This window comes from Monomorium pharaonis, chromosome 8 (assembly GCF_013373865.1).
Source record: "Monomorium pharaonis isolate MP-MQ-018 chromosome 8, ASM1337386v2, whole genome shotgun sequence".
Lineage (NCBI taxonomy): Eukaryota > Metazoa > Arthropoda > Insecta > Hymenoptera > Formicidae > Monomorium > Monomorium pharaonis.
In genome coordinates, this window is record NC_050474.1 from 14,532,161 (window position 1) to 14,653,986 (window position 121,826).

General features: G+C 33.5%; 8 protein-coding genes and 2 long non-coding RNA genes across 18 annotated transcripts; 6 read left to right on the forward strand and 4 right to left on the reverse strand.

Moving 5' to 3' along the window:
* Window positions 1-16,690: 16,690 nt before the first annotated feature.
* On the reverse strand, window positions 16,691-21,871 carry LOC118647178. The gene is made up of 2 exons (XR_004964488.1): window positions 21,510-21,871; window positions 16,691-16,953 (listed from the first exon to the last, which is right to left on the reverse strand). It is a non-coding gene; the product is annotated as an uncharacterized LOC118647178 (long non-coding RNA).
* Window positions 21,872-22,986: 1,115 nt separating this feature from the next.
* On the forward strand, window positions 22,987-24,129 carry LOC118646932 (vicilin-like seed storage protein At2g18540). Its single transcript, XM_036290881.1, has one exon. The coding sequence runs from the start codon at window positions 22,987-22,989 to the stop codon at window positions 24,127-24,129; it is 1,143 nt and encodes a 380-aa protein (XP_036146774.1).
* Window positions 24,130-27,585: 3,456 nt separating this feature from the next.
* LOC118646933 lies at window positions 27,586-44,660 on the forward strand. Its single transcript, XM_036290882.1, has 6 exons — window positions 27,586-27,620; window positions 27,725-28,148; window positions 28,919-29,128; window positions 29,318-30,109; window positions 30,445-30,820; window positions 44,491-44,660. The coding sequence occupies exons 1-6, from the start codon at window positions 27,586-27,588 to the stop codon at window positions 44,658-44,660; spliced, it is 2,007 nt and encodes a 668-aa protein (XP_036146775.1).
* LOC118647176 lies at window positions 42,852-46,951 on the forward strand. The gene is made up of 2 exons (XM_036291531.1): window positions 42,852-44,744; window positions 44,950-46,951. Exon 2 carries the CDS (start codon window positions 45,795-45,797, stop codon window positions 46,410-46,412), a length of 618 nt encoding a protein of 205 aa, XP_036147424.1. The 5' UTR covers window positions 42,852-44,744; window positions 44,950-45,794; the 3' UTR covers window positions 46,413-46,951.
* A 46-nt stretch (window positions 46,952-46,997) lies between these two features.
* LOC118646934 lies at window positions 46,998-49,094 on the reverse strand. The gene is made up of 2 exons (XM_036290883.1): window positions 48,815-49,094; window positions 46,998-48,611 (listed from the first exon to the last, which is right to left on the reverse strand). The coding sequence occupies exon 2, from the start codon at window positions 48,591-48,593 to the stop codon at window positions 46,998-47,000; it is 1,596 nt and encodes a 531-aa protein (XP_036146776.1). The 5' UTR covers window positions 48,594-48,611; window positions 48,815-49,094.
* Window positions 49,095-49,096: 2 nt separating this feature from the next.
* On the forward strand, window positions 49,097-49,550 carry LOC118646935. Its single transcript, XM_036290884.1, has 2 exons — window positions 49,097-49,417; window positions 49,530-49,550. The coding sequence occupies exons 1-2, from the start codon at window positions 49,097-49,099 to the stop codon at window positions 49,548-49,550; spliced, it is 342 nt and encodes a 113-aa protein (XP_036146777.1).
* An 11,379-nt stretch (window positions 49,551-60,929) lies between these two features.
* Window positions 60,930-71,475, reverse strand: LOC105828127. The gene has a single exon (XM_012666335.3). The coding sequence runs from the start codon at window positions 66,370-66,372 to the stop codon at window positions 64,399-64,401; it is 1,974 nt and encodes a 657-aa protein (XP_012521789.1). The 5' UTR covers window positions 66,373-71,475; the 3' UTR covers window positions 60,930-64,398.
* An 11,897-nt stretch (window positions 71,476-83,372) lies between these two features.
* LOC118647177 lies at window positions 83,373-89,491 on the forward strand. Its single transcript, XR_004964487.1, has 2 exons — window positions 83,373-84,818; window positions 89,424-89,491. It is a non-coding gene; the product is annotated as an uncharacterized LOC118647177 (long non-coding RNA).
* Window positions 86,653-118,948, reverse strand: LOC105834021 (guanylate kinase). 7 transcript variants are annotated; one of them, XM_036291526.1, is made up of 7 exons: window positions 118,616-118,948; window positions 117,932-117,986; window positions 116,452-116,719; window positions 112,858-113,081; window positions 112,629-112,739; window positions 105,319-105,356; window positions 101,889-103,569 (listed from the first exon to the last, which is right to left on the reverse strand). In XM_036291526.1, the coding sequence occupies exons 2-6, from the start codon at window positions 117,963-117,965 to the stop codon at window positions 105,340-105,342; spliced, it is 654 nt and encodes a 217-aa protein (XP_036147419.1). In that variant the 5' UTR covers window positions 117,966-117,986; window positions 118,616-118,948; the 3' UTR covers window positions 101,889-103,569; window positions 105,319-105,339. The 7 variants fall into 7 exon arrangements, 6 of the variants coding, with proteins under 6 accessions (XP_036147422.1, XP_036147423.1, XP_036147421.1 ...); XR_004964486.1 differs by lacking the exon at window positions 105,319-105,356 and adding an exon at window positions 112,344-112,461 and having other exon boundaries at window positions 101,903-103,569; XM_036291527.1 differs by lacking the exon at window positions 101,889-103,569 and adding an exon at window positions 104,894-105,256.
* Window positions 118,949-119,120: 172 nt separating this feature from the next.
* On the forward strand, window positions 119,121-121,104 carry LOC105834577. Of its 3 annotated transcripts, XR_004964485.1 has the most exons (6): window positions 119,121-119,276; window positions 119,438-119,523; window positions 119,625-119,914; window positions 120,020-120,197; window positions 120,282-120,730; window positions 121,041-121,104. XR_004964485.1 is itself a non-coding variant. In XM_036291524.1 (4 exons), the coding sequence occupies exons 1-4, from the start codon at window positions 119,254-119,256 to the stop codon at window positions 120,544-120,546; spliced, it is 756 nt and encodes a 251-aa protein (XP_036147417.1). In that variant the 5' UTR covers window positions 119,153-119,253; the 3' UTR covers window positions 120,547-120,803. The 3 variants fall into 3 exon arrangements, 1 of the variants encoding a protein (XP_036147417.1); XR_004964484.1 differs by lacking the exon at window positions 119,438-119,523 and having other exon boundaries at window positions 119,153-119,276; XM_036291524.1 differs by lacking the exons at window positions 119,438-119,523; window positions 121,041-121,104 and having other exon boundaries at window positions 119,153-119,276; window positions 120,282-120,803.
* The last annotated feature ends 722 nt before the right edge of the window (window positions 121,105-121,826 follow it).

The window sequence follows — 121,826 nt, forward strand, 5'->3', positions numbered from 1 at the left end:
GCATCTCCCAAATCCTTTCTATTATATGGACGAAGTAGATATGTTTTTAAGGTGAAAACTTCATCCTCCACAAATACGTGATGAATATATAGGTATATTTGTTAATGGTATATTCTTTGGCGGAAAGAGATCGATATATCCACGTTCCAAATCGTTTCCTAATTTTGATCTATTCCACACTCCATCACTTATAAATCCTGAAAAAGAAATAATTAAAAAATTACGATTCTATGAAGTTCTCTTGAATGTCAATGAAGATAAAGAGAAAAATTGTTTACTTACCATACTGACCAATATCAATCCAAGTGAATTTATATCGAGCGTCACATATCGCTAAGAGGACACTACTAAAGTATTGCTTGTAATTAAAGAAGTCTGATTCAGAGTTTGGAGAGTATCATATCTTGCAACATGTTTCCCATCGACTGCTCCGAGACAGTTGGAAAACTGCCATCTCAAATAAAAATCATCAACTACGTTGGACCCCATACAGCACAAAGCTCCGATTAAGCTCCCAGGGAGTTCATTTTGCTGAGCTCCCGAGAAGCTTACAAAATTCGACAAAACAAGCTCCCAGGGAGTTCATTTTGCTGAGCTCCCGAGAAGCTTACAAAATTCGACAAAACAAGCTCCCAAGGAGTTCATTTTGCTGAGCTCCCGAGAAGCTTACAAAATTTGACAGAACAAGCTCCCAGGGAGTTCATTTTGCTGAGCTCCCGGGGAGCTTACAAAATTCGACAAAACAAGCTCCCAAGGAGTTCATTTTGCTGAGCTCCCGAGAAGCTTACAAAATTTGACAGAACAAGCTCCCAGGGAATTTGTTTTGCTGAGTTTTCAAGAAGTTTACAAAATTTGACAAAACAAACTCCCAGAGATTGAACATATCGGGTAAATTAATGTACTGCATGTATAGTCATAAGCCGCGAGTAGTTCGCAAGATCGCCACTAGGCGATGGCACGGCGCTCTTCCTTCTCGTGAGAAAATTTACTCCAAAAGGCTTATAAAAGAAAACCATCACTCACGGCTTACCTAGCAGTTAGTACTTCACTAGCAGCAAAGTGTAATATATATTGTTTTTGTTACACGAAGAGAGTTCGTGGGCCTTCGCAACTCAGAGAGAGCTTCCAAAAATTGAGAAAATATAAAAATAAAATTTTTTCCGGCAGCTCCAATGTCCGCTTTTAAGAACTCCCTGAGAGCTTTATTTAAGCTCGCAGGGAGTTCAGAAATAATGTTTTAAGAACTCCCTGCGAGCTTCAAAATAATTCCCGTGAAGCTTTTATATAAGCTCCCTGATAATTTCATCTAAGCTGTCAGGGAGCTCCCAAAAGCGGACATAAGAGCTTCCGGAAAGCTTATATAGAAATTTCCCGGGAATTACTTTGAAGCTCGCAGGGAACTCTTAAAACATGATTTATAAACTCCCTGCGAGCTCAAGTGAAGCTCTCAAGGAGCTCTCAAAAGCGGACATAGCAGCTGCGTGCGAATCTTTTGGAAGCTTAAATGAAGCTTATGAAAAATTTTGTGAGCTCCTCGGGAGCTCCCCGGGAGCTTCTCGTGCTGTATGGGGTACCATTTCTCACTATTCATGTCCGGGAGATATGTTGGTTGTAGAGCATTCCAAATAGCTTGACATATCTGAGATATAATTTTATATGCTGTGGATCTTCCTATTTGAAATTTCCAGGATTGTGTACGTACAGCATCTCCATGAGCAAGATAACTAAAAATGTCTTAACATTAACAAATATTTTATACAAAAAAATTTTAGTACATACTTCAAAACATAACTTACGACAATGTTAAAGCGACACGTAAGTCTACTGATAGAGGTTTCCGTATGCAGTTTTCAGGGTTTGGTAAAAATGGTGATACCATTTCAACCGGTTGATCAAACTTATGAGGTCGCATCCGAATAAATTTAAAAAATTCTTCATGATCATTATTTTTCATGTGCGTAAATATGTTATCGTAGTGTCTTTTTAGTTCACGTGTTCTATTAATCGGTCGAATCCACCATCTTCGTTCTTTTTTCGTTGATAGTCTGCATTTAATGCTGTTGCATTTAGAGTATAAAATAAAAATAATAGCAAATGATTTTTGTCTTTATCCATTATCTTTCAGAGTTAAACGATACTTCAGAGGTTAACTATACGAAAAAGCAAAACAGATAAACGCAGCTCAGTTGCGTGATGCCTTGCGTTCAATGTAGACATCACCCTTGTGTGATTTGCGTCGCGCGAATGCGTTCTGCGTTTTTTCTGCGTCTGCGACCTGCGTTTTGCGTGTTGCGTCCTATGTAGACGGGCCTTAAAACTTCACGAACCGCTGAGACGAGAATCGTCTCAATCGTTCGCGTGTTTTCCCCGACGGCCTCCCGAACACCAGGAGGTCGAGCGTGGAGGAAACCGAGGATCTCCGAAAATTCCCGAATCAACGACCGAGCGGGTATAAAAAGCCGTCCCGGCGGAGTAAGTTTTCACTCCTGCTTCTCCGCTGACAAATCTCGCGAGCTACACCAAATACGCCAGAAAAAAGCATCCCGGTAAACGGATCGTAAAGTGGAGCGTTCTCCGTTTTAGCCGAGTGTTCTCGGCTCCGTTCGCCTCCCATTTCATCCTGGGTTAGCAAGTCGAAGGTAGAGCGTTCTCCGCCTTTGCCAAGAATTCTTGGCCGCCGACCCCCCGTAGGGAAAAATTATATAAAAATTACTGCACAAAAAATTGCATATTTTTGTACATGAATTTCTGCAGATTTTACAGATTTTTGCACAAAGTTTTCGCCTTCAGAAATTTTCTGCAAAATATTTTGCAGAATTATATGTAATTTTTTCAGAAGTTTTCTGTCTTAAAAAAAATATATATATATAATTCTGCAAAATTTTTTGCAGAAAAATTCTAAAGGCAAAAACTTTATACAAAAATCTGTAAAAACTGGAGAAATTTATGCATAAAAATATGCAATTTTTGCGCAGTAATTTTTGCATAATTTTTTCCTACGGGCCACTCCGCTCCCGACACACGGCATAGAAAACTGGGGTCAAGAGTTCTTGGTCTCGCCCGAGCGTTCCGTCTACGTACCGTTCCCATCGATCTCTTTGCAAAAGAATCTAAATCTGCAGCTGCCCGTCGCAACGCGCAAATTGTTTCGAACGAGAACAATTACCGCCCACCGTACGACGCACCTGTTTCGCCTACAAACGCGAGCGCCTTGCCGTAGAGCAAAACAACACCGACCGGTGCGCACTTCTCTGGGGTACCACCGAGCGTTCCAGCACACAACCGCGGAAAACAGCTGACTCAGAAACCTGTTATCGCTATCATCCGATTGTAAATAATCGTCCGAAAAACTCACGTTCGGAGAACTGTAAATAATGTACATAGAAATTTAGAATATAAGCTAGTTATTCTTTAATATGTAAATACCTGCCTGTGGCTGCGGAGTAGCTCACGAGCGGTTCGAGCGGGGGGAAAAGAAAGAACAATTTTTACGCGGTTTCTTAATAATTGACGTAGCAAGTCTTCATTTTGATTAGAGATGAAATGGATGAATAATTACATTTAAGTTGGACGCGGACGATATTAGTAACACATGGAATAAGATAACGCGTGTGAAATATATACAAGAGTTGGATGGTAGTGCGGAGCCTACGCAAACGGAGCGGAATCGCGGTGGTGTGGTTTACAGTTGTTTCGCGGCGCTAGTTATCGGGTACGTGTTTTACGCGTTTTTCGGAAGAAGCGTGGCTTCGTGAATGTGGGCGCGGATCCTGGGGCGGAGCGCGGAAACTAGGCCAGTGGAGGGATATTTGTGAGACGGACTGCGGGTCCGCCTCGGTAGTTTGGTTTCTTTTCGCGAATTACGGGATGGCCGATCGAGTACGCTCGATTGAGGGCGAGACTCTCGCCCCTGCGCTGGCCGGTGGGAGGGGAAGCAGGCGTACGTGAAATTTACAAGCTGCCAAGTACTCTTGGCGGGGGCAAAAACGCTTTACCCCACGTGCTTCAATCTACGGTAGCACCCGGTGGTAGGAGATACAGCAATAGGTTTGAAGCTAGCGATGGCCGATCACCAAGAATGCTTAATCGAGGCGAAGACGCTTCACTCCGGAAAATCGGCTTCTTGCTGAAAATGTGTTCTGTCGGGTGCCGGGTACGGACGGTATCGTGGCGGATGACAGAAGTGACATTTGTCGCGATTTTTCCCGGTTTTTATACCCGTGGAGGCGTGAGCTCGGGTACGGTCGTCGCGCTTTCGGTCGTTTCCGTCCTCCGCTTTCCCTACTCCTGTGGAGGAGACGGGCGCGTGCGCGGGGAGACGTCGTCGACGCTGCCGTTCGCTCGGTCCTTGGTCGCGGCCGTTAGCACAGAGTTTAGGTGAGAGCTGGCGCTTCGCGCCTTTTCGCCTCCTAGTTAGGGCGATCGGCGGCTCTCGCGCCGAGGGACGATGCTTTTCGACATGCATCGTCACAGAACAATTCCCTATAAAATCAAACCCTTCTCTTCAATATTATCGCGAGTATACTCTCACTCCGGAGGCAATAGATCCGGACGTTCTATTCTATGTCTCTGCAGTTGACCCCACAGACTTCATCCTCACCTTCACCCCCCCACTATTATGATCTCTTTGCGGTCCCTGTAGATTTCTTCTACAATTTCTTTCCCCCTTCCTCAGTCATCATTCAAGAAATAGTATGAAAATCCTAGCTACCCTCCCTTCTCTCTCAACTTATTAGGTACTAAACTTCTCACGCGGCAATAATTTTCTATATGTATACGTTTTAAGTTGCGGTATAATAATGCCACACATTAATGTTTTCTTAACTATTGTATAATAATGTATAAACTAAGATATTCCAAATTAACGGTATAATAATGCCACACATTATTGTTTTCTTAACTATTGTATAATAATATATAACATCAAATATTCTAAATTCCACTAAAATGTTAATTACATATAAATTTTTTTTTTTTTTTTCGGTATCACAACCTCAGGTCTTTATCTGTACTACCATTCATACTGAAAAATGTGTGTTAGAATAAATATATATTTAAATGTAAAATTCTTTATTTATTTATATAAACCGACCTACTCTCAGCCTTAACTGAAGACTGCATCGGGTCCGATCCCGAGTTATAACAATATCATTATTCGTATATTATTAAAACGGACCTGTTATATCTAAATTAGTATATTATTTCTCGTACATTCTTAGAATTTACTTTTGCAATCTAAATATCTTTTAATGTTTAAAGTTTATTTTTAGCGTCAAAAAATGTAACGTCACCAAAAATGACAAAATAATTTCTTTATTTTGATTACCGTACTGTAAATATATATACCGTACATATATACCCAAATAGCCAAGCGAGATTAAGCATATCGGGCAAATTAATGCACTGCATTTATGTTATGAACTTGCCCACAATTTGCTGTCAAAAATCCTCCTATCTAAAAAAGGAGATGTTAAATCGAATCGAATTTATTGTTGCCGCTTTTCTGAGATGCTGATTGGCTGTCTCGCTATCTCGTTGTTAAGTGCGTCGTGACTTTCTTCACTTCGTGTCATTTCCAGCTGTCAAACTACTTCGTGTCATTTTCAGCTGTCAAACTGTTAGTTTTGATAGTTGATTGAAATAATCAGGGAAAAAGAAAAAAAACCAAATAAAAAATATAAGAGAGAAAGAGAGAGAGAGAGAGAGAGAGAGAGAGAGAGAAAAGTAAGAAAAAGCTTAATTTTTTATAATACATTAAGTATTTTATTTCTGAAAACAATAATATTTATATATATATATATAATTTTTGAAAATAATTTTTTCCTTTAAATGTTTTTTGCTTTTCTTCCTTTTTTTTATAACATAAAGCTTATTTTGTCAAAATTAGAATTTTTAATTTGATTTAGTTGCGTTTTTATTGTTAATATATCTAAATGTTTTTTATTTAAGGTTAAAGAAAATAAGCATTATATTAAGAAAAGAAAGAAAGAAATAGAAGGAGCAGAGAGTAAGAGAAGAAAGAAATATTAAAAAGGTATAAACAGAGAACAGAAATAAAAAAGATAAATAATATCAATCAGGTGTAGAAAATCAATATATTATTCGGTTTGTAGTTAATATTGACGCCAAACGGGTAGATATATTGATTTTCTTATAGCTGTTTTAAAATCAATCAATACAGCTGACACAGACATAAAACCATATATACACTGCAAAAAAATGTAATATATTTAATAAAATATGTAGTTGCGGACTGCCAACTACGGATGTACTCAAAGCAATAATATATGATGTTATTGCAGTATCAACATTGTACTTGCATTAACAGTAAATATTATTGTATTGAGTATTTTATGTAGTTGGCAGCTCGCAATTACATATGTTATTGGCTATACATTTTTTCTGTATGTGTATATTTGTACATGTGCGCGCCTTAATAATTCAACTTTAAAATTAAACTTCTTGAATCTTTCAGATTGCAAGAATTAAGTGATATGTAGAAGGAGAGAGAGAGAGAGAAAGAGAGAGAGAGAAAGATTAAGTAAATTTGAAGATCTTATTAAGTGAGAAAAAGAAAAAGTGCAAAATTACGAGAAAGTAACATTTGCGTTTTAATTATTTTGAAAAAAAGGATCAAGTAATATTTGCGTTTTAATTATTTTCACATTTTGTGTATTTTAATAGAAGAAAAGAAAAGAGATTAGAGAGAAAAAATTGAGATTGAGAGAGTTTAAAAAAGGAAGCCAGAAAGTGAAAGTGTTGAAATTTGATTGAAAATTATCAGGTAACATCCCAGTGAACACAGTAATATAGTAGCAGTGTAACAGCAATGTAACCAAATATGACAGGTTACGTTACTCTGAAATTACACGTAACTTACATGTAAGTTACAATTTCCGACTCAGCAATATAACATGTTATAATTACATGTTATCTAACCGTCACACAACAGTTACAAAGAAAAATAAAATAAAATAAAAATTTTATTTTTTTGAAATTATTTTTATCAACAGCACATACTAAATTTAGGATAAATTTTTATTAATTAATCAAATTTAAATTATGTTATTTTTTATTTTATTTTTACTTGCCGCTGCTAGGTTTGAACCCGGGACCTTAGGATGACGAACCTTGTACTCTACCTGTTACGCCAATTTGACTCATCGATATGGGTACTTGTTATTGTCTACATATACCTCCCAGTGAACACAGTAATATAGCAGCAGTGTAACAGCAATGTAACCGAATGTAACAGGTTACGTTACTCTGAAATTACACGTAACTTACATGTAAGTTACAATTTCCGACTCAGCAATATAACATGTTATAATTACATGTTATCTAACCGTTACACAACAGTTACAAAGAAAAATAAAATAAAATAAAAATTTCATTTCTTTAAAATTATTTTTATTAACAGCACATACTACATTTAGAATAAATTTTTATTAATTAATTAAATTTAAATTATGTAATTTTTTATTTTATTTTACTTGCCGCTGCTAGATTTGAACCCGGGACCTTAGGATGACGAACCTTGTATTCTACCTGCTACACCAATTTGACTCATCGATATGGGTACTTGTTATTGTCTACATATACCTATATGTTATAAACTGACGCAACTATATTATTTTTTATAAAAGCAATTAAATTTTGCAAAACATATTAAAAATAAATAGCATTAATTTATTTACTTATTAATTTCATTGTTAAATTTATCTTTTTCCATAACCTTAATAATTTGATAGAAATTGCGATCTATTTAGCACTAATCTTTGAAGCGTTCAATTGATTAATTAGATGGTTAACTATATAGATCATAATTGTAAGAAAAATTGAATAGTATACATTTATTATTTTGTTTTTGTTCAGCACATGATGAATTTAGATTTTGTGCATTTTTTGTGCGCAGTAATTGTAGACAAACCGTTATTTTTAAAAACATTATCTTTATAATAATTTTTTTTATTATCAAATAGATCTGTCATTCAGGATGTTATAATGTTGTCTAATTTCTGAATCAACTACGACGCATCGTTCCGTAATAACATTGATACGAACGTGTTATGTTACAATTATACAATTTTTGTTGAATAACTGTAACCCCAAAACGATGTATAACAGCTATATCACTTGCGTATAACAAATATTACGTAACAGGTTATTTCCATGTCATATAGCACCCACATATCACAAGAATAACAATGTTAAATTACATGTAACTTCCATGTTAAATAATAAAGTTAAATAATTAAGTAAATAATAATTTTTAATAAAATATGTTTTTATATAATATTATGTAGTTATTTACAAAATTACACTTTTTTATTCAAAATTGCAGAAGATAAAGGATAGATTAAAGAAAGGGAAAGAGATAAAGAAAAGAAAGAAGAATAGGAAAAGAGAGAGAAGATTCAAGAAAGCATAATTCTTTTAAATTAGTAAAGATTAAGACATTTTCTTATAAAAACGGAGGGAGAAAAAGAAAGAAAGACGAAAAAGGTATATAATAATTATAGATGAGGTGATGGTTGTGCAGGAGGAGTTGCAATTTTTTATAAGAAAAATATAAAAGCCGATGCATTACATCCCAGTGAACACATTTTATAGCGGCAATATAACATGGAAGTTACATGTAATTTAACATTGTTATTCTTGTGATATGTAGGTGCTATATGACATGGAAATAACCTGTTACGTAATATTTGTTATAAGCAAGTGATCTAGCTGTTATACATCGTTTTGGCGTTACAGTTATTCAACAAAAATTATATAATCGTAACATAACACGTTCGTATCAATGTTATTACGGAACGATGCGTCGTAGTTGACTCAGAAATCAGACATTCTAACATCCTGAATGACAGATCTATTTAATAATAAAAAAAATTATTATAAAGATAATGTTTTCAAAAATAACGGTTTGTCTACAATTACTGCGCACAAAAAATGCACAAAATCTAAATTCATCATGTGCTGAACAAAAACAGAATAATAAATGTATACTATTCAATTTTTCTTAGAATTATGATCTATATAGTTAACCATCTAATTAATCATTTGAACGCTTCAAAGATTAGTGCTAAATAAATCGCAATTTCCATCAAATTATTAAGGTTATGGAAAAAGATAAATTTAACAATGAAATTAATAAGTAAATAATTAATGCTATTTATTTTTAATGTTTTGCAAAATTTAATTGCTTTTATAAAAAATAATATAGTCGCGTTTACATATAGATATATGTAGACAATAACAAGTACCCATATCGATGAGTCAAATTGGCGTAGCAGGTAGAGTACAAGGTTCGTAATCCTAAGGTCCCGGGTTCAAACCTAGCAGCGGCAAGTAAGAATAAAATAAAAAATAACATAATTTAAATTTAATTAATTAATAAAAATTTATTCTAAATGTAGTATGTGCTGTTGATAAAAATAATTTAAAAAAAATGAAATTTTTATTTTATTTTATTTTTCTTTGTAACTGTTGTGTAACGGTTAGATAACATGTAATTATAACATGTTATATTGCTGAGTCGGAAATTGTAACTTACATGTAAGTTACGTGTAATTTCAGAGTAACGTAACCTGTTATATTCGGTTACATTGCTGTTACACTGCTGCTATATTACTGTGTTCACTGGGATATTACTAATGAAAAAAACATTTTAAATAATCTGGATATTTTAGGTATTAAAATCAATTTAAAAAATAAAAATAAACTCCAATATATTATAATAGAAGACAAAGGAACATAAAAACAAATCGTGGAGTACATTCCATCGGTTTTTGAGACAGCTATAAGAAAATCGATATATCTATCCGGTCGAAGTCAACGTTAATTACAACCAAACGATATATTGATTTTCTATACCTGACTCGACTTAATAATCATTAATATTATGTACCTTTTTATAATATTATATAAAAATAGATTTTATTAGAAAATTATATTTATTTAAATGCTTTTAAAGTTTTATTTTTTATAAATATCTATATACAGGATGTTTGGTAAAGATTTATGCAATCTTTATAAACAAGTAAAGCGCATTAAACTAAACAGAAAAGTCCTTTACCGTTTTTTTCCATTTTTGCAATAGTTAACGAGTTATTGATTACACTTTACTTTTTACCTTTTTGTGTGCCTGTGTAATCAACAACTTATTAACTATTGCGGAAATCGCAAAATGTTAAAGAACTTTTCTGTTCAATTTAATTCGCTCTACCTGTTTATAAAAATTGTATAAATTTTTACAAAACACCCTGTATATTTACATATAAATGTACATATACATACGCATGTATAAATGATATTTATGTTTTTACGTACATAACATATATATGTTTATAACATAACATAACATGCTATTTTATACAAAAATAAGGCACAAAAAATAACGCAACAGCTTTTTAAATAATTATTATATACCTTTTTTGTCTTTCTTCCTTTTTTCTTTCTCCGTTTCTTTATGAAAATGTCTTAAACTTTATTAACTCAAAAGAATTATGCTTCCTTGAATCATCTCTCTCTTTTCCTTTTTCTCTCTCTCTTCTTTATTTCTTTTTCTTTCTTTAATTTATCCTTTATTTTTTGTAATTTTGAATAAAAATGTATAAGTATAATTTTATAAATAATTACGTAATATTATATAAAAACATATTTTTCAAAAAATTAGTATTTACTTAATAATTTTAATTTTAATTTATTTTTTATAAGGTATTTACTTAATAATTTTAATTTTAATTTATTTTTTATAAACACACACACACACACACACACACACACACACACGTATGTATGTATGTATTTATTTTAAAAAAGTTAAAAAAATTAAGTAAATAATAATTAAAAAAAACATGTTTTTAAATAATATTATGTAGAATAATTATTTATAAATTTACATAATTTTACACACACGCGCGCCCGCGCGCGCGCATGCTCACATAAAAAAAAAACAGCCAATAACATATGTAATAGCGAGCTGATAACTACATAAAATATTCAATACAATATTTACTCTTAACGCAAGTACAATGTTAATACTGCAATAACATATAATATTGCATTGAGTAGGCAGTCCTCAACTACATATCTCATTGGATACATTACATTTTTTTTGCAGTGTATACAGGATGTCCCAACACACGTGGACCATTCCTCGTAAAAAGGTAAAAGGGATCGAAATGAACATAAAAGTCCAATATTGTCTTGGGTTAGGTCTGCAAATAATCGAGATATTAACGTATGGAATTCTCAAATAATCTAATTAATTTCTATTGTAATTGTGAACAGTAAATAATAAAAACTTATCAAACATTCATAATAGATTTTTTCCGTGTTATGGCTCAAGCGGATCAAGCTCTTTTTTCAGCGCGCTCTCATTCGCATAATTTGAAAAATTAATACCTTGATTATTGGTGGACCTAACCCGAGACTTAACCCAAGACCTAACCCAAGACAATATTGGATTTTTATGTTCATCTCGATCCCTTTTACCTTTTTACGAGTAATGGTCCACGTGCGTTGGGACACCTTGTATATGGTTTTACATCCGTATCAGCTGTATTAATTGATTTTGAGACAGCTGTAAGAAAATCAATATATATACCCGTTTGGAGTCAATGTTAATTACAACAAAACGATACATTGATTTTCAACACCTGACTCATTAATATTATGTACCTTTTTTATTTCTATTTTCAGTATATACCTTTTTAATATTTTTTTCTTTCTTCTCTTACTTTCTGCTTCCTCTATTTCTTTCTTTCTTTTTTAAACATAATGCTTATTTTCTTTAACCTTAAAAAAAACATTTAGATATGATAAAAGTAAAAACGCAACTAAGTCATATTAAAACTTCGAAATTTTGACAAAACAAGCTTTATATTAATTGTAAAAGAAAGGAAAAAAAGCATTTCAAAGAAAAAATTAAAAATATTTTTTTAAATTATAGATATATAAATATTATTGTTTATAGAAATAAAATACTTACTTAATGTTATAAAGAATTAAGCTTTTTTACTTCTCTGTCTCTCTCTCCACTCAGCATCATCGTCTCCTCTCTCAGGTCCAGTCTCACTTCATTTCTCTCTCTCACTCTCTCTTCCCACCTGTCCGCGGCAGCGCGAGCCGCGCGCACTCGCGCCGGCGCGCTACGCGCGCGCGGGCGCGCAGCCGCGCACGAGCGCAGCGCTCGCGGCTCCCGCCGCCCCTCGCCGTCCTCCCCGCGCCCTGCGCCCGCCGCCCGCTCCGCAACCCGCGCCCGCTCCCGCGCCAGCCAGCCCGCGCCCTCGCCCGCTCCCTCTCCCTCCCCTATGCCGCTCCGTCGCCGTCTCCCATCTCCCTCCGCTCTCCGTCTCCTCTCCCTTCTTCCGCTCTCCCGCTTCCCTCTCCCTCTCCCTTCCCCCCCCTCTCCTCTCCCCTCTCCCTCGTCCGTCCTTCCCTCTCCTTCTCCGCTCCCTCTTTGTCCCTCCTCCCTCTCCTCTCCGTCTCCCCTCTCCTCCTCTTCTCCTCCTCCTCCTCTCCTCTCTCTCCTCATCCCTCCTCACCTCCCTACTCCTCCTCCTCCTCTCCTCTCCCTCTGCCGTCTCTTCCCTCTCCCTCTCCTTCTCCGTCTCTCTCCTCCTACCCTCTCCCCGTCTCTCGTCTCCTCCCTCTTCCCCTCTCCCCTCACGCCCCCTCCACCTGCTCCCCTCCCTCCCTCACTCGGCGCTCTCCCTCTCCCTCTCCTCCCCTCTCCCTCTCACCTTCCTCCCTCGCCCTCTGCCCTGCCCTCACCTCTCACCTCCATACTCCTCTCCGTCTCTCCACCCTCTCCGCTCTTCCCTCCACTCTGCCCCTTCCTCCCTACCCTCATCGCTGCGTCCCTCTAGTCCTCCTCTCCGCCTCGCGCTCTCTTCCTCTCTCTCTCATCTCCTCAGCACTCACCGCCCCTCGCTCGCATCACGCGCGCGCGGCGCGGCGCTCATACACGTGATAATCGAGGCAGAATCGGGGTAGTGGGGTGGAATGGGGGGGGGGGGGGGGGGGCTTAGAAAAGAATGAACTTTTTAAGAATCTGGATTAATATTAGCCAGATTTTAACGAGAAACTTGTGAAAATGATAACAAACTTTTACTTTTTTCAATTAAAAAAATACATGTTTGGTTTTTATGCGATACAAAAGATTCGCACTTAACCAAATCAAATTTTGCCTAGGGATTCTCAAAGTAGGGTCTTTGCCCTTTAATTTAAAAAAAGTACATGTAATTTAGATGATTTTTCGCAAATTTGCATCACTTTGAAGATTGCCTAAAAATCGGTTAAAATTTTTTGTCTCGTTTTCTTTTGCGCCAGTGTATATATAGATATTTATGAAAAATAAAAAGTTTAAAAAAATGGCAAGAATTAAGTGATAGGTAGAAGGAAAGAGAGAGAGAGAGAGGAGAGAGAGAGAGAGAGAGAGAGAGAGATAAGTAAAATTGAAAGAGATCTTATTAAGAGAGAAAAAAAGAGAGAGTGCGAGATTTCGGGAAGGTAACATTTGCGTTTCAAATATTTTGAAAAAAAGGAATCTTAAACTCTTAATTCTCATTTTTTATTAATTATTATTCTCAATAATTATTATTTTTTATTAATTACAATTTACATTAAACATCATTTGCGTTTTAATTATTTTGACATTTTGTGTATTTTAATAAAAGAAAAGGAATGAGATTAGAGAGAAAGAATTGAGATCGAAAGAGTTTAAAAAAGAAATGCAGAAAGTGAAAGTGTTGAAATTTGAATGAAAATTATCAGGTAACATTGCATATAATATATTGTAATTTTTAATTTATTAAAAAATTTAATTTCAAAGTTGTATTATTAAGGCATAAGATTTAAAAAATTTAATTTTAAAGTTGTTGGATGCTTGTTGTCAGAAATTGTTGAAATGGTCAGAGAGAGATAGTCAGTTTTATCGAAAGAGATTAGAAAAGGAAAGAGATTAGATGAAAGGAAATTATGATTGAGAGAGATTAAACAAGAAAACCAGAAAGTGAAAGTTTTGAAATTTTATTGAAATTTAACAGGTAGCATTACATATAATATATTTTAATTTTTAATTTATTTAAAGGGGATTAAGTATGGAGGTAAAGTGTGTAAAAGTGATATTAAGAAACATGAAAATATAATATAATTAATAATTTGTGTTTAGAGAGAGAGAGAGGGAGGGAGGAGAGTGAGAGAGCGTGAGAGATAAAGAAGAGGATTAAATAAGAAAGTAAAGTGTGTAAGAGTAATATTGAACAATATGAAAATAATATAATTAATATAATTAATAATATAATTAATAATTTAGAGAGGGGGAGAGGGAGAATGAGGGAGCGTGAGATAGAGAAGGGCATTAAATATGATAAAGTGTGTGAGAGTAATATTACAGAAGAAGAATAAGTGCAATGTTCAATATAAAAATGCTAAGTGGCGCGCGCGAAGCGCGCGCAATGTTGTGTTCTAGTTATTAATGAAATTAAAGGTATTTTGAAAATTTAAAGTATGTCTCAATTTTTTGGTTTAAAAATATTTTAATTCCGTTGTAAAAATAGATTTGAAAAAAAATAATCATTATTACTCCCGGTACTTATATATATAGATATATATATAGATATAGATAGATAGATAGATAGATAGATAAATAGAAATATATTTTTAAAAAATAACTTTAAAAAATTAATTTTAGAAAATGAATCAAAGGAAATTCCAAAAAAAATTAAATAATGAAGAAAGAAAGAAAGAAATTGAAGAATTGAAAAAAGGTATTTACTGATTAATTTAAAAATATTAGAGAAATTCTTTTTGATTAAAAAAAAATTAAAGTTTTAGAAGATGAATGGCATGAAATTTTAATCAACGTACAAACGGAATTTGAAAAAAAAATAGAGAAGATGATAGAAGATGATATATTTAAAAATAAAAAAAGGAAAATAGTGTACAAGAAAAACAGAATTTAAAAAAACAAAAAAAAATTAAAAATATAATTTAATCAAATTTTAAAGTAAAAATTTGGAGAATATATATTTTTGACAGAAATTGAATATATACAAATATAATTTGGATTAAAATAACTTAAAAAAATAAAATATAAAGAATAAAATGTGTACTGATTTAATTACAAAAAGTTGTGGATTAAGAAAATGTATATTTGTGTATGTGTGTTTGTGATAGTGTGAGTGTTATGTATGAAAATGTCTATTTGCGATGAAAATGACAGTCATTTTATTTACAAAGGAAAAATTAAACAGCTGGTTTCACAAGCAATATAGTAATTTGTCAATGATAGATTTTAACGTTAAAGATCGAAGTTTAATTACTTTATTGCATTATCAAAGGCTTAAAAAGGAAGTATAATTATTACGAAAAATAGATAATTAATTAAATAGAAAATATCTATGTTTAAAGGTAAGTAGGGTTTAATAAGAGAGAGAGAGAAAGAGAGAGAGAGAGAGAGAGAGATATCAAAGGAGAATTGAAAGAAGGAGATTCAATAAATAATTTAATAATTTATCTTTTTATTAAAAAAAGATTAGAGAAGAGAAAAAAATTTAAATAAATTTTCGGAGTTTCAAACTGCGATGAAAATTTGATGTGTGATCAGCAAGATAATTATTTAATTTGCAGCAGAAAAAAAAAATGTTTACTTAAAGGAAATTAAAAGGTAAAAAAATTCGTATTTGTATAGAATCATAGGATGAAAAAAGGTATTAAAATAGGTGTGAAACACATTTTTATTCATTAAAAAAATAAAAGCTTTTACTACAATTAGGAAAATTATTAGGAACGATTGATAATTACGATTAATTACGAAATTAGTATTTAAAGAAAAAAAGCCCAAAAAAGACAATTAAAATATTTTTTAATATTTATAAATTTATTTTTTTAAACAATTAACAATAAATTTTTCAAAATATAATATCTATATATATTTGCATTTTAGCAAAAGATAAAAAGTATTCTAATTTAGAAGATTGTTAGGCAATTTAATAATTACAGAAAGTGGGGAAATTTTTATAAATATATAATAAATATATAAAAAATATATATAAAAAAATAATTTAGTAAATAACATATATTATTTTAAACACAAAAAGAGTGTAATATTTAAAAAAAGTTAGTTATCTATTCAATAAAAAAAAACCAAAAAAAAGTTATTATACAAAGTAGAAAACCTAACAAAGAAACCTTTTATTGAAAATTTAATAATTACAGAAAGTTGAGAAAATTTTTAAAAATAAAATCAAAGAAAAAATAGATTTTAAAAAAATTTGCAAAGAAAGGAATAATGAGAAAAACGTACTTTAAATACAATTTTTGTAATTAATTTGCCTAACAATCTTCTAAATTAGAACAATATATTAATTTTGCTAAAATGAAAATATAAATTTAATATATTTCGAATAATTTATTATTAATTGTTGAATAAAAAGTTTTTTAGAAAAGCATATAATAATTGAGATAAACATTCTTACTGTTTTGCAAAAAAAAAGAATAGTTATCTATTCTATCAAAAAAACTAAAAAAAAGATTAACATAAAAATATGAAAACAAATTTAAGAAAGGCACATTTTTGTTTAATGAATAAAAATACGTTTTTTACAAAATTCTTCTCTTTGAAAAAATGTTTTATTTGACAAATTTTCAAAGAAAACTAAAAATTTTTTAAAAGATTACATTTTTTTGGTTAAAAAATATTTTTATTTCGTTGGGCTTTTTTTTATTAATTACGAATTGAAAATAGTTATCAATTGTTCCTAAAAAGTTTTCCAAATATTGTAAAAGCTTTTATAATTTTAATGAAGAAAAATGAGATTTATCCGTATTTTACTTTTTAAAAAAAAATTAACAATAAATTATAAGAAATATAAAAAATATATATTTGTATTTGAGCCAAAGTAAAAGTGTTCTAATTAAAAAGAGTTAGGAAGAGTAAGGAAACTGTTGGAATCAGAGGCTGCAGAGCCTTTGAGGACGGCCAGCGGGATAAAAAATATAACGGCGAGAATGTCGAGAACAAGCAGATCTTTATTGAATACACGCGAGTCAGGGAGGACACTCAGGGCGAGCAACGCGAGACCGGAAGAAGCAAAAGAAAAGACGAGAGGGAAGGGGGGGGGCGAGGATATAATAGATTGCACAACTCAAGATTGCCACGGGTAGTCTCACAGCGCCATCGCGCGGTCGCGATTCGTCGTGAGTCTGTTCAGACGGAGCGTACATTAACACTCCCCCTCGAATCGAGAACCGAGATGGTTTCCGCGGGTCAACTGACGCATCCCGGTTCTCCAGAGGCAGCTAGCGTGCTTTTTCCTCGGTAGACCCTTGGTCATGAAGTCCGCGACCATTTCGGTGGTTGGAACATGCTTTATCATCAAAACTCCGTCGCGAAGAGCGTCTCGAACGTAGTGATACTTCACGTCGATATGCTTGCTGCGTTGATGGAATACGGGGTTTCCGGCTAGTTTGATAGCGCCCAGGTTGTCCCCATACATAGTGATGTTGCTCAGGTCGTCGAACCCGAGCTCCTTTAGGAAACGTTGCAGGAATGTGGCCTCCTTCGCACCTTCGGTGAGTGCCATGTACTCGGCCTCGCACGTGGACAGGGCCACGGTCTTCTGCTTCTTCGAGTCCCAGCTAATGGCGGATCCGCTCAATAGAAACACGAACCCAGAGTGTGAACGTCGATCCACGGGGCAGTTTCCCCAGTTAGAATCCGTGTAGCCGATCACTGGTGCAGTGTTGGGGCGATACGTGAGGCCAACGTCGATGGTCCCCTTCAAATACCTCAGGACCCTTTTCGCGGCTTTCGAATGGGATTCGTCGAAGCAGTTGTTGAACTGTCCAAGGGAACTGGCCGCGAAGGCTAAGTCGGGTCTGGTAGTCGAGGCTAGGTATGTGAGACAACCCACGAGTTCCCGGTAGGGTATTTCACGTTTGTCTTCGGGGGATATTTCGGTCCCCTTTTCCAGCTTCATGCTCGGATCGAAGGGAGTGGATACCGGGTTACAGTTGTCCATTCCAAAGCGTTTGAGTATTTCGCTGATGTAGCCGCTCTGATTCAAGGTGATGGTATCTCCTTCTCGAAGAAATTCGATACCGAGGCACTGACGAATTTCTCCCGGCTTTTTTACGTCGAAATGTTCCGAGAGAGACTTGGTAATGCGTTTGATTTCTTCTTCGTTCCGTGATGCGATGATGATGTCATCGACGTACACCGCTATCAGCGTGACGTTCTCTCCCTTTCCGATGCGGTATAGACAAGGATCGGCATTCGTGGCGACGGCTCCACATCCCTTCAGGACCATGTCGAGTCGGGTGTGCCAGCTTCGTCCGGCCTGTCGGAGTCCGTAGAGTGCTTTTGTCAGTTTACAGACTTTGTTCCCGGAACTGAGCTCTCGAAACATTTCCTTTGCCTTTCGTTGGATAACTTCATCCTTCTCCGATTCCGAGATAATCCTCGAAAGTTCGGCCAATTCCTTGGGCGGTTCCATTAGAATGTCTTCCTCTAGGTGTCCGTTAAGATACGCCGTAGTGACATCCAACTGATGAACTTTCATTTTGTAGCGGGCGGCCAAGCTAATCATCAAGCGGATAGAGCTCATACGCGCCACTGGGGCGAACGTCTCGTTGAAATGCACGCCGGGTCTCTGAGAGAATCCCTGAGCCACTAGCCTCGCCTTTCGCCGCTGAAGGGTCCCGTCGGGGTTGACTTTGTTCCTAAGCACCATTCGGCTCCCGATGACGGTTTGGCCGTTGACGCGATCAACCAACTTCCAAGTGTTGTTAGCGATGATCGATTTCAGTTCGTCAACCATTGCTGCTCGCCATTCATTGGCTTCGGAACTGGACATAGCCTCTTTCATCGGAATTTCGGACAAGCTTGCTACCTGCTCCTCCGACGACTCAGATTCTTCAGGGCGAAGATGGTACTCTTTCCGAGGTCTCCCCCTTTCGCCGGTTCTGATTTTTCTTGGTCTTCCTGGAGCTCTACGACGATTTGTGCCCTCATCCGGAAGCGGTTCGTTCTGGTCTTCCAGAGACTCCTCCTCAGAGCTATCAACTGATTCTACGTCTTCCTCGGGCGCTTCAACTAGTGGTTCTTCGACAGTTTCGACTGAAGGATGCACTGTGATGTTCGGAAGTACCACCTCCACAACATGTGGGTCGTGATCGTGACTTAGGGTTACGTCGTCTGAGTCGTGACTCGTAACTTCCGGGCGGAAATCCTCATCAATTCCCTTTCTAGGTTTGGTGCGTAGAAACTTCACATCCCTTGACACGACGACTTTCTCTTCGTCCGGGATCCATATTCTGTAGCCTTTAGAGGTGGTTGAGTATCCGATGAGGATTCCGTTAAGACCGCGTGAGTCGAACTTTCCAACATTCGGCCCGTTGTTGCGGATAAATACGCGTTGCCCGAACTCCCTGAAGTAGCCGACGTCAGGAATCCTGCCCGACAACATCTCGAACGGCGTTCTACCATCCAATGATTTCGATGGGCAGCGGTTACGGATATGATTCGCCGTGTTGGCGGCTTCGGCCCAAAAACGTGCGGGTAGGCCGGACTGTAGAAGGAGACACCTGGTCATCTCCATCAGAGTTCGATTTCGTCTCTCGGCTACGCCATTCTGCTGGGGGCTGTACGGGACAGTCAGCTTTCTTATTATTCCGCGCTCCTTCAAGAATTCATCGATGGCCGTATTGACGAATTCTTTTCCATTGTCGGATTGAATGCATTTCACTCGTTTGCCGGTTTGGTTCTCAATCATTGCGACAAAGTTCTGAAGCGCCTGAAAAACATCGGATTTATATTTCAAAAAATAGACGTGCCCCCATTTAGAATAGTCGTCGACGAATTGTAAAATATACTTAGCTCCGCCAATGGAGGCGACCCTCATCGGGCCGCAGAGGTCGGTGTGCACCAGGTCCAGCATCCCCGTTGATCTGTCGGATTTCACAGGAAACGGGCTTCTTGCCGTCTTGCCTTTCAAGCAGATGTCACACTCGCTGCTCAAAGGATCTTCCAATTGCGCGCCGTTGACTCGGCCTCGACGAATGGCTTCTTGGAGATCCCTGGGGTTCAAATGGCCGAACCTTCGATGCCAGTCCGTTTTCGGTGAGGTCGATTCACTAGAGTTCCCTTCCTCGGCGATAGCAACTTTGTCGACTGCTTCCTCAACGACATACAGCCCGTTTACCTTGTTGGCAATTAACTTCACTTTGCCTTCTTTGTCTAGCACGAGCCCTTCGCAGTCGTCGAACACTACCTTGAAACCGTGTTCGGTGATCTTGGAGACCGACAGGAGGTTTGTACGCAGGTCCGGAACTAACTGCGTATTCTCAAGTTGAATCAATTTTGGTTCTCCGTGGATGTTGACGTTCATGCGAACCGCGCCTTTTCCTTTAATCTGGATTGAATCCTTGCTTGCAAGATGCAGTCTATCTTCCTTGACGCCCATGCTCGCATCAAACTTGTGTGCTTCGTTACAGAAGTGCGAAGTCGCTCCGCTATCCAAACACCACTTACTGGTTTCGGCCATTCCGGCGAAGTAAGCCTCCGACGTGAGCATCGTTGCGTCCGCCGATGTATTCTGTGCGATCTGCGGATCTTTCTTCTGGCCTTTGCAGTCGGCGGCTTTGTGTCCCACGATCTTGCACTTGTGACACTTGAATTTAAATGCACCGCTATTCGATCCTTCGGTCGCGTCCTTGGGTTTTCTTTGTGGCTTTCGGAAAGGTTTCTTCGCGTACAAGGCGTTCGGTACGTGTCCACTCGCGATGCCCCTTCTCGCGTCCGCTTCTTCAGTGATTTTCACTCGAAGTATATCCAAGGTCGGTAACATGTCTCGTGTTTCGATCGCGCATCGAAAATTGTCGAATTCGCTCGACAGACTAATCAACAGCATGGTCGAGAGCAAGTCTGCATCGATGTCGACTCCTATCTCGTTGATTTTATCTACGGTATCGAAAAATAGATTAAGGTGTGTGCGCACGTCGCTGTTACCTTGCATTTTGAGCGTGGTTAGTTGTCTCAAGAGGGCTGCTTTTCTCGCCGGTCCCTTTGACTGATACGTATCTTTAAGTTTCAGCCACACTTCACGGGATGTGCTGCACCCTTTGATCTGCTTCAACTCACTCGAGCTGATCGACAACACGATTTCCGAACGCGCCTTCGCGTCGTTCTGCTCCCACGCTCGCGCCGCGCTTACTGATGCCGCACTATCGCCCGTCTCGGGTTTCACGGCCGTTCCGTTGACGTACTGCCACAAATCGCTTTTCACGAGCAATGCTTCCATGAACATCTTCCAAGTGTCGTAATTTTCCTTGTTCAAGGATTCGATTCTCGTCACTTGCGCCATGTTGCTTTTCAACGTACGTATACCAGAACTTTCGACGACCGTTTCTTCGACTGACAATGGCGTCGCATGCGAGGCGGAAATATGTCGAGGTTACCGTTTGCTTTTCTTGACGACAAGTCGGGCTGGGCCCATAACCTGTTGGAATCAGAGGCTGCAGAGCCTTTGAGGACGGCCAGCGGGATAAAAAATATAACGGCGAGAATGTCGAGAACAAGCAGATCTTTATTGAATACACGCGAGTCAGGGAGGACACTCAGGGCGAGCAACGCGAGACCGGAAGAAGCAAAAGAAAAGACGAGAGGGAAGGGGGGGGGCGAGGATATAATAGATTGCACAACTCAAGATTGCCACGGGTAGTCTCACAGCGCCATCGCGCGGTCGCGATTCGTCGTGAGTCTGTTCAGACGGAGCGTACATTAACAGAAACTTAATTTAAAAAAATGTATTTAAAGAACATAATTTTTTAATTTATTTGCACACAAAATTAAATTTTTTTTTTAAATACATTTTTTTAAATTAAGTTGCCTAAAATTCTTTTTAATTAGAACACTTTTACTTTGTCTCAAATACAAATATATATTTATTATATTTTGATTAATTTTTTGTTAATTCTTTTTTAAAAAGTGAAATACGGATAAAGCTCATTTTTCTTTATTAAAATTATAAAAGCTTTTTCAACATTTTGCAAACTTTTTGGAACGATTGATAACTATTTTTATTTCGTAATTAAAGAAAAAAAATTTTTCAAAAAAAACAAAATTTTTTAAAAGATTACATTTTTTTGGTTGAAAAATATTTTTATTTTGTTGGGCTTTTTTTCTATTAATTACGAATTGAAAATAGTTATCAATCGTTCCTAAAAAGTTTCCCAAATGTTGTAAAAGCTTTTATAATTTTAATGAAGAAAAATGAGATTTATCCGTATTTTACTTTTTAAAAAAGAATTAACAATAAATTATAAGAAATATAAAATGGCGTGGTTGAGAGTGGAGGTGAAACAGGGAGCTCCGGAGTGAATAGTGTGGTGAGGGTGTAATGTGAAAGAGAGGAAAGAAAGAAGTGGACGATTGGGAAGAGAAGACCGGGACATAGACGGGCAATTGGAGGGAAGTAAATGGAGGATGGAGGTGAGAAGATATTAGGATGGAGAAGTCGGGGCAGACATCGGAGTAACGAGAGACGAAAGCCGGGAAGATGGAGGCAGGTACGAGAAGAAGAGGTCAGAGAGAGGGCGCTGGAGAGATGCGACGCAGAGAAGAGTTTCGAAGGAGAGGAGTGAAGGAAGGAAGGAGGGCAGATGGCGGTGCGCTCGGAGTGAGGCAGCGCGAGCGCGAAGAGAGAAGAGGAGTGTCAATCTGGTGGAAGGAAGGGATTGGCAGTGTGGGGCTAGAGTTAAGTTGGCAAGAGTGCCAGGGCGGGATGGTAGCGTGTTTGGGAACGCGGGTTTCCGTACACGTGGTCCATCGAGGGCACATGTCGACAGAGCGATTCTGACACAGGAGGAGAAAGATCGTGCAGAAAGAGATAAAGTGAAAGTGTGCAGGGAGAGAGAGTGCCGGACTCAGAGGAGAGAATAGGCGGGGAGAGGAGAGAAGCAAGGGAGGAAGAGAGAATGGAGGAGCTGGGCAGAGAATTGAGGAATTTGAAGTGGGAAATGACAAGGAGACTGAGGGAAGTCGGAGAGAGACTGAGAGGATTGGAAGAGAGGTTAGAGGCGCTGGAAGGAGAAGGCATGAGAAGGGAAGAAGAGGTAGCAGGTGAGAGGGAAGAGCTGAGGAGTATGAGGAAAGAGAGAGGAAGAGGCAGCAGAGAAGAGGAAGCGCAGAGGGACGACGACGAGGAGGGAGAGATGGAGAAGAGGAGGATCGGACGGGACGACGGGAGAGAAGGAAGAAGTGGGAAAAGGGAACAGGTGGTTGGAGAGAAGAGGGAGGAGAGGATGGGGGAAGGCGAGAACAAGAGGAGAAGAGAACGGAGGGAAGAGGAGAAGAAGGGGCGGAAGGACGGAGTTGAGGAGAGCTGGTGGCAGGAGACGAGAGGAGAGGAGGAGAAGGAGAGGAGAGGGGGCGAGGAGAGAGACGAGGATGAAGGAAGAGGACAAGAGAGGAGCAGAACGAAGGAGGGACAGACAGGAGGAACTGGCAAGGAGGAGAGGAAGGGAGCAGAGAGAGAGGAGAAGGAAGATGGGGAGAGAGATGGGAAGGGGATAGAGGCATGGAAAAGGGTGGAAAGGGAAATGGAGAGGAGGATGAGGGAGAGGGCGGAGAGAGAAGGGTGGGAAAGAGTAAGGGAGGCGGAAAGGGAGAGAAGAGTAAGGGAGGTGAGAAGAAGAAACATAGTGTGGAGGGGTGTGGAGGGGGAGGGGGCGATAGAAAGAAAGGCGATAATAGAGGGGATTATGAAGAGAGAAGCGGAAAGGAAAGTAGATTTAGGGGTAGTATCAGAAAGAGTGGGGGAAAGGGGGACGATAGTGGTGATAACGGAGGTGGTGAGAGAGGAGGATAGAGACTGGTTGTTAGAGAGGAGGGCGGAAATAAGGAGTCGCTGGGATGTAAGGTTAGACGAGGATTTATCGATGGAGGAGAGGAAAATCAGATGGAGGATGTTAGAAAGGGCAAAAGAGGAGAGAAATAAGGGAAAGAAAGTATATGTGGGGAATAGAAGCATGTGGGTGGACGGGAGAGAATGGGTGTGGAATAAAAGGAAAGAAGAGTGGGAAATAGGCGAGGGGGAAGGAAAGGAGGAAGGGAATTAAAGGGGAGAGGAGCTGGTGGAGTTAATTGAAATCTTATGTTTTTTGTTTTATGTTACTAGGAGGTGACAGAGGAGAAATGGAAAGAGACGTGGAAGGGGAAGAGAGTGGTGAGAAAGAAACAGGAGAAGCAGGAGGGAAGGAGAGAATGAGAAAGCATGAAGAAATGAGGAAGGTGAAGCAAGGAGAGCAGAGGAGGCAGATGAGGAGAAGGAGGAGGAGAGGTCCCAGAAGGAGAAAAGGAGGGAGAGGACGGAAGAGAGCTGAAGAGAACAAGTGGAGAGGAAAGGGGAAGAGAGAAGGATTGAGTGGAGGAAGAGGAGAAGGGGGTGGGGGGTAGGGGGTGAGGGGTGGGCGAGGGGGGTGGGGGGTAACAGAATGTAAAGGTCGCTTATGGCCAGGTCGGTTTGGGAGTAGAGGGGCTATGTATGTGAACGGTTCGGGAACGCTCCGTGAGAAAAGCGCCTTGTATACCCCGTAATTGGGACGCAATAAAGTCTATTCTATTCTATTCTATAAGAAATATAAAAAATATATATTTGTATTTGAACCAAAGTAAAAGTGTTCTAATTAAAAAGAGTTTAAGGAAACTTAATTTTTTAATTTATTTGCACACAAAATTAAATTTTTTTTTTTAATGGAATTAAGTTAGTTATCCAACTTTGTTAAATAATTTGTAAAAGTATTTATAATTTTTTTTTTCAATTTTTTTGAAGAATAGATAAAAAAATTTTTATAAAAATTACAATTTTTGAAAAAGATATTATAATTGTCTTTTTTGGGCTATTATTCCATAAATTACGAAATAAAGATAGTTAACAAACGTTCATATTAAGAAAAAAAAATTAGTTTAAGAAATTAATTAAGTTAAATTTACATTTTTATAAGATTATTTGTAAAAACAATTTTAATTATTGTTTATTGAGATAAACATTATTACTGTTTTGCAAAAAAATAAGAATAGTTATCTATTCTACCAAAAAAACATTAAAAACAATGTAACAAAAAATAAATTATCAATTTGATAAATAACATATTATTTTAAACACAAAAATAGTTTAACATAAAAATATGAAAACAAATTTTCAAAGATAACTAAAACTTTTTTTAAAGATTACACTTTCTTTGTTTAAAAATATTTTTATTTCGTTGGGCTTTTTTTTATTAATTACGAATTGAAAATAGTTATCAATTGTTCCTAAAAAGTTTGCAAAATGTTGAAAAAGCTTTTATAATTTTAATAAAGAAAAATGAGCTTTATCCGTATTTCATTTTTTTAAAAAGAATTAACAAAAAATTAATCAAAATATAATAAATATATATTTGTATTTGAGACAAAGTAAAAGTGTTCTAATTAAAAAAAATTTTAGGCAACTTAATTTAAAAAAATGTATTTTTAAAAAAATTTATAAATTTATAAATTTATAAAATTTAAAATGGCAAAATTAAACACGAAAATAGTTTAACATAAAAATATGAAAACAAATTTTTAAAAGGCACATCTTTATTTTATAAATAAAACATTTTTTTCTTTTTAATTATAATGAAGAATAATGTGCTTCACTATTATTTAACTTTTTATAAAAGAATAAACATTAATAATAAACATTAACAATAAACATTATTCTACAAAAAAAATACTTATACTAATTATTTAACAAAGTTGGATACTTAACTTAATTCCATTTTTACAAAAAAAAAATTTACTTTTCTAATATTATGAAATGAAAAAAAGGAAGTGAAAAAAAGGAAATATTTGGAAAAAAAAAGGAAATTTATGAAAAGGTAATAAAGAACAAAAAAATAAGAAAAAAAGTGACAAATATAAAGTGTATTCAGAAAGGTAAGGAAAAAAAACTATGTGTAAATAGTAAATTACCCAAAAAGAAAATAAATTGAGGAAGATTTTTTGGATAAAAAAGGATTAAAGTGAGTATTATAGATTAAAAGTTCACATAAAGAATTAATGAAATAAAAGTTAAATAGTTAAAAAATAGCATAATAAGTAATTTAAATATATGAAATTGTAAAGTTAGATTTATAAGTTAAAAAAAAATAATTAATTTGTTTAGTATAAAAGAAAAGTTAAAATTTTTAAAAAAGGAAAAAAAAGAATTAAAAAATTAAAAATGTATTTAATTTAAAAAAAAATTAATTTTAAGTTAAAAAAGTTTTAATAAATAAAGAATATTTATTATCGAAAGTTTGAAGAAAAGTTATTTTAAAGAAAATCAAAGATAAAAAAAAGAATTTAAAAAAGAAAAGTGCGTAAATAAAGAAAAAAAATGTTAAATAGTTAAAAAATAGCATAATAAGTAATTTAAATATAAGAATTTGTAAAGTTAGATTTGTAAGATTTTTAAAAAAAAGATAATAATTAGTTTAGTATAAAAATAAAAAAAAAGAAAGTAAAAATTTTCTTGCCAAAAAAAGGAAAAAAGATTAAAGAATTAAAACTATATTTAATTTAAAAAAAAACATTAATTTTAAGTTAATAAATTTTTAATAAAAAAAGAATATTTATTGTTGAAAGTTTGAAGATAAGTAAATTTAAAGAAATTAGAAAATATAAAATATAAGATTTTAAAGAAGAAAAGTGCGTAAAATCCTTTATTTAAAAAATTTCAAAAATGCCTAAAAAAGGAAAAGGAGGGATTTGTCAAAAGAGAGTAGGAAAGCAAAAAAGATACATGAAAGAAGAAAAAAAGAGAGCATAGAGGAAAAAAAGAAACGACTTGATGAAAATAGTTTAAAAAAATTGAAGAATAGAGAAAAAGAAAAAAATAACGTACCAAAACAAGATCAAGAGAATATATCTGATGAAATTCCGCAACAAAGTAACAAAATAATTAAAGAGGGAAATAATGAAAGAAACATGGAAATTGGAGAAAGTATTAATTTAGAAAGGGACAATGAGGAGGCGGAAATTTTAAAAAAGGAAAATAAAACAGAAACAAATGAAGAAACCAGAAAGTCTGACATGAAAAGAGACGAAAATAAAAATATGGAAATGCAATATAATATGCGTAAACGGGAAAATAATAACAATGATAGTATGAATAATACGATAAAAAGAAAGGAAACGATTAAAATTCAAAATTATAAAACAAAGAGAAATGATATTGAGAATGATAGTGAATTTCAAAAACAAAGAGATGCATGTAGAAAAGCACAGGATAGAAAAAAAGAAAAAATTACAAGGTACGGTTAAAAAGACTTGAGGAAAATGCCAAAAGAAATTATATTAATAGAGCAAATGAAAATGAGGATGCAAAAAACAAAAGACTACAGAAAGATACACAAAGAAAGGTTAAAAAAAGAAAAAAAAAGAAAATAATTATTTGAAAGCATTGATTGCAAAAGACGATGAAATAGATCTTGAAATACATACACTAGGAAAAATGAATGTAGAATGTGAATACTGTAAATCTTTAAATTTTACCAAAGAAAAACCTAAAGATGGAAAATTTACATATTGTTGCCAAAAGGGGAAGGTACAATTAAAACCAATAAATTGTCCTGATTTACTAAAAGATTTATACATGGGAAATAATACAAGATCTAAAAAGTTTAAAGATAATATACGATTATATAACAGTGCATTAGCAATGGCTTCAATGGGTGCACCAGGGAATAAAAATCCAATAGATGTTGTGAACTATGCTCCTTATTGTTTGAAGATACATGGACAATATTATCATTTAACAATAACAGCTATGCGACCAGAGGAGGGAAAAATACCACGCTATGCTCAGCTATATTTTTTAGATGTTGAAGAAGCAGTGAAATATAGAATAAATTTTAAAACAAATCAAGGATGTGATAAAGAATTAATGAAGGAATTGTCATGTTTAATGGAAGAAAGTAATGATTTAGTAAAAACGTTCAAGATGATGCGTCAAGTAGAACAAGAACTAAATCCTAAAGGAAAAAAAACGGTGAATATAACGTTGTCTTTTAGTAAAGATCCAAAAAAAGATCAAAGAAGATACAATGCGCCTCAAGCAAACGAAATAGCAGTGGTATTTCAAAATGAAAATGGAGAACCACCATTTGAAAGAGATATACGAATATATAATAAAAATTCAAATGAAGTACAACAAATTTAAATTTTGGACAAAAAATGTGATCCAATTTTTACTTATCCATTATTATATCCGTATGGGAATGATGGATGGCATAAAGACCTAAAAACATGTAATCCTAAATATTCTGGATATAAGATCAGTCAAATGGAATATTATGCACACCTCTGAACACCAAGGAAGGAATTTAGTCAATTTCAAAAGGCCGGAAAATTGAAATGTCAATTTATACTTGATGCCTATATGAAAACTGAAGCAAATAGACTAAATTATATTAAATTAAATCAACCAAAATTAAGAGCTGAAATTTATTCGGGATTAATGGATCATTTAGAAAATAAAGTACAAAATGATGGAATGAAAGTAGGAGTACCAGTAATTTTACTATCTACATTTATGGGAAGTCCAAGAAACATGCAAGATATCAAGATGCAATGTCTATGGTGAGAAAGTATGATAAACCAGACATTTTTTTAACCATAACATGTAATCCACAAAACCCAGATATTAAGAATAATCTGGATGATTGTTTAATAGAATTTAGACCAGATGTAGTAGCGAAAACATTTAATTTAGATATTAAAGAGATTTTAAAGGAACTAATTGACAAAAAAATATATGGAAAAATAATAGCTTATGCAGGTGTTATTGAATTTCAAAAAAGAGGACTACCACATTTACATTTACTTGCAATATTATGTGAAGAGGATAAACCGAGACTAAAAGAGGTAATTGATAAGATGGTATGGGCAAAAATACCAGACGAGAAAAAATATCCAGAATTAAATGTAAAGGTATTGAAACATATGATTCATGGACCATGTGGAGATCTAAATAAAAGATATCCATGCACAGGAGAAGATGGAAAATGTTCAAAAGGGTATCCTAAAGAATTTTGTAAAGAAACAAATGCGAATGTAAATCGATATCCAAAATATCAACGTAAGAATTTAGAAAAAAAATATATTGTAAGAGGGAGGGAAATAGATAATCGGTGAGTGGTGCCATATTCCCCTTATTTAATAATGAAATACGATCGACATATTAATTTGGAAATATGTTCGTCAATAAAAAGTGTAAAATACTTATATAAATATATTCATAAGGGTTTTGATTGTGCTGCAATAGAAGTGAAAAAAGGAGATGGAACAAAATTAATCAGAATAGATGAAGTAAACTCATATCTAAATGCAAGATATATAAGTACGCCAGAAGCCATGTGGAGACTGAACGGATACGATCTTTTTATGAAATCGCATACAATAATAAGATTAGCAGTACATTTACCGAATTGTCAAATGGTATATTTTCAAGAGGGAAAAGAGGAAGAAGCAGCAAACAGAGAAATCAATCGAAATACAACGCTAACAGCATGGTTCAAACTGAATCAAGCAGATGAAAATGCATTGCAAATGCGATACACAGATATTCCATATCATTATGTTTATGACAAGAAAGAAACAAAGTGGAAACAACGTGTAAATAGGGGAGAGAAAATAATATCAAGATTATATACAGTAGGTATAAAAGATACTGAAAGATTTTATCTAAGACTACTACTTCTGCATGTAACAGGAGCGAAAAATTTTGAGGATATTAAAACTATAAATGGAGTACGTTATGAAACTTATAAGGAAGCAGCGATAGCTAAACAATTAGTAGAAACAGATGATCTATGGGAAAAAACAATAGAAGAGGCAATAGAATCAAAAATGCCAGGAGAACTACGAGAATTATTTGCATACATATGCATCTACGGAAACATAACAAATGTACCAATAATATGGAATAAATACAAAGAATATATGATTGAAGACTATGTTAAGAAAAATAGTGAGAATCCTGAAAATATGGCTTTAAACCATATTCAAGAAATTTTAAAAAATAATGAAGTAGCTGTAAAGAATATCAATTGCCAATTCCGAAACCGATAAATAAATATGAAACAGAATGTAATGTGGAAGAAGAAAGAAAACGCGGTGAATATTTAATAACAACATTAAATGAGGAACAAAAAAACGTATACAATAAAGTCATGAAAGCAATAGATAATGATTTAGAAAAGGAAAGATTATTTTATATAGACGGTTTTGCTGGGAGTGGAAAAACATATCTATTTAACACATTTATGTGTGTATTAAATGGAAGAAACAAGAAAATTTTACCATGTGCATCTACAGGAATTGCAGCAACACTAATAAAAGGAGGAAGAACATATCATTCTCTGTTTAAGTTAACAATTCCAATTGATGAAGGTGCAAAATCAAATATTAGAGGAAACACAGAGGCAGCAAGAGAAATCATTAATGCAAAACTAATCATATGGGATGAGGTGAGTATGACTGTAGGACATGCTTTAACAGCAGTAGATAAACTATTAAAGGAATTGATGAGGAATGAAAAACCATTTGGTGGAAAAGTAGTATTATTTGCAGGAGATTTTAGACAAAATCTACCTGTAGTGCCTCATGCAAATAAAGCAGCAATAATAGAATCAACAATGAAATATAATTCAATATGGAAAAATGTTCGTGAAGTGAAACTCACGCAAAATATGAGAACTGCAAACGAAAAAGAATTTGCAGATTGGTTGATAGAACTTGGAGATGGTAAATTATCGAATACGGAAGGATTAGAACATGATACAATTGAAATTCCCCAGGACTTTGTTATAAAAGGATCACTAATAAATGAGATTTTTAATGAAAGAATTACCATGGAATGGATTAGAAAACATCCAAACAGAGCAATATTGTGTCCAAAAAATGAGGAAACATTTAAAATTAATGATGAAATTCTAGAAAAAATGGAAGGAGAAGTAAAAGAATATGTTTCAATTAACACAATTATAAGTGAAAATGCAGAAGAAGAAAGAAATTATCCGACAGAATTTTTAAACTCGTTAACACCTTCAGGAATGCCAGTACATAAACTAAAAATAAAGAACAATGCAACAATAATCTTAATAAGAAATTTAAATACAAAAAAAAGATTATGCAATGGAACTAGATTAATAGTTATTAATCAGATTAACAGATTTAAAAAAAAATACAATTTATGGAGAAATTCTAACAGGACCAGCAAAAAGACAAAATGTCATCATTCCAAGAATAGATTTAGTAAAAAGTGATTGGGAATTACCATTTAAATTTAAAAGAAGACAGTTTCCAATAAGAATAGCTTTTGCAATGACAATAAATAAGTCACAAGGACAGACTTTAGAAAAAGTCGGAATATATTTAACAAATCCAGTATTTGCACATGGTCAACTTTATGTAGCATTTTCAAGAGCAACAAAAAAAGAAAATGTAAAGATAAAAATAGAAGAAAAAGAAAAACAAGGAAAACTTATTGAAAAAAGTGAAAAAAGTTATACAAAAAATGGGGTGTACTTCCGAAAAGCCCATACCTCCGATTTTTTTTATACTCTGGATTCTTACGTATTTCGACGTGCTGATTACGAATATAATAGTGAAAATTGGCGCAAATAGTTTTTGAGAAAAACGACGTTAAATGTTCAAAACTTTATATAACTCATGTAACACAATTCGAGTTTTATTAGTTAATTTTATTAGTTAATACTGGAAGGAAGTGAGCTTTGCTCATGTGTTTTCTGTACCATTGGAATTTTCCATGCGAAGCATGATCCACCCATTTTTAGGTGTAGTATAAGTTTTTGACCATCACTAGCACCAAAATGGTCTTGATAGTGGGGAGGGGACGGGGTCCGCATACAGTAATGGTTTGTGACTTTCCACGCGGAGCTCCCTACTCCGGCTAACCCCCACTTTCAGCCATCTGAGGCCCCTACCCGGAGCGAGGGCGTAGCCCCCGCGAAGGGGGGGGGGCCGACTACTTTCACCTAGTAAATTCTGCCACCTGCGAGTGAGAGTATAAAAATAAACTGGGAGTAGTCGACCTCTTTCTCTTTTCCACGCATAGCGAAGTCCACTCACACTCTCCCCCTGCCTCGGGGCGCTGCTAGTTTTTCTCAAAAACTATTGTTTTTACGGCAAAAATCAATAGAACATAAAATGTGTATTTCGATGAGATCTATAACTTTTATCTAAAGTATTTTTCAAAATTCTCATTATTTAGGGAAATAAATAGAAAAAACCATGATTTTTATAGTTTTTTCAAGGTTTTCGCCATGAAAATCAAATTTGCGCCAATTTCACTATCATATTCGTAATCAGCACGTCGAAATACGTAAGAATCTAGAGTATTAAAAAAATCAGTGGTATGGGCTTTTCGGAAGTTTATCCAAAAAATGTAATATACAGAGAGATATTATAAATTAAACTATTAAAAAAACATAGAAAAAGAAAAAAGAAAAAAGGAAGAAAAATAAAAAACAAAAAGAAAAAAAAGAAAAATGAATGTAAAAAAAAGAAATTAAAGAGAAAAAGAAAGAAATAAGTAAGAAAGAGCAAAGAGATTATTATTTTAAAAAAAGAAAGAAAAGGAAGGGGTTTTAGTGGGTAGTCCAAGGTGGAGGGTCGCAACTGAATCTTGGAAAAAAAAACACCCGCAAAAAAGATGCCTTGGGAGTCCCACATAACCCGGAAAAAAAGTAAACGTAACGGGTGTGCGTAAAGGCATTTCCCCCTATCAAAAAAAAAAAAAGCTAGTAAAATTATAAGTGCATGCATTGAGGAATAATAAACTTGTCACATTGACAGCAATTGTGCATGCATGTTAACAACTTGCTGTCAGTTTGTTGAATTCTAATGTAGAATTTTATATGATGTCAGAACATAGGCGAGGGCGCGGTGCTTCGAGAAAATTTACGTCAAAAGGTTTATAAAAGAAAACCACCCACAGCAATAAATTATCTCTCGATGTATATAGTGAGCTCAATAGATTTACCTAACAGCAAAGTGTAGTGTCATTTTTGTCACTCAAAGAGAGTCCCTTGGGCTTTCGCAATTTAAATAAAGCTTCCGAGAATTGAAAAAATATAAAAATAAAATTTTAACCCTCGATCCTTAGTCTAATGCACTGGTCAGAAAGGAGCGAGAAACACTATAGCTATAAAGTATAACTTACACATATGTGATTCTTAGAAGAAAGTAAAGTAATTCACTAGATCTAGAGAGAGATGAATCATTGACCGAGTATGTATGTGTGTGTATTATATATATATATATATATATATATATATATATATATATAATATATATATATAACATGCGCGCGCGTGAGGCTTGCATGCGTGTACGTAATATATCATGCAATATACTAAAAAAATACTAGGTAGATTCCGTATGATATTACGAGTACCTATATACTACAGGATATTCTCAGTACATTCGTATAAAGCAATTTAGGGCGCTGATAGGAACTTGCTTAGCATATCCTCAGTATATCATATTACGTATATCAAATATTCCAAGAACATCAGTCATATACGGTTATGATATTCTTAAATCATTCTCAGAATATACTTGTTCCGTTAGGGTAAAAAAGGATTGAAAGATGTATTTTCATTGCCATCAGTAACTAACAATATAAAATCCGAAACAAGTACAGTTTTTCACAATTTAACATCTTGCAATAGCTTTAAACAAATACACAAACACAATTATGAACTTTGCAATTAAATTTATAATTTTTTCACTGACAAGCGTTGTGTAGTGCAGACGTGTTATCTAACACGTCTGAAATAATACTCAACAGTTCTTCAGCGAAAACTCATAATGGAGAGACAATAAGTTATTGACGTAATTTAAACAAATATACTTGATAAGGGCCAAAAAACGATTGGCCGAAACGTAATCTTGTAATTTACCAATAAACAATTGCCAGACTATTATCACTATTAAAAGTTGCTGTTTTGGATTACTGGCAAGTCAACAAATATCTGGTTAAATTTATAATTACTTCTTAGTAAAATTTTAGATGAGTCAAATTCAAAAAGTTTTATATGGCCTGATGCTGCTGTATGTTTATTAATTGACTTACCCAGATAGCCAAATGCAGCGAGTTTGCTGTCAAATCGCCAACAATCGTTGAAGCAACTAATTTTGACAAACTTAGAACAAGGTGCATCAGCATTATGTCTGTCGAACTGAACTCACGTAAATTCTAATTCTAACAACGGCAAATTGATTGCAATATGTCAGCATTAATTTGTTACTTGCAAAAAAGTGATTTGTGACAGCAACTTGACGACAACTCGTGTTGTCAATTTGCTATCCGTGATTAACAGCGTATTGACAGCAAATTGACGGCAACTTGTTATCATCGGTATGCCATCCGCAACCAACAGCATGTTAATAGCAACATGACGGCAACATATGTCAAATAATGAATGCTCATATGCTGACAATATACTCACATGGCATTGCCTAATAAAACTTCTGCGGTCACCCATCCAACTCTGAACCGCCGTCGATACTGCTTGACTTCGAAAATCGTACGCAATCTAGCACTTCGCAATGATCCATAAACACTTGATGCTCATGAATACATATTTGTTATAGATAAGTTCAATAGATGTCAGAAACATGAAACGTATAGTTAAATAATATTTATAAATAAATATAAATTTACAGTTTTTTTACTGCTTTTTACGTATGCGAAATTAACATGTAGAATAACTTATAAAAATATGGTTTTGTTGTGTTTTTTTGATAAAGCTGAATTATATCCTAGACAGCACACAATATTTATAAAATATTTACAAAATGTTTATAATGTTTATTTGAATATTTTATAAATATTTATCCAAATATTTTATAAATATTTTTGTGGTCTTAAATTTGACAGATCATAAAGATTTATCATAAATATTATAAAAATATTTATGAAATATTTACAAATATTTACAAAATATTACTTGTACAAATTTTACTACTTGGGATATGTATAAAAAATTATTTTATTTTACATTTTATTTCTATAATAAATCATCGATAAAGTATTTTCTTTTATATAGTAATGAATAATATGTTGCTAGTTTTATTCATGTTTATCTTTTATTTTGTAACTATGTTTATGTGTAATATGATTAATAAAGTTATAATTGAATTTATATATATATATATGTGTGTGTGTGTGTGTGTGTGTGTGTGTGTGTGTGTGTGTGTGTGTGTGTGTGTGTGTGTGTGTGTGTGTGTGTGTGTGTGTGTGTGTGTGTGTGTGTGTGTGTGTGTAATATGCTATGTATATGTTGCTTGTACATACCACTTGTCTCTGATTGTCTCTGATTTATATAACAATGCAAAGCAAGATGCCTTAACATATAACAAAGAAGTCGTTTAATTTATATAAGGAATAAGGAAAAAACAATCCACATATATACATATTATATATATATATATATATATCCCACACAGCACACTGGGTGACCTCCTTTTGGACACGTAACGATTGAACACCGCTCGATTGGACACGCACGATTGGACACGCACGATTGGACACGGCTCGATTGGACACCGCACGATTGGACACCGCACGATTGGACACCGCATTATTGGACACCGCACGATTGGACATCGCATTATTGGACACTGCACGATTGGACACCGCATTATTGGACACTGCACGATTGGACACCGCATTATTGGACACCGCACGATTAGACACCGCATTATTGGACACCGCAGTCTTCTAGTGAATAACACTTATATATCATATGACAGATTATCTAACCTTTGAAACATCTGACAGAAAAAAGCTTCGATTTGCCAGAAAAAAAAATTGAATTTTAAATGTCTATATACGTATTTTTAGGAGCATCTCGTTTTGCGTGGAAAGTTTCAAACCCATGTGGTACAGAAAATGCTCGCACGCACGCGCACACACACACACACACACACACACACACACACACACACACACACACGGAGGGGGTGCAAGGGGGACCTTCGGCCCCCCTCCCGCACCCACCCCGTCCAAGTCGCTAATCCATGTAAACTGTATTAGAAATCTGCATACACACACGTGAATGTGTGTGTGTGTGTGTTCAATTGTACGGTGTCCAATAATGCGGTGTCCAATAATGCGGTGTCCAATCGTGCGGTGTCCAATAATGCGGTGTCCAATCGTGCGGTGTCCAATCGTGCAATGTCCAATAATGCGGTGTCCAATCGTGCGGTGTCCAATCGTGCGGTGTCCAATTGTGCGTGTCCAATCGTGCGTGTCCAATCGAACGGTGTCCAATCGTTACGTATCCAAACGGGATACTCCCCACCCGGGATATCCTATACAAATATCTTAAAATATCGTAAAATATCTTAAGATATCATATGATATCTTATTAATATATTGCGATGTCCCCCCCAAAAATATCTTAAAATATTATAAGATATTCTATTAATATCTTACGATATTCTATTACATCCAAATAATATCCCATCATATCTTTTATCTCTATGTACAATTAATGGAGCGTAAATCAAGTGTAAAAAGAAAGTGAATTATAATGTAATAAAAGAGTGACAAAAGCGTAAATTAAATCTCTAAGAACGTAAATTAAAACAGAACATAAAGAAAGTACACTTATCGAAACAATGTGGCATATATTAATAATACTAAAAAATTATAAAAAATGACATTGAAAAATTTCTTTGATTTTATACAAATAGAACAAAAACAGACTTTTTAATGAGTTATTCCACATGCTATTTTGCGCGCATATGTAAAAATAAATAAAAAAACTGTAATTTATATTTATCCTATCTAAAAAAGGAGATGTTAAATCAAATCGAATTTATTGTTGCCGCTTTTCCGAGATGCTGATTGGCTGTCTCGCTATCTCGTTGTTAAGTGCGTTGTGACTTTCTTTACTTCGTGTCATTTCCAGCTGTCAAACTACTTCGTGTCATTTTCAGCTGTCAAACTGTCACTTTTGATAGTTGATTGAAATAATTACAAAAAATTAGGGAAAAAGAAAAAAGAGCCAAATAAAAAATATACAAGAGAAAAAGAGAAAGAGAGAGAGAGAGAGAGAGAAAGAGAAGGGGGGGGAGAAGTAAGAATCCTCTTATAAAATAGCCATGTAACCCTAAAGTTGCCTGCTAATCGCGATTGCATTGTTGCCGCTTTATTCCGATCGCGATTGGCTGTCTCGCGCTTGACTCGCTTCGTGTGCGAGAGTCGTGGTTTGACAGTTTAGTCGAGAGTAGCTGTCATTGAATTTTGACAGCTATCATGTGAATATGCATATTAAAGAAATAACATCAAATATAATTTATAATTAAAATAAAAATTTAATTTAAAATATTACATTCTAACAGTCAGCGTCTTCTCTACATATTTGACAGAGAATGAATTTTTTTTGAAAAGAAAGAAGGAAAGAAAAGAGGTGAGAGAGAGAGATGAGGAGAAAGAAGAAATAAGAAGAAAAACATCAGGTAATATAGTAAAATAAAGAATAACATTAAAATTTAATATAACTTATAATTACATCAGGTAATAGTAAAATAAAGAATAACATTAAAATTTAATATAACTTATAATTTAAAATATATTTTAACATTTCGCGTGTTTTATGTATCTGACAGAACATACATTTTATTAGAAATAGAAAAGGAAAGGAAACATATTACAGACAAAGAAAGAGAGAGAGAGAGAGAGAGAGAGAGAGAGAAAGAGTAAGGGAGAATTAAATAACTTAGAAAATGAAACAGCGATTTTGTGAAGAAATAGCGATATTGAAAAGAAGGAACAGAAAGAGTTAAAAAAAAACAAAAAAAAAGAACAAAGAAATAAGAGAAAAATCAGGTAATAATGAAATAGAAAGTAACATTAAAATGTAATATAATTAATAATTTAAGTAATAATTTAATTTGAAATAATATATTTTAACCGTTTGCGTATTTTATGTATTAGAGAGAGGAAAAAAGTGAGAGAAAGAGAGAGAGAGAGAGAGAGAGAAATGGAGAGAGGAAAGAAATAAGAAGGTAAAATATCGGGTAAAATTATTAATTGTTTGTTATAAAAAAAAAGGGAAATAGAATAAGGAATATTATTAATTTGATATTTTGCGTACTTTTCGTATTTTACAGTTTTCAGAAAGAGAGCAAGAAAGAGATGAGAGAGAGAGAGAGAGAGAGAGAGAGAGAGAGAAAAGGAGAAAGAGAAAAAGAGACAGGCAAAAGGAAGAAATGAGAAAGAAAATATCAGGTGATAATAAAATAAGGAATAACGTTAAAATATAGATAATTTATAATAAGCAATTTTTGGCGATTGTTTGGTACATGTACCAAGGTTGATATTGGTAGGGGTGGAGCTTATCTTGATACGATGTACCACTACCATATACCACTATGAACGCTAAAACGGACTGGTTCTTTTCTCTTTTTTCATACCGCAGATTTGGAAAAAACTATTTTACTTCGTTGCAAGGTATAGCTGGTATCAACCAGAAATGTATCAAAATGGTTAGCCACGCCTTAACCAAAAAGTACCAAACACGCGAAAACGCTCTGGTACATATTGATACACTTTGGTACATGTATCAAACGATCGCCAAAAATCGCCTAATATAAATAAAAATTTAATTTAAAATAATACATTTAACAGTTCGTGTACTTTACGTATCTAACAGAGCATAAATTTTATCAGAAAAGGAAAGAGATTAAAAAGAATGAAGGGAGAAAGAGAGAGAGAGAGAGAGAGAGAGTAAGGGAGAAAGAATTTAAAAAGAGAAGCAGCAATAATCGTAGAAAGAAGGAACAGAAAGAGAGTGAAAAAAAGGAAGACAAAGAGAAAAAAGAGTGTAAGAAAGGAGAAACATCAAGTAATAGTAAGATAAAAAATAACATTAAAATATAATATAATTAATAATTTAAATAAAAATTTAATTTAAAATAATATATTTTAACAGTTTGCATATGACAGAGCATGAATTTTTGCAGAAAAAGGGATGGTAAGGAAAGAGATTAGAAAGAAAAAGAAAATGGGAGTGAAAAGGAAAAAATAAGAAGGTAAAATATCAGATTAAATTGTTAATCGTTTGAATATTATTTATTTTATGTAGTTGGCAGCCCGCAATTATATATGTTATTGGCTATTTTTTTTATATTATTTTTTTGGCTATATTATTTTTTTGGCTTATTATTTTTTTGCGCGCGCGTGCGTGTGTAAAATTATGTAAATTTATAAATAATTACATAGTATTATATAAAATATTTTATTAAAAATTATTATTTACTTAATTTTTTTAACTTTTTTTATAAATACATACATACATATGTGTGTGTGTGTTTATAAAAAATTAAGTTTAAAAAAATTAAGTAAATAATAATTTTTAATAAAATATGCTTTTATATATTATGTAATTATTTATAAAATTACACTTACACGTTTTTTATTCAAAATTGCAGAAGATAAAGGATAGATTAAAGAAAGGGAAAAAGATAAAGAAAGATAAAGATAAAGGTATTTACATTTAAAAAATGGAGGGAGAAAAAAGGAAGAGGCGAGGTATATAAAAATTATTTAAAAAGCTGTTGCGTTATTTTTTTTTATAAAATAGCATGTTATCTGATATTTCCCCTCATTACTTTTTTTCTTACAATCTTTTCTTCCCTTTCTCATTCTCTTTTGCACTCTATATTTGTTCTCTCTATCTACAGATGTCATTGTTTCACCTAATTATATTTTAATATAATTTGCCTATTTTGCCTATATATTTTACACACCCCATCTATCTATTTATCTGTCAATCTATTTACCCATATCTTTCATTTACTTTTATAAAAATTAAAAAATTAAAATTTTATGTTAAAAAAGATTTAAAAGTTTAAAGATAAATTTAAAAGAAATATATTTATAATCATAATTATACAGCCATGATGTGCAATGAGCAAAATTGCGCGCATAGAAAAAGTGTCCGCATTTGGTTTTTAAAGGGTTAAAATAATATAATATATTAAATATATTATATAATTCTTTTTCAATATAAAATTATAATTTTATTTTATCAATATGTTTTTATCATAATTTGTTTTTTAATAAAGTTTAATAATAAGAGCAAATAATTAATAATATAGGGGAGAAGGTGGTAATATGGCCATCCATTTATATTTTATTTAATAACTTTGTTAATAATTAATATTTTGAGTTGAAATTTTATGATTATATTTATCAAAATATTGCTCATTAGATTTTCAATTCAAAGTTATAAAATATTTATCATATTATATATTATTTATAAAAATGTAACGATACTGCAAAATAGGCCGAAAAGAAATGGGAGGATAAATATGACTACCACAAAAATAAATGTAAAAAAATTGGTTTTGTTTAAAAATGCCACAGTATTTTGTTAGAAACATATATTTATATAAAATAAGATGTTATATCGAAACAGATGATTTTTATTCACATTTAATGGAAATTAAATAAAAATAATTTTAAATCTAAAGAACTCTATTATATAAAAAATTTGAAAAAATGAACAGCCTTAAATTAAACCTTTAATCGATTTATCGAGAAATTTTGTTGAAATGGAGATCTCGAAAGTGACTATTACTAGCACACTTAGATGGCCATATTGACAACATCCTATATCATCGTTCAATTTTGTATAACTCGAAATATATACAGCCGAATAAAAAGTTAAATAATAAAAAAGTTCCCAAGTGTACATACATTTGGATAATAATGCGGTTAAATTTAAAAAGAATGAGAAAGTATGTGTAATTAAATGTTAAAATGTACCTTAAAAAATTTTCGAAATCTTTAAAAGTAAAAATGCTTTATAATAAATGTTGACTGTTGTGCTTTGTCATATTAGCATCTTTATATAACAGTAGGCTACTAAACAAATGATATCATAAATAATTATTAAAATTCGTCAGCTAATAATGGAGTTAATATGGGTAGCCATATTATGTCCACGTTGGCTATATTACCATTTTCTCCTCTACTATATTAAATGTGTATCTAATACATTATATATATTGTAAAAGTCTTTTCCAATATAAAATTATAATTATTTTATTTTATTAATGTAATTTATGTTTTTTAAGTTTAGAAATATAGTAAATATTATTCCAATATAAAATATAAAATTATATATATTATTTTATTTTATAAATTTGTTTTTTATTAAAAATTTAATAATATAGTATAATATATATTTAAGGTGGTTCTCCAAAAAAATCATTTTCTTAGAAATTTTTTGAAAATTGAACTATCTTAATGAGACTATGATGCATGCAAAAAAACTGAAAAAATTATGAAAAAACCTATGAAATATTTTGTAAAATATTCATTTTATTTTAATAATATTATGCATAAAATAAGAAAAAGAATCAATTGATACAAAAAACCACAAAACTGTTTTTACAAAAAACATGATATTAATAATTATATTTTTTATATAAATATGATTTTTTAAAAATAACTATGTATATTTTTGACATTATTACCTGGTTTTATATTTGTTTTCCTTCTTTTTCTCCCTTTCTCTTTCTCTCTCTCTCTCTTTATCTATATATTTTTTAAAAAGCACGACATTGTTTACTGTATAATACAGAACATTTTATATAAATTAGGAAATATTTTGTGAAATATTCATTTTTTATTATTTTATTTTAATAATATGCACAAAATAAGAAAAAGAATTTAAAAACCATGACATTTTGTGCATATAAATATTTGTTAGAATAGCATGCTTTTTTATAAAAAACAGTTATGTGGTCTTTTTATACCAATAGATTGTTCTTATATTATTTTATACATAATATTATTACAATAAAATGATAAAAAATGAATGTTTTACGAAATATTTTATAGTTTAGTTTTTTGCATAACAAGAAATATTTTATAAAAATTATAAAATATTTTGTAAATTATTCATTTTTTCTCGTTTTATTGTAATAATATTATGCATAAAATAATAAGAAGAATCTATTGGCATAAAAAGACAACATAACTGTTTTTTACAAAAAAGCAAAATATTTCAACAAATATTTATATGCACAAAATAATTTTTTGTGAAAACAGCTATATGGTTTTCTTATATTAATTAATTTTTTTTTATTTTGTGCATAATATAAATTATAAAAATAAAATGATAAAAAATGAATATTTTAGAAAATATTTTATAATTTGTATGTTGCAAAATGTTTTTTATTATACAGAAAACTAAGCTATGAAATATTTTGTAAAATATTTACTTTTTGATTATTTTATCTCAATATTTTTATGCACAAAATAATGAAGGAAATTATTTATTATATAAAGAAAAGAAAATTAAAAGATAGTAAAGAAAATTTTAAAAAATAAAGAAAGTAGTTTTATGTTAATAATATTATGCACAAAATAATAAAAATCTATTGGTATAAAAAGATTACATAACTGTTTTTTTACTAAAAAAACATGATATTGTGTACTAAATACCTATATGCACAAAAAGATGAGAAAAATTATTTTTTATAAAGAAAATAAAATCTAAAAGAACAGTAAAATAAAGGTGAACATAAAAGTCTATTATAGTTTTTGGACATCTCCATTAATAAGCGAGATATGAATTTTTTAATTTGTACGAATGAGAGCGCACCGAAAGAAGTGCAGGAGCTCGATTCTTGAATTCATTCGCAAAAGAAACGTATTTGCAAATTCTGATCTTATAGAAAAGTTAGAAATTTATTAGCTGTTGTATGGCTTTTAACCAATAAACTTGCAACTTTTCTGTTTGAAAGGGTATTTGCGCATACGTTTCTCTTGCGAATAAATTCAAGAATCGAGCCTCTGAGCCACTTTAGCTATAGCACGGCTCATTGTGTCAAGCATTGGCTGCCGGTTCGAGCGGCTTAGCGCTACTTTCGGTGCGCTCTTATTTGTTCAATTTAAAAAATTATTATTTTGGCTATTATTGGAGATATCCAAAAACTATAGTAGATTTTTATGTTCACCTTAATCTCGTCTATCTTTCTATTAAGTATTGCATACATTATACGAGACACCGTGTATATAGGGCGTTTTCTGTGGAGACCTCTCTCCCCAGAATATACTTCAATATTAAAAAAGCAGCAAGTGCGCAAATTATAGCTAAAAACGTCTATTTTTAAATGCCGTTTGGTATTTTTTGAAAAATTTAGTACAAGATACCAATATGGTGTCAAATTGAGACTATTTTCCCTCATTTATGAACAGAATATTTGAACAAAATATCAAGACACAATATATAGACTTTAAAATGCGTTTTCAGAGTAGCTGAAAATTTCTAGATACTCATTTTAGTTAAAATATTATTTTTTGATACTTCGATCAAATATTCTGCGTGTAACTCACTGATTTTAGTTATAATTTGTTCGGAACTGATAAACAATTATTGCAAACGTATAATACTACAAATTTAAAAATTAGAAATTTTCGAGCTAACTACAAAGGGTTTTAAAATACAGATTATCATAATTTAAGTCAACATTATGTAGAAAAAATGGAAGTCGAGTGTGAATATTGTAGAGGGAAACATTTTCACGCTGAAAAAGTTCACAATAAAGATAACTCATTCAAAGATAGTTGTAATCATGGAAAAGTTATATTGGAACCTTTACCAACATTTTTTAATGAACTACAACAATTATTTTTGGGAAATCATAAAAAATCTAATGAGTTTTTTAAAAACCTAAGAAGTTACAATGGTGCATTTTCTTTTGCATCTTTTAATGCTAATTTGGTTAATTTTAATGCATAAAAACGAGGACCTTATTGTTTCAAAATTTAAGGTTAAATTTATTATCAAATTAATACTGCATTATATCCTGCTATAAATGAGCAATCAAGTTATGGACAGCTTTTTATTCTTGACGCTAACGAAGCTACAGAATGCCGTTTAAATGTAAATACAAATCTTCATGAAGAGTTATTGCGTACATTAGATGACATTATTCGTAATAATAATATATTTGCTCAATCATATCAAATGATGCACGAAGAAGTACTTAATCAAAAAAGTTTAGGTTTAAATATACCTAATTTAAAAATAGGATTTTTAAATAAAAAAACAGGCATTGATCGTGGAAGATATAATGTTCAAAAAATTAATAAAGTTGCTGCAATATTTTCAACTACTGCAGATGGAAATATTCCTGATTGTTATGTTACAATTAGAAACAAATGTGATAAAACTTTAAAATACGTTAGTATGAATCCAAACGTTGAACCTTGGATTTATCCAATGGTACACATATTATCCATATGGTACACAAGGTTGGCATGATAATATTAAACAAATCGGATGGAAAACGTGTAACTAGATCCATGTATGTTCAATACCGAATGGCTGTATGTAATAATGTCAATGTTTTTTTAATAGGTAAACGGCTATTTCAACAATGGCTTGTTGATAGCTATGTAAAAATAGAAAAAGATAGAATTAATTGGTGTAAAGAAAATCAAAAACATTTGAGAGTGGAAAAGCACCAAGGACTGATTGACTATTTAGAAAAAAAGTGGCTGATACTAATGTTTATATTGGACGTGTAATAATACTTCCTTCTACATTTATTGGTTCACCTAGAAATATGATGCAAAATTATCAAGATGCGATGACTATTGTTCGCAAATATGGTAAAACAGATATTTTTATTACAATGACTTGTAATCCAAATTGGCTTGAAATTAAAGAAAATTTGCTTCCAAATCAACAACCTAATGATAGACCTGATATTTGCGCTAGAATTTTTGATATAAAAAAAATAATTTGATAGATTTGATTGTTCGACAGAAATTTTTTGGTGAAGTAAAAGCATTTGTTTATGTAATCGAATTTCAGAAACGCGGTTTGCCGCACATACATATGTTAATAACTATGAAACAAAATTGCAAAATTACTAATTTGGAAACTGTTGATAAATATATTTCTGCTGAAATTCCCGATCCTGCTATTGATAAAAATTTACATGAAATTGTCATGAAGAATATGATTCATGGACCATATGGTGATTGGTGTATGATAAATGGAAAATGTTCAAAATATTTTCCAAAATCCTTTCACGAGGAAACAACTATGGATGAAAATGGTTATCCACAATATCGTCGAAGAGACACTGGCATTTTGTATGAGAAACCCAAAGAATTTGTAGTAGATAATCGGTTTGTTCCTTATTGTCCCATATTATCACAAATTTTTAATTGTCATATTAATGTTGAAGTTGTTTCAAGTATTAAGTCAGTAAAGTATTTATACAAATATATTTACAAAGGTCACAATGCAGCATCTGTAGTTATAGAACAAAATGTGAATAATGTAGAAATTGTTCATGACGAAATCAAAGATTTTATTGAAGCACGCTATGTAAGACCAGTTGAAGCTTACTGGCGTTTATAGGTAAAACATTACAAGAGAAGAGTCATGCTATTATTCGTCTATCTGTACATTTGCCAAATGAACAGAATGTTATTATATCTAATAATTCAAATTAACAAGATTTACAATCTGCTTTAGATCGTATAATAATGTTAATGGATTATTTTAAATAAAATAAACGAAATGTTGATGCACGTCAGTATGTATATACAGATATACCTTTATATTTTGTATTTAAAAAGGTAACATTTAACGGAAAACAAATTTATCGTTGGAAAAAACGTCAATGTCATTTTAACTATATTGGACGCATGTACTCAGTTAGCCCAACTGAAATCGAATTATTTCATTTACGTATTCTTTTATTGAATGTCAAAGGAGCAACATGCTATAATGACTTAAAAACAGTCAATGGTGAATTACATCAAACGTTTACTTCTTCATGTTTAGCTTTAGGCTTAATTAAAGATAATGAAGAATGGAAACGTGCAATGAACGAAGCTTCTATTTGGATGATGCCAAGACAACTTAGGTTACTTTTTGTTCAAATATTAATACATTGCCAACCAGGGCATTCAAAAGAATTGTGGGATGAATTTCAAGTTGCAATGTCAGAAGATTACATACGACAATTTGGACGAGTCACTGGGATAAGAAAGGCTTATATTCAAATTGGTCAATTACTTTGCAAAGAAGATTGGGAACTTTCACAATTTCCAGAAATGGAACAAATAACGATTGAATATGAAAAAGAACATGCCAAACAATTGGAAAAAGAAGTCTTACTTGGTCAACAACAATACAGTCAGTTAAATCATGACCAAAAAATAATTGTTGATTATGTTTTAACTCTTTTAGAAAAAACTGATGGTCAACAATTAAAATGTTTATACATTGACGGTTTATACATTACCGGGAGATTCAGGTAAAATTTTTGTTTATACAACATTATATTATATTACTATTTACTCAAGTCTCAAAACAAAGTTGTTAGTAGGGGGAGTTCGCCTAGTGCCGGACACCTAAGGTTTTTTCAGGATAAATAAAAAACTATTTCGTTATATATTTTTTATATTGTATTTATTACAAGTTAACATATTAGAAATCAAGATAAAAGAACAAAATAATCAACTTTGTCAGAACAATTATCTTAAATCACAGTTAATCTTTGATTTATGATTTTAGTGAAACATAAACTGGCCCCTAATACCGGATACAATAAAAGTAAGTCCCCTAACGCCGAACAACTTTAAAATAATAGGTACCGATCACAAATATAGTTAGCAAAACACTCAGAGATATCCACACAAGCTAAAAAATAAAAAAATAAAACAAAAAATTTTTCAGACGGCAAAAGAGGCACAGATTTACCAAAGGGCAAGAATAAGTTTCGTATAGAAGACACAAACATATTATTTGATGCATTAATAACCGGACTTAAAAGAAGTGTATGACAAACTAGAAAAAAGATTTCGCGTTTTCTCATAACCAAGAACCCTTCAAGGTAATTAGCTTCAGGCCCGGATAAATGTGCCACTGCTGTTTGTTTTCGGTGCTTTGTTTCTTTTTTTCTTATCAGGTAAATTAGTTTCTTTATATAGCTCTTCAAGGCTCTTCTTTGCTTTTTTACCTTTTCTTTCATTCTCTTTTTCTTCAACTAATATTTTATACGGAGATGAAGTGAGAATTTGACTTTTTTCGGATTTTCTCTTCCTTGCTTCGGAACGCTTCTTTGCAGCATCGGGAAACGGGGATAACTTCAATAAATTTTTGGAAATATCTGGAACAGAACTAGTAGACGGATGGATTTCTTTTGTCATTTGTGTGTCACGAACAGGAACAGCATCTAAGACTTTGGAAGCTACAGGAGCGGTCTGAGTCCTTATTTCTTCTAATGGAACGTTTGTCATATCACTTGGTAGATAATCAATATCTGAAAATATATTTTTATCAAACGGATAAATTCCTGTGCATTTAAAACCAGACACCGCAATGTCTAATCGAGCTACTTTTGTGAACGCTTCACCAACAAGGCCTGCAATATCATAATCAGTTATTCGTGCTCCTGCGTTTGCTCTCATCCACATGTCACATCGCTCATGGTAAGCATTTTTGAAGGGCTTCATAAAAGTTCTATCAAGAGGTTGCAATTTGTGAGTTGTGTGCGGTGGTGAACTAATTAAGTGAATGTTATGTTCTCTACAAAAATTTATGACATCCAATGATTTATGGCTGCTATGACCATCTAGGAGAAGAAGCACAGGTGATTCTTTTGAAGGATGTGAGAATTTCTCAAAATGTTTTAACCATTGACAGAAAAAGTCACTATTCATCCAACCTTTTGGTTGAGCGACACCTTCACTCTGTGAGGGAGCATTAATCATAAGGCGTTCATTCATTTTCATTCTTGGAAAGATAAAAAACGGTGGTATGAAATATCCATTAGCACTCATGCAAAACATGATTGTAATGTTCTTGCCTCTTTCAGCTGAAGTAAGCTTTCCTACTTGGCGTACAGCTTTTGGAGCTAAAACTTTTTGATGTTTTTGTACGCAGCTAACTCCCGTTTCGTCACAATTATATATGTTAGAAGGAGGAAAATTATATTGATTCATGAGTTTTTCAAGATTTGAGAAGAACAAATCTACCTGCAGCTTATTAAAACCTACAGCTCGCATCATACTCGTAGACTCGGGTGTTCTTAGTGATAAATCAGGATGTCTAGCCATAAAATCATAGTAAAAATGTTTACCAGCTGTTCTTTTTTCAGTGTTGAAGCGATGAGGAAGCTTTAGCTCTACAGCTAAGTCATATGCCAACTTTAAAAATTCTTTTTTCATAAGTGGCAAACATCGATTAGATAAGTCTTTTACATGGTTCAATAATTGTTCTTCATATTCTGGTAGGAATGTTTTGGTGAATCTACCAAGCTTAGGCTGCAATGCAATTTCTTCACCGGACTTTAGGCAGGTTATTTTGTCATGTAAAGTGCTTTTAGGAATACTATACTTTAGTGCAGCTTCTCTCAGTCCCATTTTTTTTGACAAAACTTTATCAAGAGCAGTTTTCAAATTATCCTTATCCCATGATCCTTTCTTTTTATTCTCCATAATGCCTCCTAGGTTTTTCTATTCTCCAAAAACAAAATATTATAATTCAATATTATAAAAATAAACATAGACACATAACGTTGACATTTTCATTGTCCGGCATTAGGGGAAAATGTTCTGTCCGGTACCAGGGAACAGCGAATATCCAAAATAAAAAAATATATTTTTTGAACTGTATCTTTTTATATAAAATACACTGACGTAATTGAAAAAGTACTTACCAAATTACTTAATAAAAATATAAGTCAATATTTAATCACAAGAGTTTTGATAATATACTCTTCTAAAATTTACGCAGTACAATTTTTTTCTTCCGAGCGCAACGATTGATAGTTCCTATTTGTTTACTGCGTGTCGCAAAAGCGTGTCGCTAGGTCCAAGGTTATTACTCCCTCCCTTTCTCCTTTTGCCACTATAGCGTTTTCTGTCGCGTTTCTATATGTATAGATATTTGTTGTGTCCGGCAATAGGTGCCGTCCGGCGTTAGGCGAACTTCCCCTACAATGGCTTTCACTGGTTTTGCTGCAACGTTACTACCGAATGGAAAAACAACATATAAAACTTTAGGTTTGCCCATGCCTCTTTTTGCTGACTCAACATCGAATATAAAAATTCAATCAAAAGAAGCTGAATGTTTGAAGAAAACAGATGTTTTTATTTGGGATGAAGCACCAATGGCACCGCGATATGCTCTTGAAGTGATGGATCACCTTTTGCAAGATTTAATGCAAAATAATCTAAAATTTGGTGATAAAATTGTTATTCTTGGTGGGGATTTCAGACAATTATTGCCAGTACAACAAAACGTTACACGGTCTAAAATTGTAAATTTGTCAATTAAATTTAGCTCATTATGGCAACATTTCAAAATCTTTTCATTAACGGAAAATATGCGTATTTTACGACATGAACAAGAATTTGCTAATTTTTTATTAGATTTGGGAAATGGTACTTTGAATGATCAATTTAATAATATTGAAGTTCTACTGAGATGTGTAGCAGATTTGAACGCAAATATAGTAAAAGATACATACATACATAGAAGAAATATTTAAACACCATCAGTATAGACTTACAGCAAAACGTGCTATACTTTCTGCACGAAATGTTGATGTGGAAGAACTAAACAAACAAGTTGTAAATTTACTTGACGAATCAACAGAAAGAGTGTATACAAGTATAGACACTACAGAAACTATTAACGATATTCATGATATTAATAAAACTATTTTAACAGAATATTTGAGTACTTTAAATCCAGCGATTCTTCCACCTCATAAACTTCGATTAAAAAAATACCCGGTTATCATGTTGATTAGAAATCTAAACATCAGCGAAGGTTTATATAATGGAACAACATTGTTAATTTTAGAGTTAAGAAACAATTTGTTAAAATGCGAAATTTTAACTGGTGATAAAAAAGGGGAAATAGTTTTTTTAAATCGCATAACTTTATATTGTGAAAACGTTTATTCATTTGTGATGAAAAGAAGACAATTTCCGATTAAAATAGCTTTTGCTATGACAATAAATAAATCACAAGGACAAACATTTGACAAAATTGCAATTGATTTAAGAAAAGATATTTTTAATTATGGTCAACTTTATATGGCATTTTCACGAGTTAGATCTTGGAAATCATTGAAAATTGATTTAGGACAAAAAAGACAAAATAGATTAATAAAAAATTATGTATATACAGAAATGTTTCAATAAGAATGTCTTTAATTGATTTTACAATATAAAACATAATTGCTATTATACTAATAAATTTTATATAAATATATTTAAAATAAATACAAATAAAAATAAATTTGAATTAATACTTTATAAAGTAATATTTTTTAATATATTTATTGTTTGATAGCATCCTGTGATGAACAATATATTTTGAGAATGGATTATTCAATATGACCATATTAACATGACTTTGAGGATGTACTATCTGCAATAAGATCATTTGTCGTGAAAAATAAAAACAATTATTTTTTATAATAACAAAAAATTAAAATGTTAAAATTTTGCAACATTTCAAAGTAATAAATTACAATTTAATATTTTACATGAATACTATAATGAAAAAACTTTATGTATATACACATAACTCAGTGAAAAAGAGAGAGGTTCAATGGCGCACAGTACAATTAGACACGTTGCATTTGCTCACCGTGCTATTAGACACGAAACATTGCGTACCGTTTAATTGCGCACAGTTTGTTTGGAAACAGTTCATTTGGACACAGTTTCCTTGGACACAGTTCCTTTGGACACAGTTCCTTTGGACACCGTTCGATTGGACACAGTTTGATTGGACACAGTTCAATTGAACACATGTCAATTGCGCACATGTCAATTGCACACAGTTCAATCAAACGCATATTAAATATTCATATGTTATGGCTACGTTTGCAATGTGTGCATAGGTTAGCGACTTGGACGGGGCGGGTGCAGGAGGGGGGCCGAAGGCCTCCCCTTGCATCACCCCCCCCGCGCGCGTGTGTGTGTGTGTGTGTGTGTGTGTGTGTGTGTGTGTGTGTGTGTGTGTGTGTGTGTGTGTGTGTGTGTGTGTGTGTGTGTGTAAAGCATTCACTGCACCACATGGGTTTGCGACTTAAATGGTGTGCGATTGGACGGTGTGCAATTGACATGTGCGCAATTGACATGTGCGCAATTGAACGGTGTGCCATTGAACGGTGCACAATTGAACGGTGCGCAATCGAACTGTGTCCAATCGAACTGTGTCCAATCGAACGGTGTCCAATCGAACTGTGTCCAATTGAACTGTGTCCAATTGAACTGTGTCCAAACAAACTGTGCGCAATTGAACAATGTGTAATATTTCGTGTCTAATAGCACAGTGGGCAATTGCAACGTGTCCAATTGTACAATGCGAAAATGAAGGCCTCTCAGTGAAAAATAACTCAGTGATGTCAAATTGATATCAAATTAAGGGAAAATTGATATAAATTGCATTTATTAAATCAAATTGATGTCGATTTGATGGTTATTTCTCACTGGAAGAGTTAGAAAGATAAACAGATACAAACAAAAACAAGAAAGATATGAAAAAATAATATGAGCAAAATATAATAGAGTATACAAAGAAATAAAAATAGATGAGAAGTCTTTGTATATTTTAGTGGGGTATAAGAGTAGGGAGTCAGTCAATGATAGCGAGATTTAAGTGCGGAATCAAGGCATCAGGGAATAGATATTGGAAAAAAGAAAAAGTGTAGGCTATACAATTTAAAAGTAGAGACTTTAGTACACTTATTAGAAGAACTTACAGAATTGCGAAGACAAAATTTCTCTGTTAGAAAAATGTTATCAGAGGTAAATATAGGTACAAAATGGATGAAAAATGTATTAAACACAAGAAATGACAAAGAAAAGCATAAATAGTCATTAAGAATCCTATGTTATTATGTAATTAAGCTATGTAACCTTTTTTCAAAGGCCGAAATGTTTAAGAAATAAACGAGTTGTATATATGTTATATGCAATAGTAATTTTATGCAGGGTGTAATAACAAATAAAAAAATAACATTTGGCGCGCGCGAAGCGCGCGCATGTTCTAGTCCTTTCTAAAAAAGGGCATGGCATCGATACTCGCATCTCTCAAAGTATTGTTGTCGCTTTTCCGCGATGCCGATTAAACGTGTGTGAAGTTAGCATCTCAAAGTTTAGCATCTCATAAAAATACAGCAGAATTACTTGCATCCAGCATAGTTCTAAAGTTCTTGATAGGTATCAACAATAGTTCCGTTGAATTATCTATTTTAATTAAAATTTTATAAATGAGATGCAACTTCCAAAATCACATAATAGCATCTCACCGTATTTCGAATATACGACCACAGAGAAGACTAAATCTATAGAATTCTATCGTTTAGAGACGTTCTATCAATAGTTCTGACAATTAAATTAATAAAAAAATAATTTTTTGTTACAAAACATACGTATATATGCGTGTACGTCTGCGCACGCGGATTTGGTGTAATTGGCATCTCAGATAGACAAAATTAATTAAATTAAAAATTTTAAAAGTATTTTTCAACAACTATCTAGATGGAAAACTTATATTTATAGGTCTAGACACGAGATACTGGTTGAATATTGATAGTTCTATTTTTTTTAACGCAGTTCCCATATAGATACGGACGCGTACAATAGTTTTAAAAAAAGTTATGGTGTTATAATTAATAAAAACATTTTTTTTTAAATTATTTTGCCCGGAAAACTTGAATTTTGAAGGCTAGACGTAAAGTGCTAATCGAATATCGACAGATTTATTTATTTTAACGCAGTTTTCATATAGTTCCGGACGCGTCCAATAATTTTCTAAAGAGTTCCAGTGATATAATTAATTAAAACATTTTTTAAACAATTATTTTGCCGAAAAACTTGACTTTTGAGGGCTAAAGGTGAGATGCTGTTCAAATATCGACAGTTCTATTTATTTTAACGCAATTCATATATAGTTCCGGACGCGTACAATAAGTTTCTAAAGAGTTCCGGTAATATAATTAATTAAAACATTTTTTAAACAATTATTTTGCCCGAAAAACTTGAATTTTGAGGGCTAAACGTGAAATGCTAATCGAATATCAACAGTTCTATTTATTTTAACGCAGTTTTCATATAGTTCTAGACGCGTACAATAGTTTTTTAAAAAGCTACGGTGTTATAATTAATTAAAACATTTTTTAAACAATTATTTTGCCCGGAAAACTTGAATTTTGAAAGCTAGACATGAAATGTTAATCGAATATCGACAGATTTATTTATTTTAACGTAATTTTCATATAATTCTGAACGCGTACAATAATTTTCTAAAGAGTTCAGGTGAAATAATTAATTAAAACATTTTTTAAACAATTATTTTGCCCAAAAAACTTGAATTTCTAAGGCTACACGTCAAGCACTAATCGAATATCAACAGATCTATTTATTTTAACGTAATTCTCATATAGTTCGTGACGCGTACAATATGTTTCTATAAAGTTCAGGTGATATAATTAATTAAAACATTTTTTAAACAATTATTTTGCCCGAAAAACATGAATATTTAAGGCTTGACGTGAAATGCTAATCGAATATCGACAGATCTATTTATTTGAACGCAATTCTCATATAGTTCGGGACGCGTACAATATGTTTCTATAAAGTTCAGGTGATATAATTAATTAGAACATTTTTTAAACAATTATTTTGCCTGAAAAACTTAAATTTTTGGGCTAGACGTGAAATGCAAATCAAATATCGACAATTCTATTTAATTCAACGCAGTTTTCATATAGTTCTGGACGCGTACAATGGTTTTTTACAAAGTTACGGTGTTATAATTAATTAAAACGTTTTTTAAACAATTATTATGCCAGAAAAACTTGAGTTTCTAAAGCTACACGTCAAGTGCTAATCGAATATCGACAGATCTATTTATTTTAACGTAATTCTCATATAGTTCGGGACGCGTACAATATGTTTCTATAAAGTTCAGGTGATATAATTAATTAAAACATTTTTTAAACAATTATTTTGCCCGAAAAACTTGAATTTTAAGGCTAGACGTGAAATGCTAATCGAATATCGACAGATCTATTTATTTTAACGTAATTCTCATATAGTTCGGGACGCGTACAATATATTTCTATAAAGTTCAGGTGATATAATTAATTAAAACATTTTTTAAACAATTATTTTGCCCGAAAAACTTGAATTTCTAAGGCTACACGTCAAGTGCTATTCGAATATCGACAGAATTATTTATTTGAACGTAATTCTCATATAGTTCGGGTCGCGTACAATATGTTTCTATAAAGTTCAGTTGATATAATTAATTAGAACATTTTCTAAACAATTATTTTGCCCGAGAAACTTGAATTTTTGGTCCAGACGTGAAATGCAAATCCAATATTGACAATTCTATCTATTTCAACGCAGTTTTCATATAGTTCTGGACGCATACAATGGTTTTTTAAAAAGTTACGGTGTTATAATTAATTAAAACATTTTTTAAACAATTATTTTGCCCGAAAAACTTGAATTTTTAAGGCTTGACGTAAAGTGCTAATCGAATATCGACAGATCTATTTATTTGAACGCAATTCTCATATAGTTCGGGACGCGTACAATATGTTTCTTTAAAGTTCAGGTGATATAATTAATTAAAACATTTTTTAAACAATTATTTTGCCCGAAAAACTTGAATTTCTAAGGCTACACGTCAAGTGCTAATCGAATATCGACAGATCTATTTATTTTAACGTAATTCTCATATAGTTCGGGACGCGTACAATATATTTCTATAAAGTTCAGGTGATATAATTAATTAAAACATTTTTTAAACAATTATTTTGCCCGAAAAACTTGAATTTCTAAGGCTACACGTCAAGTGCTATTCGAATATCGACAGAATTATTTATTTGAACGTAATTCTCATATAGTTCGGGTCGCGTACAATATGTTTCTATAAAGTTCAGTTGATATAATTAATTAGAACATTTTCTAAACAATTATTTTGCCCGAGAAACTTGAATTTTTGGTCCAGACGTGAAATGCAAATCCAATATTGACAATTCTATCTATTTCAACGCAGTTTTCATATAGTTCTGGACGCATACAATGGTTTTTTAAAAAGTTACGGTGTTATAATTAATTAAAACATTTTTTAAACAATTATTTTGCCCGAAAAACTTGAATTTTTAAGGCTTGACGTAAAGTGCTAATCGAATATCGACAGATCTATTTATTTGAACGCAATTCTCATATAGTTCGGGACGCGTACAATATGTTTCTTTAAAGTTCAGGTGATATAATTAATTAAAACATTTTTTAAACAATTATTTTGCCCGAAAAACTTGAATTTCTAAGGCTACACGTCAAGTGCTAATCGAATATCGACAGATCTATTTATTTTAACGTAATTCTCATATAGTTCGGGACGCGTACAATATGTTTCTATAAAGTTCAGGTAATATAATTAATTAAAACATTTTTTAAACAATTATTTTGCCCGAAAAACATGAATATTTAAGGCTTGACGTAAAGTGCTAATCGAATATCGACAGATCTATTTATTTGAACGTAATTCTCATATAGTTCGGGACGCGTACAATATGTTTCTATAAAGTTCAGTTGATATAATTAATTAGAACGTTTTTTAAACAATTATTTTGTCCGAGAAACTTGAATTTTTGGGCTAGACGTGAAATGCAAATCAAATATCGACAATTCTATTTAATTCAACGCAGTTTTCATATAATTCTGGACGCGTACCATGGTTTTTTACAGAGTTACGATGTTATAATTAATTAAAACGTTTTTTAAACAATTATTATGCCCGGAAAACTTGAATTTTGAAAACTAGACGTGAAGTGCTAATCGAATATCGACAGATTTATTTACTTTAACGCAGTTTTCATATAGTTCCGGACGCGTACAATAATTTTCTAAACAGTTCCGGTGATATAATTAATTAAAACATTTTTTAAACATTTATTTTGCCCGAAAAACTTGACTTTTGAGGGCTAAAGGTGAGATGCTGTTCAAATATCGACAGTTCTACTTATTTGAACGCAGTTCTCATATAGTTCCAGACGCGTACAATAATTTTCTAAAAAGTTCCGGTAATATAATTAATTAAAACATTTTTTAAACAATTATTTATCCCGAAAAACTTGAATTTTGAAGGCTAGACGTGAAATGCAAATCGAATATCAACAGTTCTATTTATTTTAACGCAGTTTTCATATAGATCTGGACGCGTACAATAGTTTTTTAAAAAGTTACGGTGTTATAATTAATTAAAAAATTTTTTAAACAATTATTTTGCCCGGAAAACTTGAATTTTGAAGGCTAGACGTGAAGTGCTAATCGAATATCAACAGTTCTATTTATTTTAACGCAGTTTTCATATAGATCTGGACGCGTACAATAGTTTTTTAAAAAGTTACGGTGTTATAATTAACAAAAACATTTTTTAAACAATTATTTTGCCCGGAAAACTTGAATTTTGAAAGCTGGACGTAAAGTGCTAATTGAATATCGACAGATTTATTTATTTTAACGCAGTTTTCATATAGTTCCGGTCGCGCCCAATTATTTTCTAAAGAGTTCCAGTGATATAATTAATTAAAACCTTTTTTAAACATTTATTTTGCCCGAAAAACTTGACTTTTGAGGGCTAAAAGTGAGATGCTATTCAAATATCGACAGTTCTATTTATTTCAACGCAGTTCTCATATATTTCCGGACGCGTACAATAAGTTTCTAAAGAGTTCCGGTAATATAATTAATTAAACCATTTTTTAAATTATTATTTTGCCCGAAAAACTTAAATTTTGAGGGCTAAAGGTGAGATGTTGTTCAAATATCGACAGTTCTATTTATTTCAACGCAATTCTCATATAGTTCCGGACGCGTACAATAAGTTTCTAAGAAGTTCCGGCAATATAATTAATTAAAACATTTTTTAAACAATTATTTTATCCGAAAAACTTGAATTTTGAAAGCTGGACGTGAAGTGCTTATTGAATATCGACAGATTTATTTATTTTAACGCAGTTTTCATATATTTCCGGACGCGTACAATAATTTTTTAAAGAGTTCGCCAGAAAGTGAAAGTTTTGAAAATTGATTGAAAATTAACAGGTAACATTACATATAATATATTATAATTTCAAATTTATTTAAAGGGGATTAAGTATGGAGATAAAGTATGTAAGAGTGATATTAAAAAACATGAAAATATAATATAATCACTAATTTGTGTTTAGTGAGTGAGAGAGGGGCGTAGGGGAGAGGGTGGGAGAGCGTGAGAGATAAAGAAGAGGATTAAATAAGAAAGTAAAGTGTAAGAGTAATATTGAACAATATGAAAATAATATAATTAATATCATTAATAATTTAATTAATAATTTAGAGAGGGGGAGAAGGAGCGTGAGATAGAGAAGGGCATTAAATATGATAAAGTGTGTGAGAGTAATATTACAGAAGAAAAAAAAGTGCAATGTTCAATATAAAAATGCTAAGTGGCGCGCGCAAAGCGCGCGCAATGTTGTGTTCTAGTTTATAAAAATATAAGTTAACTATACATGTTTCATTCTTCTGACAACATATATTGTAATGATCTATAACAAATATGTATGCATAAACAAAAAGTGTTAAAGGATCGTCACGAGGCGTTAGGATGCGTACGGTCTTCAAAGTCAAGCAACATCGGCGATGGTTGACACTTTGATGGGTGACCGTTTTTTTCAGATATAGAGATTAAACATGCTTTAACAGGTAAGACTGTGGCTTGGCTGAAACATGTTGTATAGTCTTCTTCTTCTTACAAAATTACCGTAGAAATTGTTACGTCTCGAATTTTTAAAGGGGGCTCTCCTTTTTGGGGTCAATGTATTTAAACAATTTACCTTGGGAACGGAGACGGCCTGGTTGCGCAGTTTAAGATGTATTTGCGGGAGGAAGGATAGGATACCGAGCAGGTAGGGTTACAAGGAAGCCAGTGCCGAAAAGATGACGAATTTTATACGCGAACCTTCGTGGATCGCCTTTGCGGATTTTCCTATAATCAGGAAATGCGGGCTTATATTCTATTGTTTTAAGGATAAATAAGGATTCAGGTGCTCTGATTGACTGTTTATAGTTAAAAAATTGTCAATTGTTGTAAATAAAGGGAAGGATCTTGGTTCAGGCTGTAAGCTGTTTTAATTTGAAACTTCAACCTCTTCTCTCGCTGTTGTCGGTCGCCTTTTGTGGGCATTTAAAAGAGTATAAGTAAATTCTGAGGAATTGCATTAGACGGGGAGGAGGCACATCGTTGTCAGCGACAGTCAGGCCTGGGGCCACTCTATTGGCTGCGACAATCGAGACTGGGGCCACGCTGTTGGCGGCGACCATCGAGCAACTCGTAGGTAAGTTTTATTGCAGGACAAGAGAGATCTAAGTTTCAGTCCAAGTACCCACATAGAAATTGGCATCCAGTGGATGTCCAATGGACGTCCATTAAACTTCCATAGATCCATGGGACGTCTATGTCCATGGTGGAAGTCAGATGGACGTCCATTAGAGGTCTAGTAAACTTCCTTAGCTTCATTGGAGGTTTACCTCCATGGCGGAAGTTAGCTAGACGTCCATTAGGGATCCAGTAAACGTCCATGGCTCCATTGGAGGTTTACCTCCATGATGAAAGTTAGATAGACATCCATTAGGGATCCATTAAACATCCATAGCTCCATTGGATGTTTTCTTCCATAGTGGAAGTTAGATGGACGTCTATTAGGGATCCATTAAACATCCATAGCTCCATTGGATGTTTTCTTCCATAGTGGAAGTTATATGGACGTCTATTAGGGATCCACTAAACTTCTATAGCTCTATAGAACATTATATCCATGATGGAAGTTAGACAGACGTCCATTAAGGATCCATTAAACTTCCATAGCTCTATGGAACATTTACTTCCATGATGGAAGTTAGATAGACGTCCATTAGATATCCATTAAACTTCCATAGCTGTATGGAACATTTATTTTTATGGTAGAAGTTAACCCAGACAACACGCTTGTCAGAATGAAAACTTTAAGAGAACTTTTTTAAGAAAACATTTAGATATCTTGGAAATGATGTCCAAATGGTAACATTTATCAGAGACGTCTGCTAAGAGAGGTCTTTGAGATATCTCATGGAAGAATTTCATTTAAGTTTCTTGAAAATGTTATCCTTATGATATCAGCTAAATGATATCAGCTTAATATCTCATAAAAGATATCACAATGCTGTCCGATTTTTGAGCCGTCCATGCGCGTCGTAGTTAACTCAGAAATCAGACAACGTTATAACATCCTGAATGAGAGATCCATTTGATATTAATAAAAATTATCATAAAGATAATGTTTTCAAAAATAACGGTTTGTCTACAATTACTGCGCACAAAAAATGCACAAAATCTAAATTTATCATGTACTGAATACAAAAACAGAATAATAAATGTACTATTCAATTTTTTTTAGAATATATGTAATCTATATATTTAAAATTATCTAATTAACCATTTGAACGCTTAAAAGTATTAATGTTAAATAGATCGCAATTTCCATCAAATTATTAAGGTTATGGAAAAAGATAAATTTAACAATGAAATTAATAAGTAAATATATTAATGCTATTTATTTTTAATATGTTTCGCAAAATTTAATTGCTTTTATAAAAAATAATATAATTGCGTCAGTTTATAACATATATGTATATGTAGACAATAACAAGTACCCATATCGATGAGTCAAATTGGCATAGCAGATAGAATACAAGGTTCGTAATCCTAAGGTCCCGGGTTCAAAACCAAAGCAAGTAAGAATAGAATAAAAAAATATAATTTAAATTTAATTAATTAATAAAAATTTGTCCTAAATTTAGTATGTACTGTTGATAAAAATAATTTAAAAGAAATAAAATTTTTATTTAAATTTTTATTTTGTCAATCATCTATCGAGGCTCCATGAAGCTTCTACTAATGATCCACGAAACGTCTGTCAGTCATCCATCGAGGCTCCGTGAAGCCTCTATTAATGATCCACACAACGTCTAATAGACCTCTTTGATGACCTCTAATGAAGGTCTAATGGACGTCCACAATGCGGAACTGTGGATTTCTAATGGCTCTATATTGGACGTCTAATGGACGTCCACTGGAAGTTTATATTTCCATGGCAGACGTCAATTAGACGTCTACTGGAGATTTTATTTCTATGTGGGTAGTTATTCTATTTCCATATATTTGGAACTCAGAATTAAAATTAATGTTTATTAAATACTAAAAAAATATTTTTCTAAATGTAAAACAAACATTTTTTTTATAAGTAAAAGAGCACTTATCCTATGTTACGTACACAAATCATGTACGATAAAATTAATATAATATAAAAACATCGTGAATGCATTCGTCAGCGTGTTCGGGCTCGAGAATCGTACGTGATGCCTGCACACATATATGATCATATTCAGACTTGTTTGTAAAGACCGTCGTCAACGGTCATTCTTTTGTTTGCAGACAACGCACCAAATTAAAAAATGAGAATTTTTCAGATCAAATTAAGGCGATGCTGGATTGCCTCTCAAACTTGATCGAGGTCGATAATGTAGAGTCATTCATGCACATCATTAATGAAATTTTGTATATATCTCTTCTATAAATTTAGAAATTCTTTTCCAGAATTAAAGTACATATATTAATATCCATTTGTGAATTGGACTTTATATCGAGGAGCAATAAAAAAAAATTTTTTTTTTTATTGCTCTACTTATCGACTTTTTACGCGTATATAACCTAAATTTTCGTTTCACAATTTCGTCTCAATTAGGCACTAAAATCTAATTTTCGAAACTCGACACTGTTTGTTCTCGTCGTCTACTAGTCTGTGATTACGAATTTCGTAGGTACAAACTGTAGATCTTTTATATTAAACAAACATTGTTATAATGTGACAGCAAATTAACAATTTTTTCTCGTTTTTGGAGGAAATTCCACTCCACAGACTGATAGCAATGCGTATTCTTTTATTCTGGAGAAGGATTTCCAAACTATAAAAGAAATAAGAAGATATTGTTAAACAAAAATTACTATCTTTTTGTTGGTAAAACAGACAACTTCAGCATCCCCTTAAAAGTCAGATAAATGGCATGTTTTTTGGGAGAGAACTGACACTCTTTATTCGGTCCTCGGGTAGTAAGTATATTTTCCTTCTCTTCGCGGAACACGCAGTGAACGAGTTGTTGGAACTTTCGCCGCAAGCATCTTGTGTGTGTTAATCATCACAGGACGCGATACGCTATGATCTCGAGTCGCGACGCATTACAATAATAGCGATCGTAAGATCTACGGATCTTAAACGAGATCGCCGAACGGCCGTCTCAGGGTATACACCCCCAGGCGTTGACGGTCACAATACGCAACATCGCTGACTTACAGCGACTCAGAACACGTGTGCTCCTAGGCATTGTCGCCGCCTAATATCATTCACATACGGCGACTCAGAGCATACGTGTTCCTAGGCGTTGTAAAATCGTGAATACGCGAGCGAAGTTTCGTCGTTGTGCAGATAAACTATTAAAAATATGTTGTACCTTGCGGTGCAACAAATGATTTTTGCCGTATCTTGCGGTGCGACGAAAGATCTTTTTGGGCTCGTTGCTGCCTAAGGAGTAGGAACTCGCGGAAAGTGGCTTTCGTTGGCACTGGGTCCTCAAGTCACTGACTCACTTGTTTTATGATAATTTAATAAAAGGTTTATTCTTCTTAAGATACACAGTAGTTCTTGTACTTGCGGTCGACGAAGGTGCCGCGTCGTGTTACACAGAGTTGATTAAATACGGCGTGACTCGAAGATAGCGTCGTATCTTTGCTCGCTCAAGGTTCGCTGCGGTTAAGTCCCAAACTCTTTTGTATTTTAATTGTACGGGCCGTACGTATCGGCTTGATTGTCTAATGTCTGATCCCGCGGTCCGCTGTTTGGCAGCGGCTTATCCGGCGCGCGGGAAATATTCGCGAGCTTAGCAACAATTGCCAAAACGCTAATATGCATTTCCGGTGACATGATTGTTGCTAAGCTGAGCTTCGCTAAATTCCTTAAGGTGACTGGTGCATTGACCAGTGCGATGACCGGCCGGCAGCGCACGAGGCATATGTCACTTGACACCTCGCGAAAACGAGCCTTCTTCGGCAAGCTATATGATATCTTTTCTTAATTCAATTTTAATATTCTATATTCTATATTCTATATTTTACCATATTATTTTATTGGTTGTGAGTGCCTCGCTCACAACAAATAAAATAAACATTATCGCGGAGTGTTGCTGTGTCAATAAACTAGCTACAAATGCAATATATAATACAATCACGTGACTTTTCATTCATAAACCCAAACGTAGCATGGATAGCAAAATATTCGCGCTGATATCGCAAAACATCATATTACTTAAATGTTTTTTCAAATGTTTTTAAAAATATTTTTTAAACATTAAAAAAATATTTTTTAAACATTATTTTGCTAATTGGGTAGTTTGGCGCATTTATTTCATATTAATTTAAAAAAAAATTAATTTTTTGTTTTTTTATTTAGAAAAGCAATTTATTATGATTTTACACATTTACATTTATTTTGTATTGTGTAAAAAATAAGAGCGGTGTAAAATAAAAATATTATTACTTGGATTTATGTAACATAATGGTATTTTCCTTAAAAAAACACGCACGCACGCACACTTTGCGGCCCTTTCTTTATACATTACACGTGCAGAACTGTTGTTGGAATTAAGTCGGTTTAATTTATATCGAGAAACTTTAGTCTTCGATAACAACCAAATAGCAACGCAAAACAGTTTGACACATTTTAAATAGTAAGTGGTTATAATTTCTTTGAGCGTTAATCTTTCTCTTTCTATATAGGATGAAACACAATTTATCGTGTATCACCAACGATGAAATGATCTGGAGGAATCTTTTTTGATTTTCTTCAATTTTGTGATAAATATCTGAACTTTTTAAAAATAATCGTATATCACTGATAGAATCTAAATAGCCAACATTGAATTTCATACCTATACAAAATTTTTGAGAAAGTCTAGTGATTGGGATTAATCAACAACAGGGTGAATTACGATAAACAATCTGCAAATATACGAAATTCCCTATAAAATCTAAAACTTTGGATGCCTCGTTCTCTGAATAGAAGCGTTGTTTTAATAAATGGTTTGAGAAAATTATAAAGACCTTTGTGGAGATTATTTCCGCAAAATTTGAACCAATTAGAGAATCTAAAGGGGCCTTATAGATTCTCCTCCTTTGAATAAAAAAAGCGGTGACAATAAGAATTTTTAATATATCGCAAAAATTCTACGTAGCGTCTTGAAGAATGTTAAAATAAAGAATCTGGTTAAAATTTTAAGCTGATCTAATGTAAATTGGCAACGTTAGGTTGCACATTATTTTAAAAAATATTATTTTGAAAAAAACTAGTTTAAAGTTTTTGTAATAATTTTTAGTATAAAAAACAAAAAAAGATTGCATTAGTATTAATTTGCCCATACAGCTGTTCTTCCACATTAACTTCAGTCTTCTCTGCCTCTTTTTTAACTATTTTGAAGTTCTACGCAGTTCTTGCAGCTTACGTCAAACTGTGCTCGACATACTTAACGCGCGTCTTATTCGCCAAGAAACAAAAATTACTGTTTTCTTAGCTTATTGGCATATCTAACACTTCTTTATTTGCTCCATTCTAGAAAATATTATTAATATAAAATCAAAACACTTTTATGCAAGAAACAATCTAAAAAAACATACAAATTGCTTAATGTTTGGCGTGTTTATAAATACTGACGCATCCGGACTATGCATAAAATAACGGTCAAAATTTTATTTGAGCTATTTACAAGTATAAAGGAAATATAAGTATAAAGGATTCACATTTATACAGTGCACATCTCTTTGCAGATATTAGGTTTACTGAGCCGTTTGAACCATCAATACCATGATGCTCTATTATATTCTCTTTAAACTTCATTTTCTTCTTTCCGATTTCAAAATCAAATTTAATATACATGTATTATTTTTCAGACTATAATATACTACATAACAAATTTATTTTTTGAAAATGCCTAGATAGTGTTACCTTTTAGTTTTGTACCAAAAGTTTTGTAAAGTGATAAAGGAAAAAACGTGGAAACAACGTGATTGAAAGTAAGAGCCATGTGTCACGATCTCTGTGTGCACCAGTGTAAAATAACGTGAAACTGATTTTGACTTTTAAGGCGATTGAAACTTGGCGAAATAGAGTTCCACGAGGAATACGATGGTACAAAAAAGTAAACCGGCTGTAAACCCGACAAAAGTGAGAGAGAAATGTTCCATGGTCAGTTTGACTTTCCTTTCGCTCTTGTTCATTCTTCTTCTCTGCTCGGTTATGTACAATGGATTAGCCATGCGCTCGTACCACAAATGAATAAGACCTGCTTCTTGCATCCGTAGTAGTAATCCGTTGATTCTCTCTCGATACGGTGAGTGAAGTTTTATAACGTACGACAACAAATAAGTGGTTGGGCATTCTTCAACTATGTGGAGCAGTTTGTTGCCGTCTATATCATAATACTTCGACAAATTACCCAGCTTGACCGAAGCGTAACGATTGATAGCAATTGTTTTCCTGCCAAAGGCCACGACATCGTATGTATGTTCTTTGGAGACAAACACCTTCATCTTGCTACGTAATTTATTATCCAGAGTGGTATTACCCGTGAACGTGTTCTCTTTCAAGTTGTAGTACTTGGTAATGATGGTGAGATTCGAGGATGCGACATCCTCCAAGGTATTCAGTTCAGGATAATGAAAGGGATCACTCAAACTAGACATGAGGCAACTTTGATAAAGACCGATGATAATGAGTCCAAAGAAAAGCGTGCCAATCAAGAAGACTCTTTGAGCGATTGTCGTGTTGCTGACACCACTATTACCATTCTCTTTTAATGGATAACATGAAGTTTCCAAGAGATCAAAACATGACAAAATGTAAGGATGTATTTTCAAAGGTAGATTTGATCGTCGTGAGAGATCATTATTGTTCATTGTTCTTGTCAGAGGAAGAAGAACGGCGCTCTGCCGACGAAACGACACGCTGTAATATTTGATGAGAAACCATAGAACGGACACGAGAACATTGTATATCGCAAGAGCGACCCACAGATCAGGCGCGAATGACATTATTGGCATATATGATTTCGGTACGAAACTTGCCGTAGGTGCAATTAGACACAGCTTGTCCTCATAAATGCTAGCTGTAAATTCGTATTTTTGATATTCTTTATATCGGTGAGTAAAGAAACTGATAATGATCATCTCTGACTCACCATTCTCGATGTATCGAAGAGTGCGATAAAACGGATCTCCGTAATGGCCTTCCTCGTTAGTGGAATTACGGAGATTGTGAGAAACGTAAACGTGAAATCGTGCTCCCATTACTCGTTCCAATAGCAACATCGCGTTAGCGTCCACTCCACTAAATTTGGAATTCGTCACGTTTTCGTCGGACGCAATTTTCATCATCAGAGATGGAAATACTACCACGCGTACAGGATATCCGTTCAATTTGTTAAAGTTGGTGTAGAGCTCGACGGTATCTTCTTGATTCATTAAACAAATCTTATGTACGACGCCATATTCATTTCGCCAATTCTTTTCAAATGGTAAGTATCTGCTCAGGCATCGAAAATCGTCTTTTATTGATATAATAATGACCCTATAAACACCGTAGGTCTTCCAAATTATTTGAAATATCATCCGCGACAAAGTTGTATTTGGCATAGTGACAATTACTAGGTATTGATTGGTAGACTTCCAGATATGGCTTTGTTCATGCACAAAGGAATTGAAGATGTTCATACTGTCGATGATAAAAATCCACGTAAGATCGATGCGACTATGCCACGTATAGTTTCGTGAGAAGTCGTTTGTCTTGTAGTTAACAATAGATTCATTCGTTACGTACTTAGACAAAAGGTCTATGAGGCTAGATCGACTGTCCAAAGAAACAAGAGAAAATATTGACGGATAAAATTTTTGCTTGCCACGAACATAATTCAAAATAATTTTCAAATTTTCACTTTCGGCTGATTTCGATTTGTGGTTTCTTATCGTGATTTTATATGCTTTGTCTGTTGTAGGCTTTGTCATTGTTAACATTGATAACATTAACATTAATAAATAAAATAATATTGTCGATGACATAATGATTGGCGGATGCTGTTTTTTTTTTAAGTTTTAAACCGTATCAATGTAAGCGTTCTGTTTCACAAACAATGATAAACATTAGAAAGTAGGAAAGAAGTAAGTTTTATACAATTCATGTCGACATACATAATTAAAATATATATATAGTTAAAGGAAGACTGTCGTGCTACAACAGATAAAAATCGCGGGCGTGATGCTTGAATAAAAACATAGAGTATTAATCGTAGCACAAAGGCATTATTGTTAGCGTTCCAAGTAATATTTTATTGCATTTTGACAAGTTAGCATGTACGTACATACTATGTACATTTAATACTGTATATCCATAACACTGAAAAATTAGTATTCAATGTTCCATGGTCATGTAAAATTGAGGAATGAGTATTGTAAATCATTTAGCAACTCAAAAACAAAATAATTAAAGTAAAATTGATTGTCATTGCGAAATGGTGAATATTGACTCATCCAGAAAACTTAAAATTTGCCTATATTTCTTTTTTCATTTCTTCTTTTTGTTATGCTTGTTAAAAAAGCAAATTTTCTGTCAAATATCCAAGCATCAGATCGATGTAAGCGATGATATAGATGGACATCTCTCATTCAAATGTCCTTCGGATTCTAATGAGATTTTTTATTGTTAGAATCGATAGAGCAAATGTGTATTTTTGTTCTTTCTCTGCAAAATATTAAAATAATATTCCTGTTTGTTTATACCGTTTGTAATAGAAATATGGTATATTTTGATCATAAAGTTGTAGAAAATATAATACGTCTCTTGCACGTCTCGCTGTGACGTAACATAAAATCACTCATATGAACATAACAAACCCTAAAGCAGATAAATGTAACGGAATTAGATATACATTTTTTATAAATAAAAAACCATGTCAGAATAAGATATGAATGTCTGCAATTTCTTGGATAAAATGTATTTAAGATATTTTCTGAAATGTTTCTGCTATCTGCATAGATATGTTTCAGAAATATTTCAGTAATATTACTAAAATCTTTCAAAAAGATTGCACTTGAAATGATCGCGGACATTGAAACATTGCAGAAGTGTTGCAGAAATAGTCGTGAAATATTTCTGTGATATTACTGTATACAGTGTAACATTTCAAATAAAATATTTTAGAAACATTACATGCCGAGTGGAAAGAGACACGCTAAGTGAACGCGCAGCGCGAGACCACCGTACATTTACGCGAGTACGCGACTTGCGAGCACCTAAGATTATCAGATCTCAATAATGATTTAATCGATCGAGTTCTAATTATGTTCAATCAAAAGCTTAAGTTTGATTTATAAAAAAAATGTTTGTATTTTTTTTCTACGTGCTCTACGAGCGGAGATATAGCGACGCAAAATCCAAAATGTAAATTTTTCATTTAAAATACGTCGTCGATCTTTGTCGAATACACGAAGTCAACACGAGAGGGCTCTTCTAAGATTTACGAGCGACAGTTTTTTATAAAATATATACTGCATATTGATATGATGATAAATCATGTCATTCGTAGTATGATTGCTTTGCGAGAGTAAAAAATAAATAAATATCAAGTATTATAAATTGTACGATTAATAATAATCTCTTATTAGAAAAGTCGTGTAGACCCGTGAAGTACGCGTTTTATCATTTCTTTTTCGTGTAATTGATCGGTCGAGTCCGCGACGACTTTCACAGCAATGATGTGGCAGTTCATAGTTAATGACGCGCGCAAGATTAATATATAGTGAGTCAGCTTTGTGTTTCTGTACGTATATTATATCGTGAAGGGAAATATGGCTGTACCGAGTTGTGGTGATTAGTATAACGTACTGTGCTTTGTATAATCAGATAAGTATATTCCCCAAAACTTTTATTTCTTAAAATAAGTATTCTGAGATAAGTTTATACTTTGTGTCACGTTTTATTTTTAGTTTAAAAGAAAAAGAAACAGTTTATTTGAAATTAAACCAGAGCAAGAATATTAGAAATAGTTAAGAAAAAATAAGAAAGAAGAGTAAGAAGAAAAATAAAATAAAGTAAGTCATTTACACATGTACATAAATTATAATAATGTATACTAGATTAGAAAGAGTGTTATTGTCAAATTAAGAGAGAGAGGGAGGGTGAGAGATGGGGAGAGAGAGAGAGAGAGAGAGAGAGAGAGAGAGAGAGAGGAGAGAGAGAGAGGGAGAGAGAGAGAGAGAGAGAGAGAGAGAAGGGAATATTACTTTGTGATTATGTCTCTACGTATGTATGTACATACGTATATATATTTGGCAATTGATGATTTTGACGACATCTAGAAACTACCATATATTATTGCATACATTAGAGTACATTTACTCTGTGATTCACACATAACCAATATTTTTGAAATATAACTTGTTGGTGCGTATGTATAAGCAAATAACTATAGATCAATGATTTTGACGACATTACAAGGGTATATTTAATATATGGTTAATTACCATATATTATTGCATACATTAGAGTACATTGACTCTCTGATGCATACATGACTAATATTTTTGAAATACAACTTATTAGTGCATATGTATAAACAAATAATTACAGATGGATGATTTCAACGACATCACGAGGTTATACCTAATATATATGGTTAACTACCAGCTAGATACCATATATTATTGCATACATTAGAGTACATTTACTCTTTGATGCATACATAATCAATATTTTTGAAATATAACTTGTTGATACGTATATATAAACAAATAACTATAGATCAATAATTTTGACGACATTACAAGGGTATATTTAATATATGGTTAATTACCATATATTATTGTATACGTTAGAGTACATTGACTCTCTGATCCATACATGACTAATATTTTTGAAATACAACTTATTACATATGTATAAACAAATAATTACAGATTGATAATTACAACGACATTACAAAATTTCATACATGGATACATAATGTTGATGATTAACTGAGTAAATTAACTATCTAACATATACATATACATATACATAAACACATTTTTTTAAATATAACATATTAGTAAGTATACATAAATAATTAACTAAGAAATGATGATTTCCATGACACAATATCATTTTACAGTGACATGTGATTTGTTAGGAATTTTATTTATTTACATAATTTTAATCATATAATTAATGTAGCAAGCATACATTAAAAAAAATTTTAAACACGATATAAAATAATACAATTTACAAAAATAATAGTAATTTAAAAATTTAACTTAGTCCAATTAATTAAACCATTTTACTTAATTGTATATACCCTGGACAACTCGTAAGTAAAATGCATAACCGTGCAAAATAGCACATTGAAAGACATAGATTCAATAAAATTTTTTTCATGAATTTTCCCAAGTTAAACATTGAAATTTTTAATATTTATAGATTACTTTAATGTCGTAATAACCATGCAAACAGCACTTGTTCACAGTAGTATTGATATAATCTAATTTAGAAAGCCTCAACCCGAGAACATTGAATCATACAATATCTTACGCTTTCATACTAATTTCTTTTTAAACATGAAATATCAAGATTTGGCTAGTTAATCTGTCAGATTAGTTGCATTCATAGTATTAGAACTTGTATTGGTCTCAACAAGGAGTTAATAATGTAATGCAAGAAGTATATAACAATGCACTCTTTCACTTTGTAAAATAAGCAAAACATACATATGTTAAAAATATAACTTGAAAAAGTAAGTAAAATTAAAGAGAATTAATTACGTTACCTGTCATGAAGATCAAATTCAGCAACAGGAGTTTATGCCTGTTGACACATATTTCATATTTTGTAACTGCATTCCATCCATTACTTTCCTGATATCATTTTACATTTTGCTAATTTTACATCTTGCAAAACAAACACTTTGTGCAATAAGCATACACATACATATGTTTTAAAAATATAACTTTAATACACAGAAATTTTTTGATAAAATTAAAATATAAAGGTGTTGCTTTCATAATTAAAATCGAGTAAGTTTTGAAAAGAATTAATAATTATGTTTCAGTAATAACAATTCATTCCTGTTAAAATATTCTTCATTTTTTGTAACGGCATTCCATACAGTTTTATCTACACAATTCTCTTCGCAAAATAAAGTATAGTCATAAACTAAGTTATATCAGCAACATTAAAAAATAAAATTACATAAATTTGATTAAATTTTGGAATTATACACAATATATAACATAACACTTTACACCCATTCACTGAATTACAAATATACAAGACAAATTAAAAACAAATATGATTATCTAAACATATGTTTCAAAAAAGAGTTATATTTTTTCTTCAATAAATACAAATGATTAGTCAAGCTGCAATGTTGATGATTTCGTTACATTGCACAAGATTCAGATAGCGGAGACAATAATGATAATCTCATGCTGAAATGAATCCCATGTATTGTAACTGCATGGATCCTTTTGTAATTCCTGTTGCCACTTCTTCAATATTATTTAAATTAATACAGTTGTGAATACCAATTCACCTTACTTGTGACAATCACACAATATATATTTAATAAAATGCAAATTTAATTTCAAAAACATAAAGCACAGCACTTTAATTGTTACAAATTTCGATAATTATTTAGTTTAAACACATCACCTCAAATATCTCAAGATATTAATAGTTAAAGTTGACGAATATTTAGGTTATGAAACCTGTCATACCGACGAAACGTAACATCATAAACATGCTCCGCGACCATGTGCGTACGCTCGGTGACCACATACACTCTATGATCATTGGCCTGTCCTTTGGTCTGTTCTTTCTAGTTGCACTGATGCACTGATGTAATAAGTTAGAATGAGAAAAAATATTGGCTGCGATATTTACTTCCGATATTTACTGTCAGTGCTGAAAATCTACAGTATGGATGCGTTTTTAAATTCGCAACGGATGCACTGGAGTGTTATTCTATCTTTGTTCAACTTTCCGTAAGTAACAAAGATGGAATGACATTCTGATGTATCTGGCTGCATCCGTTGCGAATTTAAGAACGCACCCTATATGTAACGTAAACTATAGATTTCAGTACTGACCTAGTTTACACCGAGCACTTAGTACGCGTATCAAATAGTAAATAACTAGTGAATGTGTTTAATCATTGGTTGATCAGCTTAAATTCACTACTTGATACGCGTACCAAGTGCTCGGTGTAAACTAGGTCACTGGCAGTGAATATCGGAACGCAGCTATACTTGTCTTACTTTAACTTATTGCACCAGAACAGGCCACTTTTTAGCTGCACTGCTGCACTCTTGCAATAAATTTAAATGAGAAAAAAATATATTTGTCTCACTTTAACTTGTTGCACCAGTGCCGCTAAAGTGAACGGGCCACATGGGTCTGTTCGCGTCACATACTCCGACATGCTCCTATTTACCCCAACGCACCTCAATACGTTGATTCCGATGACACCAGCCTATTAGAGTGCGTTGGAGTGAGTAGGAGCCACTGAAATACAAGTGGTCTGTTCTTTTTCCCTGCACTGCTGCACTGGTGCAACAAGTTAGAATGAGAAAAAATATATTTGTTTCACTTTAACTTATTGCACCAGTGTATCAGTGCAGCTAAAAAGAACAGGCCAAATATAACCGGAACGAGTGCGGCGGTAGAATCCTTTTGTTCAAGGTGATCCGAGAGAGAGAGAACGTTCTAAGAGGTATCCTTGTTCTTTTTTAACTAACGTGTTAAACAAGGATAAATGAACGACATCTGTGGCAGCCACTACATAAACGAATGCACCCAAGGATTCTGCAGTCGCACTTCCGGTTATATTATAGGGTCTGTTCGCGTCACATGCCCCAACATGCTCCTATTCACCCCAACGCACTCTAATACGTTGATTCCGATGACGCCAACCTATTAGAATGCGTTGGAGTGAGTAGGAGCATGTCGGAGCATGGCGACGCGAACAAACCAATAGCCTTGTTTATTTTGTCTGTTCTGGGTCTACTCGGAGCACAAACCCAAGCAGACCAACGCAATCTAATAGGTTGATTCCAATGATGCCAACCTATTAGAGTGCGTTGGTCTGCTTAGGTTTGCTCCGAGTAGACCCAGAACAGAATAAACGAACAATACTATTTTTTCAGTGGCTCCTACTTACTCCAACGCACTCTAATGGGATTTTCGACCAGGGTAGCGATCATGTAATTTTTTCCTTAAGGCGGAAACGTGAAAAGTTTCATGTAACTATCTCTTTCTATTGGTGTTGAATAGAAAGAGACAGTAACTTGAAACTTTTCACGTTTCCGCCCTAAGGGAAAAATTACATGATCGATATCCAGTGCTGGGTTAACCCGTTTGTTTCTTTTCCTCTAGAACTGGCCAATCACAGTTATTCCCTTTTTCAGAAGAATGGCTGTGATTGGTCCTATGACGTCATTAATCGCTCCCGGAGCAATTAACCCAGGCCGGTCAAAAACGCTATATAAGCTGGTGTCATCGGAATCAACGTATTGGAGTGCGTGGTGGTGAATAGAAGCACGTCGGAGCATGACGCGAACAGACCCATGTGGCCTTTTCATTTTAACTGCACTGATGCAACAAGTTATGGAGGCTGTTCTTTGTCGCTGCACTGATGCACTAGTGCAATAAGCTAGAATAAAGGTGCCTTTTCACACTGACGCTTGACGCTTATTTTCAACGTAAAAAGACATCACGTGACTAAAAATGACGAATGGGGTATCTTTATTTTTAGTCACGTAATGTCTTTTGACGCTGAAACTGAGCGTCAAGTGTCAGTGTGAAAAGGCACCTTAAGACAGAAATATTTTTTCCCATTCTAAGCTACATTCCAAAACGTCCTTTCCGAGAAAAATTTTACTCGATGTAATATAGAATACTAAGGCACTATAAAAGTGAGTATTCTCACGTCCGCCATTTTTCTTCTAACTAGCATGAAAAATTAGGTATGTTTTGTATATATATACGTCAATAATCTTTGGAAGCACCAAACTTTATGCGACAATGCTCTAGTTTACACCGAGCACTTGGTACACGTATCAAGTAGTGAATTTAAACTGATCAGCCAATGATTAAACACATTCACTAGTTATTTACTATTTGATACGCGTACCAAGTGCTCGGTGTAAACTAGGTCAATGAAACAAAAACACGATATTTATGATCTTGAGACAAAGGTTATTGCGATGTATTATATATGTAAAACATTATGCTAGTTATTTGCTAGTTTGAAGAAAAATGGCGGACGTGAGAATACCTACTTTCTTAGTGCTCTAAGGATACGTTACGTGTACTATATATTTCGAGTAAAATTTTCCTCGGAAAGGACGTTTCGGAATGTAGCCTTAACTAATTGCACCAGTACAACAGTGCAGCGACAAAGAACCAGGGGCTCGATTCTTGAATTCATTCGCAAGAAAATACCCACTCGTATGCGCAAATACCCACTCTAACAGAAAAGTTGCAAGTTTATTGGTTAAAAGCCATACGATAGTTAATAAATTTTCAACTGTTCTGTAAAAACAGAATTTGCGAATACGTTTCTCTTGCAAATGAATTCAAGAATCGAGCCCCTGGCCTAAAGTGAGACATATATTTTATCTCATTTAACTTATTGCACCAGTGCAGCAGTGCAGCTAAAAAGGACAGGCCAATGATCATAGACCTAGGCTGCGTTCGGAAACATCACCTGAGTGCTCTCGGGTATCATTCTATCCTTGTTGTTCGTTCTATGTAAAATAAAGATAGAATGATACCCGAGAGCACTCGAGTGACATTTCCGAACGCAGCCCTAGTTTACACCGAGCACTTGGTACGCGTATCAAGTAGTGAATTTAAGCTGATCAGCCAATGATTAAACACATTCACTAGTTATTTACTATGTGATACGCGTACCAAGTGCTCGGTGTAAACTAGGGGTCTGTTCGCGTCACATGCCCCAACATGCTCCTATTCACCCCAACGCACTCTAATACGTTGATTCCGATGACGCCAACCTATTAGAATGCGTTGGAGTGAGTAGGAGCATGTCGGAGCATGGCGACGCGAACAAACCATAGGGTATAGAGTGTATGTGGTCACGAGCGTGCGCACGTGGTCGCGGAGCATGATCTCATGTCGTTACGTTTCATCTGTATGACAGGTTTCATAACCTGAATATTCGCCAACTTTAACGATTAATATCTCGAGATATTTGAGGTGATGTGTTTAAACTAAATAATTATCGAAATTTGTAGTAATTGAAGTGCCGTGCTTTATGTTTTTAAAATTATATTTGCATTTTATTAAATATATATTGTGTGATTGTCACAAGTGAGGTGAATAGGTATTCACAACTGTGTTAATTTAAATAATATTGAAGAAGTGGCAACAGGAATTACAAAAGGATCCATGCAGTTACAATACATGGGATTCATTTCAGCATGAGATTATCATTATTGTCTCCGCTATCTGAATCTTGTGCAATGTAACGAAGTCATCAACATTGCAGCTTGTATTTGTATTTATTGAAGAAAAAATATAACTTTCTTTCTTGTAACATATGTTTAGATAATCACATTTGTTTTTAATTTGTATTGTATATTTGTAATTCAGTAAATGGGTGTAAGATGCAAAGTGTTATGTTATATATTGTGTATAATTCTAAGTTTCAATCAAATTTATGTGATTTTATTTTTTAATGTTGCTCATATAACTTAGTTTATGACTATATTTTATTTTGCGAAGAGAATTGTGTGGATAAAACTGTATGCAGTTACAAAAAATAAAGAATATTTTAACAACAACAAATTGTTATTACTGAAACTTAATTATTAATTCTCTTCAAATCTTACTCGATTTTATTAGAAGAGCCACACCTTTATATTTTAATTTTATCAAAAAATTTATGTGTATTAAAGTTATGTGTTATGTGTATTAAAGAAAAAATACATTATTGTATGTTCTACATGTCCTTTCCATGTTATTAAAAGCTTCATATATTTTATATATTTTTAATGTTACTAAGAGTGACATGATTTCTGGCTGTGTTATTCGGAAGAGTGGTCAAATTTTGTCAGGAATCTTCTGGCAAATTCTGATTCTTAAAGAGTTTAGTTAAAAAATACAGAATTTATTTTAACAAGACTTCAATCTTATTGTTTTCATATGTGCATCGTGTACAATATAAGAGAATCGTGCATATTTAAACGATCAATAAAATATCTAATATATTTGGCAGCAAGATTTAATTAAATCTAATCGAACAATCAAATATATTAGATCTTTTATTAAATATTGTCTATTTGTTATCAAAAATTGATAGCAAGTTATGCTCAAAATCTGCTAACGTAAGTTGCATCTAGTAGAGCAGACTAAATTGACTGAAAATATCCTGTACCATTTTACAATTTTCTCAATATTTAATGAGTTTTTAATTTAAAAGTAGTTGACTTGACCGAAATATCGCCAAGTATCGATAAGTGCGTGGCGAGATAAGTATGCGCCCAGCAAGACGCGCATCTCTGCGATTGTTAAGAAATTGTTTATAAACCTGGCATAGCTATTGCCGTTTATGAACAATAACGACAATAGCTACGCCGTTGAAATTTGAATTATATAACATAAAACTTTGCATTTTACACCCATTTACTGAATTACAAATATACAATACAAATTAAAAACAAATGTGATTATCTAAACATATGTTACAAGAAAGAAAGTTATATTTTTTCTTCAATAAATACAAATACAAGCTGCAATGTTGATGACTTCGTTACATTGCACAAGATTCAGATAGCGGAGACAATAATGATAATCTCATGCTGAAATGAATCCCATGTATTGTAACTGCATGGATCCTTTTGTAATTCCTGTTGCCACTTCTTCAATATTATTTAAATTAACACAGTTGTGAATACCTATTCACCTCACTTGTGACAATCACACAATATATATTTAATAAAATGCAAATATAATTTTAAAAACATAAAGCACGGCACTTCAATTACTACAAATTTCGATAATTATTTAGTTTAAACACATCACCTCAAATATCTCGAGATATTAATCGTTAAAGTTGGCGAATATTCAGGTTATGAAACCTGTCATACAGATGAAACGTAACGACATGAGATCATGCTCCGCGACCACGTGCGCACGCTCGTGACCACATACACTCTATACCCTATGGTTTGTTCGCGTCGCCATGCTCCGACATGCTCCTACTCACTCCAACGCATTCTAATAGGTTGGCGTCATCGGAATCAACGTATTAGAGTGCGTTGGGGTGAATAGGAGCATGTTGGGGCATGTGACGCGAACAGACCCCTAGTTTACACCGAGCACTTGGTACGCGTATCACATAGTAAATAACTAGTGAATGTGTTTAATCATTGGCTGATCAGCTTAAATTCACTACTTGATACGCGTACCAAGTGCTCGGTGTAAACTAGGGCTGCGTTCGGAAATGTCACTCGAGTGCTCTCGGGTATCATTCTATCTTTATTTTACATAGAACGAACAACAAGGATAGAATGATACCCGAGAGCACTCAGGTGATGTTTCCGAACGCAGCCTAGGTCTATGATCATTGGCCTGTCCTTTTTAGCTGCACTGCTGCACTGGTGCAATAAGTTAAATGAGATAAAATATATGTCTCACTTTAGGCCAGGGGCTCGATTCTTGAATTCATTTGCAAGAGAAACGTATTCGCAAATTCTGTTTTTACAGAACAGTTGAAAATTTATTAACTATCGTATGGCTTTTAACCAATAAACTTGCAACTTTTCTGTTAGAGTGGGTATTTGCGCATACGAGTGGGTATTTTCTTGCGAATGAATTCAAGAATCGAGCCCCTGGTTCTTTGTCGCTGCACTGTTGTACTGGTGCAATTAGTTAAGGCTACATTCCGAAACGTCCTTTCCGAGGAAAATTTTACTCGAAATATATAGTACACGTAACGTATCCTTAGAGCACTAAGAAAGTAGGTATTCTCACGTCCGCCATTTTTCTTCAAACTAGCAAATAACTAGCATAATGTTTTACATATATAATACATCGCAATAACCTTTGTCTCAAGATCATAAATATCGTGTTTTTGTTTCATTGACCTAGTTTACACCGAGCACTTGGTACGCGTATCAAATAGTAAATAACTAGTGAATGTGTTTAATCATTGGCTGATCAGTTTAAATTCACTACTTGATACGTGTACCAAGTGCTCGGTGTAAACTAGAGCATTGTCGCATAAAGTTTGGTGCTTCCAAAGATTATTGACGTATATATATACAAAACATACCTAATTTTTCATGCTAGTTAGAAGAAAAATGGCGGACGTGAGAATACTCACTTTTATAGTGCCTTAGTATTCTATATTACATCGAGTAAAATTTTTCTCGGAAAGGACGTTTTGGAATGTAGCTTAGAATGGGAAAAAATATTTCTGTCTTAAGGTGCCTTTTCACACTGACACTTGACGCTCAGTTTCAGCGTCAAAAGACATTACGTGACTAAAAATAAAGATACCCCATTCGTCATTTTTAGTCACGTGATGTCTTTTTACGTTGAAAATAAGCGTCAAGCGTCAGTGTGAAAAGGCACCTTTATTCTAGCTTATTGCACTAGTGCATCAGTGCAGCGACAAAGAACAGCCTCCATAACTTGTTGCATCAGTGCAGTTAAAATGAAAAGGCCACATGGGTCTGTTCGCGTCATGCTCCGACGTGCTTCTATTCACCACCACGCACTCCAATACGTTGATTCCGATGACACCAGCTTATATAGCGTTTTTGACCGGCCTGGGTTAATTGCTCCGGGAGCGATTAATGACGTCATAGGACCAATCACAGCCATTCTTCTGAAAAAGGGAATAACTGTGATTGGCCAGTTCTAGAGGAAAAGAAACAAACGGGTTAACCCAGCACTGGATATCGATCATGTAATTTTTCCCTTAGGGCGGAAACGTGAAAAGTTTCAAGTTACTGTCTCTTTCTATTCAACACCAATAGAAAGAGATAGTTACATGAAACTTTTCACGTTTCCGCCTTAAGGAAAAAATTACATGATCGCTACCCTGGTCGAAAATCCCATTAGAGTGCGTTGGAGTAAGTAGGAGCCACTGAAAAAATAGTATTGTTCGTTTATTCTGTTCTGGGTCTACTCGGAGCAAACCTAAGCAGACCAACGCACTCTAATAGGTTGGCATCATTGGAATCAACCTATTAGATTGCGTTGGTCTGCTTGGGTTTGTGCTCCGAGTAGACCCAGAACAGACAAAATAAACAAGGCTATTGGTTTGTTCGCGTCGCCATGCTCCGACATGCTCCTACTCACTCCAACGCATTCTAATAGGTTGGCGTCATCGGAATCAACGTATTAGAGTGCGTTGGGGTGAATAGGAGCATGTTGGGGCATGTGACGCGAACAGACCCTATAATATAACCGGAAGTGCGACTGCAGAATCCTTGGGTGCATTCGTTTATGTAGTGGCTGCCACAGATGTCGTTCATTTATCCTTGTTTAACACGTTAGTTAAAAAAGAACAAGGATACCTCTTAGAACGTTCTCTCTCTCTCGGATCACCTTGAACAAAAGGATTCTACCGCCGCACTCGTTCCGGTTATATTTGGCCTGTTCTTTTTAGCTGCACTGATACACTGGTGCAATAAGTTAAAGTGAAACAAATATATTTTTTCTCATTCTAACTTGTTGCACCAGTGCAGCAGTGCAGGGAAAAAGAACAGACCACTTGTATTTCAGTGGCTCCTACTCACTCCAACGCACTCTAATAGGCTGGTGTCATCGGAATCAACGTATTGAGGTGCGTTGGGGTAAATAGGAGCATGTCGGAGTATGTGACGCGAACAGACCCATGTGGCCCGTTCACTTTAGCGGCACTGGTGCAACAAGTTAAAGTGAGACAAATATATTTTTTTCTCATTTAAATTTATTGCAAGAGTGCAGCAGTGCAGCTAAAAAGTGGCCTGTTCTGGTGCAATAAGTTAAAGTAAGACAAGTATAGCTGCGTTCCGATATTCACTGCCAGTGACCTAGTTTACACCGAGCACTTGGTACGCGTATCAAGTAGTGAATTTAAGCTGATCAACCAATGATTAAACACATTCACTAGTTATTTACTATTTGATACGCGTACTAAGTGCTCGGTGTAAACTAGGTCAGTACTGAAATCTATAGTTTACGTTACATATAGGGTGCGTTCTTAAATTCGCAACGGATGCAGCCAGATACATCAGAATGTCATTCCATCTTTGTTACTTACGGAAAGTTGAACAAAGATAGAATAACACTCCAGTGCATCCGTTGCGAATTTAAAAACGCATCCATACTGTAGATTTTCAGCACTGACAGTAAATATCGGAAGTAAATATCGCAGCCAATATTTTTTCTCATTCTAACTTATTACATCAGTGCATCAGTGCAACTAGAAAGAACAGACCAAAGGACAGGCCAATGATCATAGAGTGTATGTGGTCACCGAGCGTACGCACATGGTCGCGGAGCATGTTTATGATGTTACGTTTCGTCGGTATGACAGGTTTCATAACCTAAATATTCGTCAACTTTAACTATTAATATCTTGAGATATTTGAGGTGATGTGTTTAAACTAAATAATTATCGAAATTTGTAACAATTAAAGTGCTGTGCTTTATGTTTTTGAAATTAAATTTGCATTTTATTAAATATATATTGTGTGATTGTCACAAGTAAGGTGAATTGGTATTCACAACTGTATTAATTTAAATAATATTGAAGAAGTGGCAACAGGAATTACAAAAGGATCCATGCAGTTACAATACATGGGATTCATTTCAGCATGAGATTATCATTATTGTCTCCGCTATCTGAATCTTGTGCAATGTAACGAAATCATCAACATTGCAGCTTGACTAATCATTTGTATTTATTGAAGAAAAAATATAACTCTTTTTTGAAACATATGTTTAGATAATCATATTTGTTTTTAATTTGTCTTGTATATTTGTAATTCAGTGAATGGGTGTAAAGTGTTATGTTATATATTGTGTATAATTCCAAAATTTAATCAAATTTATGTAATTTTATTTTTTAATGTTGCTGATATAACTTAGTTTATGACTATACTTTATTTTGCGAAGAGAATTGTGTAGATAAAACTGTATGGAATGCCGTTACAAAAAATGAAGAATATTTTAACAGGAATGAATTGTTATTACTGAAACATAATTATTAATTCTTTTCAAAACTTACTCGATTTTAATTATGAAAGCAACACCTTTATATTTTAATTTTATCAAAAAATTTCTGTGTATTAAAGTTATATTTTTAAAACATATGTATGTGTATGCTTATTGCACAAAGTGTTTGTTTTGCAAGATGTAAAATTAGCAAAATGTAAAATGATATCAGGAAAGTAATGGATGGAATGCAGTTACAAAATATGAAATATGTGTCAACAGGCATAAACTCCTGTTGCTGAATTTGATCTTCATGACAGGTAACGTAATTAATTCTCTTTAATTTTACTTACTTTTTCATATTTTACTTAGTGGTAATGAATTTAAATAATTTGAAAAATAACACCTTTCTGCTTTAATACAATTACAAAATTTAATTGTAATTATATTTTCAGAATATGGTGGTGAGTTATCTACTGTACTAAGTGAAAAAATACATTATTGTATGTTCTACATGTTCTTTCCTTGTTATTAAAAGCTTCATATATTTTATATTTTTAATGTTACTAAGAGTGACATGATTTCTGGCTCTGTGTTATTCGGAAGAGTGGTCAAATTTTGTCAGGGATCTTCTGGCAAATTCTGATTCTTAAAGAGTTTAGTTAAAAAATACAGAATTTATTTTAACAGGACTTCATCTTATTGTTTTCATATGTGCATCGTGTACAATATAAGAGAATCGTGCATATTTAAACGATCAATAAAATATCTAATATATTTGGTAACACGATTTAATTAAATCTAATCAATTAATCAAATATATTAGATCTTTTATTAAATATTGTCTGTTTGCTATCAAAAATTGATAGCAGGCTGTGCTCAAAATCTGCTAACGTAAGTTGCATCTAGTAGAGCAGACTAAATTGACTGAAAATGTCCTATACCATTTTACAATTTTTTCAATATTTAATGAGTTTTTATTTAAAAGTAATCGACTTGGAAATATCGCCAAGTACCGGTAAGCGTGGCGAGATAAGTCCGCCCAGCAGGACGCGCATTCGCGGTTTGCTAAAATTGTTTATAAACTCGGCATGGCCATTGTCGTTTATAAACAATAACTCTCTGCGTGCCTAGCGGTCACTCTATCTTCATGCAAATTTTCTGACACTGTATAAAATAGTTTAATGACAATCGTCAAAAAATGCATGTGTCGTCAAATTCATTATTTGCGTGTTTTAGAATAGTTTGACGACAGTCGTCAAAATATACATGTGTCGTCAAATTCATCATTTGCGTGTTTTAGAATAGTTTGACGACAGTCGTCAAAATATACACGTGTCGTCAAATCCATCAGTTGTCCGTTTTAGAATAGTTTGACGACAGTCGTCAAAATATACACGTGTCGTCAAATTAATCAATTGTCCGTTTTAGAATAGTTTGACGACAGTCGTCAAAATCGTCGATTGAACGTGTAAAAATTTGACGACCGACGTCAAAATCAACAAATGTCGTCAAAATCGTCAATTCTTTATAAAAATTGTCGTCAAAGCCATCAATTGCCAAATATATCTTTATATGTATATATACATATGTACCTACGTATTATATAAGTTTGTATGTACATATATATATGCATATGTCTAATATTTAGAAATGTATATAATTATGGGCAATTTTGTTAATTATATTATTATTGTCATTTATCTCATCTTTTGTTTAACATTTAATTGAGCATTTTATAACTAATAATATAAAATCTCTACGTTATTTGTAATAAATTATACATTAAAAAAAATTTTTTTGTATTATAATTTAAGCTGCCTAATATTTTAATTAATACTTAACAAAAATCCGTTAAATTATAGCGCAATTTATATATGAAATAATTTATTATAAAAACTTTTATTTTTTGTTGAATACATTAATAAAATAATACAATTATAATAAAATATCTGAATATAATCATAATTATACATAATCATACATTTTTATTTCATAATTTTCTTTCTTTGCCTTTCCTCATGATATTTAAAGAGTTGCCGCTTAGACAGATTTATGCAGATCTAAAAAATTATATTTCTAATTTTTTGAATAACGTATACGTTATTCAGAAAATTAAAAATACGATTTTTGTTGACGTGAGTTATTACACATTTCTATTCGGTTTACAAGGTATTACTGTCATATGCACGTCATTAATATTTAAGCATATGTGCCATCATATTGCTGTAAAATTACTGTTTGTCGCAGACAACTCCTGCCCACACACAAGGAGCACACAATATTTTTTTAACGTTTTTTAAATATTTATTTTTTATTATTTTTACATTATTAACGTTTATTAAGTAGTATAAATAATATTTATTAAACATTTGTTTTTCATTAATTATTTATTTCAAATAATGAATTAGAAAAAATATTTATAAAACGTTTATTTAACGTTTATTTAATATTTATAAATTATTAATTTTTTATTAAAAATAATAATTTAAGAAAATTATTTAAATAGTATTTATTAAATATTTATATAATTTTTATTTTACATATAAAAAATCGTTTAAAATAATATTTTTAAAAATATTGGTTTAATAGTGATTTAATATTTATGTTACAATAATTAATTAATTATTTTAAAAAATATTTGACTTCTGGTTAGGAAGCGTTACTACCCTGGTGAAAATGTAAAATCGGAGCGTAAGTTGAATGCAAAGGGAGAGTAAAAGCGTAAGTCGGATGTAAAGGGAGAGTAATAGAAGCGTTAACAAACCTTCTACGAAGCGTAAATTGAAACAATGAAATGTAAAAGAAGCGTTAACACTTCTTTTACATTTCATTGTTTCAATTTACGCTTCGTAGAAGGTTTGTTAACGCTTCTATTACTCTCAAGTGTAAAAAAACAGTGAATCTATATAATGAGAATGTTAAAAGCGTATAAATGAAACCTCTAAGAGACACAAATTGAAGCATCGGAACATAAAGAAAGTGAAGATTAAGACAATATATATTATCAAAACAATATGGCATATTAACAATACTCAAAAATTGAAGAAATGACATCTATCCTTTTAACAAGCACAGCAAAAAAAGTTTTTTTAATAAGTTATTCTACATGTAGCTATTTCGCATATGTAAAAATTAGTAAAAAACTGTAAAACTTTATGTTTAATTATAAAAACATGAGTTTTAACTATACATGTTTCATCCTTTTGACAACAGCTATTAAAATGATCTATAACAAATATGTATGAATACACATAAAGTACTCATGGATCATCATAAAGTGTTGGGTTGCGTACGATCCTCGAAGTCAAACGACGTCGACGGTGGCTAACAGTTGGACCGTTTTTTCGGGCGTATAAGTTAAACATATTCTAACAGGTACGACTGTGGGTTGGCTGAAACATGTATAACCTTCTCCCGTAGAAATTAAGCGAGTCTGGACTGGTAAGGTTACGTTGAATTTATCAAAATGATTGAATAATGCAAACAATTTTTTACTCTTAAAACATTAAGCAACTTGTTGCCGTCACAAATTAATTCGTCGGGAGAGCAAACCAACATCAACAAGTTGCCGTTAACATGCTGTAGTCTAGTGTCGAATTCACGTGAGTACAACTTAAGACGCACAATGCTGAAGCACCTTGTCTCGAGTTTCTAGAAATTAGTTGCTGCAACGGTTGACAGCAACATGACGGCAACTTCATAGGCGTTTGGTTATCTGGGTTGTAGCAAGTTTACCGTAGATTTGCGGATATCGAAAGAAACCATTTACTTAGAATAAATAATATTTACTTGAAATTAGTAATTATTTTTCTGTATGTGTCGACGAGCGGAGACACGGCTTACTTGTATTTATCATAATAGCGTTTTCGATTTGCTGACTCGATCTGACTCCGAGTCAATGGTTTGTTCTTTTCCACTGCAAAAAAGTGATAAACTGTGCATGAAATGAAGATAAAAGGAACAGACCATTGACCCGAAGTCGGGGACGGAGGCCACAAAAAACATCGACAGGAACGGAGAGAATAGCCACAGAGATAACTGAGAACACTTCTCGGAGTGATTGTGCACGATTCGTGATTGTGACTGTGTTTTACACAGCTTTGGACACTTGCGGTTCGAGTTTGAGTCAACCTTCCTGGAATATAACCTACGGTCATCGTGGATTTCATACCAGACTCACCCATTGGACATCCCTCCAGCTTGGAGGGTAAATCTAGGAAAAGAACGGCGGAGGAATCTCCCAAATCAATCTCCTCACAAACCCAGGACAAATTCCAGAGGACGGATGAAGATCATATTTTAGGTAAATTTATCACACACAATAGATTTCAATGCCTTGAAAATAATTTTGAACAATCAAATAACGAATCAGTCTTAACTGACAATGAGGATCCTTCAAATCTAAATACAAATGTCAATGTACTTGATGATTCATCACAAAACAATGACGGCAATAACAGATCCAATCAGGCACATTTACAACAACACAGTTCTCAGGAGAGAAAACCTCCTCCAATATACTTGGCATCTAAAGTTAAAGATTATTCTACATTTGCTAAAAAACTTAAAGATAGTATTGGTAACAATTTTCATTTGAAATATCTTGGCAGCCAAATTAAAATTCAATTCAATCATACTAAGGACTTTATGGATTTCAAAAATTTTGCAATTGCTCAACACTATAAATTTCACACATATTCGCTTCCGGAGGATAAATCTATTACAGTTGTATTAAAAGGATTACCAAATCTACCATCCAGTGAAATACAAGAAGAACTTAACTCACTCGGAATTAATATTAACTACTGCAATCTTATCAATGTTGATACTTCAAATCATGCCATATACAAGATTAATCTCAATGCCAAATTTACATTGACACATCTTAAGAAGATTAACTATCTGTTTCACTCAAGAATTTACTGGGATAAATTTATAAATAATAAAATCATTCTCCAATGCTACCGATGCCAAGCTTTTGGACATACTTCTTCAAATTGTTATAAATCTCCACGTTGCGTCAAGTGTGCATCAAATCATCTTACTAAAGATTGTACTAAAATGCCAGAGTTACCTGCAACTTGTTGCAATTGTAATGGGAACCATCCGGCCAGCTTCTCAGAATGTCCATCTTACTTAAAATTCCTTGAAAAAAGAAACATTAGTACTAGAAGTAAATTCGATAATAAGGATCATCAAGACACATTGGCTATAAATAAAAACTTGCAAAAATTTAATGGTAATTATAAATCTAATTCTAATCTCATTTCTGGTAAATATATAACTTCTAATATTTCACAGCGTAACTTTATTTCTAGTGATAGTTCCTCTCAATTTAAAACCTATTCTGAAGCTCTCAAATCTTCTACTAACTTAAAAAACCCCACTGACAGTGAGCTTGCTGATTTCAATTCTCTTATTCAAGAATTAAGAAACTTAAGTCAAACTATTAATATTAAGCTAATGCTTAACGTGATTAAAAATTTAAATGCTAAATTAGTTACCTGTAAAGATGGATTTGAAAAGATTCAAGCCTTTATTGAGGCAGCAGACTCTCTGGCATAAAAATGGCTTCTTCTATTAATAATAAAGAGATTAAAATTTGCCTTTGGAATGCGACTAGCTTAAATGGCAAGGAAAATGAATTAAATTATTTTCTATATTCTAACGATATCGATATTGCAATTATTACTGAGACTTGGCTACAGGCTAACACGAACATTAAATTCAATGGTTATAACTTTGTTAGACGGGACTCACCTCGGGTTAGTTATGGTGGACTTGCTATTGTCATTAAGAATTCACTTAAGTATGAGCTTTTGCCAGTACCTCCGATTTCTGTTGGCGAATTTTTATTGATTAATGTTATAGCCAAGAGAAATATTGTAGTTGGTGCGGCTTATTTGTCTCCATCGATCAAATTTTCAGTTGATACTCTAGATCTGATTTTTAAAAACATTAGATCACCAATCATACTTGGTGGAGATTTTAATGCTAAACATATGGAATGGAACAACTTTGTAAATAATGCAAGAGGTGTCCAATTACTACATTACATTAATAAAAATAATATATCAATCATTCACTCAGATACGTATTCACATAAGGCACCGAATAAAAAACCTTCTAATATCGACTTTTTTCTTATTAAAAACTTTCCTTATTTGCATAGTTGTTTCACCATGGATGAGCTCTCTTCAAATCATTTGCCGGTAATTTTGGAACTGGGTTGTGTTAACATTTTCGTGAGGAATAAGTTTATTGTCAAAACTGACTGGGAACAATATTATAACAATACTTGCAAATGGAAGATATTGTATAATCTTATAGATCAAGATTCAATTGATAACAGTATCACAGATCTTCAGAAATTTCTTCACAGAATGCTTAAAAAATCATCAACTAAACAAAATGTACAAAACAAATTTTTTGGTACTGATACTAGTAACAATTCTGATATTAATCATTTAATTAAGCTACGAAATTATTATCGTAGAAAATTTCAAAGGTCGGGTATCTGTAAGTACAAAATATACAGAAATGTTTTAAATGGAATTATTAAAACAGAGATAGCAGCACTCAAATCTTATTACTGGGAGAGTAAGCTCGAAAAGCTGAAATCAGGTGATAATGGGGTCTGGCGTATCCTTAAGTCCATTAAACGTAAAAAAATATCTATACCGCCTTTTGAGTTAAATAATGGTAAAATGATTTACAATACTAAAGAAAAAGCTCAAACCTTAGCTTCTGGATTTAGATCAGTACTCGAACAATCCTTTAAGCTTTACTCTCCGTACGAAAATAATATTTCAGAGTATATTGAAGAGATTAATGATTCTTTACCTTATGTTGATACTGCTTTTCTTACTCCAATCAAAGTCTGTGAGATTATTAAGAGGTTTCCAAACAATAAAACGCCTGGTCTAGATGGAATATCTACATTAATGCTAAAACATGCTTCATTTAAAATTAAATTACAGTTGTATTACATTATACAAGCTTCCTTACGAATTTGTTACTTTCCCAAACAATGGAAAGAAGCTAAAATTATTTCTATTCCGAAACCGGGTAAAAATCTTTCCTTACCAGAAAGTTACAGACCAATTAGTCTTCTTAGTGTCTGTAGTAAAGTTTATGAAAGAGTTCTTCTTGGTCAGATCAACAATCATCTGAATGAACATAATATCATTATAAATGAACAATTTGGTTTTAAGCAAGGACACTCTACTGTTCAACAACTTCTTAGAGTGTCAGAATTCATTTCTATGGAGATAAATAAGCGCCGCCATTCTGCAATGATATTTCTAGATCTTAAGAAAGCATTTGACTCGGTTTGGCACCATGGTTTAATATATAAATTAAAAAATATTAACTTACCTACTTATTTGATCAAAATTATTAATAATTATTTATCCCAAAGAACTTTTGTAGTTGGTCTAGAGGATGAGATTTCCTCTCCCGTTCTGCAGATCTCTGGTGTTCCACAAGGCTCCATCTTGGGCCCAATTTTATTTAACATATACATCAATGACATTCCTAAAATAGATAATACTCACCTTGCAATCTATGCAGATGACACTGCGATTTATACATCTTCCTGGAGCCCAGCACTATGTGTTCTTAGACTACAAAATTATGTCAACGACATCGTACAATACTTCACTAACTGGAAGCTCTCTATTAATCCTGAAAAGACAGAGGCTATTATTTTTACAAGAAGAAAGCTTACAACTCCACCTAAAATCAAAATTCTTAATCATTTTGTTCCTTGGTCAACAACAGTCAAATATTTGGGAGTTATACTTGACTCTAGAATGAATTGGAGATCTGCGGTACTAGATCGTGCACGCAAAGCTAATTCTGTTATTAAAATATTATATCCTCTTATCAATCACAAGAGTTTACTATCTCAAAATATTAAAATTCTTCTTTATAAATCCTGTGCCAGACCGATCCTTCTATATGCTGCCCCTGTTTGGGCTCCAGCTGCGAAATCTCATATTCAACGAATTCAACGCATACAAAATAAATACCTCCGAATTATATTAGATAATCATAAAACTGCTGAAAATCATATTATTTCTAATATTGATTATATTGACTTAATGATTCTTAATCAAATTAATCAAGTTTATAACTTTGAACATCCTAATCCATATATTAGAGAAACAGGTAACTATGATGTTGGTGAATTACCATTCAGAATAAGATGTCGCCTTCCCGGGCATTTCTCTCTTTTTAACACTTAATTAAATAGTAATAGGTAAATTGATTTGCATGTGTATGCTATGCATTGTGACTTTGTTCGGCGAATGGGGTATCTATAATGATGTACCCATGGCTGAACGGACATGCTGGGAATTCATATGCAAGTAACTTCATTAATTTTATTAATTTTATTAGTTATTTTTGTTAATTATATCTCTAAACTATTGTTTAGACATATATTACTTTTCATAATTTTATAATTTCTCTTTGACTAAGAATCTATTGATTCTTTTATTTTATACTCATTTACTATTGACTATTTTATATTTTATGTTATATTTGTATTTTACGTTATTTAATTAATTTATATAATTTATTATTTAATTTATTAATTTATTGAATTTCTTAATTATCTAATATTTATTTGATTGATTTTTATACTCAAAGGAGTTAATACAAAATTAATTCTATTACTTTTCTACTTTCTACTTTATTGCTATCACCAACTAACATTCTAAATTGTAACCATTTTCAGCTTTATTTTCAGCTTTTTTTTTCAGCTAATACTCTACTGCTTCTTATCGTTCATGCTTAGGGTTTTTTGCAAGTTTTTTCCCATAACTTATATTCTGGACTAAAACCGCACGTTCAATAAATTAAACTGAAGACCAACATCTAATACATCTTATTTTAAATACAGGTTAATAGGCTTTGTTCCTGGTACTGTGGTTCATCACATAGGAAAACGTCAAAAAAAAAAAAAAAAAACCGAAGTCGGGTCGAGTCAACAAATCGAAAACGTTATAAGTCGCGTGCGAAACCCAGCATTACTGCGAATAGGCCTTAGGCTCTGGCGCGATGCTGCACTGCTCTCTTCCTGGCGCGATGCTGCACTGCTCTCTTCCTGTCGCGCTCTTTCCCCGATATTCGGCCCTTTTCGTAACACATCGACTTCTCTCGCCTAGTGCGACCGCAACAGAGAGCAGACCGAAGAAACTCTCCGTGCCGCTAACATCGCATCCAGCTCACACGAGTAAAAATAAAGGTGTTGCTTCCTCCTAAATCAATGGTGTTAACTTTACGGATTTAAGATAAAAGGCGCATTGCCTTGACCGCTTCCGTTCGATGAGAATCACGTCATCGTGGCACCCGCGGAGATCTCAGTTAGGGCCATTACACACAAAATGGCATAACCTGCATATGCATAGCATGAGAGCGCTAAGCCAATAAGCATCTTATGTAAATCAATATGGCGACTTTATGCTTGGAGCTGATTAGTTCAACGGTCTTATGCTACGGTTTATGTAGCTTATGTCATTTCGTGTGTTATGGCCCTTACAGTGAGCACATTTACACCGTACGTTTAGTCCGCGACCTATACACTATATTCGACCCAAACACAATAGGTCACAACGATGTAAACACTCGCGAACTTGTTTGGGTCAGGTCACTTTTTCACGATCCTTGACCCATTTTAGGCCACACAACATAACGCGTATAAACGGTGGTGTACTATAAAGCAGGTAAGTGTACCAGCAAATGCTAATAGATGGGTCTTTATAGCATACACATATAAACTACTTACTTATCCCTATAACCATTTCTGCTGTGACAAATGTTGGCAACAGATTCTGTTGCCAAAAAGGCGACAAATGAGAAACATATCTTGTCATTGCAAACACTATTAGCAGATATTCAGCAAATATTTAGCAACGTCTGTCATCAGAATACATGACAAAATAATAGTGAACTGCGAGCAGATTTATTGAAAGTATTGATAACAGATTGACGACAAACACCAAAGTGCAAACAATGTCAGCAAATTGCCTGTAGAAATGCAACAACATTTGTGTGTCAAAGTACGCGACAGATTGATAGCAGCAGATCTGTCGAAATGTCAAATTGGCAATAAAAAGTGCGGCACCGTCGATAGGCGGCTCTTACTTTCTCGGGAGTAAAATGCAGTCAACTCGCTACATAAAGACCACTCGCAGCGCGAAGGTAAGCAAAAATTATCTTCTTTCACTGCGCCTGCGGAAGAGTCCGATGTGGCGGAGGACCGCCACATTATACTTTTATGATACAGAACTACTAGTATTTTCATTTTTTTGGAATGAGATTTAACTACAAACAAATTTAATGAAATTAATTGCACCTAGAATAGATGATATATCTGCGATATAAATGGAGAAAATAGATAGGTCAATTGAGGCCCCCCTATAGGAAATATTAGATGCTAGGAGAGGGTTGGGTAAATTATTTAATCTGTTCCTACTCCTGAATTAATAAATCTTCCCAGGAGATTGCTTACATCGATTCTCAAATAAAATTATAACTGTGATGAAAGAAGAAATGAAAAGATTCGACAAATCTGTCGCCAATCTGTCATCATTTATGAATACAGATCTGTTGCATATTTGGCGCAAATCTGCTGTGAGTTTACGTTGCAACATCTGTTCTCAATTTGCTGCGTAAATTTGTCATTGTATTGCTAGTGACAGGTCTGCTCTAGTGTTGCACCCAATTTGATATCAGGATTTGATAACAATTTTTGCTTGCAATTGGGGCACACTCGAGGACACAGTAGGCCATGGTTTTGGCAGCCTGATTCCGCAAGAAATTTTTAGCAGTCTACTGACAATTTGGTAGCAAATGGTTAGCTGGGTACATTAGTCCAAACTTATGTATAGGTCTACACGGTATAAACAATTTGTTACTAGCCTACCTTAGGTCGCGGTATAGGTCAGGGCATAGGTCAGGTCGTGCGGTGTACACTAGGCCAGTGAGATCGCAAACGATCGGATACGCATTATAGCATGTTCGTTAAAAAAATTGGTCCTTTGAGCCGGATATCGGCCACGAGCAACCGCTCGAACTGGTCCGCCAGATCCTCACGATCTTCAGCACCGCTGTCTCTGAGCCGAGGAAGCTCGCTGCCATACTGTTGCAAATCGGCAAACGCAACGTGGGCACGCTTGAGGGCCGCATTTCATCGCCTCTCTTCCCAGCATATCAAATGCAATCTCTTGACCAGATCCGGTTAAGCTGTACGCCCGGAATCCACTCAAGATAACGAGAGGAAGATTCGCAATCACCAAAGGAATACGCTGCGAAGCATCCACGCAGCAAGAAAGGTGCAGTGCGACGAACCGGCAGACACGCCCGCCATTTGCATTCATCTCTCCGCCACCATAGACTTACTAGTGAGTCTATGCGCGCCAATCTGCGCGTCGTCAGCATCATCTCTATCAGCTAACGACCATATGCAAGACCGTTCCACGAATCATCAATAAAACCAGTAAACCCGGAGGCCATCCTAGTCCGCCTGGAGAGCATCTGCATCCAGCCGGGACCCATACCGATGCACGTTCATTTCCTGTAAAAAAGACAGCGCAACGATCTTCCCGCCATTGCCACCATTTGCGTCCACGTCTTCGACAGCGATCCCCGTGTGTTAGCGCACTTAGGCATCAGATATCGAGCGTATATATCTTCTATATTAATTAATTCATTTCGAAATGACCCCCTTACCGGACGCAAACCTCCTTAAGAGGCGTCGATTCTTGATTAAAGGAGCACGTATTAAACATACGCACACGTATTGAAATATACGCGGATTCTATGACGTCTATCTCACCGGGAGTGATATCTCAACTTGAGGAGCGCAAAATAAAATTAGATCAATATTGGAATGAATACAACGAAGTGCAAATGCAGCTAGAGATTCTTGAGGAAGGTGAGCTTAATGATAGAATCCAATTCGAAGATGCATTCTACGTGCTAGCCGCCAAAATTCGCGACTTATTAACGCCTCCGTCAACATCGTGCAATCTCATTGCGGCCTCACCGACGCCCTCAACCGCATTCGATCCGTCGGCATCTCTTCTCAATGTTCGCCTTCCTAAACTCGACTTGCCTAAATTTTCAGGAGCCTACGATGAGTGATTTCCATTCCACAACGCCTTTCATAACGCGATTCATTCAAACGTTTCGATTAGCAGTGTAAATAAACTGCAGTATTTGAAGGCCGCTACTATACCGGCGACGCGCACCATGTGATAGCATCTCTCGAAATTTCGAATAATAATTACCTCGTCGCGTGGAATCTATTAAAAGCCAGATATGATAAAAAGAGGAACATAGTTCAGAACCATTTAAAGGTCATAACCGATCTTCCAGTGATGAATAAAGAAAACGCGACCGAACTAAGGCAAATTGCCAACGCTGCTGCTCGCCACGTCCAAGCCCTGAGAGCTTTGAAGCGCCCGACAGACAGCTGGGAAGACTTATTAATACATTTAATTAGCGCTAAGCTTAACGCGAACACGGCCAGAGACTGGCAAAAATCCGTCGTAGGTAACGACCCACTCGGCATGTAATGTTTCTAAAATATTTTATTTGAAATGTTACACTGTATACAGCAATATCACAAAAATATTTCACGACTATTTCTGCAACACTTCTGCAATGTTTCAATGTCCGCGATCACATTTCAAGTGCAATCTTTTTGAAAAATTTTAGTAATATTACTGAAATATTTCTGAAACATATCTATGCAGATAGCAGAAACATTTCAGAAAATATCTTAAACACATTTTATCCAAGAAATTGCAGATACACTTAAAAAATAGTATTGTAATATAATTAATAATTAAAACAGGATCGATGAAATTGTTAAATGTAAAGATAAAAATGAAATTGCCTATATTGATTTATAGCGGGTTTTGGTACTGAATAATTTGTGTAATTTTTACTATTTCTTATGAACTATGTCGCATTCTTGTCAGTCTATATTTAGTGACTGTTTCAAGACCGATAAAATGCACACAGTTCATACATATGAGTTAGAAATAATAAAAATTATAGCAAAATTTTTTTAGCACCAAGATCTGTTATAAATCAATATAAGCGATTTTATTTGTATATTTATTTTTGACAGTTTCATCGGTCCTATTTCAATTAATATTGTTGTATTACAATAATATTTTTTTAATGTAAGCAATCTTATTTTTATGTAATATAACAGTTTAAAAGAGAAGGAAAAGATGGCGCAGGTAGGAGTGTTAGTGAAATAGAAGACTCCGAAGTAAAGAAAGGTGGTATAATGATGGAGGTGAGAAGGAGATTGTAAAGGTTGCTAAGGGCCAGGTCGGTTTTGGGGTTGAGGAAAAATGAATGTAAACGGTTTGGGAACGCTCCGTAAATAAAAAGCGCCTTGTTGACTCCTGAGGAAAAAACAATAAAGTCTATTCTATTCTCCAACAGTTTTAAAATAAAATATTTTTAAAATGTTTAATACATTGATTATGTTAATAAAGATTTATTTTAATAAAGGTTTACAGATTTGCATTATTATAGAAATTTGAACAGAACACTTTTATTTTGTCATATTTTTTTAAAACTTTATTTTGTTTTAGTAAGATTTAAAAAAAGATATTCATTTTATAACATTACAAAAAAGTAATATATTTTTTCATGTAAAAAGAGGCTTGTTACATGAAAAAATAATAAAAAAAGATAAATAAATATTTAGAGTGAATGCTCTAAAGTGTACAATAGCTAGAAAGATAGAAAGGATTGAAGTAAAAATCTCATATTATTTTGCAATGTTGCAACAGTAATCAAGATATTAATTTTTTAACTTATATGAATCGAAAAACTATAAGTGTTGAAAAGGTAATATCTCATTGTCAGTAATTATTGCAATAAAGTATTAAATATTTATAAAATATTAAATAAAATAATATATGCACATTAAAATAAGGTATTTTTTTATTGTTTATTTCATGTATACTTTAATGTTATTATTATTAACTATATAATTATATAGAGAATATGTTTTTATGTTAATTTTAAACATTCAGAAATGTTTCTGAATCATTATATTTGCAATATTTTTTGTGCAGTATTGCAGAAATTCATTTTCAGCAATTTAAATTTTTATTACCTACACAATCCTTCAGAAATTTTTTAGAAATACTTTAAACGTTAATACTTTAAATACTGCAATGTTGCGTTTGATATTTTGCAGAAATATTCATTGTGTAAGAAATATTAATATTACCTTATAATTTTCCAGAAATATTTTTAAAATAATGCATTTGTCACATTTCTTTTGTAATATTACAGAACCATACAAATATGAAAGTAAACTTTTTTATCTTCTCTCAAAGATTTCAGAAATATTGCAGTTGCATTATTATAAAAATATGGTGCAGATTTATTTTTAAAATATTTCACATGCAAAGTTACAATTAAAATATTAACAAAATATTTATGTATTATTTTCAAATATTACAATATTTCAACAACATTACTTGCCGAGTGGGAAACATTTAAGCAGTTCTTAGAATTTTTAGTCCATCAGTGCCAAGTCCTTGTCAACTCCAAAATCAAATATCGCTTCGAGACGAGTGGATATAATTTGCCCACGTTCGAAATGGCCACGCGTAAATTTGACCACGTTCGAAATGGCCACGTTTGAAACGGCCACGTTCGAAATAGCCACGTTCGGAATGGCTACGGGAAATATTGCACGGGGTTCAATTTGCCCACGTTCAAAATGGCCACGTCCAAAACGGCCACGTCCAAAATAGCCACGTTCAGAATAGCCACGTTCGAAATGGCCACGTTCGGAACGGCCACGTTCGAAATGGCCACGTTCGGAATGACCACGTTTAAAATTACCACGTTTGTAATGGCCACGTTCGGAATGGCCACGTTCGAAACAGCCATATTTGTAATGATTTTTTCCTTGTTTGGCGTAGAAAGTTGCAAACCCATGTGGTACAGAAAATGCTTTGCGCGCGCGCGCACGCACGCACACACACACAGCCTTCGGCCCCCCCTCCCGCATCCACCCCGTCTAAATCGCTAACCCATGTGCATTGTACTGGAAATTATGTAAAACGTACGTGGCTACTTCGAACGTGGCCATTTCGAACGTGGCCGTTTCGAACGTGGGCAAATTGAACTCCGTGCAATATTTCCCGTAGCCATTCCAAACGTGGCCGTTTCGAACGTGGCCATTCCGAACGTGGCCATTTCGAACGTGGCCTTTTCGAACGTGGGCAAATTGAACTCCGTGCAATATTTTCCGTGGTCGTTCCAAACGTGGCCATTTCAAACGTGGCCGTTTCGAACGTGGCCATTTTAAACGTAATCAAATTTACGCGTGGCCATTTCGAACGTGGCCATGTCGAACGCTCCCCTTCGAGACACACAAATTTGCAATCGCAATCAAACGATAAGCAAAAGGCAGTATGCAATGCCGTAGTTAAATCCAAGTGTTACTATTGCCGCAGTGAACACTTGATTTATCAATACAAACAATTCTTGGCTTTTTCAATATCTCAGCGAAAATGCGCGTTCTAAAAAACTATGTCTCAACTGTCTGCGCGTCGCTACCCACAACTCAAAGAAATATTCATCGGGGAGTTGCAAAACCTGTTCGCGCAAACACAATACCTTATTACACCTCCAAAATTCCGAGCAAGATAAATCCACAGATGATTCACAGCGGGAGAACACTTCCTCTGAGTTCTCCGCGTCAAATCCTCCGAGCGTGGTGGTTAATCATTCCTCCCGCTCTTCGGCAACCAATTACGCAATTCTATCTACCGTCATTGTTCTGGCTGAGGCCAGAACAAACTGAGGGCAGGTTCGCAAACGTCCGGTCGAGCGCTCTTGGATAGTGGATCATAGACCAGTTTTATTACAAAAGAGTTCTTGAACAGACTAGACTTAGCTCCGCGTACACTAGAAGTAGCTACATCCAGAATAGGCGGCAAAATAATGTGTTCTAACCAAGCAGTACAAATCAAATTGCGATTAAGAATCAATTCTTTCTCCATAACCATTGATTGCATCATAACTGAGCGCATAATGGATCATTTTTCTGAGCAGATCCCAATTTTAACGTATCTTCACAAATCGACATTCTAATCGGAGCGGAGGTATTTTGGGACCTGATATGCATAGGACAAATTAAAGGCACCGCATTCCATCCCACGCTCCAGAAAACAAAATTGGGGTGGATTTTAGCTGGTAAATTGGGACTGGTGCACTTGCACACAGTTCAAATAGACACGGTGCATTTGGACACTGTTCATTTGGACACAAAAGAAATTTTATTAAAAATATACACCAGTTATATGCACAATAAAATTTGGTCACCGGATATTTTCACACGAAAAAATGCCCACCGTTCACTTGGACACGTAAAAGTTGCACACCATTCATTTGCACACCGCTCACTTGCACACCATTCACTTGCACACCGTTCACTTGCCCACCACTCATTTGCACACTAAGAAATGCGCACCGATCATTTGCACATGGAAAGATGCACACCGATCATTTGTACACGGAAAGATGCGCACTGATTACTTGCACACCGTTCATTTGGACACGGTGCTTGCTAACAGATTTTGGCAATTAGATGACATCTGCGACAAACACAAGCCCTATATCAGAAGAAAGATTCTGCAAGAGTCACTTCTTAAGCACGGTAAATCAAACTTCTCAAGGCCGATACGTTGTTCAAATTCCCTTTAAACAGGACGCTATTGAAAAACTTGGTAATTCTAAGGACATTGCTCTTAAACGATTCTTGGCGCTAGAAAAAAAATTAGATCGAGACCCTCAATTAAAGACTCTATATGTGGGTTTCATCCGCGAATACGTAGGGCTTGGCCACATGCGCGCCATAACGGAATCAAATCGAGAGGAGCCCAATACCTGTTATCTCCCGCACCATTCCGTACTCAAAGAAGGTGCTAAGAGCACTAAACTTCGCGTAGTGTTTGACAGCTCGTGCAAAACTAGCACAGGACCATCTTTAAACGACTGTATGCCTGTAGGACCGGTAGTTCAAAGTGATCTCGTTTCTATACTTCTTCGCTTTCGCACGTATCGGCATGTATTGGTGGCCGACATAATAAAAATATACAGGCAAATTCTTACATCCTTTGCAAACGCATTTCCAAAGAATTCTATGGCGCGAGGACAAACGATAACACGTGCGAGCTTTAGAGTTGCTTACCCTCGCCTACGGCACCACCATCGCCTCATATTTGGCAACAACATGTCTCGTAGATTTAACGGATCGATTCATTAACGAATTTCCCATAGGATCTCTCTACTTAAAGCGAGACTTTTATGTTGATGACTCCTCACCGACGCGGACTCTAAAGCAGAGGCATTGGCTATCCGCGATGAATTGATACAGCTCCTAAAATTAGGAAATTTCGAACTAAGTAAATGGGGATCCAACTGTCCCGAATTATTAAACGGCATCAAAGATCGGGTGAGCAGTTGGTAACATTCAGCAAGGACGAGAACTTTCGGATATTAGGTACCTCATGGGACAACGATACGCTTCAGTTTTCCTTTTCATCGTCGTTGCCTGCAAACACATCCTCTAAACGAGTTATTTTATCCGAAGTATCTAGGCTCTTTGACCCCTTGGGGCTGTTCGGCCCAGTCATTGTTCTCAGCTCATATTGCAAGAACTGTGGCAATCAAGAGTAGACTGGGACGAATCCATCCCTCAGCACATACATACAAAATAGACGCAGCTTAAATTACAATTGTCCAGCCTCAATCAGTTAAAAATACCTCGTTGCATAAAGCAAGCTTCAAATGTTAAGCGCGTGCAGATGCACGGATACTGCGACGCGAGCGAGCGAGCTTACGGTGCGTGCATATACCTCCGCAATGAAGCAAAACCAAACGACTATTGCTTCTATCTACTCTGTTCTAAGTCGAAAGTCGCGCCTCTCAAAGCAGTCTCATTGCCACGTCTCGAATTATCGACCACGTTACTGCTAGCGCAGCTAATACACAAAATCAAATCAGCATTCGAGTTGACTCACATAGTTCCTGCGGTCGGATTCTACCATAACACTTAATTGGATAGCTTCCCCGTCACGCCGATGGTCAATATTCGTGGCTAACCGGGTCGGAGAAATCCATCGCCTAACCGAGCATGCTCGTTGGGGGCACGTTGGCTTCGCCGACAATCTCGCGGATCCACTTTCGAGAGGCCTGCTCCCGGACGACATTATAAGGTCTGACCTATGGTGGCACGGTCCCGCTTACCTAAAGTTGCCCGTGGTGGAATGGCCCAGCAGCGATTTCCCTTCACTAGGAGATGACAGTCCGGAACAAAGGAAAGCAGTTTATGCCGCGATTATATATGAAGACTTCAGTGTTATAAATGAATTGATTGCTAAATTTTCAAAGCTAAATAAAACCTTACGCATTATGGCTTACTGTCTAAGGATAGCTCGGGTCAAAGCTCTCAGGCCGGCTATAGTGGCAATCTCTTCGCGAGAAATAATTCAAGCTTTGGACTTATTGTGCAAAACTGTTCAGAAACAGTCATTTTCTTCCGAATATGGATCATTATCTAACTCACGTAGTATCAGTGTCTCCAGCAATATGAATTCCCTTTCTCCATTCCTAGACGACAACGAATTGATAAGAGTAGAAGACAGGATAAAAAAATTCAGCACTATCCTTTGATACGTCCCATCAAATAATATTGCCGCGACACCACCCATTAACCAAGAGAGCTCGTATTCATCATAGAATACGAGCACACACGCAATTTCCACACCGGCCTGCAAGCCAGCATGGCGGTCCGTCAGCGGTTTTTACATTTGTCCTTAGGATCGGATGTGTGCAAGATCATAAACAATTGTATTAAATGCTTCAAAGCTAAACCTTCAATTTCCGAAGCAGAAATAGGCTGCTTGCCTTCTCCTAGAGTCGCTGTTTCGCGATCCATCGCATTGCGGAGTGGATTACGCGGATCCAGTGACCTTGCGAGAGGGCAGGCGTCGCAACTCACGTAACCACAAGGCATATATAGCCTTTTGTATGCTTTTCTACAAAGGCAGTACACTTAGAATTGGTAAGCGACCTCACGGACGCATTCATAGCCGCGCTTAGAAGACTTATTGCGCAAAGGGGGAGGCCTGAACACATGTATTCGGACAATGCCACTACCTTCGTTGGCGCACAGCGGCGAATCAAAGAATTTTACGAATTCTTGCAAAATAGCGAGGTTCAGACTTCTATTGATCGGTTCTTGTCAGAACAACACACTACCCGGACCTTCATTCTCCCCAACGCGCCACACTTCGGGGGCCTTTGGGAGGCCACAATCAAGTCTGCGAAATTTTACATTATCAGAATAGTCAGCGGATCCCTTGAAATTCGAAGAGTTTCAAAACGTCTGAAATTGTCTGATGTTGAGTCTGAAATTGAGGCTATTTTAAACTCGCGACCCCTGCAGCAATTAAGCTCAGATCCGAATGACATGTCCTTAAGTCCCGGGCATTTTCTGGTTGGCACAACATTGAACAGTTTTCTGCATCCTGACTTGACCAGTGTAAATATGAATAAGCTTCAACAATAGCAGATCGTTCAGCAAATGCGACAGCACTTCTGGGCCAGATGGAGTACAGAATACTTAAACTCCCTTCAGGTGCGTCATAAATGGAAAACAAGGGCCCGCAATTGGAGCCTGGGCAGCTGGTTCTAATAAAGCAGCCAGGTCTGGCCCCACTGCAGTGGCTAACTGGCCGCGTGGAAGCAGTCCATCATGGCCCCGATGGCGTGTCATGCACTGCCACCGTGAAAACCTCCAAAGAATCCTACGTCTGACCTCTCTCAAAATTAGCGATACTACCCATTTAAATGTTATCAACTCTCGTTAAGCATTCTACTTTTGTTTGTTTAAGTTTATGAAACATTATATATTCAGGCACCGCAACCATTTAAGTTAAACCATTTGCGCGCCCATTAGTTTTAATATAGTTTAAGTAAATACAATTAGATTAAGACAGCCTTTCCTTTGCCCTGTTATATTACTATCAAATCAGCCAGGCTACAACTCTAGGCTTGTTAGAGCAATCGCTCGACCTCGCTGCTGCAAGCGCATTGAGCGTAAGATCGAAATTTGAAGAGCGATCCCTTCAAGACGAGCGGTTTGTTACATGCGTAACAAAAACGATTTGTTATGCATTCTTTACGATTTACTTGTATTTATCTAAGTCACGTGTGAAACCCAACATTACTGCGAATAGGCTTTAGGCTCTGGCGCGATGTTGCACTGCCCTCTTCCTGCCGCGCTCTCTCCCCGATATTCAGCCCTTTTCGTGACACATCAACTTCTCTCGCCTAGCGCGACCGCAACAGAGAGCAGAACGAAAAAACTCTCCGTGCCGCTAACATCGCGTCCACCTCACGCGAGTAAAAATAAAGGTGTTGCTTCCTCCTAAATCAGTTGTATTAATTGACAACAGATTTAAGATAAAAGAGCATAAAAGAGCCTTGACCGCTTCCGTCCGACGAGAATCACGCTGTCGTGGCACCCACGGAGATTTCAGCTACAGTGAGATCGCAAACGATCGGATATACATTATAGCACGTTCGTTAACAAATGAGTTTTTGGCGAAAGCATTGCATCCCGCCAGTGCCAGGAGAAAAACGATATAGAACTGCAACGAATGTACCGAGCGTGTCGGGGCGCATAAAAAATGGAAAACAAATAATCAACCGAATAATATTGCATTTAATAAACCGTGACGGTTAGAAAATTCTTGAAAGATCCGATCCCTGGAGGGGATAACAAACGAGAAAGCGGTACGGAGCCTAAACGGCTCGAAAGTCGGCTTGGAGATCGATTACGATAAGGACGTACGCGACCGTGTCGGCTCGATCGCGGTAAAAGAATAATTTTTGTACAAAGCAAAATAATGTCCAGCATTCCAGCAGTAATTACGTCGATCTGGTTAAGCCCGTCCTCACTCCACTACCACGCAATCGCACTAATAAACACTAAAATATTACTGAATAAAAGATTTTAATATTAAAAAATAATAATAAATAATAAACTTCTTAGTTTATTGTATATAACTATCTATTCTTACAGTTAGGTCATTTTCTTCATATCACCATTTTTATACAAAAAATAAATTTGTCTTTTATTTAAAAAAGCAATTCCTTGTATTTTCACACATTTACATTTATTTTTTTTTAATAGAAATTTTTTAAAATAAAAATAATAGAACTTAAATTTGTCATATACATATATAAGTTATACATACATATATGTTACATAATTTAAATTTTAATATGATAGTATGCAGAACCCTTTAAAATTTAAGCTTTATTTAATACACAATCATTTTATTGAAATCATGAATGTCAGAAGTGTCAAAAGTATTACTGAAAGCCATACTTAAATTCTCAAAAATAATTTTGTTAGTTCTTTCACTGTAATTAAAGTAACTTTTTATCAACACTAAAAAATTAGACAAATGTAATTCGTACTCTTTCTGCACTCACTGGTTCAATTGTAATTATTAGATTTATATCGATTTTTGTTATCTCATGTCATGATAACAATACATGTTGTACTATCTTCCAAATTATTGAATTGGGTATACATACAACAATTATATATATTCTTTATATTCCATTCTTATAAATATTTTCTGCGAAACTTATCTCTTTAAGATTCATTAGTTATATCAATTTTCTAAGAGAAATTCTAACTTCAACTAATGTGCCTAATATGACTAATTTTTATATTTTAAATGTAGAGGCAAGTTCGATCAGATTAATACAATTATTAGCCTAACAATTCAATCGACATTTTTCTATTTTAATCACAAGCTATAAACAAACATTACAATATTACAGGTTTCGAATTGTACGCACAAAATAAAATAGATGTGGAGATATAATAATTATAATGTATACAATTTTTAAAATGTTTCTTACGCAACCTAATAATAATTATTAACCATAAAGATGTTATAGGAATGTTTACACGTAATTCTTTCTACAAATCCTAAGCCTAGTACTCGAGATGCTTCTAAAAATTTGATGTGATGTAAACTCGAAGCAACTGCGTTTCGCACTTTTATGTCAATTATGAAGATAAGTACAAAGATGAAATTGCGCAAATACTTTATATAGATAATAAGATAACCTACTTTATTGGAACACAACCTTCCTTGGTGAATAGTCTCAGTCAGTTACATCTACGATTTTGGTTTTTTTAAAGTAACTTCTTAAACATTTAGTTAAATTTATTTTAGGTAAAAAAAGCCTTTTCGCAACCCTAAATCTTTTATTTCGTAAAAAAATTAACTGACATGTTATAACACACTGCTCCTACTCAACAGAATAAAAATATATCACAGTATACCAGTAGGTTTATTTCATTTTCTTTGATTTACGTGTGGATATATGATTACGTAATAATGTTAAAATTCAAGATTAAAAGAAGGGTCCAATAATAAATAATAATGTAGCTACTTTTTTCTGTTAAACGTCTTTTTTCTTTTAAAAATCTTTAAAAAATACAAAACAATAAAATTAATTAGGAAATAATAAAAAATAATCGATAAGTTCATAATTAAACTAAGTCTGTGCATGTTCCTACTACATGGTTTTCATTAAATCCAACTTAAAACAAAACTTACTGATTGTACTGGACATACTCTTTACTACTTGTTTGCCTTAATGTCACATAGAGTTCAACGTAGCAACATTGCAGAATGCGACTATTGCAATTAATATTTTTATGAAAAAATTTTTTAAAAAATATAGCTAATAAAGATATACAAAAATGTATATTTACATGAATTCGCATTAACCTCAGTTTCAACTTGCAAGATTTGTGTGCATCTTTTAATTACGTGTTAAAATATATTCTAGAAATATATACTTTGCAAGCATTTCGAAAACCATTCATGCTCAGATGTATGTGTAATCCATGAAGAGGATCCGTCAGGTTTTAATTCTGGACTAGCTTGTTATCTCATCTAAAAAATATTATCTAATAAATATGTTATATTCATCTTATTATAAGTATATAATATATATAATAGTATACAATACAGTTTTGATTATATGTGTGTGTGTGTGTGTGTGCGTGCGTGTGTGTGTGTGTGTGTGTACACATATGTATAATCAAAACTGTATTGTATTGTATACTATTCTATTATTGCATTATTAACCCTAATCGTACACACTACCAAATAATTCTGTATTCTACACAAGGACTGTAATACATCCCAATCTCTTTATTGTTCGTATATAATCAAACATTTTGGTTTAAAAAAAATTTTTTACAGGTTTATTTTACTCTAGGTGTAGGATTAAGGTTAATTACAATGTCTTTGCCACTAAAATATTTTCATGCTATTACGATACAAAAAATAAAAAGGTATCTTTTGGATAAAAAAAATCAATTATTTTTTTACGACCGACTGCTGCTAACCGTGTTAGCAAAAACAGAGAATATGCGTTTCACCAAACTCGAATCAATATAGTTACCTTATGTCCGTTTCTACCAACATGTAAATTAACTTTAATCTCTGACATACTTGTTATCTTTATTTTAGTTCTAATCTCGGTTCTACAACTTGTTTTAAAGGGAGTTTAAGTCGTTAAACCTAGTTTTACAAAATCTATTCCATAACTGCATTAAACTTCGGTTAACGTTGATTTTTCACGGTCAATGTTAAACGCCGAATTTTGGGCGTTTATTAAATCTAACTGAAGTTTAATGTTGCATTTATAAAAAATTATCATCCAGCTTTTTTTAGTTATATTGGAGCAGCATCGTTATTTGTTAAACGTTTCATAAAAAGTATTAATTATTAAGTATTTATTAAAATATGGCGTTAGAATATACAGAATTATCTTAAACAATTTTTTGTCTTTAAAATGTCGTATTTCTGACAATTCTGAAACGATTTTTCCTTTCCCAAAAATTTGGGATTTTAAATTATAAAAGAAATAGTTGTCGGTATTACGAGTACAAGAGGTAGGCAAGGGTGGTACAACTCAGACGCAAGCAAGGTTGGATTGCCGACGTCCAATTGGATATTGCCCACAATCAATCGGATAATTTAAAATACAATAATCTAATTAGTGGATACAAGAGAAAAAGTCTAGCAGCAATCGCGTATGAATAATTGTAGGCAATAATGACGTGGGCAATCGAGACACTCCCGTCAGACGCAAGGTGCATGGTATGATCAATCTAGTATGTATGACTATAAATAGTTTGCGCACATACATATTTTTCAGTAAAAAAAAATTGTTTCGAAATAAAATCAAGAATGACATTTTAAAAACAAATTTTTTTATTAACATACATTTTATCTCCACTCGCTCGCACGCACGCACGCACACATTCACTTGCAATGAGGTTCGATGACCTCATAATCGTGACATGACATGCTGCTTTCTTGAAAAGGATGAATTTTGCGATAAATCCTAAGTCGAGTTTCAAATAAAAATTTGACTTTATACTAACTAACCCAAGCAAAACATATTAGTCAAAATTTTATGTCAAAAAGATATCAAATTGACTCGAAATTCGTCATTGATTCAAAGTGACTTTAACTTGATTCTATTTGGACCTCATGCTTTTTATTTACTTCCATTATATCTGGTATGTGGATGCATTATTTGCATAAATTTGTGTAGAAAAAGTGTTATCTGTAAATAAATAAACAATATTATGACATAAAATCATTTTAACTTCTTTAATTTGACTTTACCTTCTTATCTCTACACGTAGGTCAGACTTCCAAAATATCTGAAAAAGTATAAGTTTTACAAAATAATAAGTTTTACAAAAAATGTTGCCAATAAAATTGTTATATATATAACAATGTTAAAAAATGTATTTATTAAACTTAGCACAATTTAACTCATAATATTATTACTGTGGCGCATTAATGGGTTAATCAGCCACTATGTCATAAATACTGACACAGTGAAAAATGATGTCGAATCGACATCATCGTCTTTTTAATCATTATTTTTCACCGAGGTGGAAAGAGAAAGGGTAGCCGCTGTGCGAGTAGGCATAGGTTTCATTATTTATTATAAATGATAACGCTTTACACTAATATTTAAACAAGTGTAGTATGTAACTACAATTAACATGCTTTTGAATTAATATTTATTAATAAATAATAAATTAATATTTATATTAATTTACAATAAATATAATTACATTATATTAATTTACAATAAACACTTTTATTTAATTTCATAAAATAATATAATGAATATTAAAGATAAATTATGAAATTATGAAGAAAATTATGAAATTAATATTAATTATAAATTTAATAAATATTAATTAAATGTTGATATTCATTAATTAACAGATAATAAAGTTACACAATTGGTTTCCTGGTAAGGTTTGAGTTATATTTACATAACTCACTTAATTTTTTGTTACAAATTTTAGTACAATCATTTTTCATGCATTGGATATTATGCATTATTGAAAGCACTATGCCTACTCGCACAGCGGCTACTCTTCCTCGCCCCACCCCGGTGAAAAATAATGATTAAAAAGATGTCGATGTCAATTCGACATCATTTTTCACTATGTCAATATTTATGACATAGTGACTGATTAACCCATTAATGTCCATGACTAGACCAACAGAAGGATCGGAAAAGTAACTATTGGAACCTTCACTTTATGTCAATAAAACATTTTAGGCGTAAAAAAATATTTTAATTTGTTTATAACAAAATTTGTTTAAACAAATTACGAAAATCAATTTTTTGAAAAAAAAATAGCGATTTAATAGCCATTCGATTGTACGGGAAAAATTACATAGAAATCATGTATTACATTGCCAAAAATATTTTTTATTTTGCTGTAGTAATATTATAAACAATTTTTCGCTGTCTGTACCCGTTACCACCCAATCGCATTTCTATAAAATGTGATTGAAATTTTCTTTACGATTACAATTATATAGCTATGCAAGTTTATGGATAAACTTTTATAAAATGGTCAATGTGATGTTATTTTGACGTCCAAATGACATCAAAAATTGATCAATATCGAGGGACTGATTGCTGTCAAAATGACTTCGTTTTATTTGACCTTAAGTTGATATCAGTTTGATGTCATCTTGACTAATATGTGTTGCTTGGGTAACTCGATCTGTTCACTCGATTAAAACAACAAAAAATCTTACATTATCAAGAGGCACGGTAGTGCCTCGCGCCAAGTGTACGCGTGCGACACTGCCGTGCCTCTATTTACGTGAGATGCCGTTTGCGAGATTCTGTAGATTGTTGGATCTCAATAACGGCTGAATCGATTGATTTCTAAATAAGTTTAATGAATAGCTTGTATCCGATTTGTATAACAAAAGTGTTTTTATTTTTCCGCTACGTGACTTACGAGCGAAGAAATCGTGATTTAAAGTTTCGCATCAAGAATAATAAATTTTAAGAAACGTCGTCGTCATTATTATTATCGTCGACGCCCGAGACAGATGGTGGGGATTTGTACTTTTGCTTTTCGCGCGATAGATGGTTACGAATGTGACAGGGGCACGAGAATTGACAAAAAGTATATGTTCGTGTCCGCGGAAGAACAGAACGAGAAATTACGTGTCTTGATTGGCGGTCGAGTCCGCCCGTCGAGGTAACAGTGAATCCGCGGCGAGTTTCACGGCGGTAATGTGACAGTTCATGGTTAATGACGCGCGCGAGGTTAATAGCAAGTTTTATATTTCTATCGTATATTATATCGTGAAGGGAAATACGGCTGTACCGAATTTGGTGATTAGAACATACTGATTATAACATACTGTGCTTTGTAATCAGATGAGTATATTCCCCAAAATTTTCATATTTTTAATAAGTATTCTGAGATAAGTTTATACTTTGTGTCATATTTTATTTTTAGTTTAAAAGAAAAAGAAAAACTTTATTTAAAATTAAACTAGAGAAAGAATATTAGAAATAGTTAAGAAAAAATAAGAAGGAAGAACCAGAAAAAAAGTAAAAGAAAGTAAGTCATTTACACATGTATATAAATTATAAATAATTAATGATGTATGCTAGAAAGAGTGTTATTGTCAAATTAAGAGAGAGGGGGAAAATGAGAGAGGGAGAGAGAGAGAGAGAGGGGAGAGGGGGGAAGAGAGAGGGGGGAGAATATTGTACTAAAATGCCTAGACGGACGGAAATAGAGCATGTAGACGTAATAAAGTATTTAGGTATAATTATTGATGATAAGCTTAGATTTAAGGACCACTATAATTATATGTTAAAGAAAATTGGGAAAAAAACGGGTTTCTTAAACAGGATAGAAAATTATCGGCATACACGAGGTGTATTATATGTAAGTCGATAATAGCACCCCATTTTGAATATTGTGCAACATTATTGGTAGATATGGGAGAAACGCAATTGAATAAATTGCAAGAATCAGACTATGCGAGTAATATTACACTGTAATAGATACACCAAAATAGAACATTTGTTACAAGCGTTGCAATTTATGTCTGTAAAACAGAGACTACACTATAATGTATGCATATTTATATTTAAGATTCTACATAACTTGGCGCCAAATTACTTAAGGGATAGACTAAAAGTAATTAGTAATGAGAATGGAAGGAAAACAAGACAGGAAGGGACTATCGCAATAAAATTCGTTAGAACTAAAAGTGCACAAAAAAACGTGTTACGAGGGCGTAAAATTATACAATACCTTGCCAGCAGAAATTAGAAGTTGTGACAGAATTGATGTATTTAAACGGATGTTAAAGAAGCATGTATGTAAATCTATGTAAAACATAATAGCTAAGAAAGCTAAATAAACTTCAATCCATCTCTCTCTCTCTCTCCCTCTCTCCCTCTCCCTCTCTCCCTCTCTCCCTCTCTCCCTCTCTCTCTCTCTCTCTCCCTCTCTCCCTCTCTCTCTCTCTCTCCCTCTCCCTCTCTCTCTCTTTCTCTCTCTCTCTCTCATAATAATTTTTTATTGTAAAAATATATATACTATCTAAAAAAGATACTTAATACTGTAACGAACCTCCCGTCCGCCGGCATCACCGACCGCGCGCGGTCCGGCCGAACACCTGCCGGACCGCACAAACGGGCACCGGCCCGTCCTAATCGCCCGAAATAAAAAGCGTCGAGACAAGACATCATCTCCGCTCCGCGCGTTTCCCCGCACGCTCCCAACCTCCACAGGAGGCGAGCGAGTACGGGGAAACCCGAAGATCCACGAGGATCCCCGATCCTCCACCCGAGCGGGTATAAAAAGCCGCTCCGGTGGAGGCTGCGACACTTCTCGCTCCGACCGTACGCTGGATTCCGATCCCGACCAGAGTACGCTCCTAAAAAGCTTCCTGCGATCAGTAATTAGGGTAGAGTGTTCTCTGCCTTAACCGAGAGCTCTCGGTACCGTTCGCATTCTAACTCCTAGTTGTCTCCGTAACAGAGGGTAGAGCGTACTCCGCCTTCGCCGAGAATTCTCGGCTACAGATTATCCTAAAAAACCGCCCGCTCACCCGGCTCGAACACAACGGGGGTGGAGAGTGCTCCGTCTCCCTCGAGAGATTTCGAGATCGACCGACGTTTTCCTAGATCATCATAACGCGAAAACGAACGATTACCGCACGACACAACACCCCGCGCTTCACGCCGCACACCGCGCGCCTCAGAGCTCGAGGCTCCGGCGACTACCGCCCGGCGACCCGCCACCGCGCACCTCACCGCGCCAAGAAACACCGCTTCACGCTCCAGGGCATTGCCCGCCGGCCCGTCGCCGCACACCGCGACTATCACCGAGCTAGATACACGCTCGACAGCGAACAGCTGTTTCGGCCCGCAAAAACGCGCGACTTACACAGACACAAATACACACACCGCATCTGTGAATACTCATTCCACCGACGACTCACGATACACACACCGACACACTGACACATTGTAAATAGCCTGTACATATTCACGACTTTATTAAATATATATTCTTTTATTACGGAAAAGCTGAGTCTATTATCTCAGGGACTTTCCTACACCCAATCCCAGCGAATTAAGCCCGCGTGGGAAATACGGTCCGTTACAATACTACAAAATGCGTGATATCCAAAACAAAATTATCTTTTTAAAAAAAGGTAAAAAAAGGCGCCAAGTGTGTGTGTGCGCCTCTAAGAAGAAAACTATTATATTAGATAAGTTGTCTTATTATTCTATTGTTTTATTATCTTATTGTCTTCTCTACAAAATAATTGATATAAAGTAAATGCGCCAACTATGCGTCAACCTTGAAACGGAAAAAAGATAGACCAAGTACATAAACGCGTGCTTTCAAAAATAAATTTAAGATCAATACAATTAGTCAAGTATATTAAAAAAAAAATTAAATAATTAAATGATTAAAATCAATCAACGGAATTATAGTAAAGCAAAAACTTGGCGTGCCCGGCTCGTTGAAATGCAATGATTCACCAATATTATACAATATAGAAAAATACTTGTACAAATGAAATAATAAAAAATAACCTATTAAAAACTTTACAAAGATAAAAAAAATATATCAAATACATAAACGCATTAAAAAATAATACAAGATTAATACAATTAGCCAAGTATATTTGAAAAAAAACTTAGAAAAATTTTATAAAATCTATTAAAAAATTATTTAAAAAATAGAAATGTTACAAATAATAACAGATAATAGAGCAGAAACTGAGCATAAAACAATACACAAGCCATTAATCACATTCTTATGTATTTATTAATATCAATAACATAGAATCTTGGAAATATAGAAAAAATGCGAGCCGGGCACGCCAAGTTTTTGCTTCAGTATAATCCCGTTAATTGATTTTAATCATTTAATTATTTAATATTTTTTTTAATATACTTGACTAATTGTATTGATTTTAAATTTATTTTTGAAAGCACGCGTTTATGTACTTGGTCTATCTTTTTTCCGTTTCAAAGTTGACGCATAGTTGGCGCATTTACTTTAAATCAATTATTTTGTAGAGAAGACAATAAGATAATAAAACAATAGAATAATAAGACAACTTATCTAATATAAGTTTCTTTTTTAGAGGCGCACACACATACTTGGCGCCTTTTTTACCTTTTTTTAAAAAGGTTTATGAAATACATGCGATTGATTTTTTGCTTTAGTTCTTTGCGTGCTTTACTTGACTGTAAACATAATCAATGAAGTCAGTCAAACTTGTTCGGTAAATGCATGATGTGCGACAGTAATATGTGTTTCTTTGAGCGATTTTCAGTCGCAAAATAATTAATCAACAATGATCAATAGCGATTAATTAATAAATTAATTTGTAAAATCGGTTAACTACTTACTATCGATGTGTGTGTTTGTGCAAGCGCGCGTGTGTGCATGCGTGTGTGCGCATATGTGAGGTGTAAAAAATGTATACTAATAAAAAAATCTTTGTTTTTAAAATATCGTAATCTTGATTTCATTTTAAGACGATTTTTTTTCTCAGAAACATATATGTGCGCGCCTTATGTATAATCATTGATTGATCAAACCAAGTACCCCGTATAAGCACTCGCGTCTGACAGTGAGTTGCGCCGCCCTTGCCTACCTCTTGTACCTGATCTGTAATACAATTATTTCTTTTAATAATTCAAAAATTAAGCTTCAGACAAAATTTTAGAAAAGAAAAAATCGTCTCTGAATTATGTCAGAAATACTACATTTTAAAGACAAAGATTGTTTAGGATCACCCTGTATATTATATTCATCAAAAGATAAAGATTTTGAAAATTTAATTTATCGACATCCAAACATTATAAAAAGACCTTCACATTATGAAGAATTCGACGTCGATTTTCATGCACGATTTTGTTTATCTAAAAATTCTGTTGCTGCGGTGCTAACAGAAATCAAGGAAGAAATTTCTCATAAAACAGAACAGTATAAATCTAACAGTTAATTGAATTATTGGATTTTTACTTTGGCAGATTGCATTTTGTAACAGAATATGTATTGTAATAATTACATGTAAAACATGTTACATTTTAATTATTAAAAAAATTATAATAACATAATGTTATTGATTGGTATTTACTAGATATGTAAAATAATCAAAAAATAAAATAATTATAATACATCAATATAATGTTTATTTAAAAACAATGCTGTGTGTCCAATAAATCAGCTTCTTTTGACATTACGATTTTATGCGATTGGAAGTCACTTATTATTAGCAAAAGATTTGTCTGGAGTAAGCAAAACCAGTTTTCACAAAATTATTTATCGGGCGATTGCTACTATTGTATTTCGTCTTTTCCTATTTCGTTTCAAGTTTAACAATAAATACTGATTGAATTCGGACATTACATGTACACATAACCGGTAATTATTTACATTAGCGATTCCTCACCGATGACCTTTAAATATGTTGTTAGAGTCATTATTCTGAACAACTTTTCCTTACACATGTTATCGCCGCAGGGTACCTCTACCGACAGGGTATACCCCCGTCCGCGCGCGCGCGCACGTGCGTGTGTGTGTGTGCGTGTGTGAGTGCATGAGCGTGTGAGTGTGTGTATGGAGAGGGAAGTGAGAAAGAACAAATTTCATTCCACATTAATCAGAAAACAATAGTACATTCTTTCTTAAATCTTTTGTTTATAAATTTTTTTCTTGTACTTCTCCCGACTTAAAATTGTTATTTACATTACTCTCTAATCATAAGAGGCCATTACAAAAAATTTCAGCCCATTTAGAGATGAAACCGTGGTTCGGAATAATTACCATTTTAATTATTTTTTGTTTCAGATAATTTAACATCTTAAATGGCATGGCAATGTAGATCGGTAATTTTTTACATATTTGTAGATTTGCAAATACTTTCTCTAAAAATATTTTCCTCCTAATGAAAAAATTTGTAAAGAACCTTCAGATATTAAAGAATAAATGTATCAAGTTTCAAGTTATACCTTTTATACCTTCATACAAAAACATTTCTTACAAGATTGTAAAAAATAGTATTGATTACAAGAATATCATCTTCAAACAAAAACAAAACTTTTTATTTACCTGTACTGCAATGTGGATTGTAATTAGTCAATATAAAATTGTGTAAGATTTCATACGCTTTTTCCAAATCATCATTTTCTATAACAACGTCAAAATTACCAGGTGTTTCACCTATAAATAAATATGTTATTAATTATATGATAAAGTTTAGATAATGTGATACAAGATAGTGTGAGTTTGAAGTATATAATTGTCTCGTAATATTAATTACATATTGTGTAAAACATACCATATTCTAATTCAGATCTGGCAATCGATAATCTATGTTCCAAGGATTCTTCAGTTTCCGTGTTTCTAGCCTTTAATCGTCGCTCCAATTCCACAATAGATGGCGGTTTTATAAATACATAAAGAGGATTGAGCTCAGTGCATTTTATTTGTTTCACACCTTGTATTTCAATATCCAATACGCATACCTTTCCTAAACGTTGCACTTCTTCGACTGCTTGTCTACTATATTGGAATTGCACACTTAAATTATATTTTCTACATATTTATCTATTAAGGTGACGGTCTCAATTATTAAAGTCAAATCCTAAATACGCGTCAAATTAAATATTTATTTGTTTATTCAAATATACTACATACATGTTTTAATTACAGAAAATATTTTAGTTTAATTTTTTGTAATATACATATATAATCATATTCCTCAAAATTACTGTTTGGAAAAAGCGGAAGTTTACCGTAATAAACCATCACTCTAATGAGTTTTCTCAATTTTTTTTAATTTCTTGAAATTATAATATTTTTAAGGCTGTTTTAATCTTACTTTTATCAGCACAGTATAAATAATAAAAGTAAAAATAAATTTATAAAAATGCCACTAAAGCTACGTTTATTCTCAACGTACTTTCATAGTACTTTTATTTTAGAGGTATATCAAGAGCCACGGTAGTGCCTCGTGCCAAGTGTACGCGCAGTGCGAGGCACCACCGCTGCCTCTATTACGCGAGACATCATTTGCGAAAATCCGTAGTTATCAAATTCTCAATAACGACTAAATCGATGGATTTCTCAATAAGCTTAATAAATAGCTTACATCCGATTTACATAATAAGTATCGCGATTAAAGTTTTTCGCTCAAGAGTAAATCTGGTAGAAACGTCATTATTATCGTCATCGCCTGGCCGCCAGGACATGTGGTGGGGATTTGTACTGTTGCTTTCCGCGTGATAAATGACTATTACGAGTTGATTGACACGCACATATTATTCGTGGTTCATCACTTGGGTCCAGCAGAGTGGATCAGTAAGCGCTCAGTGATTTTCTAATATGATTGGTTCTTGCCTTTAGTTTATCATTGGATTTAGAAGCAGAAACCAAACATAGTAAAGAATCACAGCGCTCACTGATCCGCTCAGTCTGCTCTGCTGAACGCGCCCAATACTACGCACACAAAGCAAGGCACTTTTACGTGTGTTACGCGTGTTTACGTGGTGTGATGTGAGTTAATTAATTACGCGTGTTAATTACGAGTTGACACGGACACAAGAAGTTACGTGTCATGATTGGCGGTCGCGCCCGCGCCGTCTGCGTGACAAAGTAATGGTTAATTTCGCGGCGAGTTTCACGTCTATAATGTGACAGTTCAATGTTAGGAACATGTTGATGTGCGCAAGGTTAGTGGCAAGTTAGTTTTTAGTTTTATGCATAATTTGCATATTACATCGTAGATTACATCGTGGAAGGGAATACGGCTGTGCCTAATTTAAAGAATTTAGTAAAACATGCATTGTATAATCAGATAAGTTATACAAAATTTCCATTTTTTGTATGGAATAAGTATTCTGAGATAAAAGTAATACTTTGTGTTGTTTTATTTTTAGTTATATTAAAAGAAAGGGAGGAAGGGACACTTTATTTGAATAAAAAAAAAAAGAATAGGAAAAGAAAAGAGTGGACGAGTAAAACATCAAAGCTTGGTACAATGTGCCAGTGTATGCTGCTGTTGAGAAGTTCATTGAGTCCATCCCCTTTTAAATTGAGTGAACTATCATATAAAGAATTGGCAGGGCAATTCATATTAGAAGGATTATTTGAAGGTATACTTTCTAGTTCTTCAAGTATGTCATTATCTTACAGCAGACCAGGTAAGAAAATAGTTACAAGTGTTATATTTTTATTTGAATAAATACCATATTGTAATGGGTCTTAAAGATGTTATACAACCATATTTTTTAGATCTTAAAATAGGTAAAATATGTAAAATCATGTTTAAAACTATTACAAAGTATACAGTCTAATAATGTCATCCAGCTGGCCTGCCGATGACGAGGTCACAGACCGTAATATCAGTGATATGTTTATATGGATGTTTATATGGAGGATTATCTCTAAGTCTGTTTATTTAGTAACTATCATGCATTCTATGCGAGCTAGATGTACAGATAAAGCAAAGAAATATACATATAAGGCTTTTAATCAAATTGAAAACTAAGACAATTCTTTTCATACATTTACAAAGATCACATTCAAAATTTTTATTTATAAATTTAATTCTCTAATTTTTTTGGTAAATGGTACAACATCTCATCCCATATTTTACTTTTCATTCTCTTTGCATCAATTTAATATAGCATTATATTTATTGCTATTTTACAGTTAAGATTGTAGTTAAATTGTAATGATACATTTATAATTATATTAAGTGTTCTTTTACAGTTATTGATAATAAACCTATTTTGCCCATGTTTTAATTAATGCTCTTGGAACATATAACCTCTTGCCAGCTTATAATGGGAGATAAAAACGTGGCTCTTACAGAAATTTCTCAAGTTTGTTAACTTTGCAGGTGACAGCCTGTTACTTAAAAAGCCTATGTTACTAATAGAGTCTATGGCATACACCACATTCACAATTTCCATAAGAGCCACGCTATTGTTTCCAATTACAAGCTGGCACATGAATATATGTTCCAAGAGCATTAATTTAAACACAGACAAAATAGATTTATTATCAATAACTGTAAAATAACAATAAACATAATTATAAATATACAATTATAATTTAGCTATAAATAAGCAAAAAATAACAAATTTTTTAAATGTGATGTTTGTGAGTGTAATTGTATTAATTATAATAAACTGTTTCGGGAACAATAAAGTATTTAAATAATTACTTTTTCAATTTGACTAAGAGCCTTATCAATATATTTCTGTGTCTTATCCATATATCCGGCTTGCATAGAATGCATAACAGAAATAGACTAAGAATAATTCTTACATATAATCCTTGAGCATCCATATAAACATATCTCAAATATTGCAGCCTATCATGTCATCAACAGCTGGATGACATTATAATCTATACACGTTGTAATTATTTCAGACAAGATTTCAGGCTTTTTACCTATTTTAATACATTGCAAAAGAATAAACCGTTTACTTCATCCTATTCTTTTTTATAAAACTACGTTACATTTGGTACTTTCAAGTAGACATTCTGTCGACCACACTGTTAATTCCGAGCTTTGAAGTTAATCATATTATATAATATTCAAGGAAGAGAATAACTTGCAGAAAAAAAGAGAGATAAAATACACACATGCATATATATGTACATACTGCTCATATGTATATATGCACATAAGTACATATATATATTTTTTTGTCTCCCTCCCTCCTTCCCTCCCTCCTTCTACATCTGTCTATTTAGTAACTATTCTATGCGAGCTAAATGTACAGATAAAGCATAGAAATATACAGATAAGGCTTCCCTCCCTCCCTCCCTCCCTCCCTCCCTAACTAATAACTTTCTCCCAAAGTTTGTTCCTTAAATTTACCCATATTTGAAACCGTCACTTTCTCATATCTATATTTACCTCGTCCCATATAGATTCCCACTAAACGAAGCAGTTTCAATAAACTCATTATTTTTTATTTGTTCTTGCATTTTTTCCTTGGTTGTGAAATGATAGTGTGTACCATCCTTTTCACCAGGTCGTGGCATTCTGGTTGTATGAGATACTGAAAATTTGAAGGTGTTGGGAAATTCATCAAACAATCGCTTTATCAAAGTACTTTTTCCAGTACCCGATGGGCCGCAGAATACCAATGGACGTAGTTCTTTGTGAATCATACTGGAATAGCCTGAAAATATAGTTTTTTGTCTTCAATTCTGCTCTTTGTTCAATACTTAATTAATTAAAGAATTTCTTAAGAACCAAATTAATTTATTTTTCTGGATTCTAATGTCAAATCTCTATCAATAATATCATTATATCATAAACAAATTTTAGTCTAACAAAATTAAATAGGAAAAAAAGTTAATATAACATTTTTACAAGAACTAAACAGTTTTTATTTTTTTTTAATGGCTTCGAAAAATTTTAATCGAAATCTAAAACTTTATACCTATTACATGTCTAAAAAAATTATTATATTTATATGTATAAAAAAAATATAAAACAATAATTTGGAATTTTTTTTAAATAAAAAGTTAAAAAAACTGTTATTTGTTATTTTAAATACTTCCTGCTGTATCCTTCTTTATCCTTTTTTTTATCCTTTGTTAATATTGTAAAAAAAAAGAAAATTTAAAATATAAGATAAATAATAAATATAAAATTTCTATAAAACCAAACAAGTTCAAAGGAAGGTCTTTTCTTTTAAATCCTCAAAATGTTACATAAAAGCTACAAACATTATTCTTATATGTATATTTTCAAAGAAAAATGACTATTTGTGCAATGATTAAAAAATAATAATTTTTCTTTTTACTTTCTACACATACAAGTTTGTAATTTATTTTTTGTATAACTTTAATATGGTTTTATATTTTATTGCTAAAATTACAGTTAACCATATGTTTTGTACAATACAAGCTATCTACACTTCATGGTTTATTCGAATACCAATCATTCTATTACTAGACAATCTATTGTGACAGAATTTAATTGATCACATCTGTATAACATGATTCACTTTGATTAAATATTTTTTAATGCTCCGTGTAGATAATTTACTACATCATATATTAAACAAGACTCAATTATGAAATCAAATCACTTATATTTTTTATAATAAATAACAAATATGAGTATACGTATAAAAATGTATTGGCTCTTATAGGCACTGTTAATTTCTTTATGTTCTTCAAAGAACTACATTTTGTTTAATTAAAAATTTTTCTTTTAATTTAAGTTTTCTAAAATTTTAACTTTTTAGACTTGTTTACTTTTTGCAGAAAATCTTTCAATTAAAGTATTTTTATGTGGTATTTACATATAGTACTGTTTTATCAAATTGTTTAAATATATTATATACATGATAGCAGAAGCAAAGTGTGGGAATTCTGCATACCTATCTTTATTATCCTAAACCATTGTATGGACATAGCGAGTAGACTAGCTGTTGGCTGCTTATGACAAAATATTGTATTCTGTATAATTAATTCATACAAGAATCAAAAATGTAAACAAGCTAGCACAAAATAGTTTTAATTGGAAAATTTGTGACTATTTTGACATCTCAAAATAACTATATTTTCCTATCAACAAAAATATCAAACGAGTAAACATTAATGGCATTTAAAATAAAATTACACTAAATAAATTACATATAATTAAAATAAATTTTACATTTGAGTGAAATACAAAAAACGTAATTTAGCAAACTTTAGTAAATTAAATTTGCAGCAACATTATAGCAACATAAGCATCTAAAGTTTGTTAAGCATATAAGAACAATATTGTCTTTAAAATTACTTTAAACTAATCAGCTACATTGAGATTTTGATTCAGTCCTTTGGAATAACCATTTACGTTGAAGTCATGTCATGGACTACATTTACACGACACTCTTAATCAGATTTAATAACATCTTTACTTCTAGAGCTGGCCAATCATAATCATTCCATTCTTTCAAGGAGTAGCTGTAATTGGCCATTTTATAAATCTGGTGGTACTAAACCCGACGTGTAAACGTAGTCATGTTGAAACATATTAAATTAACCATTTACGCACTTATTATCAACACAAACCTTACCTATAATAGAGAAAAAAAATGAGAATAGATTATCTTGAGTTAATAGACGTAGACTTATACTCGCTTACAAATTGTTAATCATTCAATTGTATATAGTGCCGAAAGTGATTCTCATTACATTACATTTGTCTTTTTATACGGCGCAAATCAAGGTAAACGATCGTAACTACGAAACAAAATACAAGGACTGCGTTCCGAAATGCGCATAGCTACGTAAAGAAAACAATGTTCCCAACCCATGTACATGAGGTTTGTTTGCGTTGCTTGAAATCCCCAAAATTTTTCATTTTAAACAATAGCCCTAGGCTACATTCCAAACGCTTTGAGTATATATACATGGAGGAGGAATATGCCAGCACTGAAAGGGTGCGTTCCACTTAAGGCCGAAGGCAGAGAGCGAGACGTAGATGTCGCAGTCGTAGTCGTAGGGTAAAGCTGGTCACACACACTTTCCGTAGAACGTAACAGTAAGATTTCGACATGTTGGATTGGGCGACCGTAACAGTAAGCGACTAAATCAAGTACGTGATTGGTCAAAACCTTACTGTTACGTTCTACGGAAAGTGTGTGTGACCCGCTTAAGGCAGAGAAAAACGTAGAGTCGTACATGTCGTAGAGTGACGTAGAGTATACTAGTGATGAAGAAAGTGCAGCGGCAGAGGTAAGCAGTAATATATATTTTAATAATTTATTAATAAATATGCTAAAATAAAATATAAATAATTTTATTTATAAATTAAGGCAATGATTCATTTGTATTCATCTCTTTATTAAATTAATCACAATAATCAGCAATTGTTTATTTTTTTTTTTTTTTTTTAGCTTTTCCTTCCTTGTGAGTGGAAGAGCGCCTTCAGCTAGCTTGAGCTATATAGCGCAGATGTAGCAATTGTTTACAAGTTTTTTAGGTTAGATTAATTAATATTTTTTGTTTTAAAATATATTGTATTAAAAATATTTTTAATGTGTCTTTTAAATTATTTTAACTTTAATTTTGTTTTTTAAACAGAAAATTTCTTGGAATATCTTTGAGTGCTACAAAAAATAAAAAGATGTCAGATCATTTTGATTATTGTAAAACTATTGCGGATGTATCTGACGAAAGCAGTATAATTGACTGTGATAATGATTGTGATCCTACATGTATTACTATTAAAGAAAAGACTGGTGATGAGCTTCTCATTGAATTATATAGAGAACGCCCATTTTTATATGATAAAAGTAACATTAATTTTAAGGATTGTATAATGAAACAAAATGCTTGGATTGAAATATCTAAAATAATGATCCAAACTTGTGGTAAACAATAAAAATTTTATTCATCCAATAAATCATGTAATAATTAAAATAATATTAATAATTAAAATAATGTAATTCTATTAATTAAAAAAATTTTTTTGTTAGGTGACATGTATACTCCTTCGTATTGTCAAAAAAGATGTATTTCAATGAGAGATCAATATAATAGAGACAAAAGGAAGACTGAAACTGAATCTAAAAGTGGAAGTGCTGCTACTAAATCTACTCGATTTCCTTTCTTTTCTCAGTTAGCATTTTTAGACAATGTAATCAAAAGACGAAAGTAAAGTAATATATTAAATTAATTTTTTTAATATATTAAAACTGTAACACACATTTATTTATTTATTTGTTTATTTATTTTTAGAAGCTACACTAATTGCACAAAATCTCAACCGAGTGTAATTGATGAAGATAGTAGTACCGAGTCAGAAAATGTTGCAAGTGGATCAAATAAGGAAAATGAAAGTGTTAACGAGCAACACATTTATAATATTAAATATGACAAAAACAATTATGCACCAAAGATGAAAAAACGAAAGATTGACGAAACAAAAGAATTAGAACAAACATTAATGCAAATGAGTCATAGAATATCAAATTATATGGAAAAACTTCATATTTATTTATAAAAATATAAGTTAACTATACATGTTTTATCCTTCTGACAACATCTATTGTAATGATCTATAACAAATATGAATCCATAAACAAGAAGTGTTTATGGATCACCACGAAGCGTTAGAATGCGTATGGTCTTCAAAGTTAAGCGACATCGGCGAGGGTTGACACTTGGATGAGTGACCGTTTTTTCAGGTATAGAGATATTAAATTATTAAACATGCTTTAACAGGTACGACGGGTTGGCTGAAACATGTTATATTATAGTCTTCTTTCTCTTACAAAATTGCCGTAAAAATAATTAGAATTTTTTATTTTTTGTTCAAGTTTTTTTCAATTCTTAGAAACTCTCAAAAATACTTAGAAATATTCAAAAATTTTTTTAATTAATCAAAATTTTTTATTTTTAAAGTTTTTCCGAGAAACGTTTCAATTATAAAAAATTGGAACATTTATCTGAAATCCTGAAAAAAATTTTTTTAATCCTGACAAATTTTTTTACTAGGGTATATTACGATATCTCAGGAAATCCCTTGGACATCCTCTGGATATCGTTTGAGATATCTACAGGATATCAAATCGGTGGACATTTGTGCATCCCTTGGATATCCCTCGGATATCGCAGACGGTCCACGGATATTCAACGATATTGCGATATCCCAAAATGACATCCCAGGGACATCTCTAGGATAAAGTGTGCTGTGTGGGTTATATATTAATAATCTTTTAATATTTTGTAAAATATAAATAAAACATTTTACAACTATTTATATATTTCTTTTTCTATTTCTTTTATCTTCTAAAAGTCATTTATAATAGGTCAAATTATTTTTTATATTTACTGTTACGGATAATATCTTATGGATGTTCTATGATTGGTTGAATTGTTCTATCTTCTGATTCCATTGGCTAATTCTTACGTCTTATGCTTATGGTTACGGAAATTCATGTACGATCGAGGGCTTTAAACTAAAGCATTGGCTCCACGAACAGTTCAGGGGGTCGATTTTGTATTTTTGAAGAAGTAAAAATGTGAAAAGTGAACAACAGTGATTGGTGTATATCGTTAATCCTAAAAGTATACACCAATCAATGGAGACAGTGCTACTCACTTTTCACATTTTCAATTTCTTCAGAAATACAGAATCGACCCCCAGATAGCGATATGCTAAAACTCCATTGGTTTGTTCGCGTCGCCATGCTCCGACATGCTCCTACTCACTCTAACGCATTCTAATAGGTTGGCGTCATCGGAATCAACGTATTGGAATGCGTTGGGGTGAATAGGAGC

Excerpts from the sequence above, each read along its gene's own strand:
- LOC118647176 (XM_036291531.1), top strand. The coding sequence starts at position 45,795 with ATGTACTCAGTTAGCCCAACTGAAATCGAATTATTTCATTTACGTATT.
- LOC118646934 (XM_036290883.1), bottom strand. The coding sequence starts at position 48,593 with ATGGAGAATAAAAAGAAAGGATCATGGGATAAGGATAATTTGAAAACT.
- LOC105828127 (XM_012666335.3), bottom strand. The coding sequence starts at position 66,372 with ATGTCATCGACAATATTATTTTATTTATTAATGTTAATGTTATCAATG.
- LOC118646933 (XM_036290882.1), top strand. The coding sequence starts at position 27,586 with ATGGAAAATTTACATATTGTTGCCAAAAGGGGAAG. Across the intron at positions 27,621-27,724 it reads ATTGTTGCCAAAAGGGGAAG|TGCATTAGCAATGGCTTCAA; the intron begins GTACAATTAAAA and ends ATTATATAACAG. Across the intron at positions 28,149-28,918 it reads AAGCAAACGAAATAGCAGTG|GATAAACCGAGACTAAAAGA; the intron begins GTATTTCAAAAT and ends TTATGTGAAGAG.
- LOC118646932 (XM_036290881.1), top strand. The coding sequence starts at position 22,987 with ATGGAGGAGCTGGGCAGAGAATTGAGGAATTTGAAGTGGGAAATGACA.
- LOC105834577 (XM_036291524.1), top strand. The coding sequence starts at position 119,254 with ATGAAGAAAGTGCAGCGGCAGAG. Across the intron at positions 119,277-119,624 it reads AAGAAAGTGCAGCGGCAGAG|AAAATTTCTTGGAATATCTT; the intron begins GTAAGCAGTAAT and ends TTTTTTAAACAG. Across the intron at positions 119,915-120,019 it reads AATAATGATCCAAACTTGTG|GTGACATGTATACTCCTTCG; the intron begins GTAAACAATAAA and ends TTTTTTTGTTAG.
- LOC105834021 (XM_036291526.1), bottom strand. The coding sequence starts at position 117,965 with ATGTCCATACAATGGTTTAGGATAATAAAGATAG. Across the intron at positions 116,720-117,931 it reads GTTTAGGATAATAAAGATAG|GCTATTCCAGTATGATTCAC; the intron begins GTATGCAGAATT and ends CTATATTTTCAG. Across the intron at positions 112,740-112,857 it reads CAGATCTGAATTAGAATATG|GTGAAACACCTGGTAATTTT; the intron begins GTATGTTTTACA and ends ATTTATTTATAG.
- LOC118646935 (XM_036290884.1), top strand. The coding sequence starts at position 49,097 with ATGGCTTTCACTGGTTTTGCTGCAACGTTACTACCGAATGGAAAAACA. Across the intron at positions 49,418-49,529 it reads ACGTTACACGGTCTAAAATT|ATTTGGGAAATGGTACTTTG; the intron begins GTAAATTTGTCA and ends ATTTTTTATTAG.